The sequence below is a fragment of the Cupressus sempervirens genome, chromosome 8 (genome assembly GCF_028749045.1).
Source record: "Cupressus sempervirens isolate cs-2001-9-10 chromosome 8, ASM2874904v1, whole genome shotgun sequence".
Lineage (NCBI taxonomy): Eukaryota > Viridiplantae > Streptophyta > Pinopsida > Cupressales > Cupressaceae > Cupressus > Cupressus sempervirens.
Genome location: NC_143125.1, coordinates 317,874,379 through 318,018,557, shown reverse-complemented (window position 1 = coordinate 318,018,557; position 144,179 = coordinate 317,874,379).

Sequence of the window (144,179 nt, the reverse complement as noted above, 5' to 3'; positions counted from 1 at the left end):
TACACCCTAAGAACATTGTAACCCTTGTCACATTTGAAGAACACAATTTTTGGCACCAATCTTTTTGGGATGACTTCCTTTAGCACTAAGTTGCAATACAAACACAACCCCTAGACCAACTGTAGAACACACTCATTCCCATGGAATTCATATATTCATTTATTATATCCATGTGTTGACCTTGATTATGGTTTTTAAAATTCTAGTTTGTATGGTTTTGATTTATTAAGCTAGGTGAGTTTTGATGAGAAATAGCTAGGATTTTTCCAAGGTGGATAAGAATATAAATAGTTATAAATGACCAAGCATTGAATAGTCAAATTCCTTCTTGTACACGGTGTTAGGATTATCCACGAATAGAAATAACATTTACATGCAAATATAACCAATATCAAAAAATAATAGATCGTATAGAAGAGAACACAAGACACCAAGATTTAACATGGTTCACCCAATCCTTGGGCTATGTCCACCAATAACAAGTCTAATATTATTACTATCTAGTTATTACAATCTACGACCCCTTATAGATCAATACCACTGCAAGAAGCTACAATATCACTATACAGTATGAAATCTCTAACCCTTAGCTTTTTTATAAAATCTTTTTACCACTTACAAATAAGGGCTTGGTAGTCAATGCCTTTTACAATATAAGGTCATTTTTGGCTTCGGGGGTGCTACCCCTAAAAACCCCCATAAGGGCATTGCCCCTCAACCCCACCCTATACTATGATAGGTAATGCACCTGGGGCACTTCCACTTGACCCCACCCTATACTACAATAGGGAGTGGACCTAGGGTGCTACTCTAGGACCCCATAGGGGTGTTTTCCTTTGACCCCGTCTTAGGGGTGCTGCCCTTAAACCTCTATAAAAATAATCTAAAGAAAAACCATGCCAAATAAGCCTCCAAGTCTAATTAGGCTCCACATCACAAAAATCTCTCACTTGGAGACTAGTCATAGCACTACTAAACTTGTAGCTTCCACTAGAATATCAAACCACCCTAGACTTTGTTGTTCTTTTATTTTGTTCAATCTAGAAGACCAACCAAAGTTGAAGAGGAGTTTAACTTCTCCCTTGTTACTACCTTGGTAAATATATCTATAGGATTATCATCTATATGTATCTTCTCCAACTTTAACTATCCATCATCCAAAAATGACTGAATAAAATATTAAAATAAATGTATGTGTTTTGTCTTTGAGTGCAGAGAATAATTCTTCGCAAGATGAATGACACTCTGGCTATCTATGAACAAATAAGTATCCCTATTTGGGTGTCATAGTTCTTCCATGAAGAATTGAAGCCATATCATCTCCTTGGCTGCATCTGTAGCAGCAACATACTCGACCTCTTTCATCGATAAAATATTGACCTTTTGTAATCGAGAAACCTAGCTCATTGTTGCCCCACCAATAGTAAATACATCACCTATAGTACTTCATTTGGTATGAATATCCCTTTCCAAATATGAGTCAACGTAGCCCTATAAATCAGTAGTAGAGCCCTCAAAATGTAAACATTTACTAGATGTTCCTCCCAAATATCTGAGAATCCATTTAACTACATTCCAATGCTTAATTCTTGGATGACTCAAATACTTGCTAACAACTCCCACTGTATGTGCAATATTTGGCCTTGCACATATCAAGCTTCCTACAACTGAAGCATAAGGTACCTTTGACATCTTAGCCTCCTCTTCTTGTGTCTTTGGACACACCTCTTTAGTCAATTTCAAATGACCACATAAAGGTGTATTGATAGATTTAGCAATTTCCATAGAGAAACATTGCAACACCTTCTCAATACAATCAGCCTGAGACAATGTCATTTTTTTTTTCCTATATTTGTAAATCTTCATACCAAGGATTTTCTTTGTTGTCCCCAAGTCCTTCATAGCAAATGAATGTGCTAACTATTCTTTTAACCCCTTAATGTGATCCATGTTAGACCCATCTACAAGCATATAATCAACATATAAACGTAAAATAATGTAGTTGTCATCATCTAACCTCTTAAAGTAAACATAATGATCTAAAAAAAAACCTACTATATCCATGCTCATGTATAAAACTATCAAATTTTAGATACCATTGTCGAGGTGCTTGCTTCAAGCCATATAAACTTTTCTTCAATCTGCACACTAGATTCTCCTTAACTTGGACCTCAAACCCTTGTGGTTGTGCCATATATACCTCTTCATCCAAATCATCATGAAGAAAGGTTGTTTTAACATCAAGGTACTCCAAATGCAAATCTTCAATAGCCACAATACTTAAAACGTTCACTAGGGTGTGTAGTATTTGTTGTTGCAATTGTTGTAGATCACAAGGAACTATTGGAACGTCATCTTTTGGAGTATAATCTATCACTACATTATCATTTTCTTTCTTCTCATGTTGTTGCAACAAATCTTTTTACAACACTTTCTCATTGAATATGACATCCCTACTTACAATTTCATGATTTTCAAAATCCCAAAGCCTATAACCAAATTCATCAATATCATATCCAAGAAATACACATTTCTTTGACTTAGCTTCCAACTTGGTTCTATTTTCAGAATCTATATGTAAAAATTCTTCACAACCAAATATTCTAAGAAGACAATAACTCACCTTCTTACCAGTCCATGTTTCCTCTAGGATACAATAGCCCAAAGGAGTAGAGGGGCCTCTATTAATCAAATACAACAATATTGATAGCCTCTGCCCACATGTTTAAGGGAAACCCAACATGCAACCTCATGCTCCTTACACACTCCATTATTGTCTTGTTCATGTGTTCAGCCACTCCATTTTCCTATGGAGTCCTTGGAATAGTTTTCTATCTATGAATACCATTAGTGGAGCAATAATCTTCAAATTCATGACTATAATACTCACCACCATTATCAGATTTGAGACATTTTAGCTTTTTACCAGTCTCATTTTCAATCAAGCATTTTTATTTCTTAAAAGTTTGAAATACATCAGATTTTTGTTCAAGAAAATTAAATAAACCCTTACTTTTCTAGTTGCATCATCAATAAATGTAACATAATAATGAGAGCCACCAAGGGAAGATACCTGAGTTAGTCCCCATACATTTGTATGCACAAGCTCTAATTTCTCATTTTTCTTTTCCTTCCCACTCTTCACAAAACTCCCTCTCTTTTATTTTCCATACACACAACTTTCAGAAAAATCCATATTAACACATTTCAAACCTAGTAAAACTTTCTTTGAATGAGGTAATTTCATAGATTGCTCACTCATGTGCCCAAGTTTGCGGTGCCATAGCACTATATAATATACAACATTTATTTGTTCTCCCTATTCAACTACAACAATTTTTTCTGAATATTCATTTTTATATGAAACAATCAAAGTAGAAGGAACAGTATGACTTGTACAAAGATATAAGGTTCCTACTTTCACACCTTTTTCTACTACAAGGGAACCTTTTTAAACCTTCCAATTTTTATCATTAAAATTAACTACACAACCCTCATCACCAAGTTACCCTGCTAAAATTAAATTCCTACTTAGCCTTGGAACATGTTTAACCTCATGTAGTAGCCAGTGATTCCCATTCTGCAACTTAATCTTACCTCTTCCTTTTCCAAAAATTTGGCAAGGTTCATTATCCCCCAAATAGAAAATCCCAAAATCTCTTTGGATGTATAATCAATAAAATAACTTCTATGGGATGTAGGATGAAGTGAAGCACAAGAATCTAAAACCCATGAAACATCAAGACTTTCTAAAGAAATAAGAAAATCATCCTCTTTGAACTTGTTATTCACCACATTTTCCTCCTTGACCCCTTCTAGTTTATCTCCTTCATTGTTCTTTCAAGTCTAGTAATATTTCTTGTTATGCCATGGCATCCTACAGTACTAGCAATCTCTTGATCTTTGGATTAAGACCTCTTTCCCTTTGATTTTCCTCTTGATTTCCCATGATTTCCAGAATAGTTTCCTCTCTCAATCATTTTGCCTCTGCTTTGTATGTTTAAAGCACTTCTTGATGTAGATCCACCTAAGGTTTTCTTATAAGTTTCCTCACTCAAAATAACATCAATCACGTCATCATATTTTAGGGTATTAGATCCACAGATAGAATTACTCACAACCATTACCAAGCCATTCCATCTTTCAGGAAAAGAACACAAAATCAAGAGAGCCCTAATTTCTTTATCAAAATTAACATTCATAGAATATAATAACTAGTAATAGTATTAAACCCATTTAAATGATCTACAATAGATCCACCTTTTTCCATCTTCATATCAAATAAATGCTTCATGAGAAATACCTTAATTGAAGTGAAGGGCTTTTCATACAATTTCACTAGGGTTTGCATCAACTCTTCCTTCATCTTCACTTTTATAATGTTAAATGTCACTAATGGTGCCAAACATAATCAAATGCTTCCATGTGCCTTTCTATCTAAAATCTCCCAGTCCTCGTCTATCATAGTTCCCTATTTCTTTGTTTTTCCTTCCAATGACTTTCTTAAATCCTTTTGATAAAGATAGTCCTCCACTTGTATTTTCCATTACTAAAAGTTCTGCCCATTAAATTTCTCAACCTTTAGCTTACCCTCCTCTACCATCAATCTCACTCAACTGTGAGACCTTCCTGCAAAGGATAGCTAAAAAAATAATGATGGTCTAGCTTAAAAAAATGGCAACCATCTGGCTCTAATACCACTTATTAGGATTAACCATAGATACAAAATAATAGTTACATGCAAATATAACCAATATCAGAAAATAATAGATCATACAGAAGAGAACACAAGACACCAAGATTTAATGTGGTTCAACCAATCCTTGGGCTACGTCCACCAACAACAAGCCCAATATTATTACTATCCAGTTATTACAATTTGCAATCCCTTACAATGCAATACCACTGTAAGATGCTACACTATCACCATACATTATGAAATCCCTAACCCTAAGCCTTTTTATACAAGCTTTTTACCACTTACAAAATTAGGGCTAGAATACATCATCCAATAGAAAAATAGTGGGTGACACCTTTTACAATATAAGTTCATTTTTTACTTTGGGGGTGATGCCACCAAAAACCCTTGTGGGGGTGTTTCCCCTCGACCCCACCATGTACTGTGATAGGGAGTGCACTAGGGGTGCTTCCTTGGGACCTTGCAGGGGCACTGCCCCTTGACCCCACCATGTATTGCAACATGGAGCACACTTGGGGCACTACTCTAAGACCCCACAGGGCATTGCCCCTTGACCTAGTCTTGGGGACATTGCCCCTAATCCCTCGTAGAAATAATTTGGGGAGAAACCACGTTGAATAAACCACCAAGTCTGATTAGGCTCCACATCACAACACACAAATTTGATGTGGTGTTTTGATAGAAGGCTCTTTTCTCTCTCCTCTTTACATACACGAGGAAATCATAATAATCCTTTATCTATCTTAGCTATATCCCCACAAACTCTTTTTTGTTTACGTGTGACCTAATTTTTCATTCACTTACTTTATACCATTACTAACAACACACATATTCAAGCACACATTCGTTATTTTTCTTAGACTTTTGAAATACATCATAGGAGGAGCTTTTAATAGCACCTCCCCACACACATACACAAATCCAAAACCTCCCCTCCCCCTCCTATAATGATATTAATATATACACATACTCTTCCAACACGAAATAAGCTTGTTTATGGTGATGTTTTTATTACACTTATCCATTTCAAATTGGTAATAGGATTCATTCCTTTTCATCTTTGATTTGTACCTCTTCACACATCCCATGCCATCCCATCCCATTTTTCCACCTCTCCCTACATCCATATAAGAAGTCAATACAACCTCTCCCCACAACCTACACATCAGATTTTACAAAAGGCTAAGTAGGTGTTGGAATACTTTAGAATAACTAAGAGGGGGGTGAAATAGTTATCCAAGGACCAAATGTATAAATAAAACTTTTCACAGCTTAGTGAACCCATAAAACATTTATACTCATGCACGCATCCATAAGATTATGCAATCACTAAAACTTGTAGGTTACTGTCAAATCAACTTGCAGAAATGTAAAACATGAAATATAACATATTCAACAACACACTTGACACAATGATTTATGTGGAAACCTAATTTGGAAAAAAACACCAATAACATGCTACTCTTTTCACTCTTTTGAAGTGATGCCCTGTGAAAGGCTAACCCTATTAAAGGTTATAATACACACTGTTAAATGTGACCCTATTAGAGGATTTTAATCACCCTGTTAGGAGTGATTATTAGAGGACTTTAGACCATTCACTTGAAATGTCACCTAGTTAAAGGATTTACAAATGACTGTTAGGTCAACCTTAATCCAAAAGATTTACCCTAAACTGATACAATTGTTAGAGAGTAACAATAAAGCTTTGATCTAATACAACTTACAACTTCACTTGTAGATTACAGATCTCTGTTCAGTCCTCAATTTTGCTTGGCCTTCATACTTTGTAGCTTTGATAGCTTGTTCACCCTTCAAGCATTCATCTCCTTAAGCCTTCTTTCTTAACATGCCATTGCAAACTCTTCTCTTAGGTTACTTGATGAAATAAAACCCTTGACTCCTTGTCTCACTTAGGTTGTCACACAAGACAACCTTGCTTCATGACCAGCCATCCCTATAAATAGGAAATTAATATATTTTCCCACTCATTCTCTGTTGTCCAATTTAGGGTTTGGATGGATTAGGTAGGATACAATATATCTACCCCATATCTCATATCTCTTCTAGAAACTTCTCCTAGAATCCACTTTAAATTTACCTAAAAATGGTTTACCTCAAATTCTATGCCACCAGTTCATCAACCTTATCTTCCACCTAGTTCAAAAAATCCAAGAAAATAAACTTTTCATCACAAATTCATCAAATCTCTGATATTTTAAATAATGCAGCAGCTTGGCATTATCAACCTTCTAATGCTCAACACATACTACATTGCTCGACATCCACTGTGAAATTACTCGCCATGAACTAAATTTTATTGGTGCTCAACATCAATTGTTTTGCTTAGCATACATTAGAATAAACTTTTACTCAACTCCAACTAATTTTCTGTTGGGCTTCTACTGACTTTTCTTGGCACCTACTATCCACTTGGTCAAGCTTGGTAGACAAACTTTGTGTAACTTGTTATTCTAAACTTTCTAAGTGTAAACAACCTTTGTAACCTTAAGTAGATCATCAATACATCATATCATCACTATCTTAATTGATCCTTGAACTTCATTACATGATCATAATTCAACATTTCCTCTAGGTGCTATTGTTACATCTTTTGATCAAATCCTCTTCATCAATCATCTAAGTGATGGTACTTGAATCTTATAAGTAGTTGTCTTACTAGAAAATAGCAAGTCTGACATCAGTGAAAAAACAATGATTGAAACACATAGTCTTCTTCAACAATCTCCCTCTTTCAATAATCTCTCTCAACAATGATCTTTTCAATCAGATCTTCAACAGTAGGCATCTGGAAAATTTGGCAAGGATATCTTAACTTATGTAGTGAAGGACAATTGAAATAATGCATTTTTTTCTTGTATTTTTGTGAGTAGATTAAGAAGAGAATTCAATAATGGATACTCTTCACTTTGGTTATAGTCATGATAAGGTTGATGCATACATGCCTCTTGGATTCAAGTTCCATCCCACTGATGAAGATGTTAGAAAGAAGAATTATTGAGAAGGGAGGTGAATCAGTAATCTACAAACTTTAGTCACCAATTGGATTTTATTTCTTACTTTAAACCATACATAAAAAAGTAATAAGGTAATGTTGAACAGTAATAGTAACCATGCACAAAGATAACTCATAACACCATATTTGGTTAACTAGGGAAACTCTGGCCAAGGGAAAACCCCAGTGGGGTGATACCCTCTAGATAATATACTGGTATATAAGTTCCTTGGTAGAGGATGGACCCTGTTAGAATTCAATGAGAAAATTTAGTATAGAGAGTCCATATTAGGAGACTTTGAATCCCTATTAGGAGATTCCAACCCTATTAGGAGTTGTAGTACAATAGATGCAAGATGAGCCCACTACCCAAATATGCATTTCCAATTACAAGAAGAGCTCACTACCCAAATAAGTAATCAGACTTCTAGAATATAGATTCTTTCTCATTTCAATCTCAGATCACAAAATAACTTCACAAACTTCACATATATCACTTTCACAAAATTTTACATACAATTACTCAACACAACTTCTCCAAGATAGCACACTTGAATTCGCAAGATGTCCTTTGCATAAATACCATTCCTTTACACAAATTGTTGCTAGGTCAACTAAGACCATAATACGCTTTTCCAACTTAGAGTAAATATCTAGGATGTAAGCCCTAATTGGTTTTACAAAATAATTCCTTTCCTTTTATTTTGTTGTCTTGTTTCATTGGTAAAACACAAATATCTCTTTTTCATATAGTCAATACTAACTTTTGAGGTTATACACATCATCATCAACATGTATACAATCTTCATCTAACTTTGCTAGTCATAATATGATGTCAGCAACAAGTTACATACAAAACAATACACTATTGTATACCAAATTCATACTTAGACAAATTTCTAAATATCAAAAGCTAAGTATCTTTGTTCTCAAGGTTTCTTATCAGAATATACATTATGTGTTGCCATAAATGACAATAATTACATATCTTCATTATCCAATTGTCAACAATCTCCCCCTTTGGCATTAATGGCAACAAAATAGGGAAAATTGGCTAAGTATCAAAAAACTTTAACATAAATAACAAATTAACATTACATCTATTATGACTTGTCCATCTTAAATATGCTTCCCCTTACAATATGATTTCATACTTTACAATTTTATCTTCTCTTTACCTGATTTACAATTTTTTTATGCAGTTCTCCCCCTTTGACATCAATGACAAAGGTTAAAATATCAAAAACTATCCATTTGATGTCAAAATCTTTCTTCTTCTACCTTACGCTGGTAGTATCTTCATGCGATCATCAAATTTTGCCCTAAGATTGCTCATACATTTTGTACATGTATCCTTGGTTGCTTCAGTAGAGATGAGAATTGCACATAAGGAATATGATGCAATCTCAACTACATTAAGGTCAGAGTATAAAAGTTAGAATAATTGTCCTTGGTCTTGACACATTCCTCCAACTATTTCTCTATAATAGATATTTTTAGAGCAATAGACTCTCTGAAATCGGATACTCTCTTCAAAATTTGTTCCTTCCAAAGTTCTAGTTTCCTAATATCATTATGAATAATAGCCACTTGTCCTTTAAAATCATCAATTTTACTAGAAGGATGTTGTAATTGGAAAGATAGAGCCTCTAGCTCACTCATCATTCCTTTAATTTAACTATCAATATCCTTAGTCAATTTGTGAGATAGAGTACACTTGATGTACAATATCTTGCCATCCTATTGACACTTTTGAAGTTCCTTGATACAAGTATCAAGACTTATCAAATCATTCTTATTATTCTAACAAATAGTGCTAAACAAGTTAGTATCATGTGAGATATGTGCATTCAATATCCTTGAGTTTCATATTATTGGTTATTATGTATCTCACAGTAGAGATATCAATCTAATCTTTCTCAAAATTGTTATACAAATCATAAAATTTGTTCATCTGAACAAAGTTGCATTAATTAGCAATAGATGAATTTATCTTCTCTATCTTCAGCTTCTAGGGTTATCAAGCTTTACCTTATGACTACTTAGAAGTACTTACCTTCTCTGTTTGTTTAACTTTTTCTTCTTCTTCTTCTTCATCACTAGACTCAACAATTGTTAACAATATCTTTTCTCTCTTTCCTGGTCTAGTGGCTTGTTGCTTGACCCTTTTAGTCTTTGTGGTCACAACTTCCACTAATCTCTCTGATTTTTTCTTCAGCCCACTTGGTTGTACATCTGATACTATTGCATAAGGAATGCTCTATTCTAAAGATGTCTCTGAAATAGATACTAACAAAGGTTGCATATTCAGTATACCTTGCTTCATAGTTTGCTTGACTACTTTTGAATCACTCTCAGTCATACCAGCCTCTAATAAATCTTTCTTCATTATTATTTCAATATTCTTGTGAGATGCCTTCTCCAAGGATACCTGATGAGTTGATTGGGTAATCTCATCATAAGTTCCAAATATATATTTAGTTTGGTCCTTCTCTGATTTCAATAATAAATCAATGTATCCAACTGTTGTTTTATCACTCAATTCATAACCTAAGGGATCAAGAAATGTTTCTCAAGGTTCTATTGCTTGAATATAAGTAAAATCTATATCAACCATAACACAAATGTCTTCTCTAAATCTGTCTACAATTGTAGGTACAATTTTGAATCTTGTCTCATTTCATTCTAAAATGTCTTCATTATCAAGTTCCAACTATCCAATATCTTATCTGTTGGATGTCTTCTACATGCATCTGTAATCTTCTCCATTGTACACATATCACTACTCATAATCTTTGTGATTGATAAATATGGAAATCTCTTAAGTACATGAAAGAATAAATGATTGATTAGTGACTAAAATTTGGAGACACCATTCTTAGTCCTCTTGATCTTCTTTAGGTTCTCAAGAAGTTTCATTCTTATAATTTCACTAAGATTAGCTTGTTCCTTCTCAACACATATCTTGTAGGTTGTATAGATGAATCTGACTGATAATTCATCAATCTTTGAACTTGCATGTAAGGAGTAGGCAATGATTGTACTCAAGAATCTTACATCATCTTGTTTAATGGTGCTAATCACCATGGCATTTCCATTATAAATTGCTTTGGTATAACTCTCAACTTTCTTCTTAACCAATTTCTTACATATAGGTACACTGCCTTGTTTACTAAGACTAGTTACCTCATGAATAAGGTCATCTAAAATATCAACTACACTATCTTCCATCCATAGTTTTCCATCATGTATTTTACTTAGTCTGATTTGTGTCCAATTCTCGATAGAAATGATATTTGAACAAGTATAGTTCCTTTAAATGTTCAAATCTAAGCTTCATAGTTATATCGTGATTAAAAACTAAATCCTTATCCTTGTTCATATACTCACTTCTAATAGATTCAAACTTTTTGTTAAGATAATTTCCTACATCTTACAAATAAATTACATTGTTTAGAGTAATGGATAATTCTAAACTAGGGTTTCCTTCTATGGGTTTCATGGTAACAACCTTCAACTTAGGTTTTCCCTCATTCTCAACATTGTGAAATACTAACATATCTATGCTTCTAACAAATAAGAACTTTTATCAAATGAATTCTATGAATAAACAATAAAATACCTTTTTTGAAAAGAGGGTTTTCTTTGAAATCTCCTGGTTGAGTCGCTTCTAATTGCTCTATGCTTTAGATGTAATTGCAATGAAATGGTAATCAAGTTTGTACTCCATCTTATTCCTTCAATTTGAACTTTCATTAATTGTGTACTTTGCAAACATGAAAAATTTGTCAATTGCATTTGAAAGCAAATATCTACACAAGATCTTATATCCAATCTTTAGATGCTACCAAAGGCTTGCTATAGCTTTCTTCCATCATGAAAATGCTCCACAAAACTTCGCTTTGCAGAATTCTCTGTAAAAAAATAATTTTCATCTTCTACTATAGAAATGACTTTCTCTATAATAACAATAACTCTTAATTCCTTCACAACTAGTTTAGATAGGATCCAAATTACAAAAAAGCTTAGATACAGTCTAAACTTATCTCAATACACCTTTTCCCAACTTCATTACCCATACTTTGATCTTTGAGTGAAGTTGCAAATTATGGTGTTGTGAACAAGCTTAATTCAACTTAGTTGAATCAAACTTGATAACTAGCTTCAATCTTCCTATCTCATCATCTTCTAGATTTTTAAATAGATTTCTAATCCTTTTACAAATGCCTCATTGAGTTCTTCTCAAAGTTCACTGACAACATTTCTTTGTTCCTCATTGTCTTTCTTAGTTCTGAAGTTCCTCTCATGGTTCCTTCTATCATTTTTGATGTTTCTTCCATCATTCCTTTTATTTCCAAAGTTTCTTCCATTGTTCCTTCTATCTCCAAAGTTTTTATTCATTCTACGATACTTTTTTGTATGTATGAAGTTGTTGCATAACTGATATACTAGAGTTCTTCTTCTAGCATTCTGCTATTCATTAGGTGCATGACAATTTTGAGCAATGTGTCCAAAGTTGTTACACTTATAACACACGATCTATTTTCTTTCTTTAAAAGGTCTTCCTGCTCTCGATCTCCTTTCATTAGATCTTCTTCTATCTACAAGGTTAGTATTTCTAGACATTCTTCTATTCCTTCTATCATTATCATACTTAGGTTTCCTACAATTAATTTCTTTATGACCCATACCATGACAATTATGACAATAAAAATCCTTAACATGATTAAATGGATTATTTGTACAACCTCTTTTCATATGACCTATTTCACTACATGAAAAACACTTACCTCTAAATTCATACCTAGTTTCCTTAGGAGATTCCACTTGCTTTGGTTCATCTAATATCTCAACTTCCTTTTCTTGACCAACTTCTTTAGGTTTATCATAAGATTGACTGGATTCAATCTTATCATTAGATTTATCTTTTTCTTTTGGATCTGATCTAATATTAGGTTTCTTTGCAGACATGTTAAATAGATAACCAAGACCAGTCTTATCATAACTTGGTCTCTATATTCACATTGAATCATCAAGCTTTTCTCTACTAGAATAAAGCTTCTCAACTTGTTGCTTGCATTGAGCTAATTCACCTTTCACAATAGTATTGTATTTCTAAAGTTGTTCATGATCTTCTTTCAATATTTCAAATTCAAATGTCTTCTTTGCTAGACTTGCTCTAAGATCTGTATTTTCAGTCTTCAAATCATATTCAACTTTTCTAAGATCACTCCTCAAAGTTAACTTCAGATTCGTAATCTCCGATTCATGCTTCAAGATCTTGTACTCTTTCTTTAGCTTTGAATAGTCACCATCACTAGTTTCAAATTTAATAGATTTAGGCTTGGATTTGAGATGTTCAATCTTATCTTTCAATTTTCCAATGTATACTTTGGAGTCTTCATATATGTCCTTCAGCTTATCTCTTTCTTTAATAAAGAAATCAATTTGTTCAAGTTCCTCTTTAAGGTTCTTCATCAACTATTCCATATCTATAGGGATCTTACTCAAGTTGTTAAGCCTCTTTTGAGTAACTATGTTTTGATACCAATTGTTAGAAATAGAAATTACTTGGGGGGGAGGGGGGGGGGGGGGGGGGGGGGGGGGGTGAATCAGTAATCTACAAACTTTAGTCATCAGCTAGATATTATTTCTTACTTTAAACCATACATAACAAAGTAATAAAGTAATGTTGAATAGTAACAATAACCATGCACAAAAATAACTCATAACACCATATTTTGTTAACTAGGGAAACCCTAGCCAAGGGAAAACCATGGTGGGGATGATATCCACTAGATAATATATTGATATATAAGTTCCTTGTTAGAGGATGGACCCTATTAGGAGTCAATGAGAAAATTCAGTATAGAGAGCCCCTTTAAGGAGATTTTGAATCTCTATTAGGAGATTCCAACCCTATTAGGAGTTGTAGTATAGTAGATGCAAGATGAGCCCACTACCCAAATATGCATTTCCAATTACAAGAAGAGCTCACTACCCAAACACGTAATCAAACCTCTAGAATATAGATTCTTTCTTAGTTCGATCACAAATCACAAAATAGCTTCATAAACTTTGCATATATTGCTTTCACAAAAGTTCACACACAATTTCTCAACACAACTTCTCCAAGATAGCACACTTGAATTTGCAAGATGTCCTTTGCATAAATACCATGCCTCTACAAAAATTTCTTCTAGGTCATCTAAGACCATATACACTTTTCCAACTTAGAGTAAACATCTAGGATGTTGGCCCTAATTGGTCAATTAATTATGTTGTAAACAAAATAATTCCTTTCTTTTAATTTTTCTGCCCTATTTCATTGGTAAAACATAAATATCTCTTTTCCATATAGTCTATACTAACTTTTGAGGTTATACACGTCATCATCAACATGTATAGAATCCTTATCTAACTTTGCTAGTCATAATATGATGTCAACAACAAGTTACATACAAAACACTATATTGTTGTATACCAAATTCATACTTAGACAATTTTCTGAATATCAAAAGCTAAGTATCTTTATTTCTGAGGTTTCTTGTAAGCATGTACTTCATGTGTTGCCATAAATGACAAAAATTACATATCTTCATTAGCCAATTGTCAACAGAAGAACTCATAATACATTATCTCATTAAAATGGTTTTAAACATAAGTTTCATAGTTTTGTTTTAGGTTAGTTTGTAATACGTATATGTATATGTATGAGTGACTCAATGATGTAAATCAACATAACATCAACAATACTTGGGTAAGGACGTACTTCTTCAAGTTTATGTGATTTGAAAATAAAATTTCTTGAAACCATATTAATGTGATTTAATGTAAATGAAATTGATTAAAACCTAATTTATGTGACTTAAAAATGAAATTGTCTAGCTTGACAAATAATTTTATTTGAAATGAAATTGATTGAAACTACAAGAAAACTATGCAAAAACACCATCATGGGTCCTTCAGTTCTTTTCCAGCTACATTTTACTTTTCAACCTTTTGAAATCAATTGCAAACATCTAAGAATGATTCTACAACATAAATGTGTTGGACATGATTAATGAATTTTCCATACATTTCCTTCTTTTATTCTAAACTTTCTATACATTTCCTTCTTCTATTCTGACTACACCTTAAAATCTACGAGTCAATGATCTTGGAATTATTTGTCTGCAAATAAATGGCTCTCAATCATGCATTAGTATTTCATTTGGTTATTCTTCCTTACATTAGTTCAATGGCTCGTAATTATGGTATAAATAGAACACCATAAAATTTATGAGCCACTTTTCCTATGATCAATGGCTTGTAACAAGTGTAGTTTTGATGTTGTAGGGTTGATGGATTTCATGAATGTGCCAAAATATTGATGTGGTGCTATCCCATTTTTGTTGAAGATATGGAAAGTACAAACTAATCCTAGGCATCAATTTTGGTGTTTCTCAAATAGGAAAATGTTTGCTAATACAATTATTAATTTTGCTAAAAATTAGTGTAATAAACTAATTATTATAGGAAGAACTAATAAAGATTTGATATTGTGGGGAAACAATGGGTGTTGATACTTTAGTTGGGTTAGTATTACAGAATCAACAACTATAATGTGTGATGAAGGAACATAGTGCAAGTAATTTAAGGCTTGGTAGGCTAAAAATTTCTTTTTATGATGTCTTATCTGTGTTATAATTGCACTTATTTGTTGGGATGTTATGCAAAAAAGTGCATAGCTAGAAATTGTATAAGGATCGATTTCCTTTTCTAGACCATAATTGGACCACAATTGGAACATAATTGTTTAAAATTCTATGTATACATATGTTTGAATTCTTATTTTGAAAATATACATTTCACCATCAAGATGCATGTGTAAATAGGAACATATTATCTCGTGAGAAAGGTTTTTGACAATAGCTTCATAGGAAGGGATTTCTAAAATGGACCTCAAGAAGTGTGAGCCTTGAGACATCCCTAGTATGCTTAATTCCCTCCTTTTTTGTTTACTATGTGTATAATCTAACACACCCATTTGGTCTCAAGTGATGATTTGTTCATAATAAATATTGAGCTTATATTCATGCACCCACATATCCTTATACACAAATTATGCCTGGATAATATCACACATCCATTTCTTCTCATAGTATCACATAAACTATGTATATATACTACCTCCTCCATTATAAACCATGTTTGATATAAAAATTATGCCAGCATAATCTCACACACCCATTTTTTATCCTATTGTCATATATATTTTATGTATATAATATACTTCAACTCTTGTTTGATGCAGTATGAATATTTTTTATTTTATCAGCTCCTGGAGTAGGTGCACTAGGTTATGGTCTTCATTAACTATGTACATCATGAAACTTATATTACTTATGTTTAATGATTGTGTAGTACTAAATACTCTGAAGGATATAGGCATGAAGATTACTTCATCAACACAACATCTCCCACAACCCACATATCAAGTTTTATAAAGGTGAAGTAGAGACATGCCTTGCTTGATTCCATACATACCTTATTATATAGTCCTCCCTTTAAATATATAGATTTAGAAATAGTAATTACATAAAATTTCAAATGTAAATTAAATTCATTGAAATAAAATCTATCAAAAGGACACATACTGCAAAGAAGATTACACAAATATCAATGTCACAAGTGGCATAAATAAACTCTTTCGAGAAAATTAAGAAGATGAGATCTTGTGTGACCAAAAACTACAATCAATGTAGGATTTTTTAATTTTCACTATTAATTTAAAAGACTACAAAGGGTATGTGTGGTGTGGCAATTTATTTAATGATGTAGAGACACACCTTGATTCCTTCTATAGTTTTTGCAAGTGTACTTTCTATCAAAACCCTAGTATGTCTTGATACATCATTAAATTAGCTTCCACACTATGCATATATTTTTTAGTTTTTAAATTAGTGGTGAAAATTAAAAAAAATCCTCCATTGATCGTACTTTCTAGTTGCACAAGATCTTATCTTCTTAATTTTCTTGAAAGAATTTATTTATGCTACATGTGTCATTGATATTTGTGTAATCTTTTTCCCAGTATGTGTCCTTTTGATAGATTATATTTAAATGACTTTAATTCACATTCAAAATTTTATTTAATTACATTTTCTAAATTTATATATTTAAAGGGAGGACTATATAAAATAGTTAGAATCATGTTTAGGTTTAGGGTTTTCATCATGGTTCAAAGGTTAAGCCTAGGACCCACAGGGTCTCACTTGAACACCTTAGGACCTTGTAGAGCATATTACCTATCTTATGACACCTTTATGATGTATAAGAAGAAATGATGTATCATATGGGGTCATAATGGGTCCTTAGTGGTCCTACTACCCATTAGGATCCCTTACAACCTAGTAACAAAGTTATGATAACTAATGGAACTTAATGCATAATAGTGGTGCTAAGGAGTCATACTAGGTCCTAAATTATCCTAGGATTCATCAAGACCCATTAAGACCCATTACAAAAAAATTAAAATCCAATACAAAAAAATAAGACCCATTAAAACCCATTGCAACAAATTAAGAATCATTAGGACGCATTAGGTTTGATTAAAAAACCATGCAACGTTGTAGAACATATTAATTTTTGTATGACATATATATGATGCATAAGTTATCCCAACATGTCTTAAGGGTATATGTATATGTGTATGTATATGTATATGTATATGTATATGTACATGTACATGTATATGTGTATGTGTGTGTGTACATGTATGTATGTATATATATATATATATATATATATATATATATATATATATATATATATATATATATATATATACGTATATGTATATGTATGTGTATGTGTATGTGTATGTGTATGTGTATGTGTATGTGTATGTGTATGTGTATGTGTATGTGTATGTGTATATGTATATGTATATGTATATGTATATGCATACGTATATGTATGTTAGAAAATTATGATAACTAATGGGCCCAAGTGGAACCTAATGCAAAATAGTGGTGCTAAGGAGTCATACTAGGTCCTAAATGATCCTAGGACTCATAAAGACCCATTAAGATCCATTACAAAAAATTATAATCCAATACAAAAAATAAGACCCATTAAAACCCATTGCAACAAATTAAGAGTCATTAGAATGCAATAAGTCTGATTAAAAAACCATGTGACCCCGCAAAACACATTATTTATTGTATGAAATCTATATGATGTATAAGCTATCCTTACATGTCTTAAGGGTATGTGTATGTGTATGTGTATGTGTATGTGTATGTGTATGTGTATGTGTATGTGTATGTGTATGTGTATGTGTATGTGTATGTGTATGTGTATGTGTATGTAAGAAAGTTATGATAACTAATGGGCCTGAATGGAACCTAATGCATAATAGTGGTGCTAACGAGTGATATTGGGTCCTAAATGATTGTAGGACTCATCAAGACCCATTACACAAAATTAAAATCCAATACAAAAAATAAGACCCATTAAAACCCATTGCACCAAATTAAGAGTCATTAGAATGCATTAAGTCTAATTAAAAAACCATGCAACCTTGCAAAACACATTATTTATTGTATGACATCTATATGATGTATAAGTTAATCTAACATGTCTAAAGGGTGTGTGTGTGTGTGTGTGTGTGTGTGTGTGTGTGTGTGTGCATATGTATATGTATATGTACATGTGAATGCATATGCATATGTATATGTATATGTATATGTATGTGTATGTGTATGTATATGTATAACATCGGCATTACCTAGATAAGGATGTGTACTACTTCAAGTTTATGTGGTATCAAGCAATTTCATTTTCAAATGAAATCAAGTTTCAAGCTAGGAAATTTCATTTTCAAATCACATAGATCATGTTTCAAACAATTTCATTTTCCCACCTTTGCTAATACCCCTATAATATTTCAACACAACATCTCCCCACAACCCACATAATAGATTATGCAAAAGGTTTAGTGGGCACCTGACAAATTAGACAAGGCTTCCTTAGCCTATATAATGGAGGATATTTGATATAATTCATTTGTTTTCTTGTGTTTTTGTGAGTAGATTGGGAATAAAATCAAATAGTGGGGGAACTTAACTTTGGTTATAGTCATGATAAGGGTGAGGTGGAACTACCTCCTAGATTCAAGTTCCATCTCATTGATGAAGAGCTCACAACACATTATCTCATGAGAAAGGTTTTAGACAACAGTTTCATAGGAAGGTTCATTGCTGAAGTAGACCTCAAAAATTGTGAGCCTTGGGACTTCCTTCCTTTATTTTTTACTATGTCTATAATCCCATACACCCATTTGATCTTGAATATGTCAATGCTAAATGTTGAGTGCATGTTTAGAGTACTACAAAATCATCCATTTTATGCCTTCATCTATACATAATGTCTTTCTAGTTTCTTAGTACTCACACACCCATTTCATTTCATATGATCATCTAAAAATTGTGTCAATCTAAACTCTCAACTATTTCCTTTGATGTTATCATCTCAGAACTGCTAAATGGTGATGCATCAGTGGATAGATATCTAAAATACATAAGAATAGACAAGGCACATTATTCTTTCACAAAATTCTTTTACAAGATTTAATTTCATGGAAATACATGATTTTGGAATATGAAGTAAATGGATATATTAAATATAGGTTGTTCAAATTTGTAAACAAGTGAAATTGTGCATTTATAGATCCATAATTCCATATTTGATAGGATTTTGTTAGTTGGGGAAGAATACTTTCACCATTAACCACCATATACAGATTGGTGCCACAAGTTGTGCTTGCAAGGAAGACTTCCACCATTTGATAGGAAATAAATGAAATAGAACTTCTTAATGATCACTCTAAAACCATGCTGCAATATTGGATATCAATGAATCATTCAATGGTCAAAATTGGTGTTGGGTTATTCTTTCACCGAATTCTTTAAAGAGATGTCATCTCATGGAATTCCATAGTCATAGGATTTACAATAAATGGTTTAGGTTATTGTTTGAAGTTGAAAAAAATGTAATTGGTGATGGTAGTTGTTAGGAAATATTTCACAACCTCTTTAGTATGCTTCCTACATGTGCTAAAATAGGGTCTTGTGAACAAGGTATGGACATCAAGAAAAGCATAAAGGTTAATGGTGGAAGTCTTCCTCTCCAACCAATAGAATCTTATCATTCCTAATGGATACCATCACTAATTCCATTTGTTTACAAGCTCAAACATAAGGGCGGACATCAAGAAGTTATATTATGTTTTTTTCCTATCAAATGGTGGAATATTGGAATCATACTTCAGTTCATACATTGAACAAGAGAATAGTTCATAATGACCTAAATCATGCATTAGGTTGAACTTTGTGTTAGGATTAATGAGTCAAAAATAACAATTACATGCATAGATAACCAATAAAAAATAATAATAAATCACATAGAAGAGAAAACAAGACAAAAGGATTTAATGTGGTTCACCCAATCCCTGGGCTACGTCCACCAATCAGTGAGTCTAATATTCTTATTATCTAGTGATTATAACCTAATTAAAATTTGCAATCTCTTACACCTCAGTACCACCAAAAGAAGCTACAATCTCATCATAAATATTTAAAATCCTTAAGCCTAAGCCATTTTATACAAAATTTCTCTTATTTACAAAATTAGGGCTAGAATAAGTCATCCAATACAAAACTAGCAATCGATGCCTTTTAGAATAATGAATTAGGTCAATCTTTCAGGGGCACTTCCCCCCCCCCCCCCCCCAAAAAAAAAGTGGGGGCATTGCCCCTAGACCCCACCCTATACTATGACATGGAGTGCACATGGGCCTCTACCCCAGGATCCCACAAGGGGTGTTGCCCCTTGACCCTGTCTTGGGGGTGCTACCCCTAAACCCCCATAGTAAAATCTAGGGGTAAATTGCACTAAATTAAGTGAGAGAAAATTAACCTCTGAGTCTGATTAGGCTCCACATCACAACATTTTTATAATTAGAATGGTTCATAATAATTGAACTATTCTAAGTATGATTGTTAGTCTTTAACTATTCCAATTGTCAATTAATGGTTCATAATAAAATTGTAATGTATAAACTAAAGTCTGATTGCCAACCTTTAACTATTCTAATTATGAACTAACAATTCATAACCAAATTTTTCTATGAGATTTTATTGACCCATTGTAATTGGGCTAGACTTTATTATGAAATAATCTAATCATACTTCAATTCATCCATTGCAATATTGCTATGAACTATTCTAATAGTCAGCCTAATGTTATTGAGATTATATTGTCTTAGAGTTTAACTACAAAACCTTGATGATCTTTGAAGATTTTCTATTACACAGGTGTCTTATTTACTTTTTTGCTTCTTCTATTAGAATCATTAATTTAGATTACATAAGGATACAAAGGGTTTTCAACATAGATTATGATGCTATTATCATAGAATTTGTTGACTCCATATGTAGTAATGAAATATTTAATTATAAAAAAATCAATAATGGTTTACCTTTTATACTCTCTTATGTCATTAACAAAAATATGAATGTGTTGTTTTTACATTTTTTTGGCATAATCATGTGCCTTTTCACCTGGATTAGGGTATTTCAGGTGGACCAGGTGATGCCCATGTTCTATCCCCCACTTGTGTTTTTGACTCAATATATAGAAATAAATTTTACATGTTAATAGGGAATTCCCTACCTTAAAATTGCTCATATTTTGAATAAGAATCATCTATGAGTGGGTTAATCTTTTTACTTTCTAATTACTATCTTCCACCTTAAACCAATCATAGTAATATGTTTGTGGATCTCTAGCTTGAGGCCTCAAAAATATAGGGGTTTTCATTTCTTCTTTCCTATAAGGCCTAGCCCAATTTTTCCTTTTGATTTCATTATGTATCTAAGACATAAAAGGTCTTAATTGAATATAACCCATGTACATTAATGGATTTCATTCCCTATCATCATGAGCTACTAAATTATGCAAATATAATTCACACAAAAGATTCTTAATCACTGCAAGAGATTTTTGAAGTGCATGATAACATTCATGTGGGGTTTGCAAAGATGGACTAAGACTTTGAGCTATTCTTGTCATCTTGAAATTCAGAAACTATTCTTTAAGGAAAAAGGTATATACCTATGTTTGAGGTCAATAATAAAGTAGATTAGGTATTATAGCATTAATCTAAATTACTTTTTCCTTTAGTGCTATGATCGCATCCTCCTTATCTCTCAATTCATATTGTTGATTATTAATGATATGTTGTAATTTCTTTTTCTCCTCTCTCCAAATAGCCTTTTCAACTAGAATGCACTGCTATAAATTAAGTCCTACTCTCAAAAGGGTAGAAAAATATGGTGGAGTCATAGAACCTTTCTATTCAACACTTCTCCACCCTAACCCCATAGAAGCTTCGTATTCATCACTTTCTGGTTTATCAATAGGATGACTAGTCCACAAGACTAGCACCCTTCCTAGGTTCTCAATTGTTGGTTGTGGTCAATGTTCTACATCTAACTATTGAGATGCTTGAAAAAAGTCTCCAATCCTTCATTTACAATCTCTTTGGAAATTTTTTCAATAGTTTCCATATTGATCTCAGAGTAATCATCATCAATGTTTGCAAGATCTTCATTAATGGGTGCAGGATATTCTTCTTGTACATTTCCAAAAACAAATATGGTTTTATTATTCATGCCCCCTTTCTCATCATCTAAAGATTCATTTACAACATGTGGAGACCTTATTTTCCTTTGAAACATAGAATTATGTGGTTTTAAGCTATTGCTACTACTATTATCTTCAATGAAGATGGCATCATCATCTCCCTAGACCTTCTCTTCAATTTGAAGATTTTCAAAATTTTCTCTTGGTAGACTAGTCTGATCATCCTTATCTAAGTCTAGTTGAGGAGATTTAATTTCAGATTCAGAAACATCATTATGAATAGGAGTGTTAATAGAACACCACCCACACTAGGGTTTCTAGAAATCCTCCCACTTCTTCTTGTAGACACCTAAATCTGATCACATAAATCTGTAATCAAATTTAGTCATCTTCTAAAGCATATTTTAATTAAATATTAAATATTTAATTATTTTAGTGTTGTCCCCTAATTAATTAATTTTAGCCAAATTAATAAATTAAAAGATAGCCAATAGTCTAATTTATTAATAAAATCCCCCTTCTTCTATTAAATTATATAAATGCAAAACTCATTTAATTTAATCTCCAAAATCCATTTTCTATTTAATAATTTTAATTAATTAAAACCCTCCACCCACAAACTAACCCTTCAACCCAATAGTTATCCAAACTCAACTCATGCATCAAATATTCCTCTTTTAATTAAATAATTCATTTATTCAATTAAATCTTATGCACCAATAATTCTCCTTTTTAATTAAATAATTAGTTTATTTAATTAAGATCACCCACCAACCTTTGTCTAACAAATCCATCCACCTCCTACCTCATCCAATCAACTGATCCACCTCACCCACCTTAACTAAAACACATCACCTCCTCTTGCATAAATTAAGGCATGATTTATACCTTTAGCTCAAGGCCAAGTCCACTCTCATACCAAATGTCCTCCACCTATCTCATTTAACTGAAGCCTATCTCACACCTCACTCAGTTAACTATCCATCAAGAATTCTTATCTCCTTCACACCCAATTAGCTATAAATTGAATCCCTCTCCTCTCACAAATCATCCACCTTCATATGAAAATTTAAAATACTATTTTGAGAACCTAAGATCTATCAAAATATTATTATAATGACAAAATTCACTCATTCCTCCATTGTTGAATCCTTCATCCATTTCTCATCCATTAAATCTTGAGGCCACACTTGAGCATACATCTCCATCCTTTGGACACATATACTCATTGATATAAGCTTGGAATGCTCTCTTTTGGTTTGCATCCCTCTTATTTGTTTTTATTGTCTAATCTATATGTTGGTATGTGATTAGTTTGTGAATTTTTTTCAATTTCTTAATGTTCTTTGCACACTAGTTTTCATATCTCTACATTTTGGCATGTCTAGTAGGACCTCGCAAATGGGTTATTCATTCATTTGTTTCAATCTATTTTGTGTATATGCTAATAATCTAATGTTTTTTATTGTTTAAGTGTGTTGCAAGGTGGTTTTTTTTTATTGTATAGGTTAGGAAACACATTTGGAGGGGAAAACCACACTTGCAATAACTAAAGATGTGCTCAAAAACCTCTTAATAGCTTGGGAAAACATTTTCAGGTCATTTTAGCACATATGTCATTTCCTATAACACATCTGTTAACTCTTTCAATGCATTGAAATATATTTTTATACATTTAAACATTGTTATAGCATATTTACTAGGTTTTGTAATGCATATGCATATTATTGTAGTGATTTGCATGTTTCTATAGCGCATATGCATGTTCCTGTAGCGCATTTGCATGTTCTTGTAACACATATGCATGTTCTTGTAACACATATGCATGTTTTTGTAGCGCATATGCATGTTCCTATAGTGCATTTGAATGTTTGTGTAGCACATTTTCATGTTCCTATAGCACATATGCCTATGCTTGTAGTGCATATGCAACTTTCTATAGTGCATCTATTTAAACTGTAACTTTCTATTTTTTGTCTACACTAGAGGACCTTAGGATCATTTTAGTGCATTTGTCAACTATTTTAGTACATTTGGAAGTTTTTTTAGCGCATCCATATAGACTATCAGTTCTTTTACTTTGTGTTTTAGCTCATTTGCATGATCCTATAGTGCATTTGAGTAAAATATTCTTATAGCAACTGATGAAGTGTTCTACAGCACTTTTGCATATTGTTTTTGTGCATTTGCATAATTGTGTATCACATATGATTTTTTCTATAGCACATTTACATTACTACAAAATCCTAAAGATCTAATTGTGGATTTCATGTTTGTGCAGGTGGAGGAGCTTAGGAAATTGATATTTTACTAACATTGTAATTGCAGGTCTTGGTTAAATTTTTAAAGGTTGTTTAAAAGAATTTACTTTTATGCTTAACCATGGTCTAAAATCACACATTTCAATTTGGGCTTAAAACTTGATCAAATCCAATCTTGAGAGCTTAAAATGAAATCAAAAAATACACTTTCAATGGAATGAATGATTAAACAACAAATACAATCTTGAATGCCAATGACCAAAGAAACAATGCTATGAATCACACTTCAATTTGGAATCAAACACTTTAATAGCATATTGAGTGCCTAAAAATCAATGAACATTAGAAATTAACACACTTCAAATTTCGGGCTTAAAAAGAATTCATGCAATCTTGAATGCTTTTAAGGATTTAAAAACTCTTATTCTCATCCTTTTCCAATATTTTTACATGCAATTTGGTCAAGTTGGAATGAATATTTTATGCTAATCAAAAGTGCTTCAAAATAGATAGAAAATATAAAATATTCAAAGTTGGAATGAACCAAGTGTCTTGTGTGTCTTTAGATGTATTTTTCAACACATGCTTGAACTATCTTTTATTTCTTGCAAAGTAGAACCATTAAAATATGTGATGCATGTACTAAGATTTATTAGCAAGATCACTCATAACAACCTAGGAGTGCTTCTAGTGAGTTCATCCTCCTCTGAGAAGCATCTCCCTTTTGGATAGAAGCTCAAACCAGTAAACCCCTCCAGCTGGTATATAAATGAGAAGAAATGTAAACTTTTTTCTCCATCTAGAAAAGTTTGGGTGATACGTTTCTGATGGTAGCCTGAGGTGGGAAAAATTTCCTACAATTTCAGCACAGTCAGAATAGATTCTTAGGTAAATCATACGTGTAACAACCATTTGACTTAACTCCAAGGATCTAATTACAAACCAATTTAGTAGCTACCCTTTTACCCTTGGTATGTGATTTTTGGTGCAAGAGAAAGAACATCCCCCAAGATTACTCAACATTGTTCTCCCTTAGTAGAAGCATAAGGCTACTTAGACTTCATCCCCAAGAGTCATTGTCCCCACAGAAGGGGGACTTCTATTTGTCATGCCTTGAAGATTATTTTATGTATATCATTTTCCAATAGACTCTTGTATTGAGTCACCTCTTAGATTGAGAGAGACATATTGCACTAAAATCAAGAGACATCAAGTTTTGGGCCATGGAATAATATATTGAAGCCAAATTGACCATAGGGATAAAGTGTGCTTGGATTGTCTTATTTATGAAATGACCTAATGAAAAAAATTTGTCAAAACATTAACATTTGGTTCTATAAAATCCTTTCACTAAAGTGATCACTTGTTTGTCTCTCTCAGAGTTTCTTTGTATTTTGAGAGATTGTTTTCTCACAAAATGTCCTACCTACTATCAAAAAAGTTTTATCGTTGTTTTTTTTTTCAAAAAAGGTTGTTAGCAAGTCCATTCACAACAACCATAAGTGTTGTTTATTCCATTGATATAATCATTTGCTGCCCACTTAGACTCATTTGCTATCCCAAGATTCATGTTTTCCAACCTAAGAAAAAGGCATACTTGGAATATTCAATGCCTCAAACCGAAGTTGAGATAAACCTAAAGCCAATTAGTGGAAACCTCATGTCAGACCAGTCAAAAACCAAGTTTAAAAAGTTCAAACTTAAGCAACCAATAGTATATAGAGAGATAAAAGTTGAATGCAAGAAACACACACCCAATTTAAGACTTGCTAAACTAGGTAGAATTGAGAAAGAAGGTATTGAGGTTTCCCTACAATCTAAGTGGGATCAAAAAATTCAAAAAATGACCTTCAAATGTAGAGTCAATCAAAGCCTCATCAACTACACTAGTTATGCCCACTTTGATTAGGTCCTTCTTCTTCCACACACACTTTACACTTATCACATCACATTTTTTTCCATGGGGTTATCATATAGGTTATTATCCCCCTTAGGCATTTTTAGATCCATCATCCTTAAGGCAAGCTTTAGAAACCCATCCCCATCCAAATCCTATCATAGATCAAAATTCCCCATCATCCTCATCATCCTTAAGCATTTAGTGTCACTTTGTTAGAGTGCTCTATCCTACATCCTATCGACGCTTAAAATTGTCCCAAACACTATTAATTTATTAAATTTTCCCTTGACATTATAATTGATTATTATTAATTAATTATATTTGTCATATTCTTCTACTTATTTAATTAAATTTATTTAATTAAATAGGTTCAATTCCCTAGTGTATTTAAATTTAATTTGAATACTCCCCCCCTAATGTGTTAAATTTATTTAATGTATAGTGCTCCATAAATCCCCTTTTAAATAAATTTCAATTTATTTAATTCCCTCCACTTTATTAAATTCGATAATCTTGTGATTAAGTTAAATCCTATTTAATTTAATCCTAATCCCACCTAAAACCTAGTCTATGCCCATCACTCTCATCCTTCTAAGCTTGCCCATTAATTAATCTCACTTAATTAATCATAAACACCTTTCTAAACACATCTTAGTCCCTAATTGTTTGCTGACACATGTGTGAGCAACTCAAGATCCAAGAAAGCTTCCATTTTATTATTTTATTTAAAACCTCTTACAACTCTTACACACTTGTCCCCCTTTCCTTTCTCCAAGGTTTCTCACACATGTGCGAGCAAACCTTAAGTCATCCCTTTCACCAAAAAGGCTTATGTTGACCTTTGCATGGCTTGTCCCCTTAGCCCATGTGTCTCCCTTATGGAACCTATGTAGATGCCACATAGATTCCACCTCCCCAACACCTCTCTCAGACCTATAAGTAGAGCCCTTGTCTCAAGCATTTCTCATCTCCTCCATTGCATTGTTATCATGCTGGTTTGTGCTTAGAATTTTCTAGTTATTTTAGAGATTTTAGTACTAACCCTTTGGTAATTGTTTACTTCTTTCATTTTTTTGCATATTTATGATAGTATTGCTCTCTTATATTTACTTCTTACATCCACTTCCATATTCTTGAATTCTCTCAAACATGATTGCCTCCATAGCCATTGTTTGAAGGTATTCTTCATTCATCTTAGTTTAGTCTCATTTGTCATCTTTCATTTTGGGATTCAAATAGTTGTGTTTGAGGAGATCACATCCACATCCCTCCAACTAGAGCACACCAACAAGGTTCACACCAGTGTCCTTGTTGAGCTTCTCCGAGGTTGTGTGGGGAGTCATCTTTTGGTTGTATTTAGTGTAGTAAAACGCAAGGATAGTTAGTAGTTCTTTGTTTGATTTAAATCTTGATATATGCACATGCTACTAATGTTTTTTGGTTTACATGTGCTCCCAATAAGTTATCTTTTCACATATGCATTTTGATACGCCCACTGGGACCCACGTCCCTCTTCCACTTCCAAAATTTGGTCAAAAACTGAAATTTTGCTATTAAAAACCGTGCAATGTCATCTCTATTATGATGTAGTGTCATCTACAAAGATGCTTTGTTGTCTCCACAAATCAACATCTCTGTCTATGACATCTTTTCAAAACCATTCATATTGCAAACCAAACCAATTCTATCATCTCTATTGCATATTGGCATCTCCATAGTTTTTATTGTCGTCTATATTATTTTAACTAGTATGTCGTCTCTATTATGGGTGGCCTAATATCCATAGAATCTCAAACTGTCATCTCCGTAATTTAATAGTAAACTATCATCTGCATTGTTGGTGGACTTAAGCCTATCATTTTATTAAACTATCATCTCTACTATCAATGTTTTTTTTTTTGCATTGTGGGTGGTGAAAATTTACCATTTTAAATATTCTATCATCTACGATATTCTGGCATCTCTAAGTTTTGGTGGCTACAATATTGTTTTGTCATCTATGACTGCAAGGTGTAAGTAAAAATTAGACTATACTGATTTGTGTTATGTTGTCTATGAGTTTTTCATCTCTATTGTTTGTTGTCTTTGCCTATATGTTGTCAGCTCTAATTATTTATAGATTGAGTTATGTTTTTTATGCCTAACTCACTAATTATTTGACATGTAGGGATTCCTAATCTTATTTTTATTAGAGGAGACAAACCTTGGAGTATGTTTAGTGATTCTAATCACTTGGGAGATTTATAGTGATTTTAATCACTTGTAGGATTTAGATGAAAAATGAACTTGCATGAATTAATCACTTGTCCTTGGAATGTATGGTGCAACTAAAACCTAAGTCCAAACAAACTCTTGAATGCATTTAAAGCTAACATTACACATACACTCTTGAGTGTTTTAAGAAAATTTACACATATTTCATTGGAATGAATGTTGTTCAAATACACTCTTGAATGCCTTAAGGAATGAACAAGATTTTCATTGGAATGGATGTGTAGAGTATCAAAATGTAATCTTAAGTATCGTAAGGAATTGACATGTTTTTCATTGGAATGAATGGTTAGATAGAAAATACACTCTTGAATGCTTAAGGATCAAAGAAGAATGCAATGAAATATTTTGATTTGTGTTGAAAACATTCTCATATAATCTTGAATTCTTAAGGGACAAAAAATCTTTCTATGAAACATTTGGACTTGCTGCTTAAAATGAATACACTCAATCTTGAATGACTTAAGGGAATTTGTTCTACTTTCATCAATTTTCTTATATTAATGATGATTAATTTATTTTTGTTGACAAATCCTCACTTTTATTATGTTGACGACACTATCAAGTTGGAAAGAACAATGTATTCTTAAACACAAGTGTATTCAAGAGTAGATAGAAAATCTAAAGTTTCATTGGAAAAGAACAAGTATCTTTTAAACCCCGAGGCCACTTATGTATTCTCTCCTCTCATGCCTTCATGTGATCTTGAGTGTACAAGAAATAAGTGGTCTTGTTTTTCTATTTTTAGGAGGTCTACTTAGGAATTTCACACCCCTTGTCATGACCTCAACTTTAGTGTTTTGGCGAAGTATAAATATTGGGAGGTGAATCAAAATACACCTCTCTTCGAAGTAAAATTTTGTCACTCTTGGCTAAGCCCCAGAGAACTTTATACCTTTGGGAAGTGAAGGTGTAGATTTGGGCTACCATCTCCTCCCAACTATGTGGCACTATTTTCTTTGATCTACAGATTTAGGCCTCACATACCTTACGTATATTGAGGATGCCCTCTAGTTGATATTTGTACATCCTAGTTGTAGTCTTATTAGGATTGTTGATATTTTTAGCATGCTTGTGTATTTAAACATCCAAAACCAATACCAAACATCAAATAGATCTAAAAATGAGTGAAATGGTAAACTAAACATTCAATGAGAAAAATGGTTGTAAGTGGGTCCTCTTGACCTACGGTTATTTTCATAAGTCCTTATACTTGGTCTAGCATTTGAAATCCATTGGGTCTTGTTATTCACAATATTTTTTGTAAGTTTCTTGTGCTTGGTCTTGTAATTGAGGTTATTTTGTTCTTGCCATGTCTAGCAAAGTCAATCTTAAGAAGTTAAAACTATCCAAGCCATTTACCTACAAGGAAAGGAAAAGCCTAGCACACAGTGATAAATAATTCTAATACATTATCAAAGACAACAAGAAGGAAGAAGTTGAATGAGGTCATTATGAAATAATCTTATACAATGGTAAACTTTTAAATTGGTTTTTTTTCCCTAGAGTAAACTTGAGATTTTTGTTTCTAGTAAGAGAAGATTAAGTTATCTGCATAGTGACCACATCACCCTTATTTTCCACATCAATCCACTTTCAAAATTTATAGTCTTCCATTTGCAAAATTTTCTCTAGAGAGCTTGATCATTTGAACCTTAATCTTTTGGTTACATCTTAGTTACAAGACTTTTGAGATTACAACACTAGACCTTTATCCACAAGCAAACATTTATCTTAGTTGCACTCACTCATTTGGGGATCACAACTCCATCTCTAAATATTGAGTAATCTACTTGATGTCCTGTCTTGCCCAAAGATCACTTGTCAATCTTTAGTAGGAGAAAGATACTTTTGTCCTATATCACACTTGGTTTGCCAAATCAACAAGGTCTTTTGTTCACAATTAGGTTTTTTTCCCTTTTATCATATAGGTTTAGTTTCTCTCTCACATCTCTTTCTTCCACAATCTTCCACCCATTGATTTGGTCACAATTGTATGGTACAAACATGAATCAAAAAACTCACATTTAACCCTATATATCATTTATTGGAATCACTAAGACAACAAGAGATGGAGAATCCTTTTCCTCCTCAATCAGCCTCATTGGAGAACACATTTTTCCCTAGTATGAACTTTGGTATGCCTAACTCAACATCCACACAAGAACTAGAAAATCCTTTTCAAAACACCACTCTAGGGAGTAAAACACATGACGAGGAAGAAGTGTACCAAGATGAAGATCCCATTGACAATAATAACATCCCTAGTGATGTCCAAACATTTCTTGTAGATCCATACAACTTGGAAATGTTGGAAAAATCTATTTGGTAAAATAAATTTGAGATCTTCCTAAACCTTGTCAAGGACGGTGTTAATTTCCATACAAATTTTGATGAGAGCACTTTGTTTAGATAAATTACCAAGGATGGTGCTCCCATGTTTCCAACTCCAAACATAGCCCAAACACCTAGCAAGGAAAAAGAACCTATGGTGAGAACTAGTTCCATGCCTACATCAACTTCTATACGACCTACATTCCAATTAAGTGTGGAACATACTCAACAAATCATTAGTGTTATGCCCAACACAACTACACATGCTAGTATTCTATATTTAACCTTGACATGTCCAGCTATAGGATGCTTAAACATTGGGCAAGTACCTATACAACAAATGGCAATCTCAACACAACTAATGTACTCCTCTTATTTACAAATACCAACAAGTATGATGAAAATGTATGTGCCAATTCCAATGACTGCATATCAATACATTGGCCAAAGTGTCGCACTGCCACCTCCACCACCTCATAATATGTTTGGGAATCCATACAACTTTGTAGGTGGGTTCATCAATTCCCAACAATAAAAAATGTAACCAACCCAAGATCTAGCCTAGCAGTTGCATGAACTTCAAAATTTTGTCCATAACATGAACAATAAAGGGGTGAAAGATTTATCTTTTGAGGAAATTCTCCTTTTTCCATTTGACAAATCTATCAACATGATACCATTTCCACCAAACTTTGAGATTCCTAAATTTCACAAATACACGAGAGAAACATGTCCTGTCACACATCTCAAGGAATTTTTTGTCTTATGTCAAGAGGTGGCCTATAGTGAGGATTATCTTAAGAGGCTCTTCACATGAAACCTTGGTAGCCTTGCACTTTAATGGCTAATGAACTTTCCTAGAGGTTACATCACCTCTTTCAATGACTTGATGGTGAAATTCATAGCACAATATTATTACAACATTGAACATCATGCGTCATTGAGTGATTTGTGCAACATAAAACAACAAAATAGTGAAACATTTTCCAATTTTCTACAGTGGTGGCAAAATCTTGCTAATCGCATGCCCTACAAAATTGAGGATTCCTACCTTGTAGACATATTCATCAAGAATTTGATCCCAAAGATGTCTTTCCAAATGAAGATGGCTAGTCCTGAGGACTTTGCCACATTAGTCAAGAAAGGAAAAAATATTGAAAATGTACCCTTAGATAAGGTTTCCATTAAACATTATAGCTCTTCATCCTCAAACAATGACACAGACAACAATAGAAAGTCCAAAAAAAAAGGTGTTACCCACGACAGTCTCACCGATGTCAAAAGTGTACAAAACCTTTTAAGGTGGAAACAATAGCAACAACAACAACTATCATAACTGAAGAAAAAAAAAATTCAAACCATGACAACCAAAATCAAAACCAAAACAACAATCAGAACAACCAACTATCTCGCAATTAAACACAATTTTTTTCTTTGCAATAATAACTCACATCGAGATTATGACCAAAATAGAAAGTTCACTAGCTTTTGTAAACCCTTAGATGCCATATTTTAGAAGCTAGTGGATTACCATTTGTTGATTTTTCCCAACACATGGCCTTTTGATGAAAATCAACACAGATCTAAATGGTATAGGGAAAATGAATATTGCAAGTACCACCACATCAAAGGACATGACACTAATAAGTGTATCAAACTCAAAGTCTTCATCCAAAATCTTGTCAATGATGGGGAAATTGAGTTTGAAGGAGGACCACCCTCTAAAAATGAAAAAATTGAAGATATTCCAAAAGTCATTCCTTGACCACAATAATGACAATAACAACAATGGAAACAAAAATATGAACAATGTCAACCAAGCTCCCATGTCTAACATTCTAAATTATGACTATTCTACTAACCACATATTAGGATTTGACTCCTTGTGTGGTAAAATAGAAACAAATGATATATGTGGTTTTTGCTCCAAGTGTGGCCACATTGAAGAAGTGGACACTCATGTAAATACCCTCATCCTACAAGTAGTTGATTTTGGTGCAACCACTTCATGGGGAAGAATTACTTTGTAAGCTACCACTCCTAATCCCACTAATCCATTAGCTCCACATGTGCCTACTACACTATCCACTTCACAAAGACCCACTTTTTGTTACGATGCCCTCTCTCAGTTAGGGAAGACTCTTGTACAAATATCCATTCTAAAGCTCTTAACCAACTCACCTATCCACAAGGAAATCCTCAAGACTACTCTTTTAGAGTCTTATGTTCCTGAAAACATTAATGCATCCTAATTCACTACCATTATTGGAAGTCTTGCCACCCAACAACACCTTATCTTCACAGAAAAAGATTTCTAAGGTCCTGATAAACACCAAAATTTGTTGCTCCACATTGAAGTCCTTATACAATGACATAAAATAAAATGAGTCCTTATAGATAATGGATCTGGTTTGAACCTTTGTACATTGAAGATGATCCACTTCTTGGGGCTCCTAGAAGATATCCTGGACATAAATAAAAGGATAACCATTAAAGCATATGATGAAAGAGAAGGAGAATCAAAAGGAGTTATCATGCTACCACTGAAGGTTGGGTCAGTCATAATCAATATTGAATGTCATGTCCTAGATTTGGACTTGCCATATAACATCTTACTTAGTCATCCCTTGATACATACACTAAGAGTGGTCCCATTTACATATCATCAATGCTTGAAATTTCCCCACCAAGGAAGAAAGGTCACAATTCTAGGCAATCCTTTGTCTTTTTCTTTTTGTAAGAGATTGGAAGGTGTCCCAACAAATTTTTTATCCAATTAGTAAGTTTGCTAAGGTCATACCTATATCTCTCACCATAACAAAAACACCTTCCACAATAATTCCAAAGTCATCCAATATTGATTCCAATTTTTCATAAAGGAAAAGAGAAGGTTGAAGATATTAACATCAATACTACAGTGAAGAAGGTTACCTTTTTCAATCAAGGAATGGGAGAGTATAAGTTTGAAAATACCTCATGTGTTGGATAACTACCACTATCCCCCAATCCTTTGGAAAACCTTCTCAAATACCACATTCTACAAATAAGGATACTATTTATGTTAATAAAACAACCTTTGAACATTAAGGTTCACTTAGTGATGAACACATGGAATCTAATATCTTAGATTGGTTTTATTTTGATGAAAAAGATGATTCTATGGAATTTTTAAAGATAAGTATTTCAAGGCTCCTTCCATCATTGAAAGAATGGGATATCATGACACCGACCTTGGACCTAAAGAAGATGGAATAAGACAACCCCTTGAGGCTAATAGCTCTCCTAAAGGAGGTGGTTTGGGCTCCATTAAACCCAAGGTGTCCTTTGCTGACAACTATTGTAGGGTTGAACCTGATTCTGAGATTGAGGAGGAATTATTTGAAATCCCCTTTCAATACATTGAAGATGATCTAGATAACTACATCCATGCCATCACCATATCTGACCTTTCATCCACTGACCTACCCCTCACTAACCTTGACATGATAGACTAGGACCTTCAAGACACACCAATAGCTCTTGATATTTGTAACTTCGATGAAATAGTGATGCCACTCTTTGGCCTTAAGAATCTCCAAGATTATGAACATGAGATCCAATTCAATGAGGAAGCCTACTTTGGTAGCCAAGTCAACTCTCTTAGTCACAAAATTGAGAAAAGGAAATAACAATAAAAAAATAGAAGAAACATCTTATAGAGAAAACTCTTTTGGAGCACTCTTGGATGAAGAAAAAGACAAAATAAAGGATGCATCTTCTGGTGAAAACCTCCTAGAGGTGCCAAAAGAAGGAGAGATTGACTTGCCATTCAGATCTTTACCACTAGAAAAGTCATCTATATTGGATGAGGACACAATTCTAGTTAACTTGGGCACGATAGATAATCCACAAATCACCTACATTGCAGCTACCCTAAGTCCTGAAGAACAAAAAGTGATGAATGAGTTCATATAGAAAGGAAAAATTAATTTCACATGGACATACAAAGACATGCCTAGTTTAGACACAGATTTGGTTGTGCATCACTTAGCAGTGGATCCAAAGATTAAACCTATTAAGAAAAATTTCTACAAGATGTATCCTAAGGTAGCACTTTTGGTCAAAGTAGAACTATAGAAAATGCTAGAGGTGAAATTCATTTGACCTATTGATTATCATAAGTGGGTTTCCAACATTGTCCCTGTAGGTAAAGCCTCTAGGGGCATCCGCATTTATTCAAATTTTTGAGATTTAAATCTCACATGTCCTAAGGATGATTTTCCACTTCCTAACATAGACATTATAGTGGATTTGACTATTTGGCATGAAATGTTGTCTTTAATGGATGGTTTCTTTGGTTACAATCATATTAAAATTATTGAAGAAGATCAACACAAATGACATTTACTACCCCATGGGGAACCTTTTATTACCAAGTCATGCCTTTTGTCTTAAAGAATGGTTGTGCCACCTATCAATGTGCAATGACCATAATCTTCCATGATCTTCTACATGTCATAATGGAGGACTATGTTGATGACATCCTAGGAAAATCTATGACATGTAATTCCTACATTGTTGTTCTTGCCACAATATTTGAGAGATTGGAGAAATACAAAGTTCTTAATCCCAAGAAGTTTGTTTTTGCGGTCCAATCAGGAAAGTTGTTAGATTACATAGTGTTAAGAAGAGGTATTGAGGTAGACCCTGCAAAAGTGAAAGCCATCAGGGAAATGCCTCCACCTACTATATTGAAACAACTCTATAGCTTTCAAGGGCAATTACATTCTATCAGATAGTTTGTCTCCTAGTTAGCAAATAAAGTTCATCCCTTTCACCACTTCAAAAAGACACCAAGTTTCAATGGGATTCCTATGTCACAAAGAATTTGAGCAAGTTAAATTATACTTGGCTAATCGACCAAAACTAGTCCCTCCAATCATAGGATGACCATTGATTCTTAACATTTATGCCACTTTAGTTTCCCTAGGTGCTCTTTTGGCACAAATAGATGAAAATGGTAATGAGCAAGCTATCTACTATCTTAGTCAAACATTAGTTGGCTATGAGTTGAACTATAGTGCTATAGAGAGAGCTTGTTTGGTTGTAGTCTTTTGTACTTAGAAACTATGTCATTACATGCTTAATCATACTACACACCTCATTGCTAAGATAGATCCCCTCAAGTATTTGTTATCAAAAGCTTCCCTCATTGGTCATGTTGTAAGATGGGTCTTGATCTTAAGTGAATTCAACATTGTCTATAAAGATCACAAGGCCATTAAGGGACAAGTCATTGCAGACCAACCTATCGAAGCTCCTCTTCAAGTAGACCATCCTATCATAGCAGATTTTTCAAATGACACAATTATGACTATTACCCCTAGTACATAATGGAGACTAAATTTTGATGGTTCCTTCACACAAAAGGGATCAAGGGTAGGAATTTTGTTTGTTACACTGCAAGGAGACCTTATTCCTAAGTCTTATTAAATTTCATTCCCTTGCAAAAACAACATAGTTGAGTATGAAGGATTAGTGATAGGGCTTCATCAATCTATTAGATGGAATATTAAGAGCCTACTTGTCTTTAGAGACTCCCAATTGGTCATTAGGAAACTCACAAATGAATACCAAACAAAGGATGAAATGTTGTTGCAGATAGTCTTTTACCATATACCAAGAACTAATAACAAAGTAGAAAATGTTATGGCCACCATTGCCTCCATGATTTCCATGCCTAAATTCAGTCTGAGTGTGAGTTTCTTGTTGAGAAACTTTTTCTTCCTACTTACAAGAAAACTAAATCAGAGCTGGTGTGTGAGATTTTTGATCCTGAGTCTCCATGGTACTTTGAAATTTTTTTCTACCTTCATCACAAAACCATCCCCATAGCCCTTTCCATGTACCAAAGCAAAACTTTCATCTATTGCACTGCTCGATACACTATCCTAGGTGATACACTTTTCCAAAAACACTTTTATGGAACCCTCCTTCGATGTCTCAATTTAGATGAAGCTAGAATGGTATTAAAAGAGGTTCACAAGGGAATTTGTGGTGCCCATTCCAGTGGCTTTATTTTAGTCAAAAAGATCATCAAAATAGGTTACTATTGGCCTACCATGGAAGTTGAGGCCTATGATTTTGTGAAATGTTGTGTTCCTATCAGTAACACAAAGATTTGATACACACTTCCGTCTAATACCTTCAACCCACAATTACACCATGGCCCTTTTCCCATTGGGTTTTTGATGTTGTTGGTCAAATATATCCAAATTCTACAAATGGCCACAAGTATATTATTGTTGTCACTAAGTATTTCACAAAGTGGGTCAAGGCTATTCCTTTAACCTACACCATCAAAAAATGGGTTTTGAAGTACATCTTGAACTGCATTATATATCATTTCGGTATCCCTCAAGACATAATAATTGATAATGGGACTCCTTTCAAAAATTAAGAGGTCATCATATTATGTAGGAAATTTAGAATCACCCAACATTTTTCCACCAAATACTTCCCCCAGGTAAATGGCCAAGCTGAAGCCACTAATAAAACCATTTTGAAAATCCTAAAGAAAATCATTGATGCAACTGGCCATGACTGGCACCTCCAAATTCCTCCTTCCCTTTGGGCCTATCACACCTCCATTTGTACCCACACAAGAGCCATTCCATTTTCCCTTATTTGTGGTTTTGAAGTTGTTTTACCCATAAAAATTGAGCTCCCTTCCATAGCTTTGCAACATAACATGAGGAATCTCCATAACCATGAAAAAGAAAGGAAAATTTGAAGCTAATTGGCTTGGTCCATTTATCATTACAGCCAAATATGGTTCTAGGGCTTATCAGATTACCACTTCAGAGGGAGATCCACTTCCTAAGCCTGTAAATATCCAACACCTCAAGTGGTTCTATGCTTGAGTTTTGCAAGCCCTATACAGTATTGTTAAAGTTCCACAAAACTCCAAAAAAATTAAAGAATTAGAAAAACTCCAAAAAAATTTGTAAAATGTTCCTAAAGAAATGACTAAAAAGAGAAAAGATTTCATTAAAAAAAAAAAAAAATGTCCATTATCTATAAGGCTCATCTCACTTCACCACATTCCCTCCATTTCACCACATTTTTTGCAGAAATCCTATTTGACTTGCACTTTTCATATATCCAATAAAAGACCTCTTATCTGCAAGGCATCCATTCACTTTCATCTCTCAAAAGACCTCTAGTCCACGAGGCACTTTCCCATTGAATGTTTGTCCTACTCCCATTACACTGAGCTTTTTACCACAACAGTGACTATAATAGAACTTAAATAAATTACCATTTGAGACTTAATGATTTGAGAAAATTGTTCTTTTCATAGCTATTGCCGATTAGCACTCATGACAACAACTTAGACAAATACAATTTCATAGGATGAATCCTTCCTACACATGGCACTAAAACCTTCACTCTTGGACTTGTGTTCCAAGCAAGAACTGTGGGCTGAATGACTACTTGGTCATGAGGTCTCCTTTGGTTGATTTCATCTTTTTGTGTTAGTAGTGGCCTTTTATGGCATGCCTCGATCTTCCATATCTTGGTATCACCTGAATGGTTCCAACTAACTACACATGTTGTTTGTGGTATGATATGTTTTCATGATTGTTTAGTACATCTATGTCAGTTTCAAGTTATGGTTATACATTACTCACTAGGGGCATCGAGCTAGCACACTTTCCACCAAGATCCTTAAAAATAATTTGGGTGTGCCTAGACCTATCTGGTGTGTATATGAAATTTGTTCCATCATGAGTATGAAAACTACATCTATTGTCCTAAAGTCTCTATTTTTGAGAGTCTAGTCTATGCAAAGGAATCTTGTCATCTATGCTTCTATAGCATTGGATGCATAACTCCTTTTGCAAAATTAAACTATGGTGTGCTCTCCCATATAAACACAACTAAATCCCTCAATATCATGTAGCTAGGATTCATGTAGTATAGGATTTCATTGCACTCTACTTGAGACAAAGGTTTTATTTATTCCCCCCTCCTATGCTAGGCTACTTGATTCCTACGAGTTAACAAGTTTGACACAAGTCCACCATTTAGGTCTTATTCTTTTTTGCATTTTCATTTACACTATATGCTTACATCATTTCATTTTGCATTTTTTTCTCATCAATGATTAGTATATTTAGCATACATTCATTTTTCATCTATTACATTCATTACATATTATATTATGCATCTCATTCATTATTTATCATTAGGTCACATTATTTGTTCATTACATTAATCCATTAGATATTATAATTATTACATTTAGTGACATACACATCATGATACATCTAACATAATGTATATAGTAAATCCATACATGTAACATAAAAATGCATACATCTCATATATGCATCATAAGAAACACTACATCACACACATCCTGCATCACAATGTCAGTAACAGCATCATAACATCTTGCATCACATATAGTACTCATAAAAACCTCATTACATAAACATCATAAACATCACATCCATAAATACCATCATGCATACACATTTAGGATCATCTCATCATATATATCAAAAGAATAAGTGTCCATGTATAGTCTATATACAAAAGAATCATGTAGTACATCGTGCATAATGCATCATCAAAGACTCATTGCATCTGCATTTACATCACTGTGTCAAAAATAATCACTCTAGTAATCATAAGCTTGGCTATGAGGGCCTTTCCCCTCCTATACCCCTCCTCGTGGAGGTCTTCCCTATCCAACTAATGGCTTTGATCTATGTTAACCGCTTGTGACCCATGAGCTAGATGCCTCTTGAAAATTTGGTTGTTGATGGTCTACTAGCATGGCTTCAAGATATAAGTACCTATAGTAGGTTGCCTCTCACATGGCTCATGCCTCATATCAACATTCAATCAGGGCCTCTTGCATCACTATAATCATCCCTCCACCCTAAACCATTTTCTTGGCAATGTTTCATTGCCCATGAAAATCATCCACCTGATGCTAAAGGGTCTCTCTATCGGCTCAAAGGGAGGCCACATCCCATCACAAAGTGTCTAACTCTACTAGCTCCATCGCATTTGCATGCATCATGAGATCACTAAACTCACCAGCATCAATCCTCACCTGTAGTGTAGCCAGGGCCTCCTGCGCACTATCTACCCTAGCCTGCCCTGCTTGTACCTTTACTTGTAACTTGGCAATCTCTGCATGTACACTCATAACTTGAGAACTCTCAATCACTACCTCTCCCTGTAGTTGGGCAACCTTGGTCTAGAGGCTATCTTTCTTAGCCCTCATAGTATCTATATCCCCCTACTAAGGTGGCCCCTGTAGTATCTATAATTGTGGCCTGGTTGTGTCCCTGCCCTAATGGTAGCCCTGCTGGTGTCGACAATCTTCGCTAATGCACTCATCATCATTTTAGACCCTGCTATAGTCCCTATACTAGCAATTACCCTGCTGGTACCTATACACCATCTCCTCCTCCAGCCCCTTCTCCCCCACCTCATGGTTGCTTTATTGATGGAGGCGCTCATGGCACTATCAATCTCAATGACTGATGAGCTACCCATCACTATATATATGTCAGTGTCATACTTGTATCCCCATGATCTTGCCCATGTACCCATGGCACTGGCTACATGCCACTCCATGACACCCTCACTAATCTCAAAGTGGTCTCGTGTCCCCATAGTCTACCATACTCCTAGAATGCCACTAGATATAGGAATCTATCTGGCAGAACATCCTAAATCCCATTGAACTATCATTGCACCCTAGAGGGCATATATTGCATGACTATGTGTATTATCTATCCCATCAACCAACTGTCTATCTGAGCATACCATAGAGAGAGTTGATCCTCGATGTCATCCTCTCCCCTACTAGAAATATGGATCCCCAATGCTTACCACCTATATACGGTGTCCAATCAAACATGATAATCTCATCCAAGAATCTCCTCCAGAATCCTACCAACTCGATAAATGTATACTAAATAGGTCGTTAGTACTGACAAGAATATGGCTCACCAAGAAGACGTGTCTATCATCTTGTAATAGGTCATATAATGCCTATATGCTCCCACAACCATACCATGAGTAGAGTCAACTCTGACCTATGCTTCATTATGTCCTATACGTGCACATATAGAGATCATAATAAAGTTGGGCCAAGATAGTGTGACCCTAGTAGAAAATTGTGACATCATCTTGTAACAGAGTGCTTAGCACTCATGCCCATCCAATCGAAAACCCATGCCTAGCATGGTTCGGTACAATCCTCCATATGAGTGAGGCCAAGTATAGAGCAAGTCATGGCAATGTCTAGTCTAATGTCTCCCTCCATGTCAGCCATGATCATTGAATTGATAGCCTCTATCATCGCCACCCAAAGCACTCGCAAAAGATAGGGATTTGTACCCTCTAGCACATACTCTACATATATGTCACAGATTAGCATAGTCAATATCTGTCATACATCCAACAAATTGACTATCACCTCTCTTATAGGTAGATGGAAACTAGAAGTCAATGTACACCACTGCTCTATCAATGTGTAGTGCTATGCTAAGTGCACCCTCGAATCTAGGCACTTGTGGACATGCTCAAGTCCACATAGCCGAATGTGTTCCCACTTCACCTCTGTGAGCCTCTCCACTAACACCATTGTCATTGGGTAATACTCCTATGATCAAAATGTCACCATTGTCATATGTAGCATAGACATACAATAGTCAATTTACCATTTGGTTCCCACTCTTTTTGCTTATCTAAGCATGGGGAATTGTGCTCTATTCCCCCTCGTCATCCCCATCACACAAATCCATTGATTAGACCAAATTGGAAAAGACACTAATCCACATAGATAGAGATTTGAAGAGATGAAAAACCATAGAGATGTCAATCTAGCATCTCCAATGGTTGCATAGACATCGATTTTCCCATCAACAACTATCATATTGTCATCTATGGAGATGACAACATGGAGATTGTTGTCTCTGACCCTATCCTTGACCTATGGTTTCCTCCTTTTTTCATCTGTGTAGATGATAGGATGAACCTTATCATCTTTGAAGATGACAAGATGTATTATGTCATCTCTACAGAGACGTTTGCCCTAGTTTTTCATCTCTGAAGACGATGGAGCAAAGAACTGTCATCTTCACCCTAACCCCAATTCCTACATAATAAATACACTTTTAAAAAACATAATTGAAAACTTGACAAGCTGGGATAGTCAACTTACCAGTGGCCCCATGTCAGTTGGTCTCTGGTGCTTCTGAATGTGCTCTCCAAGTTGTAGTCTCTCAATCGGATCTGTCCTTTGCTTTGGTTCTATGTTCTCTAGGTGTGCAAATGACTCTTCAATGTGCCCCTTGGAGACTTATATAGGCCCTCCAAGGTCCCCTTTTGAGTTCATACCCTTTCCTTTACTATGTCTACCCCTGTTTATCCCCAAGTCATGCAAAATATTCATGTATGCCTTTTTCCTACCCTTTCTTTTCTTCTAGGGTCCTTTTCATGAAAATTGCCCAAATTTTATTTTTCACTCTATTTTCGCTAGGGGACACCCTCCTCCCTTATCGTTGCTATGACACAACTCCTAGTACTCCTATCTTCTGTAGGGCAACCAATATTTTCTTCTTTTTGATATAATGTTGTCTTGATGTCACATCAAAGAGGGGCAAAATGGAGACACTTAAAATTGTCCCAAGCACTATATTAATTTATTAATATTTCTCTTGACATTATAATTGATTATTTAGTAATTAATTATATTTTTCATATTCTTCTACTTATTTAATTAAATTTATTTAGTTAAATAGGTTCACTTCCCTAATGTATTTAAATTTAATTTGACTACTTCCCCCTAATGTGTTAAATTTATTTAATGCATAGTCCTCCATAAATCCCCTTTTAAATAAATTTCAAATCATTTAATTCCCTCCACTTTATTAAATTCCATAATCCTATGATTAAGTTAAATCCTATTTAATTTAATCCTAATCCCACCTAAAACCTAGTCTACACCCATCACTCTTATCCTTCTAAGCCTACCTATTAATTAATCCTAAACACCTTTCTAAACACATATTAGTCCCTAAGTGTTTTCTCACACGTGTGAGCAACTCAAGATCCAAGAAAGCTTCCATCTTATTATTTTATTTAAAATCTCTTACAACTCTTACACACTTGTCCCCCTTTCCTTTCTCCAAGGTTTCTCACACATGTGTGAGCAAACCTTGAGCCATCCCTTTCACCAAAAAGGCTTATGTTGACCTTTATATGGCTTATCCCCTTAGCCTATGTGTCTCCCTTGTGGCACCTATGTGGATGCCACATAGATGTCACCTCCCTAAGGCCTCTCTCAAACCTATAAATAGATCCCTTGTCTCAAACATTTCTCATCTCATCCATTGCATTCTTATCATGCTAGTTTGTGCTTAGAGTTTTCTCATTATTTTAGAGATTTTAGTACTAACCCTTTGGTAGTTTTTTACTTCTTGCATTATTTTCCATATTCATGATAGTATTGCACTCTTAAATTTTCTCCTTAGATCCACTTCCATATTCTTGAATGCTCTTAAACATGGTTGCTTACATAGCCATTGTTTGAAGGTATTCTTCATTCATTTTAACTTAGTTTCATTTGTCATCTTTCATTTTGGGATTCAAATAGTTGTGTTTGAGGAGAGTGCATCCACATCCCTTGAACTAGAGCACACCAACAAGGTTAACACAGGTGTCCTTTTTGAGCTACTCTGAGGTTGCATGGAGAGTCTTGTCTTTCAATTATATTTAGTGTAGTAAAATGTAAGGATAGGTAGTAGTTATTTGTTTGATTTAAATCTTGATATATGCAATTTCTACTAACATTTTCTTATGTACGCATATTCCTGACAGGTTAGGTTTTCATGTATACACATCCATCATACTATCATGATTATCCCTTTGACTAATCATTGTCTAGGGTAGTCTATCTTTGTTAGTTGAGCCCCTCATAACCTTGAGCTAAAAGGTTGGGCTTCACATTTGGTCATCACTTGTCTTCAAAAAGGTCATAAGTCCATCCTAGAGTTGACATTATCATCATATCTTGAGCTTACACATAAGACATCATCTATTTTACTTCAACACCACATCACTAATCCTTTAGGTCCCCTAGATATCATATCATTAGAAATAAGATTCTCCATCCTCCTCCTTTGTATCTATCATACATCTCTATATCCTAGAAAATACTTGCATCATAGTTGTCACATCCTTAGGAAGAATAGAAAATAGCCTCTTGCATATTTGTACCCATTGTCATACCATCTTGCATCTCACCCTTAGGATCCTTATCATTTCATGCCACCTACCACACAAAAGGAATAAGAGGGACATGGACCCTAATATTAGTGGTGACTCAACTAGCACACAGCCAGACTCAATGATATTCATGATCACACATGAATCACCACCACAAAATCCAAAATATTGGGTCCCTCACTATCATACATAGATGCCTTTATGAATAAACCTGGGCATGCAACCCTCATCAATGCTATCATAGACAAAAATAATGAAACCATCATTGCAATTTTTCATAGAGATAACATTGGTGCATTTGGCTTTGGGAGACCACCACCTTGGACATATTAGACATTACACATCTGTAGCTTGGAAAAATCCCACCTCCCATTGGTTTCTTTGATCCTAATGACCCCTTTTTCATACTTGGAAGAGGACATCAAATAGTGATACCAGAAATCATGGACTTAAATACACCCTCCACCCAACTTGGTTCTCCCCTCCCACAAGTTAACCAAACCACCATTACATAGTCATTGGTCCATGCAACACCTCAACAACCTACCATAACACCATCCACATATGCAATCACTTCCATAACTATTTTTGATACCACTTCACACCTTGCCTCCATTTCATTCAAAGGTATAGGACCTTCTATTGGGATTAAACCACAAATAGAAATAACAACTACATGAAAATATAACCAATATCAAAAAATAATTTGTAATGCCTCACCAAGGGATCCAAAGAATTAATCTAAACTATCACTATGTTTTCCAAACAATTTTTTTTTTTAAATCATGAAAGTAAAACCATCTACATCATTCACATGATAACGGAAGCAATAACAACATCCAACTGAAATTAAACATAACATAGCATAACAGGTTACATTCTTTAAGGATCCCTTAATGTTGTATCACATCTAACATAACTAATTATGTTTCCATCTAATACTACATCCACATAATGAAAAGTCCAACATTCATAAATTACATTTTTGAATGCTCAATCATCCACTGTACATGTCACATGATATGAAAAGCTTGAAAGAATAAACATCCATGTAAATAAAGTACATCATCATCCAATATTAATCCATGATGCAATTAAAGTAAATGAAACCACATATCATACATGATACATCATCACAAAAGATATAACATCCATCATAAAAGATAACCATATATCACAAACATAAATAACTAAGTGCACGGTTCCTCCCAACCGTAAATAGCATCATTAGTCCATCGTGGATCCTAGCCATCCCTTCATGCCTAACATTCCAAATCACCGAAGAGATCATTGGTATTAACATAATAGGAATGTCACACCTAAATCATACTACATCACATGCATAAAGTAATCTAACATGCTACAACATGTAAATATGAAATCTAATCATGTAAAGCAAAGCATAAGGTAACATCATCTAACATATACAAATCATCAATATAAGAAACATACCAATACATACATCCATCATAAGGTATATTATCTATCATAATGATCCAAGAATAGAATGAAGATAAATACCAACCAAGAATGCTCCAGCCACAGTGCCTCGAACGGATCTCAAATGATAAGAGTGATAAAACACTACCACCCGACCACATGGAACCTAAGTGGTCCACTCCCACTATGCTGAGGAGATAATCACAAGTCCCAAACAGGATATCAAATCACAAATATCAAATCACATAACACAAGTACTCTCTAAGTCCAGGAATCCTAAAAGTATACTAACTCAAAGATTCCAATCACAAACTGACATCTACTTCCCAGAGGCACACAATGACATGTAGGAAACCTACTATGCAAGTAGGAAAGTGTCATCGCATATATCATGTAGAAGTTACCCTGGCAGTTAGCTAAACTCCATGGGTCCCTACTGATTCTCATGCGGCCACTAGTATCCTCTCATACTAACAAGGCATACTATGGAATGCAAGGTTGCAACCAAGCATTCTCTCTACTCCCTTCCTAGTCTATAGAAGCACTCAAGGCATGGGCGAGAACCAAAACAATTATCTTTTTAGGTTTATTTAATCCCCATTTAGTATGTAAATGTTATCACTTATTAACAAAACTTACAATGAGTTACCCTGGCAGCCACTTAGGGCCCCGGCCCCCATTGCAAGCCACTTCCTGACACTACAAGTAGATAACCTACCCTAAGCTCATGGAATCATAAAATCACCCCAGTCCTATACGAGTAATTGGAAAGAAATACCAAAAGATAATCCGTAATAAGAATCATCAATGTCCACAATAAAAGCATCAAATCTCCATGAGCATCTGAAAAGCATTCATAGAAAATCATGACCACAATAGCTCTCTATTGGAAATTGAAGCATCACTAATAATCAAAAGTATCCATTGGTTCTCAATAACCAAAATATATCTCAAAATCATACTGATCGAAGACTCCAAAATGGTTGAGTCAAAACATGTCACAACATATCATCAAGAAATAAATCAACATTTCAGTCCCATCATGGTGACTGGAAAATAATCCAAGGATAACTCATCGATGACTCAAAAATTGGTTAAGTCAAGTGTCTCAGATACATATAACTCAGCTTCATTCAAGAAGACTAATAAATAATAACAATCAGTAAATACGAACATCTCATAGAGCATTCCATCACATAACTATGGTTGGGTTTAGAATGATCGAGACCAAATAAGATTAACATGCCAGCACATCTCATAACCCCTGAACCTCTGGTAACAACCTAAGACTGGTCAACACTAGTCAACCCAAAAAACTCAACACAATGCAAACACATGTTTTGGTTTACTAAATTCACATAGTTGAATTAAGTGTGAAGGTTTCAGTTTCTGTTTCAGGTATACTTCAAGTGTATAGGATTTACCATTTGACCTACATGTCAACCCGTTTGTTTTCCCAACAGCATTGTTCTTTCAATTATTTAAAATAATATTCTAAGAATAACTTAAGGATAAATACTTACTCATTAAATTGTTTGCTTTAATTTGCTAAGATCAATGTTACTAATTGAATAACTCTTCTTTAATGTTACTTCAACTTCTCAACATAATCAAAGGATCATTACTCGTTTAAATTATAAGAAAGCCAGTTACTAGTCTTCGAATAGGAAGATAACATCAAGACTAACTATCCATGCTTTATTAAATCATTAAATTAAGTAATAATTCTCATAGGAACACAATCCATGACCCTAAATCATTTGATTAAAACTCAATTAAATATTACTAAATCTTAAGTCTCTTGATTAAATCATCACTAACAACCATTAAAATACCTAAAGTCTTTGTTCAAGTCATTAGAATAAGACTCATCAACCTTGATGTAGATACTTCACAACTTTACTAAAAGAATCAATATATTAATTAAAACTCTATACATAACTTAATTATTAATTAAATCTAATTAACTCTAATTAATTAATTTAATTAATAATTTACATATCCATATTAACGACCTAGTTAATAACTAGCCATAATGTGTAAGTTAAAGGTCAACCATAATCCAATACACAAATATTCATATTCATAGTTCAATAATAATAACTTGTTAATATTTAATAACAAGCTATATTGGGAATCTTATTAATAAATCTATAATGACCACATTAACAAGTTATAATAAATCCCCAATACCAAATATTATTATCTCAAATAAATTTCCCCTATGTACATTGGTTTATAATTCAATTATTTACTACTCCTCCAATTATTAACCAATTCAAATTGATTAATATATTTTACAGAACTTCAATCATTAACTAATAACTATTTAAATCATTTATACCATTATTTATTAATAGTTTTTTAGACCCTACAAACATTAATAAATAATAAGCTCATCTAAATTATTATTACTCGATTCTAGAGAACCTTCCATAAACTTCATTAGTTAATATTTAACTAACTCTTAACACCATTAAGGTATATCAATAATAATACATAATGTGCTCAAATCGTAGCAATGTTGTTATAATGTAACAATGACTCCTTGTCAAATAGATCTTAATCCCATATCATTAAATTCTCTTAATTTAAAATCTTCATTAAACAACTATTATTGACATAATATAAAATTATCATCTCTTATTATTTAATATATATTAAATAGTATTTAATATATATTAAATAGTATTTAATATATATTAAATAGTATTTAATATATATTAAATAGTATTTAATATACATTAAATAAATATAAAAAGTCCACTATATAAACTATATTAAAATATCTTCTCTATTAATAATATTTGACAAATTATTATTAATCATTTATCATTTTCAATAAGTCGATTGAGAACCCCAAAATAATAGATAACTTAAACATTTAAAACTCATTCTATTATCACTTATTAGAAATTTTCTTGACTTGATTAATTACTTAAATAAACTTTTGTTGTTATAATTATATATATATATATATATATATATATATATATATATATATATATATATATATATATATATATTTATTTATTTATTTATTTATTTATATATACATATATACATAATAATTAATAATCAAAAAACTTCATCATACTTAAAAATTGAATTACATTATTATTATTATTATATATATATATATATATAATAATCAATATATAATTATTTCAAAATCGAATTGCATCATATATTAAAACCGAATGTTCCACCCAACAGCGATATTTATTTATGCTACGACCTTAAAAAAATGTGTGACCACATATGGGTCGTCGACCTTTTAAAAAGGGTAGCCATGCCTTTTAAGCCATGTGACCTCCTGACAGGGTGTCGCAGGCTTTATTACATAGGTCGTGCAGCCCCCTGCGTTAGTAGGTCCGCTGGCATTGCAATGTGGATGCGGGGTGTGGTGGGTATAAACCCCACCCGCCCCTAAGTTATATGTTTTTTTTTTTTTTTTTTAAATGCATTTTTAAATAACGTTTTCATGCGATACGAAATTTATAAATCTCCACTGCAATTTTATGCAAATGTATATACATATACGTATATATGTATATATTTATGTATATATACTTATATGTATGTATGTATATATATATACAAAATTTGTTATCAATTATTATTACATATATATATATATATATATATATATATATATATATATATATATATATATATATATATATATGCAGATTTTACAAAAGAGAACATATACTTAGATTTAAACAAAAAGGGCTTTTCTAATTAAGAATTTTCTCTTTAAAATAATTGTTTTCTAAACATACCCATTAATCCATCTAATAGGTTTAACTATAAATTTTGAAACCATTTTAAATCTATTTCTCAATTCGATTCTAATTCAAACCCAAACCTAATTCAGATCTAATTTCTTTCTTAATTGGAATTAGGGTTTTCTAATGTTTTCTTTGCAACCAAATAACATACATATCTAGATTCTAATTTCAAGATTAAGGATTCATTCATGGAGTATATTCAGACACATCTAATAGACACGATGAAGACAGGAAGAGAAAGAATGCAAATAGAATAAGTGAAAATCACGAGTGCACCTGGACACTAATGCTAATTTGGCATGCCTCAGAAGTCCATAGAAAAATTCCTTCCTTCTCCAACATTTGCAATTCCTCCAAGATCCAAGCCAACCGAAATTCCCATGTGACTAGAAGTGCTTATAGAAGCATATGAGTATGTAGAAGCGTATGAGCATGTAGAAGCATATGAGCTTCTCAAATGCATGTAAGCATTGAAGCTTGATCAAACACACTAGGAGAGCCTCTATTTAAAGGCCTCTAAGATGCATCTAGAATGCCTCTAGAAACAACTAGAAGATAAGCATGAAAACTAAGCATGAGTCTACTCCAACCTTCTAGATGAGTCATAAGGTTGTAGACACCATGTGCTCAAATAATATGCTAACTCCTAAGTGTAGACAACTTGTGCATTCTTAGAGTGCAAACTCCTGTGTTGTCTACATGACAACTCTCGAGAATTTGCAAACTCCTATGTGAACAAATATTAAAATAATGCACATTAATTAATATACTATTTACTTTACTCTTTCCAATTTTATTTATTTATTTATTAAATCTCATGCACTAACTTTAATAATTCAACTTGTTTAACCTTAATATATTTATATTTTAATCACATGAAATCTAGAATCTTTTAATAATTTTAATATATTTTCCACTTTTACATTTATTTTCGAAACTTAATTGCTAAAATATTTATTTATTTAAATAATTATTATCACATTCCAACTTTAAAATTATAACTTTTATCTTCAAATTTAATTATTTTATTTAATTAATTTACTAATTAATTAAATAAAATAAATATTAAAATACCATATTAATTTTCCATTAAATTAAACCATTAATTAAAATCTTTTAATTAGGCTTAATTAATAGAAAATACTCCAAAGACTCACAAGGTAAAATACGAAAACCCATCACAGCCAAAATACATACAAAATCAAACCAAGGGTTAATATCATGAATTACGTCATCCAACGTATTCGGAGGGTACTCAACTTAGATACTTGTCCTAATTTTCAATTAGGACAAATGGCTTAAAGGGTTGGGATTTGGACTTGAGAATTATCTCCCCTCTCTTACCATTGAGATAATGTGATAGGGTACGCTCATCCTGGCAATTCAGAGAAGTCGATACCCAGTAACTACAACCTGCATAAAATCCATGAATGTACAAGCATGATATATATTAAACTAAATAGGAAATGGCAGGAAGTGGTGCATTGTGTAGATCCTGACTAGTAGGTGACTACGACTCCCTTCCTTAACCACATCAGACATGCCATACATAAGAACAAACACGCACACCATACACATGAAAGTTTGGGGTAAGTATCCATAAGAAAACACATATGATAATAAATCATCTAACTAATCATCATCAATAATTGCAAACACTATAATAATTATCATGCATACATGAAATGTAAAGTACCAAGTAATCTCATCATATAATAAACTAAATTTGAAACAATATCTAATAATCTCAAAACAATGTTGCTAACCATCAACATAAAACTAGCCCTAAAAGAGTTCAATGATGATAACAAAAAATGTGACCTCATGGCAAGCACTACATAATTGATGACACAGAAAAGAACACAAGACACCAAGATTTAACATGGTTCACCCAATCCCTGGGCTACATCCACCAAACAACAAGTCTGATATTATTACGATCCAGTAATTACAACCTTATTACAATCTGTAATCTCAAAGAATTTATGAAGTATGTATAGTAATTTCTTGATCAGTCACCACAATCTAAAAATCTCCCACTTGGGGACTGATCAAGCTCCACATTAAACAATAATCTTCCACTTGGAGACTAATCCTATAGCTATGTTGCTACTCCATGAAGCTCCCACTAGATCAAACCACCCTGGACTCTATTGTTCTTTTATTCATGTTTAGTCTAGAAGACCAACCAAAGCTATAGAGGAGTTTAGCTTCTCCCTTTATACTACCTTTTTCAACATGTCTGCTAGATTGTTATCTATATGTATCTTTTCCAACTTTAACTGTCCATCCTCCAAAACTGATTCAATGAAATGGTATCACAATTGTATGTGTTTAGTCTTTAAATGTAGAGCTGAATTCTTTGCAAGATGAATGGCACTTTGAAAATCTATAAAAAAATAATTATCTTTCTAAGGGTGTCCCAATTCTTCCAAGAAGAACTACAGTGATATCATCTCCTTGGCTACCTCTGTAGCAGAAATATAATCTACCTCTATAGTGGATAGAGCATTAATCTTCTGTAACCTAGAAACCTAGCTCATGGTTGCCCCACCAATAGTAAAGACATAACCTATAGTACTCTAATTGGTATCAATATCCCCTACCAAATCTAATTCAACATAGCCCTATAAATCAATAGTAGAGCCTCCAAAGCATAGACACTTATTGGATGTTCCTCTCAAATATTTGAGGATCCATTTAACTGAATTCCAATCTTCAATTCTTGGATGACTCATATACCTGCTAACGACTCCCACTGCATTTGCAATATCTAGCCTTGTACATACCATAGCATACATCAAGCTTCCATCAACTGAAGCATAAGGTACCTTGGACATCTTATCCTCCTCTTCTTATGTCTTGGGATACATCTCTTTAGTCAACTTCAAATGACTAGGTAAAGGTGTGCTGATAGCTTTAGCATTCTCCATAGAGAAACATTGCAACACTTTCTCCACATAATCAGCCTGAGATAGCGTCAATGTTTTGTTCTTCCTATCTCTACAAATCTCCATACCAAAGGTTTTTTTTTCTGCCCCAAAATCCTTCATATCAAATGCATGTGCTAACTAGCATTTTAGCCCCTTAATATGATCCATGTTAGACCCAGCTACAAGCATATCATCAATATATAAACATAAAATAATGTAACTATCATCATTCAACCTTTTAAAATAAAAACAATGATATGAATGACACCTACAATATCCATGCTCATGCATAAAACTATCAAAACTTAGATACCATTGCTGAGGTGCTTGTTTCAAGCCATATAAACTTTTCTTCAATTTGCACACTAAGTTCTTCATACCTTTGACCTCAAATCCCCATGGCTAAGCCATATACATCTCTTCATCCAAATGACCATGAAGAAATGTTATTTTAACATCAAGCTACTCTAAATGCAAATCTTTAGTAGCAATAATACTTAAAATAGTACAAATAGAAGTCATCTTAACAACAAGAGAAAATGTCTCATCAAAATCAATGCCCTTTTTCTGTGCAAATCCTTTTACAACTAAACTGGATTTAAATCTTTTCTTACCTCCATCATCTTCTTTTAACCTATAAACCCACTTATTCTATAAAGATCTTTTAGCTAAAGACAACTTGCATAAATCCCATGTCTTATTCTTTAGCAAAGACTCCATTTTGTCTTTTATTGTAGACTCCCATTGAATCTTAGTATCCACCTACGTAGCTTCATCATAACATTCAGGTTCACCAGCATCAGTAAGTAAAATTAAATACAAAGAGGGAGAGAATCTTTCTGTAAGTCTAATTTTCCTTGTTGACCATCTAACATTCACTGGTGTCTGTGGTATTTGTTGTTGTAGTTGTTGCACATCATGAGGAATGGCTAGAACATCAACTTTTGGAGTATCATCCAACACTACATAATCATCTTCTTTCTTCTCATGTTGCTGCAATAGATTTTTGTACAACACTTTCTCATTGAATATGACATCCCTGCTTCTTACAATTTTATGATTTTGAAAAGCCCAAAGCCTATAACCAAATTCATTAATTTCATATCCAACAAATATATATTTCTTTGACTTAGCTTCCAGCTTGGCTCTATTTTTAGAATCTATATGAGAAAAAGCTTCACAATCGAAGGTCTTGAGAAAAGAATAACTCGCCTTCTTACTAGTCCATGCTTCCTTTGGAATACCACAACCCAAAGGAGTAGAGGGACCTCTATTAATCAAATATATAGTAGTATTGATAGCCTCTACCCACATTTGTAAGGGCAACCCACCATGCAACCTCATGCTCCTTGTACACTCCATTATAGTCTTGTTCATGTGTTCAGCCACTCCATTTTCTTGTGGAGTCCTTGGAACAATTTTTTATCTATGAATACCATTAGTGGAGCAATAATCTTAAAATTCATGACTGTAATACTCACCACCATTATTAGATCTGAGACATTTTAATTTTTTACCAGTTTCATTTTCAACCAAGCATTTTCATTTCTTAAAAGTTTGAAATACATTAGATTTTTGTCTAAGGAAATAAACCCATACTTTTCTAGTTATGTCATCAATAAATGTAACATAATAGTGATAGCCACCAAGGGAAGATACCTGAGTTGGTCCACATACATCAGTATGCACAAACTCTAATTTCTCCTTTTTGTTTTCCTTCCCAGTCTTCACAAAACTCACTCTCTTTTGTTTCCCATACACACAACTTTCACAGAAATCCATATTAACACATTTTAGACCTAGTAAAACTTTTTTTGAATGAATTACTTTCATACTATTCTCACTCATGTGCCCAAGTCTATTGTGCCATAGTGTTGTATCAAAATTTATAGCAGCTATTTGTTCTCCCTGCTCAACTGCAGCAACTATTCCTGAACATTCATTTTTCTCTAAAATAATTAAAGTAGAAGGAACAATATGACCTATAAAAAGGTATAAGGTGCCTACTTTCACACCTTTTTCTACTACAAGGGAACCTTTTGAAACCTTCCAATTTTTATCATTGAAAGTGACTACACAACCCTCATTACTGAGTTGTCTTGCTAAAATTAAATTTCTACTCAGCCTTGGAACATGTCTTACCTCATGTAGTAGCCAATGATTCCCATTCTGCAACTTAATCTTAACTTTTCCCTTTCCAAGAATCTGACAAGGTTCATTATCCCCCAAATAAACAAGTCCAAAATCCCCTTGGACATAATCAATGAAATAATCTCTATGAGGTGTAGCATGAAATGAAGCACTAGAATCTAAAACCCATGAATCATCAACACTTTCTAAAGATAGAAGCAAAGCATCCTCTTTGGATTTTTTACTTACAATATTTACATCATTGTCTCCATCTGATTTATCTCCTTCATTTTTCTTTCGATTCTAACAATCTTTTTTTTTTTCCCTGGTTTCCCATAGTACTAGCAGTCATTCGGTCCTCTCAATTGAGACCTCCTCCCCTTTAACTTTCCTCTTGATTTCCCATAATTTTTGAATTACTTCCTCTCTCAGTTGTTCTACCTTGCTTTGTGCATTCAAAGCACTTCCTAATGTAGATCCACTTGAGGTTTTCCTACGAGTTTCCTCACTTGAAACAACACTGATCACATCATCATATTTTAGGGTACTAGATTCAGGAATAGAATTGTTCACAACCATAACCAAGCCATTCCAACTTTCAGGAAAAGAACACAAAATCAAGAGAGCTCTAATTTCTTCATCAAAATTGATACCTACAGGAGATAACTAACTAGTAATAATATTAAACTCATTTAAATAATTTGCAATAGATCCACCTTCTGCCATTTTCACATTAAATAAATGCTTCATGAGAAATACCTTGTTTGAAGTGGAGGACTTTTCATATAGTTTCGCTAGGGTTTGCATCAATTCTTCTGTCATCTTCACTTTTGTAATATTGAATGCTTCCAAGTTCCTTTCTATATAAAAGATCTCATTCATCATTTGACATAGATCCTTGATTCTTGGCTTTGTCTTCCAATGACTTTCATAAATCCTTCTGATAAAGATAGTCTTCCATTTGCATCATCCATAACTAGAAGTTTTGCCCATTAAATCTATCAACCCTCAGCTTACCCTTGTCTACCATCGCTCCCACTCAACTATGAGACTTCCACTCAATTGTGAGACTTTCCTGTAGAGAATAACTAAAAAACAACCTCACTCTGATAACACTTGTTAGGATTAAACCACAGATAGAAATAACAATTACATGTAAGTATAACCAATATCAAAAAATAATAGATCACACAGAAAAGAACATAGGACACCAAGATTTAATGTGGTTCACCCAATCCTTGGGCTACATCCACCAAACAGCAAGTCTAAAATTATTATGATCCAGTAATTACAACCTGATTACAATTTATAATCCCTTATAGCTCAATACCACCGCAAGAACCAATTTTGCATCACAACTATGAAACAATCCCTAACCCTAAGCTCTTTTATACAAGCATTTTTACCATTTTATGGTTATAATAATTAATTACATGTTGGCCCAAAATCCTGATAAATAGGGCCCAAAAATTAAGAATTTATGAAGTATGTATAGTACTTTCTTAATTAGTCACAAAAATCTAACAATCTCCCACTTGGGGACTAATCAAGCTCCACACTAAACAACACCTTTCACATCCCAAATTGTTGACTCTACCTCATACATAATAGCTAATAGTGCACCCAACACATTCCAACAAAACACCCAATAAACATTGCAATTCACTATAGGGATGCTACCATTAGGGCCTTACGATCAACCTCTCATCACCCCTAGTCCATTTTCATCTATGCCAAACACCACCACTTCATTTTAACTTGGTCCTTGGAATTTTGGACAATCATCCCAATATTCCAAGAAAATCAACCACCACCACCACCAACCAATGTAATACCACCCATCACCAATTAATTTTATATGACACCCTTAGGGAGTAGCTAAAATATGCCACAACAAAAAATGGGGACACTTCCCTACATCAACTATTTGGCACCCCTCAACACCTAGTTTCCCTCCTAAGCAGGAGTGCAAACAACATACATTAGAAATAATGTGTAATCTCAAAGCATAGCACCAACATATCCACCACCACCCCTCCAAAAACAACCACCACAATAGTATTATGTGCAAGAACCCATGGAAAATCATCCATCTAGATAATGATCCCACACCTATCCACCCCAACGGTAACTATAGTATCAACAATTCACCCAAGAAGTATAGAAGTACCTCTAATAACAAATAAGTCTCATCCAAGCAAAAATTCAATCCACATTTCACCCACAACTATACACCCATCAAAACCATCCATACTCATTAGCTCAATCTGATGCATACCTTGCACTAGGGGCACCAACAATAACACCTATCAACCCCAAGTGGGAAGAAATGAAGAATGCTTTGAAGGAACTTAAAGATGGAATTGAATCCTATTGGGCATTTTTTTTGCATGATGTCAATGATAGGTATTCAATAGATGTCATAAATATGGCATATCCCTCAATCCCAAGAAATGTTCATTCAGTGTTACTAAAGGAAAGCTCCTAGGACATGTCATTTCTGAAGCCAAAATCTCCATTGATCTGGATAGAGTTCAGTCTATTTTTAAGTTAGCACCTCCACATAGTCAAAAGGAATTGAAGTCTTTCTCCAAAAAGTTAAACTTTGTGTGAAAATTCATAAGTGGATTTGCAGAGATAGTTCATCCCCTCAATGATTTACTCAAAAAGGGGGCTAAGATAGAATGGGTACTAGAACTAAAGAAATCTTTCGAAGATATTAAGGTTTCCATTTCCATGGCCCCAGTTTTGGTGAGTTTGTATTATGAGTTACCTTTCAAGATCTATTCCTTTGCTTCCGAACACTCTTGTGCAGGGATCTTGACATAAAAAAAGAGAGAAGGAAGATGAGCAACCAATTGCTTTTATGAGTTCTCCTTTGAAGAATGTAGAATTGAAATATCCAAACCTTGATAAATAGTCTTTTGTATTGATCAAGGCAGTAAAGAAGTTCTGTCACTACATACTCAAAAGTAAGGTGTATGCAATTGTACCTAATCCAGTAGTAAAGACGCTTTTGATGCATAATGAACTTGGTGAAAGGAGAGGAAAGTGGATGCCATACTTCAAGAATTTGATCTCGAGATTCAATCTATGAGATTACTCAGAGGTCAAGGGTTATCAAAAATGATAGCTAATAACCAAGATGGAAATGAAAAGGATTTCAAGTTTGACGATGAAATAGATGAATATGATCAAAATAAGATGGTTATATCACAAGTTGATATTAACCAAGGAGTGGTGACAGAGGTGTGATACCAAGACATTGTTTATTATCTCTTACAAGACCAATGCCCCAAATGGATGAATAGTTCACAACGTAGGGGACTTAAGATGAAATGTGAGTCTTACATGTTACTTGATAAAAAGTTGTATAAAAGGAACTACGAAGGGATCTATCTGAAATGCTTAGGATGTGAACAAGCTAAGGATGTCTTGGAAATTTTCCATGACAAGTATGGTACAGGAAATGGTTCAGCAAAAGCAACAACTCACATGATTCTAAGATCAAGTTACTTTTGGCCAACGATATTCAAGGATACTTTTGACCATGTGTGTTCTTGTTATATATGCCAAACCAGTGCTAATAAAGAGAGGCACCCAACAATGCCATTACAACCAGTGTATGAGGTGCACCCCTTCAATAAGTGGGGCTTGGATTTCATAGGTCAAGTCAATCCACCATCATTAATTGGACATGCATTCATCATTACAACTATGAATTATTGTACACAATGGACAGAGGCAGAGATATTTAGAAATTGCACTGCTAAGGTAGTGAATGACTTTTTAGAAGAACATATTGTTACCAGATTTGGAATTCCTTTCACCCTTGTGTGTGATAATGGGTTCGCATTTGCATCCACATTCCTGACCCAATGGGCATTTGAAAGCAAAGTCATCATCAAGTTTTCTTCAAATTACTACTCGCAAAGAAATGGGGTAGTGGAATCTACAAACAAGAACTTGATCATAGTAATAAAATGATTGTTGAAGGAGAATCCTAGGGATTGGCATACAAAACTAAAATACGCTCTTTGGACAGATCGAGTGAGAGTCAAAAATGCCTTGGGGACTTCTCCATATTTGCTTGTTTATAGACAAGAACCAATGTCCCCACTCAATCTTAGAATGTTGATTTTGAAGTTCATGAGTGGGTATGTTGAAGATGCTGACAAAGTTCAAATTAGATTGATGAATCTCCTAGAAATGGATGAGAAATGAATAGTTGCATTGGAGCACATGGCTAAATGTTGAGTTGTTGTGAAAAGATGGTTTGACAAGAGGGCCATGATAAAATCATTCAGGATTTCTGACCTTGTTCTACTCTGGGATAAGGAAAAAGAAAAGCCAGGCAGTCATACCAAGTTTCAATGCTTATAGATGGGTCCTTATCAAATTGTGGAGATCTTGGGAGAAAAAATTTTTAGGCTCAATTCCTTACAGGGGGAATTTCTTCCTTTTCCTATAAATGGGTAGTTTCTGAAGCATTATTTTGACGCCTAAAAGACAAAAAAAAACAAAAAAAAAAGTTAGATTTCATTTCTACATTTAGTTTAGATTTTCATTCCTATAAGTGTGTTTTCTTTCATGTTGTGTGTTTGTTTTTAGTCATGTGTTTTCTTTCATGTTGTGTGTTTGTTTTTAGTCATGTGTTTCCTTTCAAAAGTTGTGTCAGTCTTGTGGAGTAAGGTGTATATGAGAATTTTTCTGTTAGTCACTAACCACTCTTTGGTTCTAATTTTTGGAAGAGGTATTTCTTTGTTAAACTATTTGGACGATTGTGTGCTTCATACCAACCAAGCGACGGATATTTCGTGTGGAAATAGGAGATTTTTAGTTTGAAAATTAGAGGCTTAGACAACCAAGTTCTCAACACTTTGCAAATTTAGAGGTTTGATTGTTTTGGGTGTGGTTTATGTGAAGTCAAAGATGGCAAGAGATGATCCAAATTTCAACTAGTTCAAACAGGAGGGATCTCCTCGAAAGGTTACTAAGATCAACGATTTGGTGTGAGAGTTTTTCGAAAGTTCTAAAAAAGGAATGCAAGGGATATTCACAAGAGATCAAATCCTAGAAATAACACCGATGTTCAGACTACATAGTCTAAGCATAGTTAGGATACAAAAAATTGAAAAAAAAAAAAAGAGAAAGAAAAAAAGAAAAAGAGAGAGAGCAAAATATGGTGTTAAGTCTGAAGGATTCTAACACCTAAAAAGGCAAAAGATACATTCTCAAAATGAAGTCTCTTGTATTTAAAGTATTTTTCCATCAAAAACTAACATTTTGAATGACATGGAGCAATTATTCAAAAGCCAAAAATTCAAAAGAACATGGCATCCCGCCAAGAGCCCTCAAACTAGTTCTCTCATCTGGTCAAGTAATTGATTAATAAAAAGCCTTTGTAGAGATCCTGAATGAATGAGCTGGGAGAAGTGGAAGATTGTTTCAAGTTGTTAGAATACTTTGATTGACTACATCCTGGCATGTCAAAAGGGAATGAATACACAATGAACACACTGAGCTGGGGGGTTTCAAGTTCTAAGATTTTGATTGAAGAGTCATCTGAAAGATGCTCAAAATGTTCAAAGTCTAGTTGGTATTTGACACACGTTGGATGAATGTTTGCTGATGAAGAAATTCCTTGGTCATTTCTTCCTTTTTTTTTGGAGCTATTTGTTGGGGTGTCTATAACACACACCCCATTCCTCGCTAGGAATGGGGACCCCCTACCTTTTTTCGACTCCTGGACTCACAATTCGAGAGTTAGGAGAAGAAAATTTGTTTAGGAGTTTACATCATAGAGTCAAAAAAAAAATCAAAAAATGAGAAAATTTAAAAAAATAAAGTAAATAAAAGTAAGAATAAAAAGCCCAAAAACATTAGAAAAATCGAAAATGGAGACTCAAGTTTCAAAAAAAAAAATTCCACTCCCCTCACCCACACACTTGCATCAAGGTGTAGCGCATATGGTTTTTTGCATGCGAGGGGAGGAGGGTTATAAAATCCTCCCTCCCCTCCTTCTTTTCATTTTTTTTGAAGTATTTGAGGAGGGAGAGGTAAGCCTTCCCCCCCTTCTCTCTTTTTTCATAGCACCCTCATGGGCACATGTGCAGCTCCCTTTTGGGCACACACGTGGCACCAGCACGATGTCTATGCATTGTGTATTCATTCCCTTTGGGAACTATCACCGATGTCACTAGGGCACAGGTGCAAGCACCACACCGGCACCCCAAAGGGCACTGGGTGAGCAATGTGCCTAGCACCATGCAGGCACAGGTGTGAGCACTACACAGGCACTACACCTAGTGCCACAAGGGTGTGGGCGCAAGCGCTGAACGTGAGTTCACCATGTACGTGCAGCACGCGTGCATCCATGAGGGCATTGCAGCAAAAGAGAGAGGGGGGGAAGGCTTACCTCTCCCTCCTCAAACACTTCAAAAAAAATGAAGAAAGAGGGGAGGGAAGGTTTTATAACCCTCCTCCCCTCATGCACGAAAAACCATATGTGCCATGCCTCGATGCGCGTGTGCAGGTGAGGGGAGGGGATTTTTTTTTTTGAAACTTGTGTCTCAATTTTTGAGTTTTCTAATGTTTTTGGGCTTTTGACTTTTACTTTTATTTTATTATTTTCTCATTTTTTGATTTTTTTTTTTCTTTTTTTTTTGACTCTATGATGCAAACTCCTAAACAAATTTTCTTCTCTCGACTCTCGAATTGTGATTTTGGGAGTCAAAAAAAGGTAGGGGGTCCCCATTCCTAGTGAGGAATGGGGCATGTGTTGTGGACACCCAAACAAATCCAAGACCTTCAAATTCTAAGATGCTTGCCCATATCCATTCAATAGAGATATCACAATGACACCCTTCTCGAAGCACTTTGACATCCCCAAATTCAATAAATTCAAGGGGAAAGGAGATCCAATCACACATGTCAAATAATTTTGCATGCATTGTCAAGAAGTGGCCTATAATGATGTATTCCTCATGTGCATCTTTCCTAAAATCTTAGGAGGTCCCACTCTCAAATGGTTATGTCGAATATCCAAGGGCACAATAAACACATTTGTTGATCTTTCAAAAGCCTTTGTGGCACAATATGCCCATCTTGTTGAAACTAAGTCATTCGTGGTTGATTTATTCTACACCAAACAAAAAGATGGTGAAAGCCTCACTGATTACTTACAAAGGTGGAAAAATATCACAACATGAATTTCTTGAAAAATACCAGAGTGCCAACTTGTCAAGATGTTCATTGATAATGCACATCCTAGACTCTCTCACCACATGGCTATGAACTTCCTACAAACATACAAATAGGTCAAAGAGAAAGGAATGGGCCTCAAGTAAGGGATTATTAATAATGGAATCATAAAGCTTCATAAAGAAAATAACCAAGAGCAAGAACACTCTAATGATAATCCATGGTATTAGAACAAGAACAAGAACACAGTAATAGATGGTACCACTGATGCCTAATATATCCATGTAGTTGGTGTCATAACCAACACATCAAAAACCCCCCATCAATAAACATTCCAAAAACAATGATCAAATCAACCAAATGTGTGCTATCAAAAAACATATCAAAAACCTCCACAACATCAATACTAGCACAACATGCTTTCTCCCACTTATCAAGGACAAGTAAATCAGACCGATGTTATCACCATCACAATTGGACAAAAAGAAAGAGTCTAAAAACCACCTCATATATACACACCCTTGGAGGAACCAATCAATGTTATTTTTGACAAATGGGCCCATGAAAATCTCATCCACTACCCACAAACACAACTTCGAGACCCAAGCCAACCTAAAGCACTATGGTATAGAGAGAATGAATTTTACAAATTGCATCATCTAAAATGGAATCTCACCCTCAGATGGATGCAACTCAAAGATTATGTGCAAGATCTAATTGATCGTAAGGAAATCATGGTGGGAGGACAAGAATCTCCAAATGTAGGACTATTGATCTATCAAAATACATTCCCACCACACAACAACAAAAATTCAAGAAAGGTACCTCTACAGAACAACAATGCCAGCAATAATAATAGAGAAAATAATACCCAACCCAAGAAAGGTGACAATCATGACAAATCACAAGACTACACTTCAACATAGCTTGACTATGATAATTTTATTAGAAGTATATCCCAAGATGAACCTTCTATTAATGTGCTAAATATCAAGGGCCCAGACAATCAATGTGTAGTCACAACACAACAAACTGAACTCAATATTGTAGGGCCACCTATGCGTGCACTCACTCCTTCAGCAATGCAATACAATATTATGGAACATCTTGGAAATATGTCAACCCATATCTTGATCCTAAATTTACTCTACACTGGCCCACTTTATAGAGAGATCCTTAACAAGTCTCTCCCAAAATCCTATGTCTCTACTGATATAAATGTTGCAGAGTTTAGAAACCTAGTGGGACACCTCTCTGCCTCATGTGTATTGTCCTTCAAACCCTCTAATGTCCCAGAAATTTAGTCACATCACATCCTTCCACTCTGCATTTTTTTCATGGTCTCTAACTTTTCTATGAAAGGGGTTATGATAGATAATGTGTCTACCTTGAACCTTTCTACTTTGAAGTTCATTAAATAGGCAGGATACACAGAGGTAGACATTATCAATGAGGTCATCACTATCAAAGGCAAGCTGGAAAGAACTAAAGAGGGAACTATCTTGTTTCTCATCATAGTTGGACCTACTACTCAAGAAATAGTATGCCATGTAGCTGATCTTAACCTAACTTTTAACATCCTCCTCATTTGACAATGGATTCATGCCATGAAAGCCATTCCATCCACTTGTCATCAGTGCGTCAAATTTCTACATCATGGGACTAAGATATCCATCTATGCTAATGTAGATTGATTTACATATTGGAACATGGTAGGAGCATCCTATAATAATGATTACCTAGGAATTGAGATCGAAACCACCATTGTCATCTCTTCTGGTACATATAGTGACCCCAACACCATCTTAGCCTCCACACTCTCCACCAGTAAGATCAACTACTAGGGTTGTAGAAAATATAGTCTCTAAAATGAATTTTTTGTTGGCACCTTGCTTCTTGACCCACACACTCAGGGGCACCCAACCTATCAAGGACATTAAAAAGACACAACTCCTCAGCTCAAATGACTTGGGCCCACCATATTTGTTGAAAATAGGATCCTTAATGGGGAAGAAATGGCCCCTACATTAGTACATAGCTATACAAGGATCCACCTCTAAAATAAAAAACATCACCTCAACTACTTCAAATAAAAATATCCCTGCTCACATTGACTTGTTACTGAACAATGGAATTATCAGGGAGTTGGCCTAGGAAAAGAGGAGTTAGGCATTAGGCAACACGTAGAGGCATACAAGGAAGAGAAGAAGAAAAGCCTAGGATTTGGATGCCCAACAATTGGGGACACTAGTAAAGATGGTCATGCATTCTTAAACATCTAAGGTGAACTCATAGAGTCAAAAACATCCCTAAGGAAGTTGAAAAGAGAGTGTATGACGATATCCATGATACTAACATCTCCCTAGCTGACTCCATGCTCCATGAACTATCTCATAGACCTCCCACTCACTCATCCCAAACTCATTAATTGGGACCAACCAAGTGTACTCCATGTTGGCAAGTTCCCTACCAAGGAACCACTCCTAAGATTAATGAGGACCAAGACACCACACTAGAAACCAAAGCCACTATGATCTTATCTCTACAAATTGGACTTGAAAGGTTACTTCAGGGAGGAAGGAATCTCCAGTCATAAAAATGAGGAGAAATAAAGAAATTAAAAAAAAAAAAAAAAGGAACAACAATGGTATCCCCTAGTGAAAACTCTTTGGAGCACCATTGGATCGATAAAAATATAAAAGAGAAATAAAGGACACATCTAATGTTGAAAACCTCTCTAAAAAACCTAAAGATGGAGATTTATTCCTTCCACCACAAGATCATAGGCCAAAAGTAACATCTATCTTGATTGAAGAGATAATCCCATTCAACATCAATCTAGTAGAGACAACCAGGATCATGTACATCACAACATCTTTGGCACTAACTTCAAGAAGAATTTCTTATTAAGCTACTCTAAGAAAATATTGGTTGATTTGCATGGTCATAGCAAGACATGTTAGGACTAGATCCTAATTTGGTTGTACATCATTCGTAAGTAGATCCCAAAGTCAAGCTAACCAAGTAGAAACTCTAAAAATGCATCCAAAGGATGCATTGTTGGTAAAAGAGGAATTGGAAAAAAAGTTAGAAGCAAAGGTCATACTTCTAATCAACTACTTGAGTGTATTTCTGACATAGTACTAGTCATAAAGCCCTCTAATGATATCATAATATGTACAGATTTTAGGGACCTCAATAAGGCTTGTCCCAAAGATGATTTCATTTTGCCAAATATTGACACGATTGTGCATCTCACAGCTAGCCATGAACTATTATCCCTCATGGATAGATTCTCTAGGTATAATAAAATACAGATAGTAGAAGACAATCAATATAAGACATCATTCACCACCCCTTGATGTAGGAGCATCTTGGGTTTTCTTGTAATCCTATATATTTGGAGAGATTTTGGTTAAGTGTTGTGGAGAATCAATCTTGGATTTTGGTGGATTTATGCTTTTTTTTGTTAGAGATGTGTTGGAGACACATTGGAGAACCTTTCCTCATGATTGCATAGAGATTGGATGGATTGAGTTGAAGTTTGAGTTGTTTGTACCTTGCTACTGGAACTATGTTTTTCCAGTCTCTAGGTGTCCTAATTCATTATAGGTTGGGAGATATGGCAATTCTTCTAGAGTATCAATTTTTGGCAGTTTCACACGATAGTCTACTATATGTGACTTTCAGGATGGATGCGCACTTTTCCTTGTGGAATCAATGTTTTTGCACTTAAGGGTTTATAGAGGACCTAAATTACTATCTACAATTTGAAGCATGAGTTCTAATTTAGTTGGAGCTAGGAGATATCATGAGTTTAATTGGATATTGATTTTGGGCATTTAATTGTTGTTGCAGGTCGACTTGTGGCATTTAATTTATGTATTTGTATTTAATTTGTGTTATAGGATGACTTATGGCTTAGCTTGGTATAATTAGGGGTTGTGGGGAAGTCTTTAGTGATTATTCATCCATCATGGAGAAGAGGAGGAGCTTGAAGAGAAAATTTGGAGAAGAGCTAGTAGCTCCAGCTTAGAAAACAAAGGTATTGCTTGGTGGGCTTGCAAGCACAAGTTGAGGTCTTCCTTGGGGGTTTCTACTAGAGTGTGGATCTAGACTAGCAATTGTTTGGATTATATCTTGAGGGATCTTTCAAAACTATTACTTGCTTTGTATTTGGCCATAACTGAGAAGGCCTTATAGGCCAACACATTGCACAAAATAGTTATTTTATAAATAAAGAGTTGTGATTTGGTATCAGATCTTGTGTTATTGCTTCTTGCTATTATGTTTCCACTGCATGGTTTTTTTTGGGAGCTAGGACATCTCCTTTAGGGATACTCCTACCTTGCACTGTGTCACCCCTTGGGGAACTTATTTCTACAACATGATGCCTTTTAGGTTAAAGAACACCAGAGCAACCTATCAATGAGCTATGATGGTCATCTTCTATGACCTTATCCACAAAACCCTTTAAGATTATCTAGATGACATCTTGGTCAAATATGTTGATGCCATGGATCACTCGTCTCACCTTGAAAAAGTGTTTGATTGGTTAGCAATGTTAGGATAAACCATGGACAGAAATAAAAACTACATGCAAATATAACCAATAACAGAAAAACAATAGATCACATAGAAATGAACACAAGGCACCAAGATTTAATGTGGTTCACCTAATCCGTGGGCTATGTCCACCAAACAGCAAGTCCAATCTTATTACAATCCAATGATTACAACCTGATTACAATCTGTAATCTCTTATAGCTCAATACCACCGCAAGAAGCAATTTCACATCCCAACATAATGAAAAAATACCTAACCCTAAACCCTTTTATACAAGTATTTTATCTATTTTAGGGTTACAACATGTCGGCAAAAATTTTTTTGCGGACAAAAATAAAAACTACATGCAAATATAACCAATAACAGAAAAATAATAGATCACACAGAAATGAACACAAGACACCAAGATTTAACGTGGTTCACCCAATCCCTAGGCTACATCCACCAAATAGAAAGTCTGATCTTATTACAATCCAGTGATTACAACTTGATTACAATCTATAATCCCTTACAGCTCAATACTGCCACAAGAAAAAATTTTGCATCACAACATAATGAAAAAATACCTAACCCTAAACCCTTTTATACAAGTATTTTATCTGTTTTAGGGTTACAACATGTCGGCCATAATATGTCGGCAAAATTTTTTCTTCTCGAACAGAAATAAAAACTACATGCAAATATAACCAATAACAAAAAAATAATAGATCACACAGAAATGAACACAAGGCACCAAGATTTAACGTGGTTCACCCAATCCCTGGGCTACGTCCACCAAATAGCAAGTTCGATCTTATTACAATCCAGTGATTACAACTTGATTACAATTTGTAATCCCTTACAGCTCAATACCACCACAAGAAGCAATTTTGCATCACAACATAATGAAAAAATACCTAACCCTAAACCCTTTTATACAAGTTTTTTTTTTTTTAGGGTTACAAAATGTCGGCCATAATATGTCAGCAAAAATTTTTTTTGCAGACAGAAATAAAAACTACATGCAAATATAACCAATAACAGAAAAATAATAGATCACACAAAAATGAACACAAGGCACCAAGATTTAACATGGTTCACCCAATCCCTGGGCTACGTCTACCAAACAGCAAGTCCAATATTATTACAATCTAGTGATTACAACCTGATTACAATTTGTAATCCCTTACAGCTCAATACCGCCGCAAGAAGCAATTTTGCATCACAACATAAGGAAAAATAACCTAACCCTAAAGCCTTTTATACAAGTATTTTATCCATTTTAGGGGTACAACATGTCGACCATAATATGTTGGCTACAACGTCGGCCATGGCCCAAAAAAAAAAATTAGGGGGATGCCCCGAACCCCACTAATTATGAAGTATGCACGGTACTTTTCTGATCAGTCACCATAATCTAACAAGCAAAGTACCAGCTCATGCTTAACACTAAGAAATGCATTTTTGGTGTTACATCCAAGAAGCTCCTAGATTTTATTGTATCACAGCATGGAATTGAAATCGACCCCCAAAAGGTCAAAGCCATCATGGACATACATCCTCCAAGACATTGGGATAACTTCATTCCCTCCAAGATAAATTGTAATCACTAAGATAGTTCATCTCATAGCGAGCAAATAAATGTCATTCATTCACACATCTACTCAAGAAAGACCAAAATTTCAAATGGGACCCTATATATCAACACAACTTCAAAAAGATAAAGCAATACCTGGCCAATCCACCAATCTTAGTTCTATCAGTTATCTTCCAACCATTAATAATACACATAACAATTACTCCAACAACATTAGGCATCATTCTCGCACAACTTGATGACAAAGGAAAACTACTACATCAATCTCACTCTAGTTAGATACAAGCTTAATTACACTCCTATGGAAAAAGCTTTTTTGGCTATGTTTTTTACCACTCAGAAGCTCTACAATTACATGTTGATTCATATTGTACAACACATCTCCAAGATTGACCCTTTAAAATACATACTATCATGCACAACACTCACAACCCACCTAGAAAAATGGGTAATGCTCCTTAGTGAATTTGACATCCAATATGTTGATAGAAAGGCAATCAAGGGTCAAGCTATGGCAAATCACTTATCTGATGCACCATTAGTTGATATGTATCCTCTAGTTATTGAGTTTCTAGATGAACATCTCTACATGATAGAAGAACAACCATCATGGAAGTTATACTTTGATGGATCCTATATCTCTCATTTGTCAAGAGAAAGAGTATTATTGGTTACCCCTCAAGATGACTACATTCCCAAAGCATTCAAGCTATAATTCCAATGTACCAATAACATCTCAAAGTATGGAAGTCTAATTTCAAGGCTCAAGATAGTAGTCGAATGGAACATAACAAAGCTACAGGTCTTTGGAGACTTACAATTAATTATCAAGAAAGTGCTTGATGAATACCAAACAAAGAATGACAAGCTGCTACCCTACAAATAATTAGTCGATCAATTAAATCAACATTTCACCAAGATTCAATTTATGTAGGTACTAAGGTTACAAAATAAGGCTACAAATGTAATGGACACCCTTGGTTATCTCTTGGAAATTCCTCAGGAAGCTACATAGTATGAGTTCTTAGTCAAGAAGCTACACAAGCTCACATACAAGAATGACAAATTAACATGTGTATGTGTCTTGGTTGGTCCCTAATCCCTGTGGTACCATGAAATTCATGGTTATCTAAAAAATGGTATCATATTCCCTCATCTCAGATGAAACGAATGCCAAAACCTCATTTTTAGAGCATCCCTTTATACTATCATAGCCAACACCATATATCATTGAGGTTATCATGATACTCTCTCCAGGTGTTTAGACCAATGTGAGGCCACCATGGCATTAAAAGAGGTACATTTTGGACTTTGTGGTGCTTACATGAGTGGTATAGTCCAAGAACAACAAATCTTAAGAGCGAGATACTATTGGCCTACCATTGAAGATGATGCTTGTGAATTTTTCAAAAGGTGTCTACCCTGTCAACAACAAGAAAATTTGATACAAGTTCTAACACAAAATATCCAACCTATCGCACCACCATGGCCATTTGCATGTTGGGGATTTGACCTTGTTGGTATCATTACACCCCTATCTTTAGAAGGCCACAAATGGATCATCACTACTATAGATTATTTCACCAAGTGGGTTGAGGTAGTCTCACTTGTCACAACCATAGGATTTCATGTATCTAAACTAATCCTCTATCATATTATATGTCACTTTGGTATCCCTGCTACCATTTTTATAGACCATGAAGGTAACTTTGAAAACTTCAATATGGAAGAGTTGTGCACCTCCCTTCATATTCATTACCATTTTTCCATCCCATACTTTCCACAGGCTAATGGTCAAGATGAGGAAGCTAACAAAACCCTACTCAAAATCCTCAAGAAAGTTATCAATGATTCCAACCATGATTGGCATCTGCCAATAAATCCAGCCTTATGGGCTTACCAAACCTCATTTCGTGACTCCATGGGAACAACTCCATACTCCCTAGTCTATGGTGCTAAAGAAGTCTTACCTATTAAGGTTGAACTCTCATCCTTGTGCATACCTTTACAAGGACAAATATCAGATGAGGACTACAGAGTCACCAGACTTACACAACTAGATCTACAAGGTGAAAGAAGGTAACAGGCCTATGACCACCTCACAGTCTATCAAAATACTTGCTCAAGCACAACTTCAACAAAAAGGTTCACAAATGACAATTTCAAATAGGTGGTATGGTCCTCAAAGAAAACATGAAAGTCTAGGTAGATCGAGAGAAGAAGGACAAGTTTGAGCCCACATGGCTTGGTCCATATGTTGTCACATCATCTTTTGGCTCAAGAGAATATCAACTATTAACACTAGAAGGTGAAACTCTAAATAATTCTGCCAACATCATTCACCTCAAGAAGTTTTATGCCCAAGCCCCTTAGTGTATCCTATTAATCATGAAAAAAGAAAAAAAAATCTTTAAAATTCCTTAAGAAATCTTCATGAAGGTGGAAACTTGGCAATTCAAGCATCCGATGATGCCAAAAATTTAAAAAATATATTATTTTTTAAATCTTCATCAATCCAATGGTGAAAACTTGGCAATTCAAGCACCTTGGATAGGTACCTTGGTGAAAACATAGAAATAGGTACCATGTGTACTTGGCCTTCCCTTTATCTATCAACAATCCACACCCTCCCACCCTCTCACCCAATCCAATCATCCATATACCCATATTTCCAAGGTTTTCCAAAGTCACACAATGAAAACACTTATACTAAATGCTATACTTGCAAAAAATCCAAAAACATTATAGTCTATCATGATCCATATGTACTATAGCTCCACCATGTATTATACCATCCCAAATATTGACATGTACTATAAACACATCCAAATGTAGCATATCTAATGTACTCTATCAATAGCTCTATCACACTATCCCTCACCCTCAAAATGTGCACTACAGAAATCCATCCCCAGTACATAGCACCTACATATCCTCACCATCTCCTGCACATAGCTCATATACAATGTAACCTTTTTAAATATCTCAGTTAGTTTCATTGTACATACTTTCCCCTTATATCAATCACTAATCATAAAATCATCCATTTTTAGTCCTTATTCATCAACTCATGGATCATCAGTTAGTCCCATTATACATAGCCCACTCTCATTTCATCTCACATTAGATTAGGTTCTCTAGCTCTTACTGCTTCATGCTTTAGAAAGTCCTTATGTGAGATCCTATCTCACTAAAGCGTTATCCTTAGAATTTCTAATTACTATTGAATCTAGATGCTAGGTGCTACCAATAAGTCATTGTAGGATACATCATTCCTTTCATCAAACTAGGGTCCATCAGTATCGAGTCTTACCGATCTCTTTAGCACATAGCTATTTTTTGTTGATTTACTCTTTGTTTTGATGTTGGATTTCAATTTTGATTCTTGATAATATTTTTAGAAAAATTTGGTTATCCCCTCCTCAAGGTCTCGATGATCATTCATATCATCATGTGTTACAAATGGGGCAATGAGCGAGCAAGGTCTTGATCTATCTTTCATTTTTTATTTTCTACCTATGAGTTAGTTGGGTATAACTTTTGCATATCCAAACATATGATCATTTATGATTACATGGTAACTTAGGAAATATCACTTGTTTTTGGGCTACCCAGGGTCATTTCCACTCTAATTCTAATTGGGTTACATGTGTGATATTGGGGCAATCCTTGTGTGTTTTTTTTGAGTCAATCCTATGCAAAAATGATGAATAGGCCTTGATGTTCTTGGTAACATGTGTTAGTCACTAATATTGTTATATTAAATTAAGTACTCAACTACGTGGTGGTTCTCTTTATAGAGAATCACATTCTCAATATTCAAATGAATTCCATCTCATTCCCCTATTCATAAAAAGGAAACTCCAAAAATAATTTATTGTTACCCTATCAGCATCAATCCTAAAATCATCATATCAACTTCTATCCTACATCCTTGTCCAATCTTGGTACCTATCCAAAAATCCTACAAAGTTTCCAAAATCCCACCAATCCATCCATCACATCCTAAGGGTTCAATTTAAAAAGAAAAATCCCCCATTTATCCCTCATGTCCTTCATCCTATCTCACAATTTTGTCTAGTTTGTACAATTGATTTCCCATTTTCTTGTACTCCCATAGTGAGAGTATGAGCTACTTTTTAAACCTCTTTCATCCTTTATGCATCCTCCATCACACCCCAATTTTCATACTTTTTGAGATGCCATCTAGTCTCATTTTCTCTCCTCACTGCCATCTCAAGGGTGCATCACACAGTAGTGTCTTTTGTCAAGACTAGAGCAACCTAGTTGCTTTAAAACCTTCTTTGTGTCATCTATTATTTAAAAACACCATCAAAATAGTGTTGTACCAACACTATATCAAAGAGGGGAAAATGTAGACACCTAAATATGATCACATAAATTTTTAATCAAATTTAGTCATCTTCTAATGCATATTTTAATTAAGTATTAAATATTTAATTATGTTAGCACTATCCCCTAATTAATTAATTATAGCCAAATTAATAAATTAACAAAGAACCAATAGTCTAATTTATTAATAAAATTCCCCTTCCTCTATTAAATTAAATAAATGCAAAACCCATTTAATTTAATCTCCAAAACCCCTTTCTATGTAATTAATTTAATTAATTAAAACCCTCCACCCACAAACTAACCCTTCAACCCAGCAATTACCCAAACTCAACTCATGCATCAAATATTCCTTTTTTAATTCAATAATTCATTTATTCAATTAAATCTTATGCACCAATAATTCTCCTTTTTAATTAAATAATTCATTTATTTAATTGAGATCACTCATCAACCGTTTCTCTAAAAAATGCATCCACCTCCCACCTCAATTGAGCCACCTTAACTGAAACACATGACAGGGCATAATTTATTCCCTCTAACTCATGCCCAAGTCCACTCTCATGTCACATCTCATCCACCTATCTCAGTTCATTGAAGCCTATCTCACACCTCACTTAGTTAACTATCCATAAGGAATTATTATCTCCTTCTCACTCAATTGCCTATAAATTGAACCCCTCTCCTCTCACAAGTCATTCACCTTCATATGAAAACTTATAGTGCTATTTTGAGAGCCTAATAACTATCAAAATACTATTATAATGGAAAATCCACTAATTCCTCCATTGTTGAATCCTTCATCCATCTCTCATCCATTGAAGCTTGAGGCCACACTTGAGCATATAGCTATATCCTTTGGACACATCTACTCATTGATATAAGATTGGAGTGCTCTCTTTTGGTTTGTGTCCCTCTTATTTATTTTTATTGTCTAATCTATATGTTGGTATGTGATTATTTTGTGAATATTTTTCAATTTCTTAATGTTCTTTGCACACTAGTTTTCATAGCACACACTTCTAATAGGCATATCAAATAGAGTTTTTGAAACTTTCTTTTTCTCTTTGAAGATTCTCCTTCAATAAGTGCTGCAAAACTTTCTTTTTGTACCCATTTCCTTTTAGAAGGAGATGAGGAAGAAATTTTGATGCATTTTGCATCCTACAAATTTCTTGGTAATTTTTTATTACTTCCCTCCCTAGTAGAAGACCTAGTTTTAACACTAGTCTTAGGAGTGACAAGGTTTTCACAAGGAACAATTTTTTATTTTCCTTTCCTAGAAGTAGGAGGAAGTGGGAACTTGTCAACCTTTTTCTTTTTAGTTGACCTAGTATTTTCAGTGGGAAATGAAGGTGAACATTTAAACTCTTCTACAACATTTTTAGTACTAGTTGTCATAACAACTCTCTTTCCTAAACCTTGACCTCTAGGTCCTACTAATCTAGGAAAATATCCATCCATAAATAAGAAATCATCTGATGCTACATCTCAATTTTTCTTCAAATAACTTTCAACCAATAATTTAATCAAACAATGGTTTGATATAGAATTGGTCTTACCTTCTTGTACAACAACTCTCTTCTTCAACAGGTTGAACAAGAAATGTACAAGATTGAGTGATCTATTATCATAGTGAAGACAATTAAGAAGTTTGAAATGGAGACCATGTAACTATTGACGTTATCCCTCTCAAGTTATATACTGCATGATATATATGGCACATTGGCCATAGGGTTCTAGCAAAGATATTGTCCCTGTGCCCTTCTTCTTGTCAACATCTAACCACCTATTTGAATGCAAGGTAAATTGGATCGTAGAAGATCTTGGGTCCAAATATTCTTCAAATATTTCTACTTTCTGCAAAACAACACACTTCTGTAACTATCCTTTCATTGCAATCAACTCTAAGCCCCTTTACTATAGTGACACCATTTTGTAGAGAATTCATAAACTACGATGTCACTTCATTATCTGAAGTAGTAAGTTTTAGAAAGTATTGTAGTCATCCACAACCCTGAAACTTAGGAAAAAAATTATTATCTTGTAAGATTATGTCATGAATTATACATTAATGGTGGATTAAATCTCCCCCCACTATAATTGTTCTTCAATTCACCTTGCATTTTAGCTAAGAACCCCACATAAGAAACAACACCAACCTACAGAAAGAAAAAAAAACTAAATAATTTATAGTAAACAATCATTGTAGAAGCGACTATTTTAATAAGAGGAAATGGTTTCTATATTTAGTTTCTTTTGGGAAAGCATGTCATGTTATGATAAGTACTTAACTCATTTGTATGTTCATTTAATGAATATCTTTTCGAGGATGATTTCTCATGAATAAGCTATCACTCCACCTTTAGATTTAAATCTGTAAACATCACAGGCCAAGTTTGAACTTTTCATTGTGTACTTTGAAAATTAAATTAAATCAAAATTCCATTCACAAAATAAAAAATATCACACATCCCCCCCGCAAACTTAAAATGGAGCATGAGTCTCATCATGTTTATATGAGAAATAAATAATTATATATAAAATAATACTTTTCTACAAAATTAAATGAAATAAATATGCATATGAAGGCATAGTACTTAATTGGCAAGTGCTTGATAAAAAATATTTTGCTTTGTACCTAGAGGTTGAAGTGAGGATATGGTGGTAGGTGGAAAAGAGAGAATGTAAGTTGGAATTATTATGGAAAATGTGGCTTTCACTAAGTGAAAGTTATTACTATGGGTCTTTGAATGGATTCAAAGAGAAGATGCAAGTTTGGTAGGAGACTCGGATATTTTGGCCATAGGAGGAGCATAAGTGTCTTCAAATTCAAATTGTTGCAAGAACTTCTCCTTACTTTGTGGTTTATGATAGATTTCAAGTCGATGACCGTTCCAAAAAAAATTTAAAAATGCATGATCAACTATAGATAATTGTACATCACCATTATCAAAGACTAATACTATTTCATATGGCCCCAACTATCTAGTTTGAAACTTTCCTAGTGTGTGTTGATAGTGAGAGTCATATAGGAATACCCAATCACCAACAAAAAAGTTTAGAAGTAAAGGCCACCAAGATAATTGGGGGGGTGAATCATTTATCCAACTAATAAAACATTTATCAACCTTATTAATCCTTAACCAACTGAACAATATAACCAAAAACCATAAGAAGATACACATACACAATAACACCAAATGTGTTAACTAGGGAAACCCTTGATCAAAAGGAAAACCCTAGTGGGGATGGTACATACAAAATGATGTACTAATATTAAATTTCCTTGTAAGAGGATATAATCTATTAGGATCCAATGAAATACATTCAACATATATCAGTCCCTATTAGTAAATTCCAACCTTGTTAGGAGTTGTAGAAGGGAGATGGACCCATTGTCCAAACAACTTCAAGGGAAAGACCACTGAACTCATTGTCCAACTGATCTCTTTATTATTCCTCTACTTACTAATAGAATGAAATAAATTGAATTCCTTCTTTTCCTCTCAACCATACCAAACCTCTTCATATCTCAATACCAAATCTTCAAACTTGCATTACTCTAATCCCTTTGATCACTTACACGCATTTACCAACTTTGAATGTCAAATACAAGTTCCCTTACTCTTTCACTTATTAAAAAAAAATCACAAGTAAAATAACCTTCCTTTAATTTATACCATATCCTCAAACTAATGTACTCAGTTGGCCTTAAGGCTTTCCCAATTAACTATAATAAGCCCTAATTAAGATATTACAATTCATTACATCTTTTTGCAATTACAAAACATTGTCAGCTCATAGTAAATACAAATTATTACACATGTAACCTCTGATCTTATGCACCTACTGATGTCATCAACAAAATGTTAGGTATTTGTATCTAAATTTTCATGTTTCTATGATATGTCTATGAAGCTCACCAATCAAAACTCTATTCGTTCTGCTATATAAACTCTATCATACTTAGAAAAATTTCTTAGTACAATTATCATGCCTTCATCTTCATGATATGTCCTCTTCACATAGTTGATATGTTGCCATAAATGCCAAAGGGGGGTATTGTTGGAAATTTAGCTAGGTTAGAGTATGTTGATTGAAGAATTTGAGTACTTTATTGACATAATGATGCATTTTTTATTGATGCCATTAGGGGAGATATTACATAAAATACATCTTTAGGTAGCATGTGGGAGATGTATGTGTATGGGAGAATTGTTCATGGATAGATTGATGTCAATGGGGAGAAACATTGAAGTATATAAATGAGGGAGTCATGTGAAAAAATAATGCCCATCTATGCAAGAGTGAGAAAGACAAATGCAGAGTTGATCCTATTAGTTTCAGATTTGATTGATGAAGAGAATTTGAAAAGAAGAAAGCAGAAACAATAGCTTATTTGGATTTGTTATTCTTGGAACCTAGATATTTTTCATCTATGTTGCCATCAAAGCAAAAGGGGGATATTGTTAGCATGAATTTTGATGGTATTCCTCTAGGGGATTATCCTAAGCATTGCTAGAGTAGTTGAGATGATTGGCATGTATTCATGATTGTGTTTATCATTGATGTCAACATAGTATTGTTTCTATAAAGAGTGGAAAAGTAGAAAAATTTTCTTAGGAGCCTTGGAGGATTCACCTTTCTCATGTTTAGGCAAGGGTTCTTTAAAGCCTTTGTGGTTAGAATTTTTGACATGGCCATCTATGAAAACTTTATCAACCTCCTTTAGATCTAGGATAACATCTTTGAGCTTGAAACAATTTTTAGTATTGTGACCTTTACTTCTGTGATAACTCCAAATATGATCCTCTCCACCAATTGAGTCTGACGGTGGGTCATAGGGGTAGGAATTGTCTAGTAGTGTTACTAGTTTTTTGGAAATTAAGGTTTTTAAGACCACTTCATAAGGTTCAACCATTGGTGTATAAATACATCATTTTTTAGTAAACTTGGTGTTCTTGTCATATGTTTGTGGTTTCAAACCTTGTTGTTGTTTTGTAGCATAGATGGCATTGGAAAGGTTAAATGAAAGTTCCCTAGTCTTAGGAGCATCCACTACACCATCATTGACAACATTTTTTTTTTGTTCCAAAGTTTTTTTTTGTCCTTGCCATTTATGTTTCCATTTTTCTCTTTATTCACAATAATGTGACCCTTCCTGATAGCAACATCCTCAATATGATATGCACTCTTAACCATTGTATTGAAGGATGTGAAAAGTTGTTTTCTTACATCAAAGTATAATTTTGGTACAAGTGTCTTGACAAAGATGTCAATTTTCTCAGCTTCAAGAACTTGTTGAGGGTACCTAGAGTATAGGGATCTCCATCTTTGAAGGTATGTTGCAAAAAGTTCTCCCTATTTTTGTTTGATCCAACACAAGTCCAACATAGTTACAAGATGTTGAATGTTATAAGATTATTATTGGATAAAGAATTTTGAAAGCTCATCAAATATTTTGAGAGGGGGAGTAAATTTTTTGAACCACTCCATAGCTTTGCCTCTTAGACTTCTTGGAAACAAACGCATAAGATAGTTGTCTTCATACATGAAATCCATGCAAATAGCATAGAAATGCCTTACATGATCACGAGGGTCACCATTTCCATCATATTTTTCATACTTAGGAACCTTTATATCCTTAGGAAATAGAGGCATGTATAAACTCCTATCAAATTTGAGAGGACATATTGATTCAACAAATGAAGTTTTAGGTGGCTCTTTGGAAGTTTGTAATTGTGCAAATTGTTTCCTCAATTCTTGCATTTCTTCTCTAAAGATTTTAGCCTTAGTGGACTCTCATTTTTTGATTATTCATTATACATAAAAATCTTGGGGGAGTTTACATCCTTTTTTTTCCATATACTGGAAGTATTAGTCCCCATTTTGCTCCAAAGCCTTAAGCATCAACTTTTGAGCAAGCTCGTCTTGCTAAAATCTTATGGCATCTTCACTAGTGATCTCATCATCACTTTCGTGATGTTATTATGATTGTATGGGTTGTGATGGGCATGCTCCCACATTTACTCTAGGAGTTCATTTTCACAAAAGCTTGCACCCTTGTTAAAAAAAATTACCTAAAGACAACCTTGTGAAACATGGAAACAACCTCCAAGTTGTGGGACTTGAACAATGAGGCTAAGTCTCTAGAGAAGGCCAAATTCCTTTGCTATTAGGATGCACCTAGACTAAACATGGAGAGGAAAAGGGAGGAGGAATGCATAAAAGTAAGCTATCTAATCTATTATAAGGAGGTGATGCACCAAAATAGAGTGTTCAGACTAATCACTGCCCATACGTGCACAATACAACTATCATGATAATTCAAAGATATACATATTCAGACTTGTTTTAACCCAATAGCCACATGTAGATCAAACAACCAAATGAGTGACACAAGGAAGAAGAGATTCATTTATATCATTTGTAGGCTGAAAGAAATATAGACATGTAGATTAAAGATATCCATAGTACATCGAAGAGAGGCAAATAAAGCTTGCACAATACATCGATGGCTGAAAGAGATAAGATAAAGTGACATAGAATTTAGAGGCAAAGAGAATTTACAGTAGTATGCCAGAGAAATAGAGAAGATCTAACCCTAAGAAAGATTGCAAAATCTACTTTTATAGTGTAAGCATAACTTAGATAGCTTCTACCCTAAGATAGAACTTCAACAACTGCATTCAAGCTTATAGAGAATAATTACTACAAAACTAGAAAAGGTCTAATCAGAACACAAATTAAAATGTAGGAAGATCACTTATTCACCAAAAAAATCTTTGAGGATAGGAACGACAGCCATTAACCTTCTAACTAAGTAGATAGATCAATAGGGAGTGATTGAGCATTCCTCATACTTATTAGGTCTGGAGAACAATGAAAGTGTTTGTAGGAGATCAAAAGATTACATTTTCCATCAGAGAGCTACCTTTTCCTTGTTACCAACATACAAAGTTAGATAAAAAAATGCAAGTTAACCATATTCAACTATCACTCTATACCTTTCTTGCTACCTGATTAGTCAAGGACATCCTCTTTTTCTAGGTCGGTGGTTGAAGCTCCTTATATTTTTGCTCAACCATGGAACTCACAATCTTATGATCATCAACTGTAGTCAAAACCCTTGATTTCACCTTTTTTTCATGACCCTAACCTCTATGATCTTACAATCACCTATACCTCATAGCATCAAGCCCATCATTCTCTTTATGATCCTTTGATAGCAACAAGACCTACGATCTCATGATAGAATGATGGCATGATAGCAATCTTGGTGTAAAGTAGCAACACTGTCAACTCCCTTCTTGTGATGTTATAGGTGTAGTTAATTTGACCTTCATGATGTTACAATCGTAGTCTATTGTAACATCAACAGTTGCAACAATAACCCCTATGATCCTACAATTGTGGTTAACTAACTTTTTGTCGTGACCTTGGTGATCTCCTCATTTGCACTTGGGACCTTACAATAGGGGAATATTGTATGATCAAAACACTCGATGTCCATTCGAAACTGGCCTCCACCCCTTCGTAGCATTAGAACCTAGGAAATCAACCCCGTGATCCTACAGAAATTTTGATGTCATGATAACCCAACACTACACCAATTATTTACCTCATGTCCTTAGAAGATATCCTTGTCATGCCTATGATCTCATGATCTTTGATTATTGTAACATTGGGCAAGAACTTTCTTTGGCTTACAATCCTTCGACTATTTGTGATGTTACAACAATTCGACCACTTGACCAACAAGAGTCTCGTAGCATCTTACCACTGCTTGATTCTCCCAATAACCCTTTGATACAAGGGTTATCATAAGATCAGGACCAAATTACCTTGTAGCAACTCTGGGACTTAAAATATAACATGAAATAGCTTGGAAATTTAGGATAAAAGATAACCTAATGTTATAATGTGCACCTATGCACTATTAAAATATTGGGTCTTTGAATCTTGTGACCATTAGGTGGGTTTAAATATTTGAATTTAATGTTTTGGTGGGAAGGTACTTTTGGCCAACATTTCTAGTGACTAAAGGGGAATGCAATCCTGCTTGGCATATGACCAGTGATCATTAAAAAATCCATTGGGCTATGAAGTCTCTGAAACCATGAAAATTTATCTATTTCATCATCTCTATTGCATTTTGATCCACAAAATAATCCCATTTTTCCTTTGTAACTCTGCAAAACTCCTCAAAACTATCATTCTAGAGGAACAACACAATGTGCATCTGACACTTCTTGGCAAACAAGAAGGAACAGAAAGAAAACTACTCTAACTATATACATGAAATAATATCTTTCTGAGAAGCAGAGTTTAAGATATATTCCATTCACTAGAACAGGTAGAATTTCACCACCAAGCTTGCTTAACTGGAAAGCATTGGCCTGTTTACAAGTAATAATCACATAGGGACCACTCCATAAGGCATCAAATTTTGAGTGTCTCCCTTCCTTTACTCTATTTATGTCCCATTTGAGAACAAGATCAACTTCCTTGAAAATTATGACCTTGGCCTTCTTATCAAAGCTTATCTTCATCTGTTGTTGATGTGCCTCCAAGGTCTGTATGGCCTAATTTTATTTCTCTTCTAGCTCCATCAACTCTTCTATTCTTATAGACATAGCATCATTTTCAATTATTTCCAACTAGTGAGCTAGTTCTAAGGATGTAAATTCCAATGAAATAGGAAGTCTAGCTTCCTTGCCATACACTAGCATGAATGGAGAATTTCCAATTGCCCTCTTAGGCATTCCACAAGGTTGTTCTCAATTTCTATTGCCAACACCTTTGATTATCTTCAATAGTCTTCTTAATGATTCTGATCAAATTTTTGTTGTAGGACTTGGCTAAACCATTACCTTGGGGGTAGTAATTAGAGGATGTGCTCAAGTAAATACCATGATCTACTACCCATGCACATATCTAAGCTCGTATAAATGACTTGGCATTATCTGATATTATGGTGGAAGGAGCACCAAACCTGGTAACAATTCCATTAAGGAATTCCACTATTGAAGTCTATGTGGAATCTTTCAAGGCTAATACCTATGTCTACCTTGTAAAGTAATCAATTGCAGCCAAGATCCACCTGTGACCAGAGCTAGAAGGTGGATTATTGGGACCCTTGAAATCTAATCCCCACTAAACAAAGGGTTGATCAACCTGAATGGGATGAAGTGGAAGGGTTGTAAGTCTCTGCTTACCTGAAAGGAAAGCACAATTTTCACACTTCCTTACATATATGTGGAAATCATGGAACAAGGATGACCAATAGTAACTAGCCCTCATTATTTTTATGGTAGTGGCTCTTGTTGAAAAGTGGCCACCATCAGGACCATCATGAAGTTCTTTAATCTTCCTTTCAACCTGATTTGCATCAATACATCTCAACAATGCCCCATTGAAATCCCTCCTAAAGAGAATATCATTGACTATGACATAGGGGATTGATCACAATCTGAACTACCTTCTTTTTGTTTTATCCAAACCTTAAGGGTATCTATTACCTAACAAGAAAGTTTTCATGTCATCTACCCTACTCCTAGGATTATCATCTCCTACGTCTTTTTTCTCTGTTGATACTAAGGCAACCTCCTCTTTTGATTCTTGGGATGAGACCATCTGTCTACACAGTCCTTTCCCTCTTACCAACTTGGCAATCTGGATGTCCACATCATACTCCATTACTTTGGTGATCCAACTAGCTCTTTTCTCATTGATGTCTCTGCTCAAAAGGAATTCCTTGACACTCATGTTAGGTACTAGCAAGTGAATCTTATTATGGGATAGAAGATTCCTAAATTTCTTCAAAGATCTCATGACTACAAGGGCCTCCTTTTCCACATAGTTGTACTTGCATCATACTCCTTAAGCCCTTCACTAAAGAAGGCAATGGGCTACTCTTCATTTTTATCATTCAATTCAATCAAAATAGAAGAAATTCTTGACTCTCCTCCCAAGGTGTAAAGAATGAAGTCTTTCTCAACATTCAGATTGATGAGAGTGAGGGTTGAGGCTATGGTCACTTTGATCCCTTCAAAACTTGCTTTCCCTTCCTTGGTCCATGAAAAGACCATATTCTTCTTAAGCATAGATGTAAGAGGTTTCACCATGGTAGAAATATTAGGAATTAATCTTCTTACAAAATTAATCTTACCAAGGAAGCTTTGTAGCCCGTTCTTGTGATCAATGGTCAGATCATTTTTGGATACAATGTGTCCTAACAATTTCCCTTGATTAGTGGCAAAGACACACTTTCCTGGATTCAAGGATACTCCATACTCTCTACATCTTATGAATACTTGTTTGAGATGGCCAAAATGATATGTTACATTCTTTGAATACATGGTGATATCATCAAGGTAGACCAACACAAACCTTTCAATCATATTCTTGAAGGCCATCTCCATTACTTTTTGAAATGCAGCACCTACATTTGTTAGTCCAAAAGGCATTTTACTATAGGCATAGGTGCCCCACTTGGTGGTGAATGCAGTCTTATGCCTGTCAGACTCTTGAACTAGTACCTAATTGTAACCAGAGAATCCATCCAAGAAAGAGAATCTCTCTAAACCACTAACTCTAGATAATATATGTTCCATGGAAGGGAGAGGGTGATAATCCTTAAGGGAGGCTTGGTTAAGATCCCTAAAGTCTACACATAGTCTGATTTCTCCATTCTTCTTCCTAACAAGGACAAGGTTAGCTACCCATGATGAGTTCTTGATAGGGAAAATAATATTGGCCTCAATCAACTTGGATGGCTCTTTTCTCATTAATGGCTCAATCTTCAGATTAACTAGTCTCTATTTTTTCCTAACTAATTTAACATTGTCAACTAAATCTATGGTATGTTGGAACAAACTTTCATCAAAACCCTTTAAATCATCATATGTCCAAGCAAATACATCATCAAATTCTTGACATTAAATGAAAAAATTCTTTTTCTCAGTTTTAGAACATACCATTCCCATATTAAGAGTTCTCCCATTAGCAATAGTGATAGGAATGTAATCATCCTTGTTTGCAGCGAGATTCATGTCTCCATCTCTTGCTTGATCATTAGGAGTGAAAGTGCTTTCTAAGGTAATTAGACCCTTAGGCAGCTTGTTGGAGTTGAGCTTGATGATTTGATCCCCAAACTGATCATATAGCCTTGATTGGTTTCTCTCTAAGAACTCTACTTCATTCTACAAGAAAATTACAATTCGTGCATCAGGTTCAAATACCTACCAATTAACATTGTTATTAGGGATAGCAGGTCTAACCACCATCTTAATCTACTACCTTCTTTAATCTTCAACAATGCTTGGTATATCGTAAGATGCACCAACTGGTACAAGTCTATTTTCTTTCCTAAGACTGCTTTGAATATTAATCTCATTGAAACTTTTAAGAAAATCCCACATTCTATGTTTATAAGACTTAAGCAAACCATTCTTAGTGACATTTTGATTTCTCACTTGATGAACAATCAGCTCACTATCTTCATATACACTTATGGCCCAAATTCCTATTTTTTGAGCAAGCAAGAGGCCTTGAATCAAGCATCATACTCTACTACATTATTAGTACAACTAAATTGAAGGCTAAATGACAAGTAGTACCTTTCTAGTGTAGAGGAGACCAACATCACACTAGTCCCTTATCTGTTCTTATTCCTTGATCTATCAAAGTACATGCTCCATAGTCCACTAGTATCTTTCTTGATCTTCATTAGGTTGGGAACAAGAGCATCCTTTTCTGATATACAATATGTGCCAAGGCCTATCTCAATGGCTTTTGATATAAAGTCAAGCTGATATACACTAGCCCATTCATCTAAGAGAAAATAATATGCACTAGCCCATTCATCTAAGAGAAAATAAGGTATCTTTTTTAGGGAAGTAGAAAGTTCATCTACTATGTCTCCATCCTCCTCTTCATAAACGGTGCAATTCATATTGATGGGACTGGTGGTATAGGGCTTAGTATGATGGAGGGCTAGAGGCTCTACTCTGATCAAAGCTTTAGTTCCATATCTTGTTCTAGAAAATCATGTATGACCAATTGGAGGAGATATAGACACCTATTTGGGTAGTAAAGTCTCTAGAAAGACAAATAGAAAAGTGTGGTTTGACCTCAGCAACTGATATATCTTGAACTATAGTATGACTAGGGTATGCATGTAGGGCCATTTTAACATTCCTAAGGATTCCTATAATCTTGATAGTACTACCTTCTAGCTGCAATGCAACCTTAACAATTGGCTCATATTCTATTCCTAGGATATCAACAACACACCTAGGCATCACTTAACTACTAGCCCCCTGAATCTATCATGCAGTTGTGGACTAGTTTATCCCTTATAATTAAAGAGATGTAGAAAGATGGAGGTCTACTTTTCTTACTTGTTTCTCCTTCTTTTCTTGGTTGTACTAGGCTTGTTACACTTTCTTCTCTAAGTAGTTGACCTCTGAGTTTAATACTTTCCAATTCTTGTTGTAGTAGCATCTTCTATGATAGTATGGTAGCAATAGCATCCCACATAGAAATTTTCATATTAGTCTTCTTCATTTGATCTACCACACTGAATGATGTGTTAGATGCTTTGGTAGAAACCTTAGGAGTTGCATGTGTAGCAGGTCGAGATGGAATAGCTTGAGGAACATCCACATCTCTCTTATTATCATTTTGTGTTTGTTGTTGAGAAGCATTTGCAAGTTGATTAACATTGTGTTGTTGATCAATTGTTTGTACATGAGGTATTGTGTTTGATGTTGAGGCTTGATTAGAAGGACGAGGGGCAACATCTTCCATAGCTCTTCTTTTGATCCTAGTATTGTAAGCACAAGAATCCTAGTTTACATTACAAGGCTCTTCCACCTAATGGTTCATGAAGGAGAAACAGCCTTGCGGAGAAGCATCAACAAGTTGATTAGCATTATGTTGCTGGTCAACTGCTTGCTCTGGTACAGTTAATGCCAAGTAAGATTATGCCTTCTGATACATACAATACCCATAGGAGTAGTTATAAGAAGCCATATTTAGGTTGGTATTCATAGCATGGGGGGGTTATCGATAGGTCTGTTATGATTTTTATGCCCATTTAGGTTGGTATTCATAGCATGGAAATTGTTGATATGTCTATTTTGATTGTAAGGTGCATGACTGTGGTTTGGGGATCTATTATGAATGGGACCTTGATACTGGAGTTGGGGAAGCTTATTATTTTCAGCTTGTTGCCTCTTCATAGTCACCAACTCATTTCCCATCTTCTGCATCACTACACCATTATCCTCCATCTTCCTTTCTTGATCTTGCAACCTGTTGTCTATATTTTGCATTAATGTTTGCATCATGGCCTCTATCTTATCAACCACATTAGACAAGGTGGAAGTTATTGGGATCACAGCAAGGGGCTGACTTGTAGAGGGAGTAGGAATGGGGGCTATAATAGGCTAATGATTGGGCATGCTAGGGAAGAAGGGCATTTGGGACCTTGGAGCTAACTTCCCTCCCTCTATCAAGATATTTTCTACCATTATAGGTACATCGTATGCATTTGGTAAAGTATCTCCTCCCATAGACTATAGAGTGGTAGCAATATCATTGTTAAAGGCTCTTAAGTAGTACAAGAATGTATTGCCATGGGAGGACTTTATTGTAGTAGGTATTCTATCCCATGTCTTTTGAAACCTATAATTAAATAAATTCATACATTCATGGAGTTCCCTCTTGATGGTTGTCAGTTGCTCTAAAAGTGAAAGATAGTCACTTTTATCCTCAAAATGTTTGCATAGGCCCGCTCCTAACCCATTGCAATCAACTATAGAGTTATGAGGAAACCCTCTATACCATTGTAATGTCTTCCCCTTTAAGGATGAAGCTATAATCCTAACTGCTACATTGTCTTCAGTGATGCCATGAATATTACAGATGTTAGACACCTCTTGAATATACTCAAAAGGGGAAATGGAGGTTTCACCAATAAACTCAGGTATGGTTTTGAGGGCTGACACTAGAATATCATGTCTTTGAGCCAAAAGGAGAGGGCTTCCACCATTAATGGTGGAAAAATCATGTGCTCTAGCCATATAAATGAGTGGTCTATTGATATGAGTAGATGGTTTCCTAGGTTGAGATCTATCAATAGGAGGGGTAGAGATAGATCTTGTAGGTGTATGGACTTCCTCTGTGCTCCTAACTAGTGATAGAGACAATCTAGCCTTCTTTCTTCTAAGATTTTAAAATGAGAGCTTTGAATACTAAAAATTACCTCTAAAGGATGCCCTTGTGTGTACTTTGGACATGAATCACAACCTTGGTCTGGAAACCATATATATTTGAAGATTGGAGTCGACAAGTACTTGAACAAATGAGCCTCTTGAAGGCTTTAATACTGAAGGTAGTACTATCTCCTCAACATGAACATGAAATTTTTCTTTGATGCCAATGATCTTAGAATGTTTAATATGGAGTCCCACTAGGCATGCCAAAAACTATTGTCACAAAATATTGCACCCTTGTCCAAAGTTTTTACCTAAGGACAACCTTGTGAAACATGGAAACAACCTCCAAGTTGTGGGATTTGAACAATGAGTCTAAGTCTCCAGAGAAGGTCAACTTCCTTTGCTATCACGATGCACCTAGACTACATTTGGAGAGGAAAAGGGAGGAGGAATGCATAAAAGAAAGCTACCTAATCTATTCTAAGGAGATGATGCACCAAAATAGAGTGTTCAGACCAATATCTACCCATACTTACATAGTACAACTATAATGATAATTCAAAGATATATAGATTCAGACTTGTTTTAACCCAATAGCCACATGCAAATCAAACAACCAAATAAGTGACACAAGGAAGAAGAGATTCACTTTATATCATTTGTAGGCTGAAAGAGATATAGACATGTAGGTTACAGATATCCACAATACATCGGAGAGAGGCAAATAAAGCTTCCACAGTACATCGATGGCTAAAAGAGATAAGACACAGTGTCATAAAATTCAAAGGCAAAGAGAATTTATAGTAGTATGCCAAAGAAATACTAGAGAAACAAAGAAGATATGACCTTAAGAAAGATTACAAAATCTATGTTTATAGTATAAGAATAACTTAGATAGCTTCTACACTAAGACAGAAATTCAACAACTACATTCAAGCTCGTAGAGAATAGTTATTGCAATACTGGAAAATATCTAATCATAGCACAAATCCAGATGTAGGAAGATCACTTATTCACCAAAAAAATATCTAAGAGGATAGGAATGGTGACCATTAACCTTTTGACTGAGTAGATAGATCAACAAGTTGTCATGGAGTGTTCCTTATACTTATCAAGTCTGGGGAATGAGAAAGTGATTACAGGAGATCAAAAGATCAGATTCGCCATTAGAGAGTTGCCTATTCCTTGTTACCAGCACACTAAGTTAGATAAAAAATAGAGTTCAACCATATTCAACTATCACCCTATACCTTTCCTACTACCTAATTAGTCGAGGACATCCTCTTTTTCTAGCTTAGTGGGTGAAGCTCCTTATATTTTTGGTCAACCATGAAACTCACCATCCTGCAATTTTCAACTATGGTCAAAACCCTTCATGTCACCTTTCATTCATGACCCTGACCTCTATGATCTTATAATCACCAATACCTTGTAGCATTGATCCCATCCTTCATTCTCCTTATGATCCTTCGATAGAAACAAGACCTACAATCTCATGATAGAATGATGACATGATAACACTCTTGGCGTAAAGTTACAGCACCATCAACCCCTTCTTGTGATGTTATGGGTGTGGTTGACTTGACCTTCATGATCTTATGATCATAGTCTATAATAGCATCAGAAGCTATAGCAATAACCCCTATGATCCTACGACCATGATTAACTAACTTTCTATCGTGACCTTAGCGATCTCCTCATTTGAAATTGTGACCTTACGATAGGGGAATATTGTATGATTGGGACACCTGATCTCCATCTAAAACTAGCCTTCACCCCTTCATAGCATCACTAACCTAAGAATTCAACCCCATGATCCTACAAAAAATTTGATGTCATGACAACCTGATGCTATGCCAATTCTTTACCTCATGTCCTCAGAAGATATCCTTGTTTCACCTACGATCTCATGATCATTGACTGTCATAACATCAGGCAAGAATTTTCTTTGTCTTACGATCCTTTGACTATTTTCAATGTTATGATAACCTGACCATTCAACCAATAGGAGTCTTTTAGCATCTTACCACTACTTGATTCACTTGACGACCCTTCAATACAAGAGTTATCGTAAGATCAGGACCAATTTACCTTGTACCAGCTTTGGGACTTAAAATATAACATGAAATAGCTCAAAATTTTAGAGTAAAAGATAACCTGAGGTTATAATGTGTACTTGTGCACTATTCAAATATTGGGTCTTTGAATCTTGTGACTATTGGGTGGTTTTAAATATTTGAATTTGATCTTTTAGCAGGAGGGCACTTTTGGCTAACAGAGTCCTTGGAGGTGTGTGATTGCCATCATTTTCACCAAGGGGAATGTGTTCAAATGGATTGTGACAATAGCCTCTTCTAGCTTCCTCATTAGGTGTATAAGTGTTAGGCTCAGCTTGTTGATCAGCTCTTTCTCTAGTGTGGATAGCTTCCATAAGCCTTTCATTTTCATATGCTTTCTCTTCTAAGAGGCATTTGATTTCTTCAGGATACATGTTGGTCAAAAAAATTCACCTATGGGTGTAACAAAGGGTTTTCTAAATTGGTTTTCAAAATTGTAAAGATAGGTTTTCAAAACTATAAATTCAAACATTGGTTGTTTGTGTTTGATTAGAATCAGGATCTTCTACACAAGGTTATCCATGAGGGCACCTAGGTGGAGTCTCTAATTGTGCAAAAATGAAATAGGGATGACTACCGTTACCAATATGATACATAGTTGTGACCGGCATGTAAGGACGTGTCTTTTCTTAATAGGATGAGAAAAGTGTTTTAGATTTGAAGCTCATATAATCAATAATAATCACTTGTCAAAGAAAAATAGATGGCTTGTCAAGAGTGTTCAAGAATTTACAACACTAGTGACTTGATCTAAGAAAGTGAGCAAGAAGCTCAGTAGTAAATAGCTAGCATAGAATAGTAACCAAAATTTGGAAAGTGATCATCAATGATGTTTTGAGACTTACATCGAATGGACTAAACTCATATTTTCAACTTAGGACAACACCTAACATACAGATTTGAGACCAAGCCTAGGAAGGACTGAAGTGACAAGACCCTAGATCAGTTAAAACACACTACAAACTTTGTTTTGATAGCAAAATGAGCTAGGTAATATTATTCCAGAAACCAGGCAACAATAGGACAATAATTTGTATTATACGACACAATTTATAGTAATCAAGTGATACTTTTCTCTAGGGTGATAGTTCTTCTTAAGCATAGTGATAAAACTTAGTATGACCAGGCTTTAGGCCTGGAAGGAACCAAACAATACTTTTTTTGGAAAAAAAGTGTCACACAATATTTGTCTAGAGACTGTGCAATAGTTTGCCTATAATTTGTCCCCATCTTTTTAGCATCTCGGTGGAATTCTTAGCCTTACATTGTCTGAAAGCTAAGTGAAGAAATAAGGAGAAATTGATAAAATTAATTTCTTATAAATTCATTAAATAAATTTAAATTAAAAGTGACTTTATATTTAATTAATTTTATTTTATAGAAGAACAATTAATTATTGTATTTAAGGGAGAAGCTTCTAGAGAGTGCATTTTCTAGAAATACAACTAATTATTATATTGGAAAGGGGGAAGCTTCTAGAGAATGCAATTAAATAATATTTTATTTCCTTCTAGAAGGGTGAAGGAAAAGAATAAATAGAGTTGAGAGCTTTATTGTTAATCATTCGATTATTGTGAATTGCCTTTGATATAAACTTGGGAGAAGAAACTAAGGTTTTTTATTTTAGTGAGCCATTGGAGAATGTCTTCTCTTTAGTGTTGCAACCATTTGAGGTGGTGAAATATTTACTAAATTTGGCATTCGAGAGAGCTTCATTCTGGAGTTCTATTTGTGCTTAAATTGGAGAATACATTTTGGCTGCTATAGTATGCATGCACAATGTCATGCTACAATATTTATGTTTAATTCATTTCCATTCTTGGGCATCACTATTATCAGGTTCCTCTTGCAACTATTAGTAGTTAGCATTGTAATTTTTAGGCATATGATTTTGCTATGATAATTCAAAATTAGATTTTGGCATTTCTAGTCATTATTGTAAGCCCATTTGTCTTGGCAAACTCATAGCAACATTGTACAACAGAATGAATTCAATAAATGAGATACATGTTGCATAGCATTTTTTTGACAAAATTTCCATCTAATAGCATATATGATCAGCATAATAGTTGTATGTCAATTATTTGTCAAAACATCAGTTGGCTATAGGTATGCATTTTGTATCTAGTTTCCATGTATATGCATTGAAAATACCAAAAGAACTACACTTGCATAATAGTTCATTGTAAGAATCATTGAAATATCATTTGTGAATATTCTAAATTTCTTATCATTGAAAGGAAGCATACAAGTGTTTGAAAATATTCCTTGAGCTTAAATTAGTTAGTTTGGGCAAGGGATATTACATTGGTATCAAAGCTAAATCCTATCATCCTGAGGGTTAAGCAATCACAAGCCACCTAGGGTTGGCTCTCATAAATTTTTCACTATTAGGTGAGCTTTTTTGATAGGGAACAAGATTTTATTAGGCAATCAAACACCACGAGTGATAGGCAAGAGTGTAGCCCACCAAGAGACAATAGGAATGAGGATTAGGAAATAAGGAAATTTTTCAGATCAATGGTTACAGGACAAGAGTAAATTGCTCAGGATTTGTAGGCACTCACCACCATGGTTAAGTGCATGAACCCATAGGACAGATGGAATTTGGAACAAGGGGATAACAGGAGTGTAATGGGGTCACCTAGAACTCATAGAACTCTTTCTAGAATAATAGATAGGCCCACACATCCTACTTTTGTTAGAGAGGAACCAATACTAGAACCAACAAAGGAAGTTGAGGATGAGATATTTGAAGATATCCTTATGGCTACAAATGATGAATGGGAATTATTGGCATAGTAGACCTTTGAACACTTTTTAAATTAGAGGAGAGAATATTGTAGGTTACTCAGACAAGATAGGAGGCCTAGGGGTCAAAATAGTGAGCTGAAGAGGGCTACAAGCAAGCTTACTATGCCTACATTTGATGGGAGTGGTAAGATGATAGCTCAAGCTTGGATTCATAAGCTTGACACATTCTTGGCACTAAGGCCAATGACAAAGATTGAAGCTATCAAATACGCCACTTGCATTTGGAGGGAGTAGCAAATGATTGGTGGTACTATGGTATGGCAACACTTTAGCATAATTAAGTGATGAGGTACCAGGACTTTGTGGATAGGTTGGTTGCAATATTTGACAAAAAAGATCTAGAGGTTTATTTCTGAGAATTAACACAACTAAAACAAATAGGCAAATTGGAGTATTTCATAAGTGAATTTCAGTGGTTGGCAATCATAATGCCAAACATTTCAGAGCGTAGATTGATAGTTATTTTCATTAAGGGCCTATCCAAACCACTGAGAGGTTGGATAAAGGCATTTGATCCCATTTCTTTATAGGAAGCTATGAAAAAGACAAGAAGTATGGAATATGCAATCCCAACAAACAAATTTTAGTCCAAAGGAGCATCTTCTAGTAAGGATAACAAACCATTTTATACAAAACCAAAGAGGACTAATTTTTAAAATGATTCTAAAGATAAAACTCCAGCTCCTTTTGACAGGGAAACATTAAATGATTTGAGGAAGATAAAATTATTTTTCTACTATAAGGGACTCTATGATGCAAACCATGATTTTCCTCTTAGACCAAAGGGCAAAGCCGACAAAGTTTTGTGAGAAAACTATGAGGAATCAAAATCAGATAATTAAGACGAGTAGTCTGATATAGAGAAAAATTGATGGTGAAAAAAGGCTGAAAATTTGTTTAAAAGGAGTTCAAGGATGGGGAAGGAGATGGGCAACTTAGGGAAGCTCATCTCACTAGTATTAAGTAGGAAGGATCATTTTGAATGAGAGGAGTAGTTGCTAGACAATGAGTTATAACTTTGGTTGATATTGGTGCCACTCATAATTTTACTGATGCTAGGTTGGTGGAGAAGCATGGCATATAAATAGAGGAGTTTGGGAGAATTAGAGTGAAAGTAGTTGATGGCTATGTCCTTAATTATGATTGTAAGATCATTAGACTCCTAGTGGAAGTTAATAATTATGCCTTTAAGGTAGATTTCTATGTTATGGCTATGGGATATATAATTATAGTCCTTGTGATGAGTTGCTTGCATGATATTGGTGAGTTCACTCTTAATCTCAAGGAGATGGAGATGAGGTTTAAAGTGAATGGGAAGACATAGATTCTTAAGGCAATCAGAGACAATGATTTCAAAGTGGTCTCTTTCCAGAGAATGGCTAGATTGATTCGACATGATCAGGTAGAGTGGGCAGCAGAGTGCATGTTAATGCCATCATAGGAGGGAAAATAGAAGACTAAATATCCTCCTAATATTTAGAAGCCTAGAGTTAAACACTCTAAGGTGTTTAGTGACATTCCACTAGGTAGACCATCAGATAGAGGTATTGAGCACATCATTGAGTTAGAGGAGAGGGCTAAGCCCATCATGATTACACCTTATAGGCATCTGAAGAGGTTGAAGTATGAAATTGAAAAAACCATAAAGGAGTTACTTGCTATGGGCCACATTAGACCAAGTAAGTATCCTTTCACTTCTTCAGTGGTGTTGGTGAAAAAGAGGGATGGGACATTAAGGATGTGCATTGATTATAGGGTACTTAATAGGAATACAATTAAAAATAGGTAACCCATTCCCAGGATCGATGAGTTGATAGATGATTTTCATGGAGCTTGCTTCTTCTCAAAGATAGATTTGAGATCAGGTTATCACCAAATCAAAGTTAGAGAGTAGGACATTGAGAAGACAACATTTAGATGTCATTGTGACCATTTCAATTTTGTAGTTATGCCATTTGGGCTAACTAATGCACCTGCTACTTTTCAAGCAACAATGAATAGGGTTTTCCATCCTCAGTTGAGAAAGTTTGTACTTGTCTTCTTTGATGATATCTTGGTGTACACTAGATCTAGGGAGGAGCACTTGGTTCACCTTGACACAATGTTGGATATATTGGGCAAAGAGTCCTAGTATGCAAAGGAGTTGAAATGTGATTTGGGTATGACATAGTTGTTGTATTTGGGTCACCTCATTAGTGTAGAAGGCATAAGCATGGATCTTGAAAAGATTCATGCCATTGTGGAGTGGCTTTCATCGGTGAACCTTACATAGTTGAGGGGCTTTCTGGGATTATGTGGTTTCTAAAGGAGGTTTGTAGATGGATATTCTAGGTATGCAACACCCTTGATAGATTTGATGAGAAAGGGAGCTTTCTTGTGGACTCTTGAGGCACAGGAGTTTTTTGAGAAATTTAAGGATTTTGATGACTTCCTGTCCAATGTTAGCATTACTAGATTTTAGCAAAACTTTTGAGCTACATTTTAATGCTTCCAGAGAGGGCATTGGAGTGGTTTTTATGTAGGAGAAGCACCCTATTGCTTATGAGAGTAGGAAATTAAGAAAGCCAGAGTGGAGCTTTAACATATATGATAAGGAGATGTTAGCCATTATGCATGCTTTGGCTAAATTCCAAAAATATTTCATAGGTAGAAAATTTTGTATCAAAACTGGCCATAATAGCTTAAAACACTTTTTGGGGTAGTAAGATCTCAATGATAGACAGCAAAAGTGGGTGAGCAAGTTACAGTCCTATGACTTTGATATTACATATTTTAAGGGGACACAGAATGTAGTTGATGATGCTTTATCATAGGCCCCATTTGAGCTTATTGATAGATTTATCAGAGGTTTGGAGACACTTGATCCTTGCAAAGTATACAAATAATGCATAGATAGCCAAATTCATAGATGGAACTATTCAGGACAATATATACACCCTTGTGAATGAGTTCATCATTTACAAAGGGCAAATTTTTTTGGTTCTAGGCTTAGCAATGAGGAGGATGGTTCTAAAATCTATTCATGATTCACCTATGGTAGGACATCCTAGTTTCTACAAGACATACTAGCAGATTAGAGAGCACTTCACATGGAAAGGGCTTAAAGTAGAGGTACTTTAGTATGTTAGGAAGTGTCCCACCTACAAATAGAATAAGTAGGAATATTCCTATTCAGCGAATTTACTTCATCCATGCTTCTAATTCCTGATAGGAAGTGGGAGTGTTTATCTAGGAAGTGGGAGTGTTTATCTATGGACTTCATCATAGGACTACCTAGAGCTTAAGGTAGGGACTACAGATATGTGGTTGTGGACCACCTTACAAAGTTTGCACACTTCTCTCTTATCACTGCTACATATACTACTCCACAGGTGGTAGATTTTTTCTTCAAGGAGATATTTAGATGACATGGCTTACCTTGAAGAATTGTGAGTGACAGAGACAACAAATTTATGAGTCACTTTTGGTAGAAGCTATTCAGGTTGTGTGCAACTGAGCTTACTCTGAGTACTAGCTATCACCCTCACACAAATGGTCAGATAGAGCTAGTGAATAAATGGGTGGAGGGATATCTCAAAAATTATATAGTAGGGAAACATAAGGCATGGGTAAAGTGGATTTATCTCTATGAGCATTGCTACAATACCACTTTTCACATGGTTATTCAAATGTCACCCTTTAAGGCCCTATATGGGTATGAGGCACCCAATTTTATGGATCTACTTTTGAGTGACAATAGAGTACCTAGTGCAGGTGATTTGTTATAGGAGAGTCAAGACATTGTTAAGACTCTCAAGGATAATATAACCAAGGTACAGAATTAGCAGAAGCATTATGCAAACCAGAAGAGGATTGAGCAAACTTTTGAGGTTGGAGATATGGTGTATCTTATGTTGTAGCCTTACCATCAATCCACTCTCAAGAAGAGTGGTGCTGATAAACTTAAGCCACGATACTATGGTCCATTCAAGATTATCAAAAAAGTGGGAGAGGTGGCTTATGAGTTAGATTTTCTAGTGGAGAGCAAGGTGCACAACATTTTTCAAGTGTCACACCTCAAGAAGGAACTAGGACATCACATTGTTCCTTCTATAGTGCTTCCACCCTTGGATGATGAGGGAAAATTGGTATTGGTGCCAAAGGCTATCATCATTTCAAGGAAAGGAACTTGAGATGGCATACTATAAGGGAGTATTTGGTGAAATGGATGGACTTTCCAGTAGAGGATGTGACATGGGAGAATGAGGAGATTTTGCAACATCTAGACCTAAAGTTGCTTGAGGACAAGCAATTTCAGGGAAGGCAGACTGTAATGTCCCCATCTTTTTAGCATATCAGTGGATTTCTTAGCCTTTACATTCTCTAAAGGTTAAGTGGAGAAATAAGGAGAAATTGATAAAATTAATTTCTTATAAATTCATTAAATAAATTAAAATAAAAAGGTGAATTTATATTTAATTAATTTAATTTTCTAGAAACACAATTAATTATTGTATTGCAAGGGAGAAGCTTCTAGAGAGTACATTTTTTAGAAATACAAATAATTATTGTATTGGAAAGGAAGAAGCTTCTAGAGAATGCAATTAAATAATATTTTATTTCCTTCTAGAAGGGTGAAGGAAAAGAATAAATAGAGTTGAAAGCTTCATTGTTAATCATCTGATTATTGTGAATTGCATTTGATATAAACTTGGGAGAAGAAACTAAGGTTTCTAATTTTAGTCAGCCATTGGAGAATGTCAACTCTTCAATGTTTCAACCATTTGAGGTTGTGAAATATCCACTAAATTTGGCATCAGGAGAGCTTCATTCTAGAGTTCTATTTGTGCTTAAATTGGAGAATACATTTTGGCTACTACAATATGCATGCACAATGCCACACTACAATATCTATGCTTAATTCATTTTCATTCTTGGGCATCACTATTATTAGGTTCCTCTTGCAACTATTAGTAGCTAGCATTGTAACTTTTAGGCATATGATTTTGTTGTAATAATTTAGAATCAGATTTTGACATTACTATAGTCATTATTGTAAGCTCATTTGTCTTGGCAAATTCATAGCAACACTATACAAGAAAATGAATTCAATAAATGAGATGCATGTTGCATACCATTTGTTTGATGAAATATCCAGCTAATAGCATATATGATCAACATAATAGTTGTATATCAATTGTTTGTCAAAATTTTAGTTGCCTATAGGTATGCATTACATATCTAGTTTCCATGTATATGCATTGAAAATACCAAAAGAACTGCACTTGCATAATAGTTCATTGTAAGAGGCATTGTAATATCATTTGTGAACATTCTAAATTTCTTAGCATTGAAAGGCAGCATACAAGTGTTTGACAATATTCCTTGAGCTTAAATCAGTCAATTTAAGAAAGGGATATTACATTGCCAATGAAATGTGAAGGGAGACAATTTTGACTTAAAAATTTACGTTTCAATTTGACAGTCAAGTAGTTTCAGATTAGATAGTGTGAGGTTTCAGTTTGTGTCAAAGAACAAAACTTTTTGCAAACAATAGGGGTATTTTAGCATGTCTCAAACAATTGAACAAGGGTCAACACAACCTTGCCAATAAGAATTTGTGATATTAGAACAACCTTCCTACCAATTTATTGAGATGTTTGATTTGTGAGAATGTTTACATAGGTCAACACATTTGAAAACACTTGCCAAGCAATCTACCTTAAAGTCATAGTTCATTACTCAATAACTTGGCCCACATTAAGTGCTCCTTTTCCTCACACCAAGTGGTTTCCCACAAGAGATATTGAATTTTTCATGGAAGTGCCATAAGCACAACTAAGGGAACATAGATAGTGAATGTAAAATCTTGGGGTGATTCGAGTAGTCCACTAGGATCGATCCTTGCACCAGGAAGTTGAGCAACAAAAAAGGGGTAGCTACTAACTTAAAGTGTTTAGAAAGGGCTTATGTTCATAATGTTCCTCTTGCACACAATTACAAAATGCCCCATCTTGCAGTGGGTAATAACCCTCACAGCCACAAGAGCACCTTAAGCATTCTTGCTTAGCATTTTCCACATGGTCGCAATCCCACAAGTAATCACACTAAGCGAATAAAAACAATACATCTACCAAGATTTTGTGTCCTTGATAGCCTTAAGTTTATAGTGGTTTGGAATATTTGGGTTTTTTTTGTCCCCTCTTGGATTTTTCCTCTTGGTTGCCCAAGAGTAGGCCCTCTAAAGGATTCTAATTAAAACAGATTGGATCCACTTTCAAGAGTCAAGATTTTTGATTCACTGCAATAGTGAAGAGCATACTCTCCAATCTTGAGTGTTTCCCCCAAACACACAAAGAAGCTTCAATTATACCCTTTCTTTCAAAATTTAAAGGTAATTCAAGATTTCTAATTCGCCACAAATGTGAAAAGCATACTCTCCTATCACCAAAGAATCTCAATCACAAGTTTAATGAGCCTATGAAATGAAAACAACTAGTAGAATGTCATACATGGAATAAAAGAAAATAAGAAAGTTTGATTTTTATGCTTTGGGCAGCCTTGTAGACAAGTGTTAGTAGCCCTTGGACATTTGAAGCTTTGCATGCATTATTTTCAAGGAAATTATGAAAGTGTTTCAAGGCAACAACCTAAAAACACAACCATTAGTCCCACAAGTTAGTCCCAAAATAACATAAAATCTATAAATGAACCTTTGTCAAAGACTCATAGATGTATAAAATCTAACAAAAAACAAGCAACAACTGAGAAATTGACCAAATCACCCAAACAATAAGCAAATTCAAGCTAGGTGACAGTTTTTGCTAGAAGATTGTCATACGATACTTCTCAGTATACTCGTGCAATAGTTTTCCTTTGTGCGATTTTTTTGCTTAAGCCAAGACATAGAACTTACTACTCTTAGGTGATAGAGTTAAATAAGGGCATGTGATAATTTCACTAGAAAAAAATCACACAAAAGTACAAACAAATGTCACATGATACTAGCAAAGTATCGCTCAAAAGTTGCGACTATAAAATAAAAAAGAAACTGTAGATAGAATGCAGAAAATACAAGAAATGCAGTAAGATAAAGAACAAAATTGGGACATTCTACCCCATGGTGGATGCCAAAAATGTACACTCGAAAGGTGTCACACTCTAAACCCTTCTATCCAAGTGATTCCATGAGTTTGGAATGCTTGGGTGCCAGCTTAGAGCTCCCTATCCACAGAGTGCAAGAAGTATGTTTCAAGCATATGAAGGCTCTCAACCGAGCCTTAGAAATAATTATCTTGCTATCAAACCATGCAACAAGAGGTTCTTTGAGATAAGAGCAAGAATGCAAGTGTCTACAATGACTTCCTCAAATATGCAATGCAAGTATGGATTAAACTAGTATGAATATGCAAAATGCAGCTATGTTAACAAGAATGAGAGTGTTACAAATCTAACTATTATGCTATGTGAGCTAGATTATAGCAAAAGAGAAACTAAGATACATGAAATTACACTAAAATTCCATGATATGAGAGAATTTAGACAAGAAAATGGAAGTTCTCTACAAAAGCTCTCAAGAATTCGAATAGTAAACCCACAGCATAACAATACTCAAGAGTATAGATCCTTTGAGGGAGAAAGTTGTCTCTCTATTAAATTTGTATGAATGGTGGAGATCAAGATCAAGATGATGGAAGATCAAGGGTGGAGTTTGAAAATGAGATTGATCCATGTGCACACATAAGTCAACCACTAAACAAAGAGTTGACTTTGCATATGAGACAAAAAGAGTATTTTCCTTTCATTTTCAAAATAGAAATAATGCTTTATATGTTCACATTGAGTGGGTTAGAAGAAAGGGTGCTTTTATTTAATTAAAAGGGGACATATTATTTTAATCAAATAATGAACTTAGGATAGTCAAAACTATAGGTTACAATCAAATTAACTGATTTCTAGCAATTTGGTTTAGGTAATGATTAATTAATTTAGCCAAAATGCTGAGAAGGGGGCTAATGGTCTAGATGACCATTTTTAGGTGATTACAATACCTAGACCTAAGGACAAAAATGCTAATGGAACAAAGTGGGTATTTAGGAACAAGCTAAAAGAAAAAGGTGAAGTCACAAGGAACAAGGCTAGACTGGTATACAAATTATATGTGCAAGAAGAAGGAATTGGCTATCATTTTTCCCTGTTGCAAGACTAGAAGGAGTTAGAACACTACTTGCATATTCTTCTTATAAAGGATTTAAGGTATACCAAATGGATGTCAAATCTGCATTTCTAAATGGAATACTTGAAGAAGAAGTCTACATAGAGAAGTTAAAAGAATTTGTTGACCCTAGTAAGAAAAACATGCCATGTAAGCTACACAAGGATCTATATGGTTTGAAACAAGCCCCTAGAGCCTGGTATGAAAGATTACACAATTATTTGGTGAAGATTGGTTTTGCTGGAACTAATGATAACAACAATCTATACTTGAAGACATGTAATAAAAATGAGGTATTGTTAACTAAAATCTTTTTTGATGATATCATATTAGGAGGAAAGGAAGCATTATGCAAATCATTTGTAGATGAGATAAAGGAGTTTGAAATTTCTATGTTTGGTGGAATCAATTTTTTTGTTGGTTTACAAGTATATCAAATGAAGAAAGGTATCTTCATTACTCAATCTAAATACATCAAGGAAATATTGAAAACTTTTGGAATGGAAGATTCAAGACCATTTAGTACACCTATGGCCATTGGATATAAGTTATCTAAGAATGATGATTCTACTAATGTGAACTAGACACTATATAGATCAATGATTGGAAAACTATAATATGTTGTTCACAGCATACCTGATATTGCATTATTAGTTGGAGTAGCTGTAAGATTTTTTGGAAGTCCTAGGGAAAATCATATGATGGCAATAACAAGGATACTGAGATATTTGAAAGGAATAGAAGACTATGGATTGTATTACCAAAAGAATGATAAGTTTGAACTAAAGGTGTTCACTAATTTAGATTGGTCAAGAAATGTTGATGACATAAAGATTACAAGTGGAGGAGCATTCTTTCTAGGAAAGAGACTAGTTTCATGGACAAGCAAGAAGAAAAATTGCATTTCTCAATCAACAGCTGAAGTTGAATATGTAGTAACAACAGTAAATTGTTCAAATATCATATGGATCAAGCAATTGTTGAAAGGTATGAAGAAAGAGATCACTAATCTAGTTGTTATCTATTGTGATAACACTAGTGCTATAAACATATCAAAGAATCATTAATACACACAAAAAACAAACATATTGCTATCAAGTATCTTTACTTGAGAGAGTTATTTCAAGACAAAGAAGTGAGATTAGAGTATGTGAACACTAAGGACCAAATAATTGATATTTTTACTAAAGCTATACCTAAGGATGCTCATGAATATCTAAGAGGTAAATTAGGGGTGATTTTGTTGAAAATATAAGAGGAGTAATTGAGAGGGGAGGGGTGAATCAATTACTACTAAAACAATTCCAAATCCCTTAGATGTCAATACAAACTTCGTTAAACTCACAACTCTGTTAGAACTAGATATTCATTGTAACTTGGTTAACAAATCAATATAATATATTAATGTGTATTAACCTTTAGTAAATTAGTTTCAAAAAGATAAAGCAGTAAGCAAATAACATGAACACATGAGACACCGAGATTTAACGTAGAAACTCTATTTGGTAAAACCACCAATCTAACTAGTTACAACTTTTCATTCTTATGAAGTGAGCCCTATTAGGAGCCAACCCTATTAAAGGTTACAAAACACACTATTAGGTGTGACCTTGTTAAAGGATTCAAATCACCCTGTTAGGAGTGGCCTTGTTAGAGGTATTAAGACACTTCAATCTAGAAATGCCACCTGATTAGAGGATTTACAAAATGACTGTTAAGTCAACTCTGTTAAGAGATTTCTTCACTGCTACAATTGTTAGAGAGTAATAATGATTGACTTGATTTATGAAGCAAATAGATTACATATTTGGATCACTATTCTAACTTATCCTCTAGATCCTCCTTGATTAGAATAAACTTTGCAGCTCCTTGGATATTCTTCCCTTAATCAAATATCCTTCTCTTTTCATATCTTATATTCTTCACTTTCTCGCTCATCTCATTATTCAATCCACATCTTGACCTTTCATATATATGAAATCTAATGTCAAGTTGACTTGAATACCCTTCCAAACAAACAAATAACATCCACAGATTCAACTTGCATAAACCAACAAATGGATAAAACTAATTTGTTGAAGGTTAGCTAAAAATGGGTCACTCAATTACCAGTGAGTTCCTTGGTAATTGACCTAACTTAGTTTACACAGAACTCCTTTAGTAACTAACCTAACTTGGCTTACACAGGAATTCCTAAACTTCTCTTCTTCTAAAACTTTTCTCAGTGAATACTAGAGTTTTATGAACTCGATTCCAACTGGTAGTGCTAAGTAAGAGTATAACATTTGTGTAACATCAATGACAATATACAATTGAATAATTGTTATCAATAATTTCCCTCTTTGGAATTGATGGCAACACAACATGTCATTAAGCAAAGGAAATTGAGAGAAATCAAGATGATTTGTAAGAAAATTTAGAGCAATCAAGAACTCCCTCTAAGATTCTTCCGCTGCCATCTTATCTTCAAACTCCATCAGATCAAGTTCTCCCCCTTGCAAATTACTGCATCTGATTCTGATTATACCAATTTCTCACAAAGAATATATGACATGATTCTCCCCGCCAAAGACTTGACATGGTAATTTTACAATGTACCTGATGTACTAATTCATATGCAATGAGCTCTTACTTCTTTGCATCAACTTGATAGATCTTCAATACAGTTTGGTTGATGCATCACTAATTTGTACTCTAGTGAGCATCAGATAGGGGAATGACCCCTAGCTTTCCTTGTAGATACAAAAATGCATCTTTAGAGAAGGGTTTGGTAAATATGTCAATAACCTACTCCTTTGAGTTAACATATTCCAATCTAACCTCTTTATCTTGAACTAATTCTCTCATAAACTAATACTTGATTGCAATGTGTTTTGTCTTGGTGTGCATCATTGGAGTTTTAGATATATTGGTTGCACTTGTGCTATCACAATAGATAATTGTTGGATCCTTGATTTCTTCCTTTATTCCTGATAGTAGTTTCTTGAACCACATTATGTTGGAGCAATTAACTATTGCAATACCATATTCTGCCTCTGTTGTAGATTGAGAGATACAATTATTCTTTTTACTTGTCCAAGATACTAACCTCTTTCCAAGATAGAATGCTCCTCCACTAGTGCTCTTCTTATCATCAATGCTTCCAGCCCAATCAACATCAGTAAAGGATTTCAACTCAAATTTCCCTCCTTTCTTGTAACATAGACCATAGTCTTGTGTTCCTTTTAGATATCTCATAATTCATTTGATTTCCATCATGTGATTTTTTCTGGGATTTGCCAAGAATCTTGCAACTATACCAACTACTAATACAATATCAAGTCTTTTGTGAAAAACATACTGAAGTTTCCCAATCATAGATCTATAAGTAGTCTAATTTACTTATTTTGAATCATTATCCTTGGATAACTAATGTCTAGTAGACATAGTTGTTCCAATTGGTTTGGAATCTTCCATTCCAAAGGTCTACAATATCTCCTTGACATATTTTGAATGTGTAATATAAATTTCATCCTTCATTTGATGAACTTGTAAATCAACAAAGAATTTTATTTCTCCAAACATTGACATTTCAAAATATTTCCTTATTTCCTCAAAGAATGACTTGCATAAGTCATCATGACTTATAAATAGGATATCATACACAAATATTTATGCTAGAAAAATCTTATTTTATGGTCCCTCTTTCATATATAGACTGTTGTTATGATTGGTTCTTTGAAAATCAATCCTTACCAGATATCCATGAAGTCTCTCATGTCATGCTTTAGGAGCTTGCTTTAGACCATATAAAACTCTGTTTAACTTATAGACCATGTCTCTTTTGTTTGGATCAATGAAACCTTCAGGTTGATCAATATAGACTTCCTCTTCCAAAATTCCATTCAAGAAAGCTGATTTAACATCCATTTGATACACTTTAAATCCTTTAAATGTAGCATATGCAAGTAGTGTTTTGACTCCTTCAAGTCTAGCAACATGAGAAAATGTTTCTCCATAGTCTATGCCTTCTTCTTGAGCATATCCTTTGCACACTAGCCTTGCCTTATTCCTTGATACTTCACCATTTTCACTCAATTTTCTTTTGAATACCCACTTTGTACTAATTACATGTATATCCTTGGGTATAGGAACAAAAGTCCAAGTATTGTTCCTTTCAATTTGCTCGATCTCTTCATTCATTTCATCTATCAATTCAGTAAGAAAACATGTACCTTTTAGTTTCTTCCTTTTCATTGTGCCTCCTATCTAAACTCCAATTATTTTCTTAGGTCCATGATGCCCTCTAACATATCTAGCAAGTAGAGGTATCTTACTTCTAGATTCTAGATTGGATTCACTTGGTTCACCATGCTCAAAGTTTCTATGAATTTCCAAGTTCTACTCTATTTACATTCTCTAAGACTCAATTCCCACTTACTATGACTTGGGTTCCTTTATATGAGACTCAATTTGAACTATCTCCAACTCGGATTGCACTAGCTACAACTTGATTGACACACCAGACTTGGGTGAATCAAGTGGGGTAATCTATTGAATGTTGGGTAAGGTATCAGGTTCAAAGTAAACACATTTTTGTAATCCTCGGGCTACTTGTTTCTTTGTTCTTCATTCTTTTTCTACAAACTCATTAATTTTTACATGTGCACTCTCTATAACCTTGTGAGTAACAAGATTCTCCTTATAAGAGTATAACATTTTTATAACATCAATAACAATATACAATTGAATAATTATTATCAACAGATTTCCCTAGACAAAACTACTTAAGCTAAAATGGTACTTTTCATCGAATGGGTTAATCAGAATATCTTACAAGTTGATGCAAATAATCCTAATTTAGGAGTTGCCTAAAGTAGTAGTGAACGAAGAAGGACAAAATCATGTTATCATTCATAAAAAAGTGATAGATGATGAATTTAGTCTGGAAATGAAGATATCTACATGGACAAGATACATGAGATAGATAAAGTGCTTGTGGCATTATTGTCAAAGAGTGAAAAGATGTAATTTAGTTACCTATACAATGATCAATAAGAGGGAAATGGATGGTAATGGTATGGATGATATGTGTTACCATGAAAGATTGAATAAGAAAGAGGGGGAATGTATGAAAGGTGTTGCCAAAAATACAGAAGAGTCTTATTGATTTCATGATCTGATATGATAGAGGGAGCTTATGAGTTTTATGTCAAAGTTGCATGGATGAGAATAAGAATGAAACTAAAAGAAAGAGATTACTAGAAATAGAGATGAGAACCAGAATGAAACTAAGGATATTAATGAAGATTTGACACTACATAAAGGGAGTTTTCTTGATGTAGTACATGTTTTGGATTGCATGGTAACTAGAGGTATTGCCATCAATACCAAAGAGGGAGATTGTTGGAAACTACAATTGGAACAATTGTTATGTTGTCATTGATGTCAAATCTTATTGGTAAGATAGTTTTATATCTAACTTGAATGCCATATCTAGATGATTGATAAAGAGGATTTGAGAAGTTTGTCATAACAAAAGCACCTAGAGGAAAGGTTGAGTTGTGAGTTGCAAAAATATTGGGCACTTGATTTGTTAGACTTTGACAAGATAAAGTGATTGTTTAAATCATGCTACCAATAAAGAAGATAGTTGTGTTGAATCCTTGAAGAAGTGATCAAAGATTGACCAAATACATAGTTTTGATTGAGCAATAGAGTAGAAGAATAAGGAACTTGCAATGCATGTCAAGTGATGCTAATGTCGATCGAGTGCCAGTATGTGCCAAACAAGAGTAGTGTCGACTGAGCATCTATATTGACTAAGTAGCAGTATATGTGCTAAATAGAATGTTAGTAGCGACCAAGTAACCCAGTGATGACTAAGTGTCAGAAAATAGTATTGGCCGAAGGACAACATTTTGATAGTTTATGAAGAAATTGTGATTTCCAACCGATAGAGTTGATTTCTTGGAATATGGAAAGTGTGTTGAATATAAGGATGGATGACCTAGAACATTTAAATCAAGGGAAATTGTGTTTGCACATTTCTATGAAAGGATTGAAGGAGAAGTTTGAAAATTTTTCTAGAAGAGATGAAATGGTGGAAGGATTTGATGAATCTAACCTAACCCTAAGATCTATGATGGTGTTTAAGTGGAAAAATATCATAATTACCTATTTAAGGAGGTACGAGGGCTAACCTAGTAAGGTTGGAGTAGTTTTTGATGCTATTGGTTGGTGAACTTAAGCAAAAGACTAAGAAGAGTTTATAAGAGGTAAAGAGTGATTGCTTGAAGGGTTGCCAAGAAATAGAGGTCAAGATGACAATGAAGGCGGGTTAGTGGATCAACATTTGAGCTGAGCAATTATTTGTATTTGCAAAGTGAGTTGTATTTTCCAGATTAAAATATATAATTAATTTCTAACCATTGCATCAGTATTAATATCCTTTACTAAGGGTTGACCTAACAGTCATATGTAAATCCTTTAATCAAGGTAGCATTCTAATAAAATGTTCTAAAGTCCTCTAATAAGGCCACTCTTAATAGGGTGATTAATCCATTAACAAGGTCACATTTAACAATGTGTTTTGTAACCTTTAATAGGATTGGCTCCTAACTGAGCGTACTTAGAAGAGTGAAAAGATTGGTGACATGTTACTGGTGGTTTTTTCCAAATTAGGTTTCCACATTAAATCATAGTTTCAAACTTGTATGGATGTTGTTTGTGATGATTTATTGTTAATTTTTACAATCTACAAGTCTATTATATTTATGACAATGGACTGCTAGTTTATGTTATTGAAATTTTACTATAGAGGTTGAGCTAATGAATGTTTAGATCTAAAGCAGGTTAAGTGTTTATTTGTTCAATTGGTACATTTGGATCTTGGATAACTAATTCACACCCCCCCTCCCTCTTAGTTATTCTAAACATTGTTGCACATGTCATCTTGCAATATCTCAATGGTAAAAGAGGGGAGATAGTTTTCAAGTCCAAATCCATACCCTGAGCCATTTTGTCTTATTGTAAAGGAAAAGTATTTGATTTCTCTACCATTCTAAATTTGTCAAGACGATGTGAATTCGATGACTTAAGCCTTGAATTTTATTTTTGTTTTTTGTTTGGTTTTTGAGTTTCTTTGAGTATGTGGTTTACTTTGTGACTTTAAGTGTATATAGTCAACCAAGGGAATTAATTAAATTAATAATTTAAATAAATCAAAAACCTTAGGAAGGAAAACATTACCATACTTTATTTGATTAATATATAATTAATTAAATAAAAGCATTGGATTAAAAGATTTAATTAAAAAGCCTAACTTTGGAACTAATAATAATTAAATTTGCCTTTAAAAAAATAAAGTTGGCAGAATAATAATGATTTAATCTAGCCTTGTGAAATTTAGAAGCTTCTTTTAAATAACGAGAATTAAATATTATTTAGAATTAAAATAAATAATTTTTTTTCTCTCAAAGCATCTTGCTAAATTAAAGTCAACTAGGAATTATAAAATAAAATTTAAAAAAAATAAAAGGCACTAACTGTGCATGAAAGATTTTGTTGGCTACTAATTTCGAGAGGATTTAAAATACCTCTTAAGAATGTAGTAAATACCTAGGAATTAGCTAAATACCATGACAGATATTCCCATGCAAGTGAATAGGACCAACTAACAAGACTTTGCAGTCTTCTTCCCTTTGAATTATGTAGGATTCAGGCAAGTGCACCTTGGAATTTATTATTTTTCATTATGACAATATTCATCATAAATTCCTATATAGCAAGCATTTGTCTTTGATTATTCTAATTTAGATACCAAATGAAGGATGCAAAATAGCTAATTCCCCATACCCTACATCTTTCTAAATAAAACACATGCTAACTTTGTAGATCTACATACAAAACATGACATTATAAGGATTTGATTTATGAGTTTTGACACTATGTAACTTAGCATGATTGTTCAATATCAACCTATGATCACTACTTTATCTATCTAGGCTTAACTACTCACAAAGCTTGACCCATCTATATCAGATCCGTTCTATCACTTTCTAAAACAAAGATCAGCGTTGATTTTTAAACTTCATAATCATCAGAATCTCCTTATAATACCTTCAATTTTCTTAAATTGTACCAAGCATTTACATAATCAATTTGATTAATAGCAAGACACGACACAAGATATAATTCAATATGAATTACAACCAAGACTTTAAATACTTATCATTAAATCTCAGAAAAATGAAAAGCAACACAAGAAGAGACAAGATCTAAAATAAGCAACCAATTTTTTTTGCATTTGTATTAATTTATTTGAAATAATGCAACCATCGAAGTATCAACCCTTGTAGAGTAAAAAATAACTCAAATAGACTAAGAAAATTGTAATTCTATACTTGTGTTATATGAATTGGATTACAAAAAAAGTATACATAGTATTAGATCGACCAAAAGACATGAATATAATATTCTCTTCTCAAAATTCAAACCCTCAATGCTAGTCTTGGAAATCCTTCTATAAGCAAGGATTGTAACAAGATTTAGATGTGGGAGCATAATAGACACATGTCTCCCAATAATTGGATACAAAAAAAAGTTACAAGAGAGACAAAAATATCAGCATCAATAGCTTTACAAAATAGTTATTGGACATGCAGCTAGCAGTTTGCATATTTTGAATGCAACTTCATAATTTGTAAAGCAAGCATATCCATAGTGGATGAACCACAAAAGTAAAATACCCTATTTAGATAACTATTCTTTGCTTTTTTTTTCTCACATTTCTCTTTCAACTATTGGTTCATTGTCCTTCTCAAATGATTGCATGACTTTTTTTGTTTCATCCTAGCCCTGTGCCTAATCTTCAATTGTCACCTATGGGTCTTCTATTTTGGAAACATGTCTTGTTATCCACTCATTGTAAAAAAATATCATTAGGCCAATTAAACTCCATAATCTCCTTTTCTACACAAGTAATATCTTTCCACTTTTCCTTCAACTATTTAACCTTAAAAATGCAATATTTGTAAAAATTCCTTGCTTCTACCATCATCTCTATAGTTTCTACAAATACATTATTAACATCATTTTTTATTATATCATTCATCCTATTTCTCAAAAAGGCATACAAATCTTTATCCCATTCTTTAAAAGTCTTGAGACTATGATCATTATTGAAAACTAAGGGTAAATGGTTGAAGCTCTTATTCTCATACTTGGAAAGATAGAACTTCATCTTTCTCTATAGAAACTCCCCATTTATATCAAACTCCAATGAGACCATTACCTAATCACATGTATTTTCAATTAAATCATCAATGTGGTCTTTATCTATGACAAACAAGCATATGTTGATCATCTCTTCTTCTCGATTAACCTACTTGTGCAAAATCTATCTTAGCACATCCTCATTTTCATTAAGAGACTTCCCAGTAACTAGAAGTTTTGATATCTCATGGTGACGTAATCTATTATTAATTTTAGATTCAAGGTGTAAAATGGTATCCCTCACCTTCTCTTCATATCTCTACCTTGCCTCTACCTGAGCAGTCTTAAGCTTATTATTTTCCTCCTCAATTCCTTCATTCAATGATTCTCTAGTGTGTAATGGAGTCTGGGGAAGCTCAATGATTGGGCTAGTGAGGGGTAGTGGATTTGGTGAGGATGAAATCATCATATGAGATGATTCACCTATTGGTTTTTGCATCCCTTATTATTTTTCATAAATAGCAATAATCCTTGGCATTTCAGTAATCCTTCTTTCCCTCTGTTGGTGTTCTTTGTGGTACAGAACATACCAGGTAGATTTAAACCTGATACCAAGAAACAAAGACTAGGAACATGCCTAAGGATGAGCTAAATCCTATATTTAGCAAGGCTAAATCTTAGTTCTGGGCCAATTAACAGTCATATCAAGACTCACTTCACTTTAGGCTCTGCAAAGCCAAGGTGGGCAAACCTGAGGGATTTGTCTAATTTATCTTGATACTTCATTACAAGACTACCCTCTATAGCAGATATGGTCAATTTTCTTCTTCAATTTGTTGGTAAATCTCCTGATCACAATATCTAATTATAACCAAGGAAAGTAACCACAAATAAGCCATGACCTACACTTATAGTTCTTCAAAACATAAAATGGGAAAATAATATTCATTTTTGATTTGATTTCTCAGCATTACCAGGTATGCAACAACAATGAACATGCATCCTTCAAGTTGACCAGTCCCTTATCCATTGGGCACTAACTGAATCTTCACATACATATGGATACCTAAAATATACTCATATATTCACGTATATGGTCTATCTGCTTGACTTGCAAACAGATATCAATATTCATTAAAACTCTCGTACTTATAGTGATATCCTTCTGGTGTAACCTGCAATCCTATCAGTATAAACAAGCATTTACTTGGAGCTTTATTCCAACAACAAATCTATTCTGATATACAACCTTAAGGGGATGTAATTGGGATCAAGCTCTTAGTTCTTAAACCGAGAATATTGCAAGTAACAGAAGCAGGAGATGAGAATCAGAATGAAACTAAGAAAGGTGAAACTCCTGCATTAATTTCCTTAGAAACAATACATCATCTGCCTATCAAAATTCAAAAAAATACACATAGAATGACTGTGTAATACAAATGCCTCAAAAGGAATACAATATGCTATTCACAACAGGAAGAACACTGAGAAAAATGGTATCACAGATCTGAAAGAAAGAATGATATAGACAAAGGTGAGTTCTCAGATTGAATCTAAAACTGACATTTGTCCACTGGGAATTCAATCTTTTGCAACTGAAAGCTTCTTTCATTTCTTTACCCATCTTGATCTGATCTTGTTTCATCCTTTTTTGTAACTGATTTGCAAATGTCTATTTTTGAATGATGAAAGCTTGCTGAGTCATCAAAATATCTGAAAACCCACTAAAATTCTTGGCAAAAATTAGGTTAAATTGAGTGAATGTGAGAAAAGTGAACTCCAACTACATTCTTACCAAGTTTTACTGATCTTCTAACTGGATTTTCAATTTTTACCCATTCCATTGAGAAAGCCCTAAAATTCACATTTTTGACTATAACTCATTCCAAGAAACACTTGTGCAAAAACTGACTTCAAAAATGGAAAATTTGGATTCTCATGATTCCGACAGTATATGATAAGGCATATTTTGCCTTCCAAAAACCCCTTGAAAGTCAATTCGAAAATGACTCCTCTGCTAGAAATATCAGGTCTGCACATCTTTGAATTTAAAAATCCAATAAATTTTATAATAATCTAATGTCTTAACATTAGAATTAAAGCCCTATTTGATTTTAAAAACTGACGTGCATACCCATTGAGAAAATACTTTAAAATTCACTTTAAGCCTATTTTACTTTTTGCCTTTATGCTTCCACTCGGGTCAAACCTCTGTTGACCAAGCGACACATGTCACTCATTGATTGGCTCAAGTTGGTACAGTCACTACCTCATCACTACACCCAAGCTCATGCCGCCACGTGTCGTCACCACCTACCTTGTCGCTACTTCGCTATGGTAACCTATGAGCATCTTCTCTCCTTGGCGGCGTAACAACGACCACATGTTTTTCAGCAACCTCGCTATTTCACTACGTGGATTTTTCAAGATTTCCCAGCTAGCGAAGTAGCGAGGAGCCAGTTTCTTGACTTTTCCGATGACCTATCCCTGCTGACGTCATCCTCTTTGTGCACGCATTCCTCCAAAATTTATGTTTATTATCCACCTGACGACATCCTCATAGACCCCACCTGGGCGTAGCTTTTCAAAAGCCTTTTTGTTTTGTTGACATTAAGTACTTTGAGTGTAAACATATTTAAAAATATTTAAAAACCCACCCACGGACAATGTGGGATAATGGGTTTGAACCTCCCTTACCCTGTTCTGCTTGTACGGCTTCAAAACGTGCCTGTGCTCATTTTCATTCGAACGTTGCCTTCTCTTTTAACATGCTTCTCTTTTACCTTACATAGGTATTTTTCTCTTCACAGAGCATGCAAGTGATGCGAGCATCTTACAAATACACACATGAAACGACTCTTTCTTATACTGCAGAATGCAAAATCCCTCCCAAGGATTGAGCCAGTCTTTGAGTTTTACTTCGGGTCGTGGAGGAGCTTGTTTTGAGTATGAAATTTACTGTGAACTCATATCTGTCCTTAGATTAATTCTAATCACAACTATGCGCTCTTCTTAGATGCCAAGGCCTATTCAAACTCCCTTATTTCCCATTCAGCTCCTCCTTTTGAAAATTTTGCAATTCTCTCATTTGTGTATGGAGCTATTTGATCATGCGTGATTGGCTTTGCTTTGCAAGCGTGAAGCTTGGCGAATTTCTTCTCTTTTTTTTTTTTTTTTTAACACGTGAGTTTTCTTCCTGTTATAACTGTGGCTTTGCCTCTTTCTTTAATGCCATTGAAATTCCCTAATTGCATGGAGCTGGTATCTTCCTTGGATTAGCGATTTCTTTGACTTGCATGGTGATCTTCATTATGCTTTGACTCCTACATGGACTGCCTAACAGATTCACTATGGCTTAATATAAAAAACATGGAACCTTCCCTATAGATGTTGTCCCCTCCTGAAAAACGTGGGCTCTTCCTTACTGCTTGGCGTGGGCACGCTCTGTCATTCTCTTTGGTAGACGTGGGTTACTTCTTTTATTATCTACTGTGGCTTCTTTTTATGCGAGCTGGCCTAGTCTTAGCATACGGCTAAGTCTTTGAAATCTCCTGTGTTTTATTGCATTGATTGTTCTTTATTGCTCCCGACTCTCCTTTTGCTTTGAATGCGATGGGTGATGATTGCTTGGTGTTTGAAAAGAAAACATGAACTTCTTCTTCAACTATAAACTGCAACAAAATTTGCTTGTAACTGGAACCTCTACTTTAACGTGGGCCCTCTTCATCAGCTATGGCTTTCTATTGCGTAGGCTGCTTTTTTGGATCACTCCTGTAGTCTTCTCTTGCAAAGCTCCTCTGTTATTTATATGTCGTTTCCTTTGTGAAAAATGCAGCTTCCTTTGCCTGCAAGTTTCTTTATATCAAATGGCAGCTTATTCCTTCCTTGCATGGAGATTTCTTCATGTGCAGGGACCTTCCTATCTGTGCGCTTTGATCCTCGCCTTTTCTTTCATGGGTGTTCTGCTCTATTAAATGCGTCTGGTACTCCTCCTTTTGAAAATGCGGTGGATGCCCTTTGTGTCTTCCATTTTAAATGTGAAATCAAGCATCTTTAAGCTGCGTGAGTTACTTTGAAAATGGACGTCCTTTATACTATGCATGGATCCTTTTCAGACTTTGACCACTGACTCCCTTACTGACATCTTTCTAAATATTCTTTAGATTATTCGAAATCATTGTTATTTGAGAACTGTTGGCTGCTAAATCAGGTGCTTAATATGAAGTTGCATTTTGTTGTGCAGCAAGGACACAGCTGGATAGTATGAAAGCCACACTGCTTTCACTCTTCCTTGTCTTTATCATGTGGTTCAAGGAGTTGATTTTTTTTGAGCCTAAGTTCAACATTGTTTCTCCTGAAGCAAAGATGCATATTTATTTTCTGTACACAGATAATCAACATACATTAATATTCCATTGGTGAGCTCCTTCCATCGACCTGCATGGACCATTGCCTGCTATGTGGGCTGCTCCTCTAAAACTACTGCCGCCTTCCATTATTGACAATTGCAATATTCTCGATGTTTATGAGGCAACTACTTTTGGCTATTTAATTTGGATCTACGAAGTCCTTTTCTTGGATTTGTTTTCATGTTCCCCAATTTCTTTTCAGGGACAAGATGCATAGCACATAATCCACTCTCCTCTTCCATAGTACCAAATTGCAACACCACTCCTCTTTGCTTCTACCGATTAAATGACTCACTTTCTGTATTGAAGGAACATCATGGACAACTTCTTAGTATCTTTCTTCATAACTATCCATATTTCATCAATTGCTAATGTCCCAAAGTATTAATACTTGAACGATCTCGAATACCTTGTCAGCGTACTAACTGTCAGTCGGACTCCATAGTGGGTCCGGCTAAAAAAAATTCGTTTTCGGACGACTGAGTTGTAAAACTGACCCATTGATCAATCTGATACTGATTAAACTCGAACTTGAACATTGATTGATCATTTAAAACTCATTTAATCACTTTCTGCCAGTTGCCAAATTGGTGTCAGGAGGTCCATTGACCGCCTTTAAAAACTGACCCGAACAATTGACTAGGCTCTGAAACCTGACACACTGATTCTTTGTTTCATATACTTTCATCCTATCAGATTTCGTCTTATGATGAATTCGGAGCCAAAAGATATTCGCTGTCAAAGTTGCCCCTTCAGAATTATCTGCACAAAAACATGTTAGAAAACAACACATTGGGTTCGAATTTGGCTTTGAAAACTAGGCAAATGAGCACATGGGGAAATGAAAACTGGGACACTGGTTCTCTGTCATGAGGACATTATGAATATGCAATTTGGGCTCATGACGAATAACGAGCCACATTTGGCAAGTGTCTGAAGTTGGCTACTCAGAAATGCAGGACAAGAGACAACAACAAAAAAATGTTTTTTGCAAATGAAAAGGCCCTAGAAAAGTGTGCAAATGGATTCGTTAAGGTTTATAAACTAGCAAACTTAAAGTATTTTCAGAGGACAACACAGGGGTACAATCCATTTGACTTGACCAATCACGGATCAGGAGATATGATGTCACGAATAGGGGTTCCAATCAATCAGCGAATACTGACACTAGTAAAACTTTTAGAAATTCCATTTGGAATCACGTGTGAAAACTGATCAAATGAATTCGTCATAGGCTAAAAATTGAAACATAACAAGTCTCTGATATCTACAATGCAACACAAAAGGAATTTTAGCATTCGGGTCAACTAGTCAAAAGTTATTACGGGTCAAACAGGGCTTCCCAGAATTAAGTGCAAAGTGCAAAAGCACGAAAACAATAACTGACCAACTTTGAGGGATTCAAAACCTAGTCAAACGAACTCTAAATGACTCAAAATCTGAAACATAGGTTCTTAGGTATGGACACTAGACAATCCCAAAATGGCGAATCATGAAACATTTTTGGGTGTGAGATATTCAGTTGCAAACATTGCCTTCTGTCGTTGTCTGACACTTAGGGTAAAATGCAGATTTGGGAAATGCTCAAAACGGGACTTTATAGAATGACTCGAGATATCAATTTGACATCATGGAACACTTAGATAGGCTGAAAGAAGGGCATTAGAAACATTGAACACCATTTATGCACTAACTCAACAACGGGATGCATAGGCTTCACAAAGCATTTATAGGCTTGATTTTTTAACAATGCTCAAAATAAGGGCTGCAATTTTGAGCGCCAACACCCTCTCATCATAAGCTTCCAACATCTTCTCATATTTGGCATTTAGATCAATAAATTTATGTTTTTCTTTCCTAGAAACATCTAAGTTAAAATCTACCATCTCTTTATTCATGAGGGTTGATTCTACATTATCAATTTCCTCCACCCAGAACACCATGAGGCTTCCCATCTGGTGTGTGTCAGAAAACTCTTGATGTCTTATTTTATCCCTTTCCTACAATGACCATATTACCATAGTTACATGATCTTCACTAAACTTTATTCCCATATGGACTCCCCTATCTTCTTCTTCCATTCTATATCTTTTATTCTTTTTGTTCATAATAGCATCAAATAATATTGCACTAGCAATATCCCATTCTGGAATGATTAATACACCAGATTCTCTTATCATTTGCCTACCTACTTTTGGAGTAATTTTATTTAAATATTCATTCATTTCTTCCTTTATCTCTTCTCTTATAACATATTCCTCTTTATCATGTTTCTCTATTTTCCTCTTCAAATTTTGGTTTCAAAATTTGGTATGCTTAATCTACAAGAAAATTGAACAAAAGCTCTAGATTTAACAAACTCATCATCTAGAAAAAATTGTTGACATGCCTTTTCTACCACTAGATCTAACTCCATGCCTCTATAAATCTTCTATTATAGGATCCGTGATCGACATTGAAGGTTCTTGCAACATCCCCTCCTCTAATTTGGTTGTAGTAACAACATCATTCTGGCGTCCTACCGATCCCAAGTGTTCAACTACTGCCTGTTCATTATTAAAATGCATTGGAGTTTGAGAGGGTGAGTACATATCAATCCTTAAAGATGTCCCCTCCTCTATCTTCTATCTTTTGGAAGTTGTTTCAATAGGGGAACTCTCAAATAGAGGTCTTTTGTAAAATTGTGGTTGGAGGAGCACCTTGTGAATCCATCCTTCCTCTAGAGAACATATTGTTTGGGATTTATAGTAGCAGAAAAGGATGATATTTGCATCAATTCCTTTGCTTGATCAAGATATGTGTCAATTAAGGAAGCATTTTTTCTCATTCATAACTTGAATGATTTATGCAAAGTGTGACATTAGTTTGTTCAATTTATCACCCCATAATTTTGCATCTTTCAAGGGGTCATAACTTCTATCAAAAGCATTGATAAAATCCAAGATCTTCTTATAAACTCTCCATTTATCTTTCTTTATCTCTTGCTCATGTAGAGAGAATTCATTCCTAATAACATCCTCAAGGTAATAAAAATTATGAGTATGTGCCTTCACCTTGGTCCTTATTTTAAACATTTCATAGAAACCCTCAAGATCTATGAACCTAGTGTTGGTCTGATTTTTCACAGTATAGAAAACATTTGAAAATTTGGGTGAAAAATCATTTAAGTTTTTGAATTAAGCAGATTAGGGTTTTCATTCCTCATATTTTTCAAAATATTACGTTGCCCTAATCGTTCCCTGTTTCGTGTGTTTTCAAACTCTATTAAATTCTCAAGGTTTGTCCCTTAACGCAACCATGAAAATGCCCTAAGTGTGAAAAACCCTAGGTTTCCTTTCAAATTTTCAAAAAGGATTTGTAAAGTGCTTAAATTTCATCCTTTACGGTCTTACGGTGTAGGGTTTCACGTAAGAGTGGAGTACCTTATTCTTTTTGTTTTCATGGTCACATTTCATAATGTAGCATAGCAGTGTAAAGGATTTCATGTTCTACGGGGATATGCTTTTGTTTTTCATAGTAATGGAATGGTTTGGCCAGAGGCTTCCTAATCATGTGAATTGTCTTAAAGTGAAGAAGCATAAAGATCTATTGCGCTTTAAAAGATCTTATTACGAGGTTATGAGTAAGCAGTTTGAGTGAAAGGGCGGAGAGGTATTAAGTTATGATTTATGCATATACGTTTCAATGGATAGCGTAAGGGTGTGATACCCCAGCATGGTGTAAAGCTTGATTTGAAAGGGTGCATGAAAGGTTTTACAGTTCTATGGGTAAAAGGATTCCATAAGAACGAAAGGAAGGTTCAAATGTGTTTACATGCATACATTTTTGAGCTCGCAGATAACCATAAAGTTTTGTTCTAGTAGTAAAAGTGTCAAGTGGGACCTATTAAATTTTTAGACAGGTCCTAGTGCAAGCGAATCAGATGAAGACATGACATCCATGTTAGGTGGGCCCAACCCGCATGGCATAGAACTTAAGTTTTAAATTTTGCATGTGCAAAAAATTAATGGTGATTTTTTTTTTTCATTTTATTAGATCAAATCTAGGTCATTGATAAGTGGAAAAGGAAGTTTTGTCATTACGCCCTTATGCTTGCAAGGTGAGCATATGAGCGAAAGGTTGTTTTATCCTTTCTCCGTGATTACGAGTTCAGTCTTAGCATATAAGCGTAAAATGGTAAATAAAGGAAATAAAAGAAAGGGCTTTACACTTTTATGAGAAAGGGTGAGTGGAGGAGCGGGCTATTATTTGAGAAGGCTCTCTGATCATACAAGGTGAAGGTAACCCATAAATTCATAAAGGATTAATAAAAGAAAGCTAAAAGATATTTCGATGCTATAGGTGAAGCTAAGAGCGTATGATCGAAAGATAAAGTTTGAAGTCTTACAGTGTCCCGAGTAATGAAGTAAGCGGAGCGACGTAGAAGAAATTTTTAAGGTTTTCATTGATACGTATATGTGTGAGTGTAAAGGGTAAAGAGAAATTCTTAACAAGGGTTTTTAAGCTCGTACGAGGAGTGGTTAAATTGTAAGAATGAAGGTGTCAATTGAGAAGGTTTGAGATCTTACAGTGTACAGGGTTGTGTAAAGGCGTAAAAGGATTTCAATACAGTGTTAAAAGGGCTTAATGGTCTTATGTCTGGGATATTTTAAGACATTACCAAAGGAACATGATTGCTTGCCAAAGGTGTTTTCGAGGTTACAAAGACTGAAGTCTTGATTTAGTGTAAGGGAGAAAGACCAAATTTTGAAAAGAAAACTGCTGATGTGTCATACCAAGAAAGCAAAAAGGACAAAATTGCCATAGCCAAGTAAAATAAAGCATTGCAAAGTACACCCAAATCAGAATTTACAGTTGATATACCTTGTTGACAACTTGCATTAATAGTTTTAAAGCTTGTGCATGCTAAATTTATATAAAAAAATGGTAGTTGTATGATTAAAACATCAAAGATTTGATTGAATGTTAGTGTATTTGCCACTGTGAAGAAGCTTGTTTTCTGGTCCATTCTGAAATTTGAAAGTTGTAGAGCTTTGTGTGTTCTATGCTACTATGAAAGAATTCAAAATATAATTTGTAGAGAACATGGCTAAAAAAGAAGTCAAGGAAATTCTTGAAGAAGAGGTTGATGTTGAGGATGAAGGTGACGATGTCATGGAAGTCACAGTAGAAGGGAAAAGGAAAAAGGGTGCTATCAAGACTGAGAAAAAATCAAGGGTCAGGAAGCCAAATAAGCATGCTAAGGATTGGCTGGAAATTCTCCCGGGATCATCAAATGCAATTTCTGCAAATGACCATATTTTTTGAGACCCATATGTTTTTGTTCAAGATGTCGAATGCCCTAGAGTGACTGGTTATGATCTTTTTATGTAATTTTATCAGAATAGAACAAAGAATGTGCCAGTGTGTAACCCATGGAACAAAAACATGGCAAAATTAATATTTCTAGAAGTATTCATTGATGTTTATTTGTTGAAGGCCCTAATAAATTTCTACAATCCAATAACTAGGACATTCCATAGGCATAATGGGAGTGTATTATGCACATTGGAGGAAACTTCTTTTGTTGAGGCCTTTGGATTAATGGGACAAATGGATATACCTATTGACATTGCAGATTTACAGGGAAAGTTTGACAAGAATAAAATATACTTTGTGAACAATGTTATATTGCCACATATCCCTTATAGGGTAAAGAAGGTAGGGTTACTTCCAAAAAAGGTGGGGGATTTTCTACCTTTGAGTAGGTTTAAGAATTATTTCAAAAACACAGTGTATGGGTTGCACAAAGTACTGGGAAGTGATGGTGCAGAGGATCATGTGTATGGTTCTCTTTTTTTGATGGCATGTGATATATAGGACCCTTTCCACCATAAGGAATATGATTATGTGGCCTTCATCATTGACAGTATGCACATGCAGATTTGTGATGCAAAGAAGGGAGAGATGAAAGACTTCAAGGTCCACCATTATTCACTACTAATGCACCTTATCCTATATAACAACATTGGATACATCAATGGGGACTTCATTGATCAAAATTTTGATGAATTTGGTGAGTTACCTGTGTAACTCTGGACTCGTATTTGGCATAAGGATTTCTATTATTCAAATGCCCTTGTGTTCTTTATTTTTTTTAGTTCTGTTATCATCACGCAATTAGATCATACTTTCTTTAGGGCACCAAATGTTTTGAAGACTTTGCTTAGGCCCTCATTCTTAGATGAAAAAACCAAATTAGATCATAACTGGGGGAGTATCTTTTTGTTTAAGGAGTGCACTTTAATCAAAGTGTTTGCATGCCCACAACCTCCTCATCTTCTGCCTAAATATCTACCCCCTAGATTGGCCATTATTGAATTCTTTAGGAAATTTTTATTGATGAATAAAGAAATGATCCCTCCCTCTCTACACAAGCCTACTTTTGTCTGTAGAACCTTTAAAGTAGGAGATTTTTAAATAGGTAAGAATACATTTGAGGAATTAAGTGAGTATTTAGGCCAGTACAAATTTGCTACTAGGCCCTATAGAATGTATGACCTTGACAATTACATTGCCAATGAGGTCAAGGCCATTATGGGATACATCCTGCCTCTAAGCAAGCCAATCCCTGTAGAGGACTTAATTGCCAATATAGTAGCAACACGGGAAGCTGATGAGTTATTGAGGAAATATGAGGAGACAAGGAGAGTAGAGGAGGTTTTGAAGAGGACCAACCCTGATTTTAAGGGTTTCTATACAGAGATTCCATATCCTAATAACTTGAGAAGAATGGTTGATAATTTTGACCACATTATGTCACAAATGTTGCATGACCCAGAAGGAGAGGAAGCCATTGTAAATAGAGAATCCCCTGAGCCAGATACACAATTGGAGATTGAGTTAGAAGAGGAGCAACCATCAGCTTCAACTTGGGTGCCAAAAGGAAATAAGAGACAAAAGATGATGCACATCCCAGAAAAGGTTGTAAGCAGAGCCTTACAAGTAATGTCGGGGAGTAGTGAGTATTTTGTTGATATTAGGCAAAATTATTTACACCAAAGGGCTACAAAAGAAGGGAAGGCCTCTACTGATCTTCAAGTTGCAGTATCAAGATTGGATGACAGGCTTATTCAATCTGAAAATTTCATGGAAGATGATGGTTTCATTAAATTATCATAGTTTTAAAATTTTCTTTATAAAATCAAACAAAATGAGCTCACATTGATTCTCATGCCAGGAGAGGATCTAGAGAAGAATAAGGAATTAGTTGAAAAATTGTTGGCTTATGATCCTTAGAGTGAAACAATGACCGCTGCAGAAGCCAGGGAGTTGGTACATAGGAGTGGTATGATTCTAATACCACATTGGGATATTGAGAAGGCCTTTGTTATGGATCAAATGAGAAGACAAGACAAGGCCATCAATTATGAAGCCAATAGCAGTGAAGGTTTTAAAAGAGGGTCAAGTTTTAATGTAGACACAAAAACCCTAGCAGTATGGAGTGTAGCCCCTAACACTAAGAAGCCCAAAATGATGGATATAGAGGAGACTACACAAAGCAATATGATTGTGTGGACATTGGAGAGCACTACTGGGAAAAAGATTTCTAGTTTGGTTAAACACTTTGCTCTCATGAATGAGGAAAAGGTTGATGAAATTGAGGATAAGCTAGTTGCAATGTGCAATGAATTCCTTGACATTAGAAAGATGTATGAAGAAGAGCTCAAAATGAGCCATGTACAGAAGCAAAGAATAGAAGAGTTGGAGGAGAAAATTAAAAATCTGGAAACAAAAATAATATCCCTCAAAGAACAACTCAAGACAGCAATAGAGGTAGAACATGCACCAAGGCAAGAGGAAGAAAGAAGGCACAATTTGTAGAAGCAGAGGCCCAAACAGAAGAAATACCTATAGGGGTAATAGTGCCAGTGCCTGTTATTAGTGTGGAAATAGGAGTTTCCCAATCTGACAGTGCCACCAAGAAAAATGCTTTGATAAATGTATTAAATCATAGAATAAGCATCCTGAAAAGAATATCTCAAGATGCTTATAATGCATTCATTAATCTACAATTTGTAGAATAGGTATGCAAGGATGCAATTGGATGGCTTGAACCTGTTTTTCAACAATGGGGGCCATATATGCAATTCTTTGACAAGTTGATACCCTTGTTAGCCAAGAAGCCATATCTCCCAGATAAAGTTATTACTGTGAAGGAAGGTATGGATAAAGTGAAAGACTTATTGCAAATCTTCACAGGGAAGCTGGCAGTAATTCAAAGCAAAATGAAAGTGCTGACAAATGGTTTCTATTCTTTAATTCTTTCTGTTATTAATTTTGATGACAAAATAAAGAATTTTAATGAGTGGTTTAATTCTTTTGATCACATTATAGATTTGCCACAAGTGGTATCCATTTTCCAAGATGGTATTGATGAATGTCTTTTCAATGAACTAACTGATACCCTATTCAAGGTTGAAACTGAAATGAATAGGTTTACCATAGAAGGAAGGGTGATTACTAATGCTAGGTGGTAGAAAATTGTTGATGAACTAACAATAGTCAAGGAATGTGAATGGCCCACCAAAAGAGAAGTATTTGTCTGGGAAGCAATCGCAGAAATCAAAGCATTACCAATAGGGAGCAGTTAGAGAAAAATACAAAGTTAAAGATTTCATGCTCTAGCTGTCATCTGCGATTTGTTTTTATTGTTTCTTTTTGAGTTGAGGTGTTTGGATATTTTTGTAAAGGGGTAGTATATTCATTGTTGTAAAAGGACACTTGTCAATCACATTTTCCCTTTGCTTGTTGCAACTCATGCCTATATAAGTGAGTTTTCAGGGCAATGTGATGGTCTAAAACTTGTAGAATTTTTGTGTTTATTAAGAAAAGTACATTCAGTCAGTCCAATAGTATGTAGGTGTTTTGAGTGAGCTTCCAATTGTACTCTCTGATAACATATTGAAATGATAGAAAAAGAAATATGTTCTGGGCTTTTCAATTGATTCCTATTGGTCATTGTATTAGTCATATAAAAGGATAATACAAAAGGGTATTTGAAATATATCTGTGTCATCAATTCCTATCTCCATTTTATGTGTTTATCTATTTTGGAGTCATTTAAATAAGGTTTAAATTGACTGAATGCAATCTAGATGGGTTGTATACTAATTTCATTGTTTCTTCAAGGAATTATAGAAATGCTTCAGTAAATCAGTAGGGTTTATGAATTTATGAAAAGGATACTTCATAAGAATGGGAAGGGGTGATTACAATAGATTAATTCATTTACAAGTTATTTGAATTAGATCTCCCACCAATAGTCAATTTTCTGCCCAATGGATAAGGCACTGGTCACATAAGTCAGAAGTGAACAAGGATGACTTCTACTGCTACATATCAAACCAATTATAAAATCAAAATCATTTTTCATTCAATTTTGTTCAAAGTTATAAATGCTGGTCAATACTTGTTTATATCTATTCTCTGAGTCATAGGTAGCTACTATTATCAGGAATATTTGTAAATTCAAGGAGAATGATGACCAGGTCTGGTGATAAGGGATGCATACAAGTTTGATAACATTAAAAGAAGTGAAGTAAACTGCTCATGTGTTAGTGGGTAATAGATGAGAATCAGAATGAAACTAAAAGAATCTCTACATAGCAGTTTGCATTAGAATCATCCCTAGTATTACCCACCTTGGTTTAGCAGAGCCAAAAGAGTAGGAAACCATCCTTTGGTTTTTTTGAAGTTGGGTCCAAATGGTTTACTTACTTAATTGATAATAGGAATTTGTTGATCCTTAGGTTATATGAGTGTTATCATTCCGGTATTGAACATTTTGTTGTTCAGTAGTTTTCAAACACCAACACCTAGAATGGGACCTTGCCATGCTCTACTACTCCAAAAAAATTCCAAATGTTTACATCCTCCTTTCTTTATTATAAATTGATGTGCAATAGTGCAATTGTGAAATATGGTACCCCTTGACCTATTAGTTAATTCTCCCTCTTCCAATCCTCCAATTTTTTGTAAGAATTTCATATCACCAATTTTAAGGGGAACTTGGAAAGGTAAAAAATGAGGACTCCCTTGAAAACCATATATTTTCAAAATTGCAGAAATGAGATATGGGATAATATCTCCTCAATTATGACTCACCTTTAATCTTGAAGCAAAATCCTTTGGTCTTATTAATTATAATAGTGCTTTGGGGATCCTAGGGTTGTCAAGGGATAACAATGCTCTCATTTTAGATGCAAAGTACATGTCAAATCTCACAAACCTATCATCCATTATGTCCCATGACATATAAACACTTCATAACTATGAATGCGAATTTTCTCCATCACACTCTATTTCTAGCTTCATTTCTTTCTCAAAAACAAAAACTCCTTTGAAGAGGCACATGTGCATGAGTATGGAGTACCATCCAAATGGTTTATCAACTTTTCCTTTATCAATTCCAATTAAACCATTATGAATATCCTCAACAATATAAGAAGCAAAATAATAAGTTACATTCATCACACACTATAGTATTTGAACCATCATATACATTAGTGGAATAGGCAAATAATCTTTCTCATCCATACCAAAAACTTTACATAATGACATGTATGCAACTTGGGCTCAAGGGTTGAAATATTTCTTTAGTAATGACTCACATGTAGATGATGAGACTAGGGTTAGGTTTCTAATCTTTGCAAAATGTCCCTTCAAAGTCTCACTACTAAGACAAACCCTTTGAGCATCGTAAACTTCTTGTAATTTATCAAAATCAATGGTCTCATGGAAAGTAGGATAGGATTTTAACATAAAAACCTGACTAATTTCTTCTACTATGACTTTAAAGAGGCCAATTCCAACATGATTCCTAACCAGATGCAACACTTGATCGTATCTTTTTTCAAAAAAGATTAAGAGGTTTGAATCCATGAAAACCCCTGGAACAACCAACTTCCCTAAATCAAAATTCCACATATTACTATGAGGGGCATCTTGGTTTCTCTAAGAGAAAGACCTTTTGAAAAGCTCAAAACCACTTATGGTTGTCCTTGCATCTCTGAGAAAATTCCCTTTGTCATACAAACCGTCATCAATTTTTAAACTAGGAGACATACGTATTAATAATTTTCTTTTAGCGAAATCATTATTTGACATATCTAACTATTCTAAAAGATCATCATGCACATTTCTCTCTTGGTACTTTATTTTTTTCCTGAATTTTCTTTAGGGAGTCATTTTGGGGTTTATAATATTACACACACGAACACCTATCTTCAATTATCCTTTTGTAAATAAAATTTCAATTTGAGAAATATACTTACTGCTTTGTATGATTATAATCTTTGTGATATCTCCTGTACACCAAAAACCCTAGCTTTCTACAATCCTCTCAGGCAATGAATTTTTCTTATCCTTTTCCACTATTACTTTTTAACAAAATTTGTGATGTAAGCTCAAATTTATCCCCAATGGAAATCACATGAATTTGAATTAATTCACTATCAATTTGTTGCAGGTAATGGGCACATAACACTGTAGGCTACTTCAAAAGTGAACCACTAATTTAGGTGTGATCCAATGATCTTATTTAAATAAACACATGTTGAGTAGTCCTTTTCATAATGACAGGGCAATCAAACCAATAACATGATGACAATTGTATGTGATCTCTCCTTTAAGGGCCCCTATTTAACCTTTGAATTCTCTAAGACACATGTTGTGATGTCACTTCGTCGCATTCAAAAAAAGACAAGAAACTTCTCATAGCAACAATGTAACAATCCTTGATCTCTTTTGATCAGATGATCGAAAAAAGGGAAACATCATCCTATAGCTTGTCCCACCAAGAACACATTTCCACATGTCACATTGTCACAAAAGTAAACTCCTGGCATCTTCTTATTTCTACAATATGATAGTCCTTAGATTTTCTTTGATCTGATGGTTGGGAAGGAAATGATCTAGAAAAGCTTTAGGGATAAGGGTCCACTCCAAGACATGGGTTGGCTCATCACATTTTTGCAAAATTTAATGAGCAAGTAGTTTCTCATAACAACAACATGACAACCCTCTGATGCATCTTGATCAAACAATTCTAAATAACCCTATGACAATATTCCATATACTAAAATCTTTCTCCAGTGATGACACATGGAATAAAGCTACTTGTAAAAGAAAGTGTTATATCATCGCCTAGTCCCATCACATACACGTATCAACACATCACTTTGTCGCATTAGTTACATCTTGATCATGTTTTCATGGTGACAATGTGACAACCTTTGAATCTCACTAAATCAAATGGTTATGGAATAAGAGGTGTCAATCTAAACTAGGGACACGCATCTGCATGTCGTATTGTCACAAAGAGTAAACTTCTCTCATCTTTTATAGTGACATCATGATGACCCTTGGATCTACCAAGATCTAATGTTGCACAGAATGAACATTATGGGTCCACTTATTTTGTTAGGGCACACGTTGAACCAATAATGAAATGCCATGTGGACAAGGGCAAAAAATTATAAAACACAATATCAACATTAGTTAATACATCACTAGATTTAAAATTTTTAACTATCACATGACCTGATCCTTTTGTTTAAAAAAAAAGATTCATCAACGAATAACACCACGTTCATGCCTATACATAAACATATGGAAAAATAAAAGGACTGACATTTTCATGGGGTACTAGGGGTTACAAATTTGTTGGGTTAGAGCATGAAATCCCCTTCTTACAAAACTACGATCCTCTTCCCTTAATGATAAAAGAAAAATAAAGCTAAAAGGGGCAAGGGTTTTATACCTCTCTTAGGGTTTTTTCAGATACTTATGAAACCTTTTGGGGTAAAACTATCAAACAATTACTACTAATATAGTCTTGAATGATATTTCTGTTAGAAACAATAGTCCAACAGGGGGTGGGGGGGGGGAGGTTGAGTTAGTTATCCAATAATTAAAACATTTATCAACTTTAAACAATCTTATCCATTTAACCAAAGTAAACATTAACCATAACAAGATGCACATAGACAATTACACCAGAATTTTAACTAGGGAAACCATTGATCAGAGGGAAAACCTCGATGGGAATGATGCCCACAAGATGATGTACTAATATAAATATTCCTTGTTAGAGGATGGACCCTATTAGGAGTCTATTACAACATTTAGTACATATAAGTGCCTGTTAGGAGACTTTGAATCCTTGTTAGAAGATTCCAACCATGTTAGGAGTTGTGCCAACCTTGTTAGGAGTTGTAGAAGATATAAGGTCCCACTTTCCAAATAGCTTCTGGGGCAAGACCACTGAACTCACTATCCAACTAATCTCTCAACTATTCGTTGCAGAATAATTGTGTGTATTATACATTAACTTCTTTCCTTTGTCATATCAACTAGATGAATCACTATCAAACCTTGTTGACTAGGTCACAAACCTTAGATCGAAGTATCCAACTTTGCATCACACAATAAAACTTTGGCAATGAAGTTTCCTTCACTTCCTCTTAGCTCTACTTATCTTTGCATTTCACTCTTTAATCATTCATATTCATCCATTCATACTCCATACATGATAAAGTAAATTTCCTTCCTGTATATTGAATCCATAAAAAAATTCCCTAAGTTGGTTGTTACACCTTCTCAATTAATTATTATAGGACCACATTAAGAACACATTACACTTAGTGATAACATAATCTTTCACCTTGCAACTTGAATAATTTTCCATACACATAACATTATGATGACTGAACTTAGCTACATCATCACCAACATGTCTACTTCACATCTGTAGCTTTGCCTTCATAGAATAATAAATCTACTAAGAGATATAACAAGTTTACTAGAACATGCCTTTGTAAAATCTATCTTAGAACAATCTTCATCGAAACTTGCATAACATCTTCCAGACTTAATATCTTGTGCTTCCAAGGTTAGTTACATATACTAGAAACATAGTATAATCTCCTTTTAACCTTGCTACTGAAAGTACTCAATGATCTATCCATACCAACTTGATCTTTCCACTTTTCTTTAGTCAGATACCACAGAAAACTGCTATGTTGACATCAATGAAAAACACAGTCATGAATGTAACATATCATCATGATAATGATCTAATCATGTTTCTACAATACTCCCCCATAGGAATATCATCAACATTCATGCTTCCAACAATCTCCCCCTTTGGCATTGATGGCAACGTAGATGAAAAACATCTAGTTCAAGGAATACCAACTACAAAAGGTTGTTAAATTTTCTTTTCAAATCCTCTTCATCAATCATTCTCCCATGTTGTACTTCTCCCAGACTATTTTCTTTTCCCTTCAATGTGCTCAAATTTTTTTATGCTAAACTTCTCCCCCATTGACATCAATGGCAAAGGTTTCAACAACCATCGAACTCTACAACAACTAATTCTGACTAGCTCAAGTGTCCAAAGACACTATTCAAAAATAACATCCAACAAGAGTCCTAGATGACTTTATGCATCACAGATACTCCCCCATAAAAGAAGCATCAGCATTCAGTCCAGACAAACAATAGTGATCTATTACACTAGACCGATGCATTCTTGCATCTTCTACTTTGATGTAAGAAGGGACATAACCCCTAGCATACCTCGCAAATACTCAAAAGTCTCTTTGGGAAGAGGCTTAGTGAAAACATCTGCAATCTGCTCTTTAGTGCTCACATACTCCAATCTAATTTCCTTTTTTGCAACTTTCTCTCTCAACATGTGATACTTGATAGAAATGTGCTTGGTCTTAAAATGCAACACTAGATTCTTAGACATATTTACTAGAGCTTGTATTGTCACAATGTATGACAACAAGTTCACTAAATTCTATCCTTATATCCTTTAGCATCCATTTCATCTAAACAACTTGATTATAATTGTTTATTGCTGCAACATATTTTGCTTCTATTGTACTTTATGAGGTACAATCTTGCTTCTTGCTTAACCAAGAAACTAATATTCCTCCAAGAAAGAAGGCTTCATCACTAGTGGTCTTTCTATCATCCATAATGCCTACCCAATCAGCATCAATATAAGCACATAGAGTGAAATCATTAGATTTATCATGCCATAATCCAAACCCTAGTATTCCTTTCAAGTATCTAAATATCCTTTTGATTGCTACATAATGTGCTTCTCTGGGATCAGCTTGGAATCTTGCAATAATTCTAACTACATTTTTTATATCTAGCCTTGTGTGAGTTAGATATTGCAAACCTCTAATCATAGATCTATACTTCTGCTCAACAATAGATGTTGCATCCTTTGTAGATAACTTTTGTTCAGTTACCATAGGTGTTCCAATGAGCTTACATGTTTCCAAACTAAATCTTTTTAGTAAATCTTTAAAATACTTAGTCTAAGAAATAAAGTTTCTTTCTTTATCCTACACAATCTGTAATCCTAGAAAATACTTCATTTCTCCTATCTTTACTCATTTCTAATTTCTTCTTCTTTTCTTCTGCAAACTTGTCACTTTCATCATCATTTCCTCCAAATATGATATCACCAACAAATATTACCAAAATCAATAATCCATCATCAATTTCTTTCCAATAGAGATTACTATCTAGCTTACCTTTGCTATATCAAAGCTTTGTCAAATTCTTTTCTAACCTTGCATACCAAGTTCTAGGTGCTTGGTTCAAGTCATACAATACTTTCTTCAATCTACATACTATGTCCTTGTCATCTATTAAAGGACAACCTTCAGGCTATTCAATGTATACCTCTTCTTCAAGTTCTCCATTCAGAAATGTTGACTTGACATCCATCTGATATACTTTGAATTTCTTATATGTTGTATATGCTAAGAATAATCTTAGTACTTCTATTCTTGCCACAAGAGCATAGGTCTCATCATAGTCTATTCCTTGTTTTTGTGAGTAACCTTTACATACCAATCTTGTTTTATTCCTTACAACTTCACCTTGTTCATTCATCTTGTTCCTAAATACCCATTTAGTTCCTATCACATTCTTGTCTATTGGTCTGTGGACCAATTCCCATGTCTCATTCTTTACTATCTGATCCAATTCCTCTTTCATAGCTTGCTTCCAATAGTCATCTTTACATGCTTCATCTGCATTCTTAAAGTTTCAACTTGAGATATCAAACATAGTTCTTCATTGATTATGCTTCTTGTCATCACACCTTTATGTTAGCTTCTAATGATCTACTCGGGTGGATGATTCTTTGTCATATTCTTACATGAAGTAGGAGTTGTTATCTCAACTCTTGGCTTTGCTAAAGATTCCAAGCTTTGTTCCTATCTTAGCTCTCCTTCATTCTGCAAATCATTGTTTTGATTATGTAAAAATAGGTTTTAAAGGACCTGAAACCTTGTACAAAGTATCAAATAAACAAGAGCAAAGAAGCTCAAAAAATAGAAGGCCTCACAGCCAAAAGAGAACACAGTCTAGACAAGCTAAAAACAAGAGGCTAGAATACAACTATGCATGAAAAGATAGCAAAAGGAAAGAAAAAAGATAGCCCTAGGACAACAACAATGTCTTTAGAAGATCTACTACTTGGTCTACTAGGATGTTCATTTTATCTACAAAGGCTTTCATATCATCTAACTTTTTTTCTTCCACACCCTCATTCTTCTTGGAATTAGCCCTTGTTCACTTGCTTGAACTCCAGTCCTCTTTCATATCCTTAGAGTCTTGGCCTTTACCATGTTCAATATTATTCAATAGGATGTTAAAGTTGTTAGCCACAATCTTCAAGATAGTGCAGTTTTGATCGGCCAATTTATTAACCATTTTCTCCAAGTTACCCACTCTAATATCCAAACCATCAGCTCTTTTTCAAAGGTCTTTCTCTAGCTAATCTAAATTTTTGTTCTTAGCTTCAAGTTATGGAATATGTTTCATCAAATTCTTTACCTCTTCAGAATTTCCTATAACCTTAGAAAATCATTGTTAGTCTCAAGGAATACTTCATCATTCCTTGGTTTAGTAACAACATCATCATCTGAATTGTAATCAACTCTTCCTTGTTCTATCCCAAATTTTTCATCAACTCTCACATTTGCACTTTCCATAATAGTCTTAGTTCTCAAATTATAACATCTATAAGCCTTTCTTTTCAAAAAATAACAAAGAAACATACCTTCACCACTTCTAGCATCAAACTTACCAATATCATCAGCTCTTTTGATATAACACTTACTGCCAAAAATTTTGAAATACTTAACTATAGCTGAGTGACCAAAACACAATTCATAAGGGGTCCTGTTTGTGTCTTTCTTGACCTGCACTTTGTTTATAGTGTAGATTTTTGTATATAAAATTTCTCCCCAAAACATCTTGGATACATCATTCTCAACTAAGATAGCTCTTACTGCTTCTATTACTAACTTGTTTCTTCTTTTTGTTATACCATTATGTTAATGGGTTCTTAGAGCTGATAACTATCTTTTGATTCCATTAGCTTCACAAAAGATGTTAAACTCATTTGAAGTAAACTCTCCTCTATCTAATCTTGAACATTTAATATTCATGCCTAATTCATTTCAACTCTATTCTTGAATATCTTGAACTCATCAAATGCCTCAAATTTTTCTTTAAGAAATGCAACCCACATCATTCTAGAAAATTCATTAACTACGATTATGAAATACCTTTCACCATAGAATCCTTTAGTCTTCATAGGACTACTGAGATCTGTGTGTACAATCTCCAATTTTGTTGTAGCAGTAAACTTCTTGCAAGGAAAATAAGTTATATTATACTTTGCTAAAACACAGTGCTTGCAAATTGTGTTAGTAGGTTTTATATTCTTAGGCAAATTGCAAACATACTACTAGTCTTCACAATTTTGTCAAAGTTTATATGAAAAAATCTCTTATGCCATAACCAATTGTCATCTACCTTTGCAACCAAACATGTTTATTTAGTTGGATTTAACTAAAATACATTACCTCTAGATCTAGTTCCTATACCAATTATCTTCCCATCTTTGACTCTGATCATGCATGCATTTTTGTGAACTGCAACCAATAACCTTTATCCACTAGTTGTCCAACACTCAAAATATTGTGCTTCAATCCATCAACAAAATATACATCCTTAGTGTTAGTTTTACCATCAAGAGTTATAGATCCAATACCTTTAACATGGCATGTTGCATTATTTCCAACTCTGACAATGCCTCCATCCTAACTTTTGAAGTCAACAAACTTGTTCATATCACCAGTCATATGATGTGAACAATCACTATAAATTATCCAATCAAATTTCTTTTCAACTTGTGATGCCAAAGCTACTTTCTCTAGACTTTCTTCTTTGATTGCTACAAATCATATTTCATCATCACTAGTACTTATTGCTTGTTCAACAGATTCATCTTCTTCATTTGCATACAGACACTCTTTATCTCTTCTAGGTTTTAAATTTCCTTTATACTTCTTCTCTCTTTTAGGACACTTAGATGCATAATGACCAAATTCATTGCAAGTCTAACATTTAAATATTTTCTTACCATCTTTTTTTTCTTCTTACCAAAAGGGCTACTCCTTCAATCTTTCTATCCTCATCAGATCTACTACTACTAGCAATGTCTCCTCTAGTACTTGCGTTCTTTGATAAACTAGGTTGAATATTCAAGGCACTAAAAGTTGTTTCTATTATGGTCAATTCTCCAGACTGTCTAAGTTCATTCTCAACTGCTTCAAGTCTTCCAAGCAATGTCTCCTTTGTGAAATCATTGGTACAAGATATCAACAATTGTATCATTTGAACTAATGACTTAAATGGTGGTGTTAAGGTCTTAAATATCTTCCATATAACCTTATCATCTTCTTTGGTTCCTCCTTGAGATTTTTAATACCTGCAATGATTTCTAATATTCTGCCTACATATGTTCTTATAGATTCATATTCCATCATTTTAGCATCTTGAAATGCATAAATCCAATTTTGTAGCCTCAATTTCTTAGAATTTTCATCACCTTCAAAGTAGTTCCCAAAGCTTTCTAAATCAAATGTGAAGTAACAAGTGACTTTACCTAATTGTATTCAATTTTAGGAAGTGTAGACAATAATGCATCTCTAGCTCTCATGTCATACATAAAAAGATCGCTTTCTTCCTCAGTACAAGTTTCCAAATCTTTTTCAAAAATGATTGTCTTTGATGATTTTTTCAAGATCCAATATCCTAGACCCATACATAGCAGATGTATCTTCATCTTTTCCTTCCAACTGTCATAATTTGTTCCATTGAACTTTAGACTATCTTTTCTAAACATTCTTGCCATGGATCTCCCAAAGTTGTTAAACTCTATCTTCAAGGACCTGATGATCTAATACCAATTGTTAGAAATAATATTCCACCAAGATAATTGAGAGGAGGGTGAAATAGTTATCCAATAATTGAAATATTTATCAACTTTAAGCAATCTTATCCATTTAGCCCAACTAAACAATAACCATAACAAGATGCACATAGACAATTACACCATATATTTTAACTAGGGAAACCCTTGATTAGAGGGAAAACCCAAGTGGGAATGATGCCCATAAGATTGTGTACTAATATAAATATTCCTTGTTAGAGGATGGACCCATTTATTACAACATTTAGTACATATAAGTCCCTGTTAGGAGACTTTGAATCCTCATTAGAAGATTCCAACCCTATTAGGAGTTGTGCCAACCTTGTTAGGAGTTGTAGAAGACAAAAGGACCCACTATCCAAATAGCTTTTGGGGCAAGACCACTGAACTCACTGTCCAACTAATCTCTCAAGTATTCCTGGGCAAGACAAGAAGGAGCCAAAACTGAACTAGTAAACACCAAAAATGTCTTGGGAAAACCCTTCAAGAAGGAAGGGAAAAATCTAGTCACACAACAAAAATATATCTTTATAAATAATGAAATGTTGAAATGTACAATATCCTTTGCTTGATGTGAATATATAACAATAGGATAGACTCTTCATATTATAACCAAATGTCTCTTGAGATTCCCATAGCTCCTATAATTAATTATAACTCTTTGAATATTCATTCCTCAATGCATATGAATGACACATGTTATTTACATTTAATATTAAAAATTAAACATAAGTGTCCTTTTTAGTTCAAGATGACAATAATGATAAAGAACGTTCATATTTCTAGAGATAAATATCTATATCGCAACTACCATCTTCAACACTCCCTCTTAGCTAGAGAGAGATCTTTAGCTAAACAATTGCACAAGACTGCAATCAAAATTTTAATGATAAAATCTCATCGCATATATCCTATAAGATTCATGAAAACCTATAACAATCAATCATATTCATGGAATCACTCAACATGAAACCCTATAACAATCAATCATATCCATGGAATCACTCAACATGAAACCCTATAGCAATCAATCAAATTCATGGAATAACTCAACATGAAACCCTATAACAATTACTCATTCATGGAATTACTCAACATGAAACCCTATAATAATTACTCATTCATGGAATTACTCAACATGAAAAGATTTGCAAGACTCACAGCTAAGCCTTTATTCATAGACTCTCTCAATTTGAACTATCATGGAATCTCTCAACATGACATCCAACTCCCATTACACAATCTCTCAATGAGATGACATCATGGACTCTCTCAATATGATGTTCACTATTGCATAGTGAAAGAGTTATCATAGCTGATCTTACAATCTCATTTATTCACACAAGAATAGAAATAGGCATAACAAGACTTAGTTCCATTTAAGTCTCAAATTTTACAAATACCGCAAGCATCACAAGCATAAATGACAATGAAGAGGATTACATAATTACTCCCTCTTAATTATGAAGCCTCCCTTTGAAACTAAAAGATCTTGCAGCTGAGAGAGATTAGATCACCTTAATTCAAAATTATTTTGATTATTTAAAAAAAATATCTCCCTCTCAAGCTAAAAATTTACCCTTTGGATGCAAAGAAAATTTTCATTTTATTGCTTCATCCAAAAAAAACATCAAACCAACATAAACTATTCTCAATGACAACTAGCACATAAATTAGAAATCAATTTTTAACTTGAGATGAAAACTTATCTCTTGATATTTCAAAGTTGATTTTTGTGTCTTTCTCCTCAGAGTAGAGCACACTCACGTAAATAGATCTCTCTATCATCTAGGTGTTGGTTCATCTTTTGCAACACATTTTGATCACTTAAATTATCCAGACACCATCCTTGAGACTTCAAGAACCATAAACACTTTCTCTGCTATAGCAACACAACTCTATATTATTAGCAAAGATGTTATTACTAAACATGCCTAATGCACCACCAACCCTTACACGATAACTAATGTGGCTCCTGAGAAAACCAACAATGACTTTTATCTTGAAGTTAGTTAGTTGAGATGATGTTATCTCATCAACAGTAATAGTCATCTGAAATAGAGGTAGAGAACATATTTTGTTAGATTTGAATAAATATCTATTATAAGTAGTATGATCAAGATACATGTTGATCACGAATTGCTCTTGCCATTATTATGAATCTCCAGAAATGAATGAATCAAGGACTTTTCACTTTCCATAATGAATCATCAACCACAATGACCTGAAGAGCATGATGACTCTTTACCTCCCATAAAGACTGCCATTACCATGGGAAGAAGCCACTTATGCCAAAAACAAGGAGAAATAATATCATTGATAGATGTTGAGAGCCCATAAATTTTCCTAGTTATAGTGCAATAGAAATAGCAAGAGTTTGACATTACAACAACATAAAGTTTATAAATATGAAATATCCTCTACTCTTCAATAAACATGATCCACAAAAAAACTAGATATGGATTGAGGGTGTGAAATTTCTAATAGACAAGAAATTCTCATTAGCAAAGAATATGACCATCATATATTACTTGATGAGAGAGAATTCATATCATAGTGACAATGGATACAAAGAATCGATACTCATAAATGAGAAACTACCATCGAGCTAACTCCATAGCCACCTTACCATTTTCATTACATCTTGTAATATTTGTACTCATAGTTTCCAACTAAACCACTAACATTCTCAGATACAAGAATGAATAATATTGCACCAAAGATGAAAGGCCCAAAAACTATTTAACTATCATTAAAAGATTAATAAAATATTGCAAGTAACCTCCTCCACTATGTCCAAAGACCAGATTGATATATAAAAAAAAATTAGGATACACTACCAGTAACAAAATTAAATGGCATAAAGAGATATAATTGACAGAATGACAAAAATAGTAGATGAAGCAAGAATCTGTACATAACTGCCAGCAAGGTCAAAAACTAATAACCATAAAAAACCATAATCATTATAGTCATCAAATCATAAAAGAAAAAAAACTTGAGATTTGAATTTTCATTATAAAAGAAGGGAAGTCAAGAGATGAAAAGGCCATGTCAGAAACATAGGTCCAAGCTAGAATAAAGAAGAGCCATGGAGATTGATGATTCAAACAAATCTAGCATGTGATGACAATCATGAAGCCCGAAAAAAATAGCTTGGATCACAGACAGAGACAAAACAAATTAGAAAAAGATCACAACCTAGATTGAACCACAAATATAAGAGAAAGATTCATTATTTCTGATATCAAAAGAGTTGTACTCTAACACCATGTTAAATCTAAAGCCCAGAAATCAAAGGTGATGAACAAAAATAGGAAGGAGCCAAAACTGAACCAATAAACACCAGAAATATCTTGGGAAAATCCTTCGAGAAGGAAGGGAAAAACCCAGCCACACAACAAAAATATATCTTTAATGATAATGAACTGTTTAAATGTACAATATCCTTTGCTTGATGCAAATATATAACAATAGGAGAGACTCTTCATATTATAACTGAAGGTCTCTTGAGATTCCCATAACTCCTCTAATTAATTATAACTCTTTGAATATTCATTCCTCAGTGCATGTGAATGACACATGTCATTTACATTTAATATTAAAAATTAAACTTAAGTGTCCTTTTTAGCTGAAGATGACAATAATAGTAATAATGCTCATATTTTTAGAGATAAAGATCTCTATCATAGCTACCATCTTCAACAGTATGTAGTGTTGTCCATGCACAAATTATGCTTCTAGTCCTTCCTTGTCCTATAGAGTTAGAAATATGCAAAGGGAACATCTTGCTTGGCCAAGATCTTTGTTATTATCTTTCATATCAATGGAGAAAATTAAAAATTAAAAAATTCCTCTAATCATATATGATTCTTGTTGGAATTACAATAGGAAAGGTAAACTTCTACGGGGGGGGGCAGGGGGTTGGTGGTGGTGAATTAGTAGTTTAAACTTAAACCCATAAAACTTTCACCACACATCCATCACATGCATTCAATGAATAAATTGATAACATGTAAAGCATATACATCTAAATAATATAACCATGTAAGCATTCACACACATAACACCAGATATGATTACTCAGAAACCCTCAAAGTGAGAAGGTAAAATTGGGGTGGGGATGACACCCACAAATCTTCACTACTACAATAATAAAGTGTATCTAAAGGCTAGAATGTTTTGACCATGAAACATGATCTACCCTGTGAAAGGTCTGCCCTGTTAAAGGCTTACAAAGACTGTTAGGTCTCACCTTGTTAGAGGATTTCAACACCCTGTTAGAAGTGTGCCTTGTTAGAGGACTTCAATTTACAACTAAGTAAGCACCATGTTAAAGGATTTCATATAGCCTGTTAAGACTACTCTACTTAAGAGATTTGACTGAAATCACCTATTAAAATGTCTCAGCATAGATCCTATGGTTGGCACTTGCTTGCTTGATAATAGATCACATCTAAAAATGTCTTCTTGATCCTTTTTTATTAGATGTCTCAATTTTGTATCATTTTCTCTAACCTCTATTCTTCTCTAACTGATTCTGCAATTCACTCTTTCTTCATAACTTCTAAGTCACCTTGAATGCTCTACTTGAAAACTATCTTGTTTGCTCCATCAATTCATTAAACACTCCATACCATTCACTCCTCTATCCCTAAAGATTTTAGGGCTTTTTCCTCCTTAAGAAGACTTTGGTGGCTTAGGTTTAGGTATGAATCTATGACTGAGATTCATCCATTTTGCCACTTAATCTTTCCCATTTTCTGATTGGTTGCATGTAATTGCATAGGGAATCTAAATAGAGATTCGTCCTTATCTCCAAAATATCAAAATATAATATTAAGTTGGCTCAAAAATGATTTACATAGTTGTTTGTGCCTTTACAAACAAATATGTCAAAACTGTCTTACTCGGCATATGAAGTCTCTGATGCTTGACATGCACTATTCTATATACTGTAACTCAACACCTACATTTCTCAGCATCCACTATTTACTCAGATCCTGAATCGCTCAGCATGGTTTAATATTTACATGTTGTGTTCGAAATGTATTACTAGTTTGACATGAACTAAGTAAATGGCTTAAGTGTGTTGACACTCACTTGTCAAAACCAATCTGTGATCAACATATTATGATCATCTGAGAAATAGAGATTTTAACAACTTGAGCTAATTGATGTTAGATTGAGAATTTCATTAGTCTTGGGGATCATAATGATTTTGAAGTTGTTAACATTCCATTTGATTATATTTGCTAATTTGATCTTTGAATTTATACATTAAAATACATGTTTTCAGAGCTTGTGAGTCTTACATTAATGTAGTGTCTTGGTTATTAATTATTTTTTTAAATGAAGATCTTACTTAGTTTGTATTATCTAATTATGCTTTACTTGGTCATCTCTCTTTGTTTTCCAGAGGAGTTGAAGGAGTGTTAAGCTATTTAGGGATACTATAAAACAAATTTCATAGTTGCCCCTAATCTAGACTTTGTATGGAAGGTGATGTGTATACACAACCTATGTCTCAAGCTTTGATTGAGTATTCATATGTACTAATGCTTAACTTTTAATTTAAGGATAGGTGGTGCAGATTATTGTCTAGGATTGCCACTCTTTCCTTTTTTCCTACATTTAAGTATATTATGTATTTATGAATTGTGCTCATAATTTTTGACATAAATAACTTCTCCATCTACTCCCATATTTGCTAAGGTGTCTACTTCTTTTTTCCCTTCCTTGTATATATGTTGGATTTTGGCATCTTAAAATTGGTCTAAAAGGGGAAGTGTCTTCGAGTTTGGAATTTATTTTCTAGTTAGGGGTACTTCCCTTTCTTAGTGTGTTCAAGATAATTTGTGAATCTCCTTAAATTATGACTTTTTTGATACATAACTCTAGGCATATCTTGAGTTCTTTTGTTAGTGCTTCAAGTTCTACAATATTATTAGTTTAGATTCCTAGCGGATTTGCTCATTTGGCTAACTAGACAATACTGCATGAGTGGATGATACACCCTAGTCCAGCCTTGCCTAGATTTCCTCTAGATGCTCCATCAAAATTTAGTTTAGTCCATCCTCTTAGTGGGGGTTCCCATTTATAGAATTTCCTTTCTTCTTTCATTGTGTTTCTCGAGTGATTGTTTATTACTTATGTTATGCTTCATTCCACTTTATCAAAAAAATAGGCATTTTCCATCTCTTCATTTTTGAAGATGCATCTATTTCTTTCTTTCCATATTTCCCATAATAGAATTGATGGAGCTATTTTTCATAGATTTCCATATGTCATTGAGTTTCTACCTTTTGGCCAATTTTTTAAGTTGTCCCATAACTCTTTGGTAAGTACAGTTGTTCAATTTAATTTATTGTGAAGCCATTTCCATCCATTTTGGGAAAAGGTACATTGTTATAATAAATGCTCTATTATTCCCCAATTATTTTTTCTTAGTGGACACCATGATGGGCCTTCAAAACCCATTTTAATGAGTCTATCTGCTGTTAGAATTCGATTTTGAATTGTTGCCCACAAGACTATGCCTACTTTTGGAAGGCATATTGGGTCCGATCAGAGGTTTAAAGGTATATCTATGTTTTCCCATCTTTGTGAATTTATGATTAGTTCATATCCTTTCTTAACATTATATTTCCCATCATTAGATGCCCCCCATATTATTTTATCCTTTCTTTCTTTGAGGCTTAATGACCTTTGATGATAAAAATATGATTTATTGAAATTAGCTTCCCTATCATATTTAAATTTAAATTATTTGTTAAAAAGAAAGATATACATGTAAAATTACCATGGTAATAAATATGATTAATGTGGTAATTTTCAAGCTAGTCTTCATTTTTATTGGAGGGGCACCTGTTATTTTATTTTTTATTAAAAATAATAATAATAAATTGAGAGGGATGAGGGCCACCATCTCCCCACTCCTCTCCTTCCTCTTTTCCCCCACATGACCTATTTATAGAGTTGTTGCAACAACACATAACTACACCAATAGCTACCCCATTGGGGTTTTAATAAAATAAAATTTATTTTTAAATTTTTTAAATTTTTATTAATATATTAAAAAATAATTATTACCTAATATTAATCAGTTTCTTTTTAAATTAAGTGTTATTAAAGTTTAATTAAGATTTGAGATAATTAAATTTGGTTTATTAGTAAATTAAGTTTAATTTATTTTAAAATTTGATTATTACTTGATATTACTTTTAAACACAAATGCTATTAAATATATGTTTTAGGAAATACTAAATATTAAATGGGGTTCTTATAAAGGAAAATATTTTTAATAGATTAAGATTTTATTATTTCTTCCTAGAACATATAATAATATGCACTATCAAATTTTGTTATGAGAATATAGCTTATTCAGATCGTGAGTTTATTTTTTGGTAAATAACTATGGGGATGGAACTTACCCTACATTCAACTAAACTGGATGATATATCAACTATGAGACTTTTTACAAACTAAAACTTGGTCTTTACCCAAATCAAATTCTATAAAAATATAACAAAAAACTTTAGCTTACACTCAAACTGAACTCTAGAAAACCTTTATGGAAGATTACATGGCTGAAAACTATGTGTTCTAAACGTAATGTTTTATGATATTGTGTTTTATTTGATGATGGGTTGTTTTGGGAGGCTTCATAGTTTGGCCAAATGTGAAGATTTACTAGAGGCTTGGGAAGTGATTGATTTTTATGATGACTTCATGGAATGTTTCTATTTATGATTATTCTTTTCCCAATCATTGTTCTAAACTCATGTGTTATGTGATGACCATCGATATTTCCATGTAAGCTCATATGTAGTGATTCTTTTGTTGCGACCTACTGTAGGTTTTGATATATGATCTATTTGTGAATTCTAATTGCTTGTATAGAACTGAGATGTTTATGGAAAATTCTTATGAGATGCATTTCTATGAGCTTAGGGTGGGTTATCTATGTGTATGTTGGGAAGTGTCTTGCAATAGGGGTTGGAGCCCTAAACAGGTTACCTGGGTAACTCATTGTAAGTTGTATTAATAAGTGGTAACATTCTCTTTAATGAGGTTAAAATGAATTAACAAGATGTTAGTATGATACCTCACTTATGCTTCAAGTGTTAGTACAAATTAGGATGGGAGTAGAAAGGATACTCGGTTGCAACCTTGATTTTTTAGTATGCCTTGTCTATATGAGAGGATATTGATGCTGCATAGAGTCACTAAGGGGTCAGGGTCCTGAGAGACTACCATGGTAATCTTAGAGTTGACTCATATGATGACACTTGCCAATATGTACATTAGGCTTCCTACATGTCTTGTTGCCTCTAGGATTAGATGTTAACTTGTGTACTTAGTACCTTTGAGATAGATTGCTTACAAGATCTTGAGACTTAGATTCTTGTTGTGACTTTTGGATTGTTATCCATTTGGGACTTTAGATTATCTCCTCAACATAGTGATAGTGGGATCACTTAGGTTCCATAAGGTCGGGAGGTGGTGATTCTTTGCCATTGAGATCTGACAGCTAGACACCAATGTTGGATATATTATTGATGTAGATGTTCCATTATTTCTACTTGATGATTATGTTGCATGTCCACACTCTGATAATTTGTACTTCATTTGTTGAGATCCCAAGTGATGATGTTCTTATCATGATGTATATTCTTTTAGCATATCATACCCTGCAACATGTGCAATGGATGAGTATACACCCCTTGGTACTTGTATATTCTTTTAGGATATTTTGTACACATGATTATCCCTATGCCATGAACTCGTTTGATTATCAAACTTAAACTTTAAAAAACTTATATATGTAATTCAATACTATGGAACCCTTGAGAAATGTGACTTTTATTATTTTTCTTATGCATGTATGTGATGTGCATTTGAGTTATTACTTCAACATTATTATCTCTTGTATCTTTTAATCTTTCAAAAAAAGTTTAGCAAACCTAGCATTATTATAGGTTAATTTCTCTAGGGTTCCCTAGCAGGGCGTTACACTACATTCCCTATTAACCATTATTATTTTTAAAAATTTGGCTGAAACATGGTTGTTCTAAGGTTTATATTAATTTATGGTAAATATCCCCTTCCATACTCCTATGGGAATTATGGAAAGAAAAGAATAGAAGAATTTTTTTTTGTAATGAAAAGATTGATCTAACATCATTTTTTAATAAATTGGAGGCTTGTATTATTGAGGTAGCTAACAATAATCTCAGAAACTCATATGAGGAGGAAGGTTCCTTTTCAAACCAAGATCCATATATGCATAAAAAATGGTTTTAATTAATTAATTTACCAATGATATACAAAGAATCCAACAAGATGACTAGGAAAGAATGTAAATGGGAACCCCCTCCTGCAAGATGGTCAAAGTTAAATTTTGATGGAGCCTTTGGAGGTAATTTAGGACTAGTAGGCTTAGGATATATTATTTGTTCAAATGATAGATCATTCATAACTAAATGCACCAAACCTTTAGGAGTAATGTCTAATAACTTAGTTGAATTAGAGGCCTTGATAGGCTTAACTCTAACTAGAGAGATATGTATTAAAAAATTACTTATTGAAGGAGACTCACAAATTATCCTAAATGCATTAAGAAAAAGATAACCCCAAGTTGGATCCTTAATTCTAAACTTGAATATGCCCTACCCATTGTTGATCAATTTTAATTTGTAATTTCATATATATATTAAATGAAATATTCATTTACTTAATATGGTTAAAACCTTGCACTTTTATTCACATATGTCACAACTTCCTAAGGGGAATCAAATTGTATAGTTAGTGACAATTTTCTAACATATTCCTTGAATTATCCGCAGGATTTGGTATTTTCTTTCTTTAGCCTTAATTTTTTCTTTATAATGGTTGCTCTTCATTTTCTCCTCACCATCTATCTCATTCTTCATTTATATTTAACCCAACTTCGTTATTCCTCACCTCGTTAACTTATTTTTGTTGATTCTTTTTTCTCCTTTCATGAATCTTTCTTGGGGGGAAATTGTATCATTATTACTCTTGTATCACCTAATCTAGTAGTGTAAAATGAATACTAACTAATAACGAAAGTATACACAAAACTAAACAGTTGACACTTAAGATAGGACAGGGTTATCACCAAGAAAGAAGGAAAACCAAAAATGGTAGGCTCCTTATGGTATAACCTATGATGATATAGATATGTCCCTAATAGATGGAGATGTGTGCTCACGGTGTGCTCAAGCTTCCAATTGATAGATGATGATCAAGTATGGGAGTGGATGGATGTTTCAGCAGTGGAGGTATGGAGGGGTTTTAGCATTATGATGGTATTTTGGTAGATTTTAGGCTCTCAAAATAGCATGATAACTTTGCATGGAAGGTGGATGATATTTGTGAAGGGAGAGGGTTTCATTTATAGGCCAATGGGTAGAGAGATGGATGGTCACGATGCAAGGATGAAAAAATAGTGAGGGAGGGTCAAGATGCACTCAAAGGAGAGCACATGGATTGTGCTTGTTTGGACCAATTAGGAGGTGACACATGTCACAGGGTGATTGGATGGAGGGAAGGGCAAGATGAATAGCCAACAAAGGAGGCTCAAGAGATAAGGGCTTCATAAATGTTCATAAATTCTTTGTAAGAGATTTTAATGCTTGTGTAAGAGCCATAAATGTTTGAGGGTGAGGGTGAGGATGAGATTGTTGACTTTGGCTTGGGTTAGAAATTATTAACCCTTGCTTAAAGTTGTGCACATGTTTAGGAGGGTGATTAGCCTTAGCTTAAAAAGGGGGTTAGGGGGCAAGTGGCTTAGCTTTGTTGGGATGGGCTAGTTAGGAGGCTAAGTGAGGTTAGTATGGGTCAATAGGTTGGATTAGGAGTAAAGGTTGAGTTTAGGGATGTTTTAAAGGTTTGGGATAATTTACTAAATGATTTATTTAATAAATAGGGGATGTGGGATTAAATTAAATAGATTTGAGGATTTATTTAATTTAATTGAGGAATAGGGTTTTAATTGATAAGTTGATTTTAGGTTATCATTTGATTTTATCAATTGGACTATAGTGAATTAAATTAATTAATTAACTTGGTGATGATGATTAATTAATTAAATAGTAAATATTTAATCAATAATGTCCTAGGAGATGACTAAATACAATTACCTAGTGATGTAATCAGATTTAGGTGTCTACATTTTGCCCCTTTTTGACATAGTGTTGGCATAATACTATTTGAAAGAAGTTTGAATATTGACAATGCAAGGAAGAATTTTTAAAGCAACATGGTTGCCCTAGTTTCAATTAGAAGAGGAGAGAATGGATTGTGTGATGCCCCCTCAAGAAGGTGGCGAGGAAAGAAAATGAGGCACGACCACTTTTTGAAAAATTTG